Below are 122,482 nucleotides of genomic sequence, written 5' to 3'. Positions count from 1 at the left end.
CCATTTTCTAAGCCGCTTCTCCTCACTAGGGTCGCGGGCGTGCTGCAGCCTATCCCAACGATCATCGGGCAGGAGGCGGGGTACACCCTGAACTGGTTGCCAGCCAATCGCAGGGCACATACAAACAAACAACCAGTCGCACTCTGTTGGATTTATCTTACCCAACATTATAAAAAATAGACACAAAAGGAATGAAGACGCTGGTTTCTTTTTCTCATGAGGAGGGCGTATGGGAGATTGTTCAGATTACAGCCTCTCAACACGCTCTAAACAATCTCTCCCGTCGCTCCTGCATTTATTTGAAAATAGGGAGGTTTCTAAGTTCACAAGACATAACGTACTAAGCTACAAGACACAACACACTAAGGGTAGGGTTTCAAGGTGAAAACATGGGACCAACACCTGCCACGTCCCGGCCACGTCCTTCTCTCTAATGATTCCTGCTGAGTCATCTTCTTGAAGGCGAGACATGTTCCTTTCTCAAAATGGTCCATAATACTAATGCAAGCTAAGCAAATAAATGTTAACTTCTACAATATATTTAACACACTCACAGTCACACCTACGGGCAATTTAGAGTCTCCAATTAATGCATGTTTTTGGGATGTGGGAGGAAACCGGAGTGCCCGGAGAAAACCCACGCAGGCACGGGGAGAACATGCAAACTCCACACAGGCGGGGCCAGGGATTGAACCCCGGTCCTCAGAACTGTGAGGCAGACGCTCTAACCAGTCGGCCACCACAGTGACAAACATTAAAATACAGTAGTGTAGTAGGCAAGTGTTCATTAAAAACAAGGCAATTATATTCCTAAAGAATATGATTATATATTATGAATATATATTATTATAAATGAATATTATTGTGGCGGCACGGTGGTCGACTGGTTAGAGCGTCAGCCTCACAGTTCTGAGGACCCGGGTTCAATCCCCGGCCCCGCCTGTGTGGAGTTTGCATGTTCTCCCCGTGCCTGCGTGGGTTTTCTCCGGGCACTCCGGTTTCCTCCCACATCCCCAAAAAAAACATGCATGAATTGGAGACTCTAAATTGCCCGTAGGCATGACTGTGAGTGCAAATGGTTGTTTGTTCGTATGTGCCCTGCGATTGGCTGGCAACCAGTTCAGGGTGTACCCCGCCTCCTGCCCGATGACAGCTGGGATAGGCTCCAGCACGCCCGCGACCCTAGTGAGGAGAAGCGGCTCAGAAAATGGATGGATGGGTGGAATATTATTGTGGCAGCACGGTAGACCACTGGTTAGCCCATCAGCCTCGCAGTTCTGAGGACCGGGGTTCAAATCCCGGCCCTGCCTGTGTGGACTTTGCATGTTCTCCCCGTGCCTGCGTGGGTTTTCTCCGGGTACTCGGGTTTCCTCCCACATCCCAAAAACATGCGTGGTAGGTTGATTGAAGACACTAAATTGCCCGTAGGTGTGAATGGTAGTACGAATGGTTGTTTGTTTTATGTGCCCTTCGATTGGCTGGCGACCAGTTCAGGGTGTACCCCGCCTCTCGCCCGAAGATAGTTGACCACAGCGACCCATGTGAGGATAAGCGGTACAGAAAATAGATGGATATTATTGTAAGCCACTGGAACATTATGCACAGGTTCAACATTAACACTGCACTTAAATATAGAAACAAAAACTCAACGATGTAATAAAATGTATTGCACATACAGTCCCCTTCAAAAGTATTGGATTGGCAAGGAGAATTCCTTTGTTTTGCTTGTATACTGAAGACATTTGTGTTTCAGCTCAAAAGATGAATATCAGACAAACGCTCTGAATTCCAGCTTTTATTTCATGGTATTTACATCTAGATGTGTTAAACAACTCCGAACAAAGCACCTTTTGTTTGAAGCCACCCACATTTCAAGTGAGCACACGTATTGGAACAGAAATTATTAAATTAACAAAATGAATAACATTTAATATTTGGTGGCATAACATTTACTTGCAAAAACTGCATCAAGCCTGTGACCCATTAACTTCACCAGACTGTTGCATTCTGCATTTGAAATGCTTTTCTTGGCCTTTTCTGCAGCCTTTTTCAGTTCTTGTTTGTTTATGGGGGTTTCTCCCTTCAGTTTCCACTTCAGGAGGTAAAATGCATGCTCTATTTGGTTAAGGTCCGGTGATTGACTTGGCCAGTCTAAGACCTTGAACTTTTTTCACTTGATGAAGTCCTTTGTTGTGTTGGCAGTGTGTTTTGGGTCATTGTTGCATGATGAAGCGTCTCCCGATTAGTTTGGATGCATTTTTCTCTAACTTGCCAGACAAAATGGTTTTGAAGACTTCAGAATTCATTCTGCTGCTACCGTCATGAGTTACATCATCAATAAAAAACTATAGTCTGTCTGTTCCAGAAGCAGCCATGCAAGCCCAAGCCATGACATTACCTCCACCATGCTTCACAGACAACTTTGTGTGTTTTGGATCATAAGCAGGTCCTTTCTTTCACCATACTTTGGCCTTTCCATCACTTTGGTAGAGGTTTATCTTGGTCTCACCAGTCCGTAAAACTTCATTCTAATACGTTTGTGGCTCATCTCTGTATTTCTTTGCAAAATCCAATCTGGCCTTCCGACTCTTTTCGCTGATGAGTGGTTTGCATCTTGTGGTATGGCCTGTATATTTCTTCTCTCGAAGTCTTCTTCAAATAGTGGATTGTGATACCTTCACCCCTGCACTGTGGAGGTTGGCAGTGATGTCACTGACTGTTGGGTGTTTCTTCACAGCTCTCACAATGTTTATGTCATCAACTGCTGTTGATACTCTTGGCCGACCTGTTCGATGTCTGTTGCCCAGCCCACCAGTAGTTTCTTTCTTTTTCAGGATATTCTAAATTGTTGTATTGGCTATGCCCAATGTTTGTGCAATAGCTCTGATCGATTTTCCGTCTTCTCTCAGCTTCAAAATGCTTTGCTTTTCTCCCATAGACAGCCCTCTAGTCTTCTTGTTTGCTTAACAGCAAATGCAGGGTTAGCAGGTGAAACCCAAAGCCAAAAAGAAGCACTATCTAATGTTTAAGTAATCAATCTAAAAGGCAACACCTGAGCAACTAGAAACCCCCATCAGTCACGTTCTAATACTTTTGCTCACTTGAAAAGTGGGTGGCTTCAAACAAAAGGTGCTCTGTGCTGAGTTGTTTCACACATCCTGATGTAAATACCGTGAAATAAAAGCTGGAATTCTGAACTTTTGTCTGATATTCATCTTTTGAGGTGAAACCCAAATGTCTTCAGTATACAACAAAAACAAAGGAATTCACCTTGCAGTTCCAATACTTTTGGAGGGGACTTTAAGTTAAATAAAAGTTGTACGTTGTAAGTGTTTGAAAAGAAAAAGGTTAAATACAACTGAACTGTATTTAATAAATAAACTGAACTGGATTCACCCCTCCCCCCTAAATTGTTGCCACTGTACACTAATACAATTGAAATCACCGAATCACTCTGTACCACTAGAGAGAGCCCGCGTACCAGTAGTGGTACTAGTACCGCACCTTGAGAACCACTGTTCTAGGCCATTGTACTCGATATAATCAGTTTTCATGGTAGTAAGGTGGGACTGTCCCATAAAGGGTTTGACATATTTAAAGATACAAGAAAACGTGCATGTTAGAATACAGTATTTTTAATGTTATAAATCTTTAAGGTGGACAGGTGGACATTTTTGACACACTTGTTCACAGTTGTTCATTTCTCATACAGTTTTAGCGAAACCTGAACTGGATAACTTGCTTAATAAAACAATAAGAACATCAAGTCGTTTGGTTGTTTCTTTTTGTTCCAGGTAAATGTCCCAATGTGAGAATGTTCCACTTAGGAGCTTGGGGCATGGTCAAAGGAGAGCTAGTTCTGAGTGATTTGAGATGCACCACAGCTTTTGAAAACACACCATAATAATACAGTAAAACTATTGAAAATAAATTGGTAACTTTACAATATTATGTAAATATATACGCGAGTTAAATACATCTGTAGTTGTGAGGGGCAAGTTGGCCTGTTATCATAACGCTGTACGCACATGAGGCCGACATGACAGTACCAAACAATGATTATATTGCAGTAATAGTGCACCATTATACATCAAAGGAAGTAATACAATACATGGAAACTTATATTTATTAATATGGCAGTACAAGTTGAATTATCAGAAACCCACTCGTTCAAAAGAGGGTTTTGTGAAGGTGTCCGGGACACCTCCTACTGTCCGTGGGCAAGCTGAGGCTCTGAACCACAGCTTAAGCATCCAAAATTCATAACGTCGTCTCGCTGCTCATGTCTCGTGGCCGGTGTTGGTCCATGTCTGAGTCGTCGTCAGACTCCATCTCTATCTTGACCTGTGGGACAGGGCAGGCCATCCCTCGCCCCATTGGCATGGCTGGTGATGACGGGCAGGAGATCTTCAGGTGGAGGGTAATGCTGAGGAAGGGCAAGCGCCAGTTACCTCACACACTAATCAGGCAAAAATATGACGTGTTTGAAGAGGGAGGCCAAGGGAGGAAACACAAGTTTGTTTATGAGACAGAAACTAGAGCAGCTCACGATGGATGCTAGGGAGAAAGGACAAGTGATTGTGAAGGGGAAATGCCTCTACTGTTTAGTGAATGACTCAAAGCAGTAGTCACTATTGTATAATGTATCTCAGGTAAAAAGCTCACTTTTTAAAGTTCAATTCCAAATTACACTGCAAAGTACATTTTCAATGAAGATCTTTTGTGACAAATCCCTCAATTAAAAAAAAAAAAAAAAACAATATACACATTGCTGCCGAAATAAGTTACTTGATCATTCACTAGTTGTTCTCTTGTCATACAGACACTGTACAACTAGCAATATATGGTGATTTGTTATTCATGTATGCTAAACTACTTCACATTGTATCTGTACATGCATCTCATATCATAATCAACTACAGTCAAATTTGCTTTTACTTTCTTTCCAAACCATGCCTCTTTCAAAGCAATGCAGAAATGATGCCCCATTTGCATACAAGGAAGGAACAAATATAAAATAGGCATAAAGGGTAATTTGTATTTTAGGACAAAAGTTTCACATCTATCAACTGTGCTTGGACTGTAGACAAGGGAAAAGCTGAACAAAAGTTCCTACAGGATTTATTTCAATTCACGTGCAAATATAGCTGATTTGCCGTAGAGTTTTGGAACATGGGTGAAAAAAGAAACAACCAAAGTAATAATGATCCGTTACATTTGGATGGGTTTACAAATAAAATGTAGAGATTAATCTTCTAAACTTCACGTTTGTCCTTTAGAAACAGTTTTGTGTATATCTTTGATTTTTATTATTTATGCAGTGCATTATTCTAAACACTGAAAGCTGAACATCCTAACAAATGGCTTTTAGACACATCAAATATACAGCATACATTTTAATTAATTCCACAGCCCCTGTCTGTCAAAATGTTATACACATATAGGAAAAATACAATCTATGCAAAATGATTTCCTGTGCGCATATTGTGAAAGATTCAGTACATAGCACAGGAAGAGAAGTAGCAAACATTATGCAGCAAGAAGGATTATAATGATCTGCATTGCCTTAAAGTGCATGGAGAGGACACTAAGTGGGATTACAACTGAGCCTAAACACGGCACTCTGTGAGGACAATGGTGTTGTTGTAAGTAGCATGTCTCCAATTGTGGGTGTTCATGTGTCCATTATTTACATCTCATCGAATAATAACACAGGAAATTATATAGGGAGAAGCAAAAGAATACGGGTCATCGCAGACCATCTAATACTACTAGTGTTATTAGAGAATTAGAAGAAACAAAATAAGCAACAAAACAAAAAGCAACACATTGACAAAAGATTTACAATAAACTATTATACCAAAACAAAGGTATTGTTTTCAGATATATTGTATATTACAATATTTTTCTAAATGTATGTATTTATTTCAGCTTCTGTGGGATGTCATCAGACGGTGGAGGTACATCTAACGAATTGTGCAGTAAATAAATGTCAGAGTGTATGGTGATGGTATTCAGTCCGGCAGGTGGTTTGTAGATGGATTTGTAAACTTCTGGATAATAAATCAGAATTTCATACTTCAACTCTATATTATTTCAATCCAAAGTCAAAAATATGAGCTGCAAATGACAAATGCCAGATTATTTTATCTTTTATAACATTACCCTAGGCGCCACGGTCGACGACTGGTTAGCACATTTGCCTCACAGTTCTGAGGACTGGGGTTCAAAACCCGGCCCCACCAGTGTGGCGTTTGCATGTCGTCCCCGTGGCTGCGTGGGTTTTCTCCGGGTACTCCGGTTTCCTCCCACATCCCCAAAACATGCGTGGTAGGTTGATTGAAGACTCTAAATTTCCCTTAGGTATGAATGTGAGTGCAAATGCTTGTTTGGTTCTATGTGCCCTGTGATTGGCTGGCGACCAGTTCAGGGTGTACCCCGCCTCTCGCCCCTCATGATAGCTGGGATAGGCTCCAGCACGCCCATGACCCTAGTGAGGATAAGTGGTACATAAAATGGATGGATGGATGGAAGGTTACCCTATAAATCTATCATGTGATCTCAGGTGTGGTAAGAGTGAATTCGTACCGATAATCGGGTCCGAAACGGGTCAGGGCTGACAATCTTAAATATTAAACGTGTTCAATATTTATGACCGGAAATCTTCATGTGTGTGGGGAAATTTGAGGAGGCATGAAACTGTCTCCAGTGTACCAATAAAGATTTACATCAAAAAGAAAGGTAGTTGGAGATAGATAAATAGAAGATGGAGAGACAGAAGAATTCATGTTATCTATTTAAATACAAAACAACAAACAAATACCACTGATGCCTTTTATCGCAAATTTGATTTGTCGTGTTTATAATATTAAAGTTTGTTTATTCCAGATTCAGTGCTTAAGCAAAATGTAAGTTTGTTGTCATATGACGCTACATTTCTGCAGAGAAGGGAAACGTGCACATTGCAGTGATTTTTCATTAAATATTGAGTTTGGCCCAATTTTTTATTTTTGCCCACTGTGAGTTTAAGTTTGACACCCCTGTCTTATTGGATTAATTTCTTAATTAACAATGGTTAATGTAGCTCTATTTTATATTGTTGCTAGTGCTACAATCTTACTGAAAACATTACATAAACCAGGAGGTGTCAAACATATGGCCTGTAGGCCAAAACTGGCCCACCAGAGGGTACAATCCAGCCCGCAGGATGAATTTGAAAGTGAAAAAATACATAAAACCTTGTGGTAGTGGGGACTAAGGATAATTTTGAGAATTATTATTCTCATATACAAGTGGAAAATGGAATGGTAATAATTGCTTGGTCTTCATAACTTTTAATTTTAAAGTGCAATACGATATACTGTGTAAGTTTTGTGCCTTAAAATACAATCACTGTGATCAGTTATTATGCACACATGTAGCAAAATTTTCTCGAGGTTATTTTGTAAAATGATAAATTATATATATATATATATATATATATATATATATATATACATATATATATATATATATATGTTATATTTAATATGGTATGATTTTAGTGACATCATCAGTTGACATCAACATGTTGCCCATGAACTACAACGAGTTTAACACCACTGGAACAGTTTGGTTTGAACCTGGAGCAGATTATTTCCATTCTTCTTTTCCAAGAGGAAAATAAGCTTCTACATTTGAACAAATCAAGAGGTTGACCAGCATCACAAATCGGATTGTTGGATAGAAACTCTTCCACTGTATTCCAATGCTTTGACCATGACAACTTCGATTCCCATTAGTATTTCCACTGTGCAAATGCATCACTAAAAACAACCACAAGAATCACTAATCGTGTGTGTGTGTGTGTGTGTGGGTGGGTGGCTGTGCACGCGGGAGTGTGTTAAAGAGCATGGTGTGTGGCAGAAGGCTGGCAGTATGCCCCCCACTCAGACTGTACAACATCAGGATAGACCAGATCTTTGTAGGGGATGTGCAGTTTGAGGACACAGTACCTGCGATCCAAATCTGAATCTGAACTTGGTGAATGGTTGGAGTAAGGGCTGTACTTATCCTGCAAGTCAATACACGCACACACACACAAATACAAGATCAGTTATGGCCTGCAGGGGGCAGTAAAACCTCATGTTCCTCACCGCCTCTTCACTGGCTTCCAATTTGGGCCTTTTCTTGTCTTTTCCCCCCTTCTTGTCATCTTCTTTCTTCTTCTCTTTCTCTGGCAGAAGGTCATCCACCCAAGCCAGGTCATGCTGGGAGAAGACCAAGTCCAGCATTTTGCGGATGACCATCAGACCCAGGATCTAAAGTTTAATGCAACAAAACGCACATACACATTTTCATGGATCTGAAGTTTAATGCAACACACACACACACACACGCAAAAACACACACACTTTCATATTCTCGCCAACATTTGTCTCATAGGCAGGTTGTGGTCTGTACTGTATATGATGTAGTTGGATGGCATTTTAAGATGACATTATCATTAATCACATGAATACTTAATATTGTATAATTATGTAGATTGTCTATGTACTAGGCGGCACGGTGGCCGACTGGTTAGAGCGTCAGCCTCACAGTTCTGAGGACCCGGGTTCAATCCCCGGCCCCGCCTGTGTGGAGTTTGCATGTTCTCTCCCTGCGTGGGTTTCCTCCAGGTACTCCGGTTTCCTCCCACATCCCAAAAACATGCATTAATTGGAGACTCTCAATTGCCCGTAGGCATGACTGTGAGTTCAGGGTGTACCCCGCCTCCTGCCCGATGACAGCTGGGATAGGCTCCAGCACGCCCGCGACCCTAGTGAGGAGAAGCGGCTCAGAAAATGGATGGATGTCTATGTACTACAGTTAGTTGCAGGGCAATGTCTTAGCAGCCATGAATCTCACTACTTCTGGAGCATTCAGAAGAGATTGAATCTAATAACAAACTTGAAATATGCAATACAGTAATAGTTACTGTCATGATAATTACATACCATAACTGGAAAGATGATAGCTAAAAATGTAGATTTGAGTATCCAGAGTACAGCCAGGCATATGATCTGGATCAAGGTGAACAGGTGCACCCTTCTCAGAGGAACATGGCGCAGGTAGGAGAGGTCAGGTTGATGCTTGGATGGCATCATGTATAATTTAATCCTGTCCCAGAACTACGGATGGTAATTAAAACAAGGTTATGTCAGTTTCACATACCCAGTCAAATTATTGCAGAAGTTATCTTGGGTCACTTGTCATACAGATCCAGACGGAATTCATTATAAGAGCATGGATTATTTAAGCATGTGGCAGAGGGGTGAAGAAGTTAATCGAATGCAGACCTATAAAATGAATGAGCAATCACTAAATATTTGTAGGGTTCGCTGATGTGTCACAGCTCAGACTGTGTATGATAAGTGTTACCTGCACGGCAGTTAAGATGATGATGATGATAAAAATAATAACATAATAATAATAATAATAGTAATGTGGTGGGTGACTGCATGCAATGTACTAGATCCATTACGTATAATTTGTTTCTTCAAATGTGCAAACAGCCAGGTGTCGATCTGCCTGCTGGTTGGTTTGTTTGGCAGCTTGCAATGAGTTCCTTCCTGCTCTCCTTCAATGAACCAAGGTAATAAGAATGACATGCAACCGCGAGGACACAGTTTGGCTCTTATTAGCATACCTGAATTCCGCTGAGGGAAGCTACTCCCATGTAGAGGAAGACACCGTACAGCACAGGCATGGGGATGAACTATTGAGAGGAAGGGCAGAAGAATCATTTAACATACTGTTTAACCCCCCACAGTGTCATGTGGAGGAAAAAAAGCCAATATAAGTACTGTGTAAGTCTCAGGCCACAATCAGTTCAGTTGTTTGAATGATCCATTTTGAGAGCGGGTATTCAGACATACTGGAATAAAACCATAAACAGTAGAGGGATTGTGCATGAGCCAAGGGAAAATACAACATGCAATTTATTTTCATTGTTTGAGTCAGGGGAACCATCCACCCCCCAGAATCAAAATAGCTCCACCTGTCTGTCATCCTCCATGAACCAGGGACCAGCCAGCTAACTAAGGCACAGATAATACATTGAAAATAATAAATGAATAAAAATACACTACAAGACATGACGAGGGTTGATTTAAGGTGATCTAAGCAGTCGCTTAGTTCTTCACTCTTAAGCCTTGTGCTTTAAGATTACATGCATAACTAGAAATAATGGTATTAATAGGACATGTGCCTCATTCCCAGTGTTCTTTATACCTTCAGTACTGGAGCAAGGAAGATGGAGACCCCAGTGAGAACAAACACTAGAATGCCAGTCACTCGTTGTTCTCTGGAAAGCCAATATTAATGGGAAATATACATAAGATGAAATTTCTCTTTTTTTCTGCTATGAATGACTTTGCAAATGATTTCACTTCACAGGTAAAAAGACTGTCATCCATACAGTACATGCAATTGTCTTTTTATTGCTATTGCTGACCTGACTCCGAGGAACTGTGGCTGCTCTCCGGGCGCACTGGATTCGCTTTCCATCTTCAGAGAGTCTATGTGTGCGATGGAGATGACGGTGGCAGCTACATACCAGGGCAGACCCAAGAAGGAACAAGTGGCCATCAGGACACCCACCCAGAATAGATCCAAATGATAGCCGCAACCTTTCTGCCAGGACACCAGGCACAGGATCATGGTTAACAGTAAGCTATTGTTCTTCATTCTTTTGCAGTATTCTTCATGTGGTACTTTTCATGTACTGAAACTAGAATAAACAACAATGTGAAATCTCCATTGTGAAAAGACAAAAATTGGCTTGGTTAAATTGGTTACGCAGTACCAGTATACAGTAAGAATATCTGAAATGTCAGTGGAGGATACAACATATAGAAGACAGGTAGATACAAAATATGTAGTAACATTTAACATTATTTTATTGTTTTTATTTTTTACTTTAAAAAGTACTTTTTTTGAATCCTGCATAGAAATCCAATTTTCAATCTACTGTAGTTAATTTGATTTGTTTATGCATGACAGCAGCTCAGGAGTTGAACCCCTCGGGAGTTTGGGAGGTTTATGGTTCTTGCTCAAGGATATCGCGGTGGTACTTAGGAAGCATTTCTACAACCAAAAAAGTCACAATTTTTGCATAGTTTTTGTTCTGTATTGTGATTCAACACCACCCTTCTCCGGCAATCAAAAATCGAATTATTTTTGGACTGAGCTAGTTCTATCTCCAACTGTGTTTTAATCAGGAAATTACTCTATTCTACTCTAAAGTAGAATAGAGAAAGTACTCTATTCTATCAGAAGTACACCAACCTTCAGCTTGTTTTCCTTGCGGTTGACAATGACAGCACTGATTTGCTGGTCCATGAAGATGAGGATGGTGACAAGGAGGGCAGGGACAAAACTGCCCAGATAAACCCACCAGGGGTTCTTTTCAAACGGCAAAACCAGCCAGCCACGATCTGGCCGAGTAGGCTAAGAAGAGACGAGAAAAATCTTCATTTGCACCATAAGTCTCAATCTTGTCATTAAATACTCAATGATCCAGTCAAGAAATGTGTTTACAGTAATTGGAAGCCAGATCAGCTTTTTGAAAATTCTCATTTTCTGTTGTTATGCTAGTATTTACATGCAGAAATTGCTTGTCCATTCTTTACCCTCCATTGTTTTTGAAGTGGTAGCCCATTTTCATGATGGATTCAAATGAACACAACCAAGGGGGTATCACTTGATGGCACAATGAAGCAATTCAATGTGTTTGTGTATTACTATAATTTGTCTTGCTGGGAACAGGCTCACAGTTAGTTTCACCCATCCAACAATGGCAGAGTTGTATGAAAGCTTCGCCTGACAGCAGTATGTTGTAGAACAGGGGTATCAAACTCCAATTCACGGTGGGCCAAAATAAAAATTCTCAATATTATAAACTCAATATTTAATGAAAAATCATTGCAATGTGCACGTTTCCCTTCTCTGCAGAAATGTAGAGACATATGACAACAAACTTAAATTTTGCTTAAACACGGAAACTGGAATAAACAAACTTTAATATTATAAACACATGAGAAATCAAATTTGGTATTTGTTTGTTGTTTTGTATTTAAATAGATAACATGAATTCTTCTGTCTTTCTATCTTCTATTTATCTATCTCCAACTACCTTTCTTTTGAATGTCCTTCAATAAAAAGCCAAACTTCAAACTATTAACAGTCCCTGCCTAGGAGTTGATAAAGGGCATAAAAAAAAAACAAAACATGAATTCAATTATGTTATATTCTTTGTTACAGCCATGTTGCTCCGCACACGACGTGTCTTTTACTTTAGTGAACAGACAATCTGCCTCCCACCTGTCTTGGAAGTTAACTGTTTTCCATCTTTCGTATGGCCATTTTTGGGAATGGGTAGTGTAAATTTGCCCGAGGAGACTGGTAGCATAGTCGCTAACGACAGGAACAGAAAGGGAAGGGGCGCTCGCCGGTCTAGACTGATGGGCCAACACGCTAGCAAAGCATTCTGGGATTTGTAATATTAGTGGCGCATGGGCTATATACTGGCGGGCCAGCTCTAATACACATTTGATATGGTCTTGCAGGCCAAATATAATTACATCGTGGGCCAAATTTGGACCCCGGGCCTGAGTTTGACATATATGTTGTAGAATATGTTATACCATGAATCGACAAGCAGTGAAAAGAGCGTATTTAAATGCAAAGCAATCAGCAGAAAGACGTTGTTGCATACATGTGACCTTTGCATCCTTCCTTGTGGCTATTTTTGGCATAATGTGACATATTTTCACAGTGAGTTGTTATAAGATGAGATGCAATATGCCGAGTAACTGCATCATTACAGTGTGGTAATCAATCATTTAATTTCCCACCTGTTTGGAAAATGATTAGCACCCTATGCGAGATTGAAGCTTACACGCAAAATCAGATCTTAATGGTTTGAAAAGGCCAATTTTGACTGACTCAATCACATTATCAAATCAAGCTGAAAAAAAAAACCTCACACCATGATTACAAATTTTCTTGATCATTTTGCAGTAATCTATGCAACCTGTTACAACCAGCATTTTTGGCAGGAAAATATATAGGCTGTACCTTGAATTCTGTTGGTACAATTAACTTGGGGGTTTTGAGGCCCATCAGCATGTCAAGGCCCACAAACGTCATGATTGACATAAAGATAGAAAAGTCACTGATAAGTTTCCTCAGCTGGAAAAAGAGATAGAAAAAAACCAACAACAATATGACCAAACAGTTCAAATATACAATTAACAACTGAACACTTTGACAAGGTCAGACAGAAAACATGGGAATCAGGTTGAGTCAAACAGTCAAACAGTCAAATACTAGCACATTTGGTGTCAAACAATTACCAAATAAAATTATTCATTAAATGTGACTGATTGGTGGGTAACATTAGCAGTGTTGTCCAAACTGTTTTGATTTATAGAGTTTAGCTTTATTATGATATATTGTGGTTGAAACACATCGTCCTCTCAGAGCCTAATCTTGCATAGAACTATTTATTTTACATGTACTTTTACATTGTAAACAATCTTTGCACATTCTGAATATCTTACCACTGTGGCAGTATTGCTGAGCTACAAATTCGCATTCATCTACACTATTAATAGTAATACAATACTTCTACTAATTTGCTCAGATGCATTTTTATTATTGTCTAGAGTTCCATCCATTTTCTGAGCCGCTTCTCCTCACTAGGGTCGCGGGCGTGCTGGAACCTATCCCAGCTGTCATCGGGCAGGAGGCGGGGTACACCCTGAACTGGTTGCCAGCCAATCGCAGGGCACATCGAAACAAACAACCATTCGCACTCACAGTCATGCCTACGGGCAATTTAGAGTCTCCAATTAATGCATGTTTTTGGGATGTGGGAGGAAACCGGAGTGCCCGGAGAAAACCCACGCAGGCACGGGGAGAACATGCAAACTCCACACAGGCGGGGACGGGGATTGAACCCCGCACCTCAGAACTGTGAGGCTGACGCTCTAACCAGTCGGCCACCGTGCCGCCTGCCTAGAGTTTATTTTGAATTTAATTGTATTTATATTTTTTAATTCTGTCCTATGCTGTATGAAGGCAATAGTGAGGTAAGAGTTTAATTTCTCAGTGTAACCACTGCATTTCTGCTATGTGTATGACAATAAACCTCTGGAAACTATTAACCGATAGCCACTAAAACATTAGAAATTTCCTTATTTGAACATTTAAAGTGGAAAGACGATTTTTTTTCCCGACATATTTTAAGACTGTTTTCCAGATAATTAGTCACAGACATCAGCAATGTGATTTTGCTGGCAGTGCAGTGTGCAGTGTGGGTTGATGATGTTCAAAGGTTGCTTAGCTTTGCTTCTTCACGTGGTCATAATGCACTGTGATGCAGTACAGGGGACATTACAAATTGTCAAGCTGAGCATGTTTTCCAAGCAAGGCGTAATCTAGAAACTGGTTCCCTCACACGTCCTAACATACTTTCATGACGATTGATTTTGGCAATATGCCTTTTAGGTTTGTCTGAGTGGCTGATTGGCGGACTGTGGAGCTAAAACGCCGCAGAGAAAGGATAAAAACATTTGATACTTTTCAGCAGACTGTGTTTTATAAAAATACCAAATGTTGTCTTCTCACCCTGATGGGACTGTTTTAAAGGGCTCAAATTTATTCTACATTATTGTGAGTTGTATACTAAATATACCACCGCTGTCCAATAACAACCATGTGTTTCACTTTATTTCAGGAGCAATACAAATTTTGTTTACAACAGTGTAGTTAAAAAAAACACCACAAACAACTGTCATTAATCAAATAGATACAGTATGTGTTCTTATAGCAAAGTTTGCTTAATGTTTAATGTTTAATTTTAAAACAGACAAAGTAGCAATAACGGCTATGACTGTTATTTATGCGTTGTTTATCTCTTTACACTCAACCTTTTTTGTGGTCTAACAAAATTATTTTCAAAAACAAAAATGGCAAATTATTGACTTGCGTAATCTTTTGAGCGGCACAGTGGAGGACTGGTTAGAGCGTCTGCCTCACAGTTCTGAGGTCCGGGGTTCAATCCCCGGCCCCGCCTGTGTGGAGTTTGCATGTTCTCCCCGTGCTTGAGTGGGTTTTCTCCAGGCACTCCGGTTTCCTCCCACATCCCCAAAACATGCACGGTAGGTTAATTGACGACTCTAAATTGCCCGTAGGTGTGAATGTGAGTGCGACTGGTTGTTTGTTTGTATGTGCCCTGCGATTGGCTGGCGACCAGTTCAGGGTGTACCCCGCCTCCTGCCCAATGATAGCTTGGATAGGCTCCAGCACGCCCGCGACCCTAGTGAGGAGTAGCGGCTCAGAAAATGGATGGATGGATAATCTTTTGAGGCAATAACATCAAATAATTTCTGTAACGCTCAGGTTTGAAGGGTGCACTCTCAAGACTGCTTGTTTCAGCTTCTTCCACACATATTCAATGGGGTTTAGATCAGGGCTCATCAAAGACCACTTCAGAATAGTTCGATGATTTGCTCTTAGCCATTCTTCGATGTTTTTTGCTGTGTGTTTTGATTCTTTCCTTTGGATCATGTTGGAAGACCCATCCAGGTATTCTGCAAATGAGACCAAGCATTCTAAAATTGGGCAACTTATTTTGCTCTAGAATGCTGTGATAGCCTTGAAATTTCAAAGACACTCAGTGTCAGATGCAGCAATACAGCTACAAAACATAAGCAAGCCTACATCCTAATTCAAAGTAGGTACTTCTACAACTGTAATTCTTTTCGTTGTATGCTTCATTTTTGAGTTGTTGAACGTGGAGGTGATGTGAAGTCTCAGAAAGCTCCTTTGTCTCATTTGTCCAAAGGACAACCTCCCAGAAATTTTGTGCCTCTCAATTTCCATTTCGGGAAAGTCCATTCTCATCAGTTTTTACTTATTTCAGTGACCATTTGACTGTGCCGTTTCTACAAAGAAAATAACACTGTATTGTGAAACATGGAAGAGGCTTGGTCAAATTCTGGGGCTGCTTTGCTAGGTCCGGCGAAGAGGATCTTGAATCTGTGGAGGGTACAATAAAACCTCAAGACAATCAAGGCATTCTAGAGCGAAATGTGCTGCCCAGCATCAGAAAGCTTCATCTCAGCAACAGGTTATGCGTCTTCCAACGGGATAACAACCCAAAACAAGCAAACACCAAGGAATGGCAAAGAACAAAACATTGGTCTATTCAGAGTTGTCCCTCTATGAGCCTTGACCTAAATCCTGTTTAATACCTGAAACATGCAGGAGATGAAACATGCAGTCTGAAGAAGGCACCTTCAACTCTGAGAGAACTGAAGCAGTTTGTCATAAGGGGGAGGGGGCCGGGGGTGGACTACAATACAGATATACAGCTATCATTGGGTCACTTAGTCACCTTGGTGGGAAAGTAACGACTGAACTTGAACTTCTTCAGGGTGACCGTCATGGAGTATGTTCCAAAGAAGAGGATGAAGGACATAAGTGCCAGATCTGGGACATACTTGCAGGAATTCCCCACCAAAGAGCCCCCGTACTTCAAACACTCCTTCTTACTCAGCTGGCTCCAGTCCAGAGCTGTCACATTCAACTGAGGTTGGTTGGGCAGCAGTAGTGCAGAGATAAAGACAGGGTGAAAAAAAGGAAGGTGCTTGAATGAAAATATGTGTGTTTTTTTTTTTATTTCCATGCAAACAGCAACATTTGCCAGCACAGATGTGACATTGTAGTCCACGCAAGACAGAGGGAGTGTTAGGATGATAGGATGGATGGTGATAAAAGGAAAGAAAATAACTTTCAATCATGATGACAGAGTACACATCAGGAAAAACAAGATATCGATAACTGGCACTCTTTCAACTGGAAATGAATGGATCCAAAAAAGTAATGGGAAAACACAGTGAAAATAAGCACTTACCCCAGAGACACTAGAGCTGTTATCTGGCATTGGAACTAAACCATTGAAGATCATTGCAGCCACTGTTTGTGAGTTGGAGAGGACAGGTTGAGGCCGAGGGTTTAATGAGACATAAAGAGTAGATGAGGAGGGAAACAGAAGGGAATAGAAAATAAATGTACAACATCATAATGAGAATGCAGCAGAATGCAGTCTGCGGGGCATGCCGTCCAATAAAAAGGAGCACTCACTTGTAAGAGATAGCAGCCAAATTGTTTAAGCATGCCAAAGACAAACAAGAGACAAATCAGTTACAGAAATCAATGTCTGTAGAAATTAATGCAAGTTTTACAGTCAATCTGTGTTTCATCAATATGAGATGTGCCAGAAAGGTTCCAGGACTCCCAGCGGGTGCTGGCTGAGATGGGGGTGTGGGGTTCCAGGGGGCATTACTGCGGGGCTCGCTGTGGCGGTCCTCTCTTCCTGTGGTTGTCCCGCCGGATGCAGGAGCCATGCCTCCTAAATCGCTCACTTAGCACACACTCACACCATTCACTGTAAATGTTTTTTCACTAGTCACATCCGGGCACACACACATACTCAGGGTTTCTTGGGGGACTGGTGTGGAGTCGCGAGGATGCGGGATTCATTACATCAGTGCTGTTTACTGGTCTAGATGCTTTGCTCGTCCCCTCTGCCTGCCCCCAAGGTCTTTTAATGCATTACACACACTCATTCTTTTTTTTTTTTTTATGTACTACATACAACAATCTCTGAGGGGGGTGGGGGGGGGGGGGGGGGGAATTGGCTCCCAGGGAAAAGTTGTAGTTTGAAGTTTGGATTTCAAATTTTTGTGACACCAAACCTGGGACCTCTCTGACACACATCGTCAACTCGTATGTCTCACAAAGTTGCACACTAACAGATTCTACTAATGCAGCTGTTTCCATGGAACTCTATTGAGCTGGATTCTATGTCCAAGGAAGCATGGTAAATGTGGCAGTGCTGCCAGGGATTTGGGCCCCCACCACTTCGATGGCTCAAATTATTCTACTATTTTCTTGGGCCCCTTTCAGTCTTGGGCCTTTAGGCTTCCCTTAATGTTGTAAAACCTTTTCCTGGACCTGCAGGAGAAGGAATGTTTTTGTTTGTTTGAATTGTTGATTGTCATTAAATGCAGTTATGCAAAAATCTATTTTCAGCTGTACCGCTACAACGTTTTTAAATAAAACAAAAGTGTGTGTGCTTACCATGAATAATTGCATTAAAAGTTGCCACTGTGATGACTGCACATTAGTAGCTTCATTGTCTTCTGTAATCTTGAAGCTACACTTCATATACCAACCGTATGATCAGTCTACTTGTCCCTGAAAGAAGGGATAAACTCACTCAGGTCTGGGGCCAAGCACTCGCACTTGTAAGCAGTGACGTAGTCCGGCTTGAAGTTGGTGTTGATAGGGTAGTATTTGAAGGAGCCCACCATCTTCTTGATCGCATCAGAGATGAAGATGAAGGAAATGAGACTGGAGAAGCCCTCTTCAGTGAAACGTGTCATGTACTTGATAATGTAACTGGCGTCAGTTGCCACCAGGATGAAACACTGCAAGCACGAGTGGATACCTATCCACAGGCGGAGCTCCATGTAATCAATGTTGTTATTCCTTCAGGAAGGAGAAATCAAGGAAGCATGGTGAATGAATGGATGAAATGAGTCAAGCTCCAACATATCACGTGTTCAATGCCCTAAAGCCCCTCAAGGACAAATCTACCTCATTAACACCTAAGAAATGATATCCTAAACAGTTCAATGAAAATCATTTTAAAAAAGGACAATGGGCCATATTTTTCTTGCTTTAAGTTTGTTGTTGATCTGAATGCATAGCAAGTATTTCTGTTTCACAATTTTTTAATTAAATTTCTCAATCATTATTTGTTATACATATATTTTTTTCTAGTACAGCGCCAAAGTTGAACCGTAACAAAAGGGATTTGTTAGTAATTCCTGGTTCGAGGAGGATTCATCCATCTATTTTCTTTACTGCTTATCCTCACTAGGGTCACGGGCTGCTGGAGCCTATCCCAGTTATCTTCGGGCGAGAGGCGGGTTACACCCTGAACCGGTCGCCAGCCAATCGCAGGTCACATAGAAACAAACAACCATTCGCACTCACATTCACACCTACAGGCAATTTAGAGTCTTCAATCAACCTACCACGCATGTTTTTAGGATGTGGGAGGAAACCGGAGTGCCTGGAGAAAACTCACCTAGGCACGGGGAGAACATGCAAATTCCACACAGGCGGGGCCGGGATTTGAACCCCGGTCCCCAGAACTGTGAGGCAGATGTGCTAACCAGTTGTTCACCGTTCCGTCGAGGAGTATTACATAATAAAAAGGAACCATAATATTTTGAGTCTTTTGCTGGAGGGACAAAAATAGAAATAAAATTCTCAAACAAAAGTGAAAACCTTGTGGATCACTATATTTAAATAAAGGCATTTACTTTTGTACTCTTTAAAAATGGCTTATTTTGGACTTGTCTGTTCCTCTGGTTGTATTTCTGGTTGGAGGCAGATAATATCCCAATGCTCCAAAACGAACACACTTATTGTCCATTCATTTTCTATGCCACATTACGGGTGAGCTGGAGTCTATCCTGGCTGACGTTGGGCAAGAGGCGGGACAGTCTGGACTGGTCGCCAGGCAATTGCAGCTGCACGTATTATGCCATTTTGCAATTTTAATTTGGACACTATGTCCACATGTATTAACTGCCTCTCCACTATAATTTATCCATGAACTGATCTTCCCCTACAACAGCAGTCTCCACAACCTTATAAACAACCTGGCCCCGCTGAAAAACACATTGGTTGTTTTACTTGCTATTTAGTTTTGTTCACTCCTGCCGCCATATAGAGTAATGCCAAAGAACACCAAATGAACAATCTCTACAAGAAGACGGGTCTCACCATACATTATAACTTCTATCGCAACCACAGTTTTATATTTACATTACAGGGGGCTGTATCATGCAAGCTAAATCCACATATTACCATAATTTCTCTTGTATAATGCGCACCCATGTATAATACGCACCCCCAAAGTTCTTCTCAAAATGCTGGAAAAACCCTTCAACTTATGTATAATGCATTTTTACAATGCATGATTTTGCTTCTACCAATATGATCAAAACAAAGTATTGTCTGTATTTTGTTAGTTTTTTCATAGAATTATTCTGAAGTTAAGCACTTTATTTAAACAGAATCCATCCATCCATTTTCTGAGCCACTTATCCTCACAAGGGTCGTGGGAGTGCTGGAGCCTATCCCAGCTATCTTCGGCCAGGAGGCGGGGTACACCCTGAACTGGTTGCCAGCCAATCGCAGGGCACATACAAACAAACAACCATCCGCACTCACATTCACACCTATGGGCAATTTAGAGTCTTCAATTAACCTACCATGCATGTTTTTGGGATGTGGGAGGAAACCATAGTGCCTGAAGAAAACCCACACAGGCACGGGGAGAACATCCAAACTTCACACAGGCGGGGCCGGGGATTGACCGAGGTCCTCAGAACTGTGAGGCAGAAGCTCTAACCAGTCGTCCTAAACACAATACTTTATTTTTATTTACCTGCTCTTATTTTGAAATTCACAGCCCTACTTTCATTTAGTAAATGAGAAAACACACAGTTGTCCTAATATGTTTGATTACCCAGTTAGAATTTGTAAGATGTGTACAATTCTTTCAAGAAAACATGAAGGCGAAACACATTTAATTTTATTTTAATGGGATTCAAATTAAACTGTCAAGCATTTCAGAAAAGCATTATCACTAAACAAAACATAACCATTAAGAAATTAATGATGGTTGTTGTTCTGTCATCAGTAGTATTTAAAAAAAAAAAATGATAAAAAAATTTCACAAATTCTGCCTGTCAACTTATGAGCACAATTGTACATATATGCAGTCATATGTATCCCCGGCATATTGGAATGAAAGTGTAGGCGACACCTTTTTCATAACCTCTAGGTGGCATACTAGAACGAAAGTGTACAACTTTTTCATACCCTCTAGGGGGCGGTGGCATATTGGAATGAAAGTGTACAGCGTTTTCATAAGCTCTAGATGGCGGCATACATTTATAAAATCTGAAAGTCTTTTTCATTTCCCCCTATACCTATGTATAATGCGCACTATTGACTTGACAATTTTTTTTATAATATCAGTCAGTGTTAGCACAAAACCTTCAGTTTTCTGCTAGAAAGCCAAAAAAAAAATTAAAATGTCAGAAAAGTCTACTGGAACAACTTCCATATTTGGGGTTAGCGTTTCTTTTACCCACTGTCAGTTATATCGCAGAATTAATAAGAAAATCCAAAGAATTACACTGTAATTTCAGACCCCTTCCAAATGTTTTTGTCAAAGCCATTGTTCCCTCATCTGCGAACAGCTGCTGTCACTCCAATATCCAGGAAACCTTGTGCTGATCCCAGTAACCCCAATATTCCCCACATATTTCCAAACTTCCAATCCTGTCAAAAGAGTCTTTGATTCTTGAGAAAACTGTTGCTTCTTAGCTATATTGTCCATCTAATCTGCAACAATCTCTATGAAAGGTTCCAGTCAGGTTTGTGGCTGCTTCATTGTATTGAAATTGAACTACGCAACATAACCCCAAAAAAAGATCTCCTCCTTGTAGCTGATTGGGGCCTCTTAACCATCTTCATTCATCTCACGTACATTCCTGGGGTGACTCCTCACTATTGACATTAGAAAAAAGGGGACCTGTTTTAAGACTGGGGAAGTTTTTTTAAGTCAGCGGGAAAGAATTGCATTTGCTGGAGAGGTAGAGGTGCGTGTCATCCACATAGCAATACAAATGGATGCTGTATTTGGAGAAGATATTTTAGATGGGAATGACCTATGTGATGAAGGGAAAGCACACTAAGAGCCCAGATTGTGGAAAAAAAGCGAGCGCCACCCGACAATAAAAGCATTTTTGAGGCGCATTGACACATCATCAAACAAAACACCATCCATCACCATACAATGATTATTTTTATTTTCCTTATTATTTTTATCTTCTTTTGTTAGTGTGCCTTTTCCTAAAACTAATTTCTTCAGATTTGAAATTCACTATTGGCCTCTGTATTTATATTCAAATTCTAAAAAAAAGTATAGTAAATTAAGGGGTAAAGCTTTACAGTTTTTGATACAACAAGTTTAAAAGTTGAGTCATGCAATTTTACTATTGCTATATTTGGCAACATGGCAAGTCATTGCCATCAAAATGGGATTTCTCTGTACAGGGAGATTAAATACAAAATCATTCAGGGGTTTTGCCTTTTTCATAGATCACCTGGAGATCCCTAGGCCTACTGAATCTACATGCACAGAATTTATTTTAATTCCTGTATGAGTGATTATTCACGTGAATTATCAGATTCCAATTATTCTCTGAACTGTGTTAAAAAAAGGCTGTGTACAGGATGCTACACCACATAAACCCCATAATTCAAGTCTACTGCATTGTCATTAGTTGGTAAAGAGGCTCACTTGCTGAATTCAAACAGGAGCTTTTCAAAGATGAGGATGGGTCCAGTTGAGCTGAGAATGATGAGAGGCTGACCCCCGAGCAGACAGAACACAGTGCCCGCCAGAGCTGTACCAAGGAAACTTTCCATTACACCCTGTTGAGGGCGAGAGCGACAGACACAGATAACATTGTAGGATGAGGATGACTATGTGTTAGCCTTTATTTGATAGTTAAAAGGATAAACAGGAAATACAAGATTAAGTGAAACTAAACTCCCAAAGCACACAATACCATGGCACCCACTTATAGGATTGATCTTGTACAATCAATTGGTATGTGGCACTTTTGTGATGATTCATACACTGGTGATATTTTGAGTTAAAGAGAATTTCTATTTAGTGAATGGGTATCTTTTATAATAAATGTACCAGTCTAAATTTATGTTGAGAAGTAGGGTTCCTTAAAATGTTGCAAAAGATTGTTTCCTCAAAATTGTCCGATATAATGAGTGATAATCATTTCCGAAATGTAAAAACAAATATGAAGATGTGCTATATTTTTATTTAAGTCTTAACATATCAAAGCTTTTTTTTCCACTTTCTTGTGTTATTATTAACCAATCGCGAGTCATTCAACAAATTACTAACTTCAAATCTGCAAAGTGTCAAAAACAACAAGCAATCGTTTACAATTGTACACACAAGCCAATCCATGAATGTATACGCACAGCACAAATAAAAAAAAGAGAGAAATGAATGTGTTGCTTATTGTAAGTAGGACATGTGCACTGTTTTACCTGGTAATTGTCTGTGGCATCTCCCAGAAGGCCACCAAAGGTAATTGCATTGGTGATGCAGCCCAAGTAGATGAAGAGCACAGCAGAGATGGACTGAATGTGGAAACCCTCGTAGAAATCACTGGGCAGCCATGGCAATTTACGCTTTATGTCCAGGTACAATCCACCACAGAAGCTATTACATAGACAAAACTGTTAGTGATGCAGATTACGAATTGTGTAGTGAACTGGTCCTATCTGCATGCAATCCATCTTCCATAATTTTTTCCTCTTTAAATCAAAGCACAGTGGCAGAATAAGGTACAACCGCAAAAGATGTACTGTATGTATATGTATACAAACATTTTAATGAATCATCCATTCATCCATCCATTTTCTGTACCCCTTATCCTCACGAGGGTTGCAGGCGTGCTGGAGCTATCTTCAGGCAGGAGGTGGGGTACACCCTGAACCGGTCGCCAGCCAATCGCAGGGCACATATAAACAAACAACCATTCGCACTCACATTCACACCTACGGGCAATTTAGAGTCGTCAATCAACCTACCATGCATGTTTGCATGCATGGGAGGAAACCGGAGTTCCTGGAGAAAACCCACCCGGGCACGGGGAGAACATGCAAACGCCACACAGGCGGGGCCGGGATTTGAACCCCAGTCCCCAGAACTATGAGGCAGATGTGCTAACCAGTCGTCCACCGTGCCGGTCTGTATTTAATGGAGTTAAGCAGATTTTCCATAATATGTTCCCTTAAAATGTTCATTTGATGACACAAATCAGTGGTGGAGAATAGGGATCAAAAAACACACATTACCATTTATATCTGTTGTGTCCATCTGACTTCTTTTCTCTAAATTGTTTGACTTGCATGGGCAGCGCATGAGCGGTTCCACTGGCATGGTCAAAAGAGTCAGTGGACTGAAGCCTTTATTAACTAACCAGCCTAAAACAGATGTATTATATTCTGTAAAATGTGTGACTATTCCTTCTGAAATATTTAAAAAACCTGACTAATTGATTAACAGTTGATTTAGAAAGACATTGTAATGTGTACCTAACTGATATTAGGATAGCAGTGGTTATAATATTGACTATATGTGTGCATTTTGGGTGATTTCAAAGTGATTTTATCCAAGGTTTTCCATTACTAATTATTTTTGTTTGCATACTAATTGCAAAGTGCTGCATGACGAATAGAAGGTGATTCGTGGCTGAAAGCCCCTGAAGTTCACATCCTAGATTTACCCCTGTTCCACTGTATGACTGTACTCTCAGTATAGTTGTGAGGTGGTGGAGGGCACATCTACACCACAATAAACTAAACCCACAATTCATTTATGGTTGCGTTAATAACTCTCTGATAATTACAATTAAGCAATATTATCTTTGTAAAAATAGTTATTTTATTGTTTTTTTGTTCTTGTTCTTGTACTGTATATTTCCTCATAAAAAAAATACGGGATTTGAATACCATATTTAGCTTTGCTGCTCCAGGCAAAGCTCAAATAATACAATACGCCTGCTTTCAAATTGTGAGGCAAAGCTGTGTTGGTCTGCCAGATAATTAAAAGAAAAAAAAACCCCATCTTTTTATGCCAAGAGGATTGCTTGCTTCTTTTGGGGGATTGTAATTGTACACAAATAAATATGACACCTTGGGCAACCCAAAAACATAAAAAGATTAATGAACAGTCACATTTTCTTCCCCTAAAAATTATGATTTGGGAACTCACCGTCCAGTGAAGGCCAGTTCCTCTCCCAGTTCATGTTGTGCTGGCATTTCATCCTCAACCAGGCCTCCTCCTCCACCTGCTGTACCATTCATCTGCCTCAACTCATTTAAGGAGAACACTGACTTCCTGAAGATTGGCGTCAAAATGAGATACAATGGTTAATCCATTAAAATGTGTGATTGTGTTGAGCACTTCACGTGCATTAAAAACACAGCGAAGGGTAAAACTCCAACCTTTTGTCTGCCGAGGGAACTTTCTTGGGTGGCTCAATACGGATTTTGGGATCCCATTCCCCGGGTGGGAGCACAATCACCTCATCCAAAAACTCATCTATGCCTGCAATGAGGTCCTCACGATCTCTGGCTTTGTAAGCTACATCGCTGAAGAGCTAGGATAGGAAGACAGAGTGAGATTTTAATATTTCATTTGGCACATGCTATGGCGATCAGTATACTGGATATGGTTGTTAAACATAGATTGTGCAAGCCATATTGACATTTTGAACCCAGCTGGATTTCATTCAAGAACACCTGCCAGTCACCAGCTAATAATGCGCCCGAGGCTGTGAGTCAAGTATGGGGGAGCATCAGTCATTAAAGGAAATGATAGGGCTGACTGTAACCGACAGCAAAAATTAGTCCATTTTCATCGTCCATTCTATCTTTGTGAATGGTAGCTGGCAACAGTACAGGTCTGTACTGTGGGATTAATCACCACAACACAGAACAAACATGACTCTCACAGAGAGGCCTTTAACATTTTAAATCACCAGTCTGAGGACAGACATATTTTCCCAAGAGCAGTGGCCTGCTCATTGATTTCCCCCCACCAGCACAAACAACTCAACTTGATCTTGGTCTAAGCTTTTTTTCCAAGGATTTTTCTCTGCACTTCAATTTAAGAAAAGCGGATGGGTTTGACAAGCAATCCACACTGAGTGTAGGTTTAATTAATATAGTGAACAATTAATGAAACATATATTTCACAACTAAAGCCATATTTGCACAGGTTGGTTCAAACAGACCAAATAAAAAAATAATAATCCTCCCCTGTGGCCCACTTAGGGTATACAGGCTTTACTGTTTTACAAAATCACTTTCTTAGTTCTTGATTAAGATGTCAAATTATAGTTACTTACTTGCATTCCTGAACAGAAAAAAAAACTTCTCAAAAGAGAAAGCCAATGAGCTGCCTCAGATTTCTGTCAAATGTCTTATTCCTACAGTAAAGAACTCCATGATGTTGAATTGTCTGTGAGACAACTCGAGACAGTGTTCTGATAAATGTGTTAAGCAGTGCACATCATGGCAGAAGCAGAACAAAAATGCATGGCATCAAATGGCTTCCAAGTCATTTGAGCCTCCATCATAGTTAGATTTTGTTTTTCTTTAACTTCCTGTGTTCATGTGCAATACTGTTACTTCTGTTTATGTACCAGCATGTAGTTGGAATGAAATGAAATACAGTAGGCTATAGGCAATGCATGGAAATTAGACATGGCTGTGTGAAGTGTAATCAGTTGCAATACTTTGCAGCCAAATTCAATCTCTTAACTCTTCTTAACTCTGAAGTAAATGATAATGAATGAACAGTAAAAATCATTAGTGGGCTCATTAATCTTTAATGCCATCCAAATCACTCTTTAAACTGTTTAAAATTCAAACGATTGCATTTGAATTGATCCCCATTAATGTAATCACTACAAGGTGATGGGACTACACGTTCAAGTCTGAAGCATGGGTAATATTTGGCAGTTAGCACGCTAAATGAAGCTCTTTTTAACTCATTGTTTTTAAATTTTCAAGTATAATTTTCAATGAAGAACTCCAATTCACTAAGAATGATTGCTCTCACAAGATGCCTGAGTAAGCCTAAAAATTGGCCAATGTATCATGCTCAAATCTTAGAGACTACTGTTCTATGTTAAAGTATTTAGGTACATTTAAAGTATTCACTCTAGATAAAGATCTGAATATATGTTTCACATAGCTGGCGTAGATTGCAACTTCCAAATTTTCCTTACTTGTTTTCTGGGTATTAAACGTCATTCCCTTACGTTTTCTATACAATGCATAATAACTCACCAGCATTTTTTTAAATGTATTTGGGAATGACTTGAGACACACGTCTCTAATGCAAATACTGTATTTCCATTCATTCAAAGGAACAGGGAGAATTGCGATATTTGTACAAGGCCCATAAAATGTGGAAAAAGCTTTGCATTCCATATTGATTGATTATTAGACAATATTGTAATATTGTATTCTTACATCTGGGATCAGGAGGGAAAATGCATCAAGTATCAAGATGGTGCCTACACGGGTGGTCGCCTCGGTGACGCGCTCTCTAGTATTTTCTTTGTTTTTGTCATTTTCATTCATCTTTGCTGACACTACGCGACTTACATGAAGGATGACTCGCTTAGCACTGGGGAGTACCCTCTGGACCTTTTTCTGTCAACTTTCACAAATCAACAAAGTTTTTATTCTCAGCGCTACTGACCGGCGGAGCGGCTGCGTTCGATGGTGCATGAAGGAGGCGTAGACGGCATAGGGATAAGCGAGCTGGCGTCCTGGTCAGGCTGCGACAGCGAGGATTTCACCTTACAAATCTATGCTCTCTACCCAACAAAATGGACGAGCTTTATCTTCTCACAAAGACCAGTAAAGACTTTGCTCGCTCTGCCGCCCTCTGCTTAACAGAGACTTGGCTTTGTGAATGCATTCCTGGCGACGCTGTACTGCTGCCCGTTCTTCCAACTATACCGAGCGGACCGTGACACGGAGCTATCGCGGAAAACAAAAGGTGGCGCAATATGCTTCAAAATCAACGCAAAATGGTACACCGACGTCACGGAGCTCAATACACACTGCAGGCTGGACTTGGACTGACTGTTTTTGAACTGTAAGTCATTCTACTCACCACGTGTGTTTGCTTTATTTACACCCCGCCAACACAAACGCTGCACTGCAAACGCTGGCTGACCAACTAAACGAACTTGAAAAAAAAAAAAGGCGCCCATATTCACCCCTCATTATTCTTGGGGAGTTTCATAAAGCTAAACTCAACCACAAACTCCCTAAATACAAGCTGCACATTGTCTGTCCCACCAGGGAAAACTAAATTCTAGACCACTGCCATACCACGCTGAAGGACTCGAACCGTGCTATTCCCCATGCAGCTTTGGGGTCGTCTGATCACTGTTTAATTCACTTAATACCAACATACAGACACAAACTTAAATGTGCGAAGCTTGTGGTGAAAAAAGTGAAGAAGTGGACCAAGGAAGCAAAGATGGAACTTTACCGGACACTGTTACACCCTACATCAGCTTCTGTGAAGACGTTTGTGTACCAGCAAAGACATTTCGCATGTTGAATAACATGGTTCACTGCCAAACTTCGCCAACTTCGGCAGGCCAAAGAGGACGCCTGTCAAAGTAGGGACAGAGCCCTGTACAATCAGACCAGAAACCAGAGGACAAAATAAATCAACATTACCAAGAGAAATTATGGAAAACCAGTTTGCTGCTAACGACTCTGCATCAGTTTGGCAAGGATTACAATCAATAACCAACTACAAGCGGACAACAAAAAAGGACCGGCTGATGACTTGAATACCTTCTACTGCAGACTTGAAAAGGACAAATTCACACACCACACACCCAGCTGCACCAACGACGACCACCATCACACATCTGACTCCCCCTTCTGCATTGACCATTCACGAACAGGACGTGAAACGTGTCTTTAAACAACAAAGGATCAATAAAGCCGCAGGCCCGGACAGTTTGTTCTCCTCCTGCTTAAAAGTCTGCGTGGAGCAGCTCGCTCCTGTTTTCACACTGAATTTCAATAGATCTTTGGAACTGCCTGCCTCAAACAGTCCACCATCATCCCAGTCCCCAGGAAACCCGCAATTTCAGGACTAAATGACTACAGACCTGTCACCCTGAAATCTGTGGTCATAAAGACCTTTGAACTACTCGTGCTGGACCACCTCAAGAGCGTCACAGGACCCCTGATGGACCCCCTGCAGCTTGCCTACAGAGCAAACAGGTCTGTGGATGATGTAGTCAACATGGGACTGCACTTCATCCTGGAACACCTTGACGGCGCAGGGACCTATGCGAGGATGCTGTTGGTGGACTTCAGCTCTGTGTTCAAGACCATCATCCCCAAACTCCTCTCCTCCAAGTTTCTCCGCTCAAATGTCTCCCCTGCCATCTGCCAGTGGATTTACAGCTTCCTGACAGGCAGGACACAGCAGGTGAGGCTGGGGGACACCACCACATCCACACGCACCATCAGTAACAGGGTCCCCCAAGGATGTGTCCGCTCTCCGCTGTTCTTCTCTTTCTACACGAAGGACTGCACCTCAACCCACCCGGTTGTCAGACTCCCAAAGTTTGCAGATGACACCACATGTCATCAGCCTCATCAGTCTGCGTATCGACAGGAGGTTGAGCGGCTGAGGTTTTGGTCCGGCCAACACAACCTGGAGCTGAACACGCTCAAGACGGTAGAGATGATCGTGCACTTCATGAAACATCCTTCACCAGTGTTTTAGGATAATGAACATTCCCACATTGGTTAAATATTTATTTCTGTGGATGATGAGCGTTAAGGAACATTTTACACATAACGGAGCCTTAGCATCATTTTCAGTTGTAGTCAATACATTACAGCATTTAAGCTTAGGGGCTAAAATATTTCATACTCCATGCCAAAAACATTTTAAAAATCCAACTACTTACATCATCGACCATCAGCGTTGCTATGGCTCGGCCTATCTCATTATATGACTTGGCCTTTCCCTGTGGTCCCAAGAGAATGAACAGGAATCTGTGTAGTAATGAAACAAATATGAGGTATCTGCAGGGGGAAAGATTTGGTACGTGCATTGACACAATAAAGGCCATTTCACCTGGTAGGCACAGGCACCTCAGTCAGACCTCCTAGTGTTGTAGCTTGGGACAGGCGAACAAAGGCAACAAAGGGTTTGTTGAGGAAATCCACTTCTCCCACCAACACGTTGGAGGCTTCTGCATCCCTGGGGATCTTCTTCATGAATTTGTTTTTCAACTAAGATAGCGGAGACAGTGTCTTATTAGAGACTAAAACAATATTGGGCCACATTCACCAGCTATTCTAACCAATTTTCATTCTAAAATTCTACTCACACACATTCTTGAAGATGAGTTTGCTATTCAAAAATGTTTTCTTATCTGGCATTTCTCACCACATAAATACTGATGTTTAATAAATAGATTAATTCATTCTTCGTTATGTGTGAGACTGGCTGTGTAATGGTACACACTGCTGCCTTTCACGCAGATGGCATGAGTTTTGTTTTCGGTCAGTCCCGCAATACACAGCCACTGCAGGATGCCAATCCGGAAGAAGAAAACACACACTCCTTTTCTGAAAGGAATCGCAGAGTATCCAGAAGTCTCCAATAACACCGTAAAAAGTTGCTAGATTTGTTGCTCAATGCTTTCTAAAAATAAATGAATAATAATAATAAACAAAAAGTCACTCGAGGTGTCGGAAAAGTTGCTCAATATTTTGCTAAGTTGGTAACATTGAGTAGGCTTGCTTCATCGCATGCCCGAACTCTGCCGCTGGTTGTCATGGAAATGAAAGCCGTACTTTACATTTTTATGAGAGAGAACCACCCCCCAAAATGGTGTAATTTGAACTAGTGTGTAACACAAATGCTCAAGAATATTTGTTGGATTTGCTGTTATTTGTTCCTTGAAAAATATTTGTTCTTTTTCATGGAGAATTGGATATATTTTACGGTATATTGATTTTATTTTTTTGTTTTTTCTTCTTTGTTTTGGGCTTGAGTATAAAGAAGTGGCTAAATAATGCAAGCCGGTGCACAGGAGCAACTTTTGGGAAGCACATTGACCTGTAGATTTGCACGTGAAGGTGTAGCAACAGTTTAGTAGCACAATAACACTCAATAACATGAGAGCCTTGCCAATAACCCACAGCCTGAATCTGTGGCGCCATGTGAGGGCCAAGCACGTGGCCAATATGATCAATTTTTTACCAGCTCAATATTGACACAGACAATGGAGCAAAGTATCCTTTGTCCACGGTCACATGGCAAGCTATAGGTCTGTAAATACAATCGGACCGCCCATTCCAGCACATTGAGTCATGCCAAACACATTTATCTGAATTTATTGGTTGGTACGTCAGTCAACCAATGTGAATAACATTTTTCTCGACCTACTGTATACGTTTTAAAACCCGCGAGCTAAATTGAAACAACAGCAGCACACCCGGACATCTGTCTCAGCATGTGTCAGTGGGCTTAAGGTCCATTGTATGAGCCCTGAAAATGAGTCTGTTGTGTGTGAGCACGCTTCCTTTATCGCCGGCTATCACCTTCAAAGACTGATGGCACTCAAGGCAGAGCCGCCTCTCACCACACCCAAGAAGCATCAATTCAGCACCTCAGTGAGATATTATGCGGTAATTGCAACAATAATTCAAAGCGGCAAAGTGGAAAATGAATGCTACATCAATATGCTTCCAGGCAGAAAATAGAAATTACAACATTGTAAAGGAGCTGTAGGAAAATGAATTTAGCCATCAGTCATTGTGGGGACGAAAAGTTACAAGTTCTCTGCTCTGAGGAAATGTTTAATGGCGAGCTTTAGTTTATTGCATTTTTTTCCCAATCTCCTTCAGCCGCTCGATATTAGCCATATGTGCCATTGTCCCTTCAGATGGTGTTGGAATTCTTGTTTTATAATACTATAGTAAATGTAAAAGAGTAGAATGTCTAAATTGTCCCAGCATGTGTCAGGGGGCTTAAGGTCCATTGTATGAGCCCTGAAAATGAGTCTGTTGTGTGTGAGCACGCTTCCTTTATCGCCGGCTATCACCTTCAAAGACTGATGGCACTCAAGGCAGAGCCGCCTTGACATTGTCATTGACATTGGGACATTGTCCCACATTATCGCACTACTAGTCACTTTAAAATGCATACATTCCTTGAAGTCTCGGCGCCCTTTGCACAATGGTCATTGCACCGGACCTTTGCTATATTAGTCATTCAAACCGCTCTAATTGCTAGAGGACTGACTATGCACCCTTTTGCACATTTATCCCCCCCAAAATGTTTTTATATGTACCGGCATTACCAGATTACGAGCAACCTTTTATTGCTCAGTGTTTTTCTCAATGTCTTTATGTCTCCAAAGTATTCTCTGTCAATTGACTATCTGTTGTCGTACTAGAATGGCTCCAACTACCGGAGACAAATCCATTGTGCGTTTTTTGGGACATACTTGGCAAAATAAAGATGATTCTGATTCTGATTGGATACAGAGAAAACTGAAGGCAGGAATACAAAGAGGTGAAGATCAAGATATCCAAGATGGTAAGGATATATAACAGGTCATGGGGATGAAATATACAGTACAGAAGGACAAGTGAAAACAAATGATGAAGCATGGTTTGAGAAGATGGAAGGAACACTTTGGGGAACCAATGAATAAAAAAAACATTCAGAAGGAAGGTTGGAGGAGGTAGACTGTAAGGCAGCAATTGAGGTAATTAATTGCATTAATTAGCAATTAAGGACAAATTTGGAAGGAAGAAGTGAGGATGCCATTGTGGAGGGTGAAGAATGGCAAGGCAGGTATGTTTTTCTGGACTCGATAAATGATCATTGCTGTGGTGAGCCAGCGTGCAGATCACACAGTGAGCCGACGGAAATGGACAGCTGTGTCATTAGCAAAGCAAAGCAAATTTATTTATATAGTGCATTTCATACACAAGGTAACTACAACATTAGCCGCTAGTGAGCTCATGGAACGCTGGCCGGTGTTGGCTCCGTTCAATACTCCACGTGCTCCATGTGCAGCGCGTAGATTTACACAACAGAGACACTTAAGGCAAAGTTAACCGTTAGTTGTGTTCGCTAGCACAGCCACGAGCTAACGAGCTAGCCAGTGTGTTAACGAGCTAGCGAGTTAAGGAGCTAAACAGCTTGCTCTACTGCAGCGAAGTAGTTTAAAACGCCAGTGCCTCTACGAGTAGTTGTGTGTTAGTCCCCAATTAACACAAACACAGGAACATTAACTGTTTATTAAGCATAACCTCAGTGGCACACGTTATTCAGCCAGTAGCTGACTACAGCGAAAGTTTATTTGATTCACAGATGAACGGCTCGTCTTCAGCGGACCAAATACACAGTAACTGGGTTTACATGGGGACTCTTTTCTCAATCCGATTGAAATCATTCCGATTGAAGATCTCCGGTCAACTGTCAACTGTGACGTGATCTATTCCGATCGAGTGATAACTAGTGTGAAATAAAAGAAGAAGAAAAAATTCCCATGACAAAACAACGGAGGTGACAGCGGTTTTTACTGTAGATTATACATATACTTGTGTTGAAGACTTACCTGGTCTGTGCTGGGAGTATCTGCAATGTCATTCATACTCCTACTCTGAGCGTGACCTGCTGGGTGACAACAAGAACTCCCATGACACCCTAATCACCAGCTAAATATTTACAATAAATTCCCTTTTCAGTATAATGCAACAGTGAGTGGCCCATCTACTTTTTGGGGATGAATTTAAACAATGTGTCAATTGTCCTCGATATGTTCAGAGGTGAGCTGGAGCCAATCACAGGGCACATACTGTATACATAAACAGCCATTCACACTCACACCTATGGGCGATTAAGATTATATAATTAACCTAATAATGTATGCATATTTTGGAATGTGGGGGTAAACCAGAGTATAAGGAGGAATAAGTAAGTAGTAAAACTGTGCTGAGAATCAAAACCCTCTGTAGCACAGCTAACCAAATATGCAAACATCTCTTTGAGGAAACAAAAAGACAAAGACTCTCACTTGCACAGTTCTCCAAATAAGAGGTAGAGTGTGTTTGCTTCAAGCTGTTAATTTGTCACTCCAAATTCAATGTTACCGTAAAACTGACACATATAACGAGAGAATTAAACATCCATCCATCCATCCATCCATTTTCTGAGGCGCTTCTCCTCACTAGAGTCGCGGGCGTGCTGGAGCCTATCCCAGCTATCATCGGGCAGGAGGCGGGGTACACCCTGAACTGGTTGCCAGCCAATCGCAGGGCACATACAAACAAACAACCATTCGCACTCACAGTCACACCTACGGGCAATTTAGAGTCTCCAATTAATGCATGTTTTTGGGATGTGGGAGGAAACCGGAGTGCCAGGAGAAAACCCACGCAGGCACGGGGAAAACATGCAAACTCCACACAGGCGGGGCCGGGGATTGAACCCCAGTCCTCAGATCTGTGAGGCTGACGCTCTAACCAGTTGTCCACCGTGCCGCCGAGAATTAAACATTGTATATTTAAACAAAAAATGTTCAACCAAACCATTTCTAACGAAAGGCTGTTTGATTAAGGCTACCATCTAATGTGAAATGCTACAAATCAGTTAAAAGAAATTAACATTGATGTTACAGTAATTATAACCCTTCAAACAACTGCTACTTAAACAAACAGAGCAGCAACACATAAAAACACAGTATACAACATAATCACAATATATACTCTCTGCTTTGTGGGAAGGACTATTACGGCAGCTTAGTAGGTGACCTTCTCTACCTATTCTTCTTGCTCTTACTACACTGTATCTACATCAAGAAGAACTCAGTGCTGCCCAGCATGTTGCGGCACAACGTGGTACTACACTAGAGGCGTGCAACTCCAATTTCAGTTGATCTCTTAATGTGTGAGGAGTGTGGTAAAAAGTGCTTTGGGACAACTTCTGCGGTGATTTGTGAAAACTAGGGATGTTTGATTCCACTTTTTACTTTTAGACCGATTCCGGTATGAATATTCACTCGAGTACTCACCAATACTGAGTACCGATACCAGTAGTAGTTTTGCGACATAAAGTTTTAATTCACACAATGACATATAAGTGTGAACAAAGACCTCTTTCTTTCTTTCTGGTGCACATGATGATTCGTCGATGTGTCAAACTGCCACAGTGTATCGCCAACTACTGGCGAGGAGGGCTTTTAAGGCTTTTTCATACAGCACTTGCCTCAGTGCGAAAGGTCCACGCAGCAGCGTGCAAGGACGACGGCACCCCGGTGCGACCTTGTCTATACCTTGTGGTGCCTTGAGGTACGAGTTTAATGTATTCCGTGAACATGCTCTTATCTCAAAACACTTTTATCTCAAAAGATATTTCTCCATTAAAATAAATGGAAATGCAATTAATCCATGCCAGTCAACGTTTTTTAATTAGTAGAAAAGGAAGGGGGGGGGGGGGTAGGGGTAAACCCCCCATTTTGACCCGCTGGGAGAAGTAGAGACGTTTTTGGAGTCTTGGTGCAGAAGCCTTTTTGGTCACCCCGACCAACTCCACCCACCCGAGGTGGCAAGGACACAGCGGGCGATCCCCGGCTGCAGCTTCCTGCAAGCGCTCCGAGCCACCCTGCTTGGGGGCCCGACGAGTAGCAGAAAAAACGAGGGAATGGGTGCATCCCATACTAATTTCATGGCAGCATCTTGGACAGTTTAAGCTCGTTCGTGAGCTACAGTTCCACAAAGAGTGCTTTGAGGTGTATTTTCCGGCTGAGCAGGGAGCAGTTTGAAGAGACATCTCAGTATATCATTTTTCCATTGTCGCAAAGCTTGGCGTAGTGGGTCACCGCATTTATTATGACTTCCTCCGTTTTTCCTTGCCATTTACAGTAGAAGTCTGTCAAAATAACACTTAGATATCACTCCGCCAGTCCCTTTCCTATTGGAGGCGCTTTCTGGCATCACGTGACACCACTATCAAAAACAATTTATTTATTTATTTTTTTTTTTTTGAGGGTACTTAGCATCAAACGTCTTCTTACCTCACCGTCACATGGCATTCCATTGTCTCACACCCTGAGCACATACGCAATTAATGGGTTTGTCTACTGTGCACTGCACCTTGCCAAGTGCATTGTGAAAAGGTTCTATGTCAGATTTTTTTTTTTTGCCTTAAGTATTAGTGGCTGGTATCGGCAGCCTTCACGAGTACCTGATACCTTGAAATAAAGCCGGGATTAGTCCGATACAGATACCTGGTATTGGTACTCACCCACCCAGAGTAAAAACCCATAAAAAATTGATCGCTTAAAAAGCTGTGATATAGCAAGGGCGAGCGTGAAAGATGAACCGCGATATAGTGAGAGATCACTGTATAATACTTCCAAAAATGTAGCAGATCATTGTGAATTGAGTAATACATAGACACTCACGTAGGCGGCCATAGGTTCCAGACTGCTGCTTCATTTGGAGGTCCTCTGTGGATCGATTATAGTTGCCCACCGGCACCGGGCCAGGTGCCCCTCTTGGCCCCACTGGGCGAGCTAACATGCAAGATACAAACAGAAACAGAGGTCAGATTTGATTCTCTATGGCAAAATTGCTAAGTCATCACACATTAATACATTCACTGTGGACATGTCTTCATTCACAAATGGAGACAAGATTGAATAATAATAATCAGAAGGTGTCACATTATTAACATCAGAATAAGAACACGGGAATAGAAAAGAAAACTATGCTACGTCTACACGTTTTGCTTGTAATGGCTTGCCCTAATAATGAACCCCAATTCCAATTAAGTTGGGACGTTGTGTAAAACGTCAATAAAAATACAATACAATTATTTACAAATCATTTTCAACCTATATTCAATTGAATACACTAAAAAGACAAAGTATTTAATGTTAAAACTGATAAACTTGATTTATTATTATTTTTTAAAATATTAACTCATTTTTACCACTGTGTTGCATCACCTTTCATTTTTAACAACACACAATAAGTGTTTTGGAAACTGAGGACAGCAATTGTTGAAGCTTTATAAGGTGGAATTCGTTCCCATTCTTGCTTGATGTACAGCTAAACCGTACATCAATTTTGTTCAGCAGTCTGGGGGTTCTTCTGTCATCATATTGTGCGCTTCACAATGCGCCAAACATTTTCATTTAGAGGAGACAGGTCTAGAATGCTAGCAGGCCAGTCGAGTACTCATACTCTTTTACTACAAAGCCATGCTGTTGTAACACATGCAGAATATGGCTTGCATTGCCTTGCTGAAATAAGTAGGGACGTCCTGAAAAAGACATTGCTTGGATGGCAGCATATGTTTCTCCAAAAGCTGTATGTACCTTTCAGCATTTATGGTGCTTTCACAGATATGCGAGTTAGCCATGGTATGGGCACTAACACACCCCCATACCATGACAGATGCTGGCTTTTGAACTTTGCACTGATAACATTCCGGATGGTCCTTTTTCTCTTTGGTGACGTCCATGATTTCGAAATACAATTTGAAATGTGGACTCATCAGACCACTGCACACTTTTCCATTGTACGTCAGTCCATCTCAGATGAGCTCGGGCCCAGAGAGGCCGGCAGCATTTCTGGGCATTGTTGATATATGGGTTTGGCTTTACATGGTAGAATTTCAACTTGTAATTGTAGATGCAGCGATGAACTGTGTTAAGTGACACTGGCTTTCTGAAGTCTTCCTGAGCCCAGATGGCAATATTTTTTACACAGTGATGCCAGTTTTTAATGTAGTGCCATCTGAGGGATCCAAGGTCACGGACATTCGATGTTGGTTTTTGGCCTTGTGGCTTACGTGCAGCGATTTCTCCAGATTCTCTGAATCTTTTGATGATATTATGGACTGTAGATTATGAAATCCCTAAATTCTTTGCAATTATATGTTGAGAAAGAGTGTTCTTAAACTGTTGGACTATTTGCTCCCGCAGTTGTTCACAAAGTGGCGAAACTCTCCCCATCCCTGCTAATGGAAGAATGGGCCTTTCAGGGATGCCCCTTTTAACACCCAATCATGACACTCACCTGTTTCCAATTAACTTGTTCACCTGAGGAATGTTCCAAAGAGGTGTTTTTTTTTTAATCATTCCTCAACTTTCCTCAACCATCTTTTGTTGCCTCTGTCCCAGCTTTTTTAGAATGTGTTACAGTGATCAAATTCAAAATGAAAGAATATTTGCAAAAAAACAACAATAAAGTTTATAATTTTAACCATTAAATATCTTGTACTTGTAGTGTATTCAATTGAATATAGGTTGAAAACGACTTGCAAATCATTGTATTCTGTTTTTACTTATGTCTTAAACAACGTCCCACCTTCCTTGGAATTGGGGTTCGTATGAGCAATGTACAGATTTTTTGTTTCTATTTAATTTACTTAGCAAGAGGGCTTTATTTTTCAGTCGAGCAGTAACTGCAGTACTCACAGGTGGTTGAACTAGACTTTCCAATGTCAGCTAGAGAGCGATGGATTGGTTTCTTGGTCTGGTGTCGATGTTTCCTCAGCAGAACAAAACTGATCTTCTCTCGCAGCTCAGGCAGGATCATGCCTTCCTCTATCTGTCTCTCAATTATGTCATCTATAAAAACACACGTGCTCAAACATTTAGGACCTGATTTGCTAAAGGGTTTGCACATGCTAAAATGGTCGCAAACTTGATAGCGCACTCAATCAAATGTGGAAGCTGATTTACTAATCAGAAGATAAATACAGTATTCACACATTGTAAATTTGATGTACAAGTTGAAGTGAAGCTGTGACAGGACATTAAGGTCACTTCAATTTAGAGGATGATCCTTATATTATTATTCATATTATTTTAAGGTGATACAAGAGGAAAAAAATCTTGATAAATGCATCATCTACTGTATAATAAATTATGTGTGTAACATTTCATAAAATATCATATGAATAGTAGTCCAATTAGGTTAATTAAATTCTTTGTAAAAATTATTTTTTAGTGTAACATGGTAGTTTAGTGGATAGAATGTCCGTGTCATAGTTCTGAAGTTTGGCCTTCCTCAGGGGAGTTTGCATGTCCTCCATGTCTGTGCAGCCCCCAAGGTTTTTTTGTGAGTGTTCTGACTTCCTCCCATAGAAGTTAATGTGATATATATATATATATATATATATATATATATATATATATGATCTCAGGCAGTGATTCTCAAAATGTGGTACAGTACAAGTACAGTTCAAGTTCAGTTATGTTTAACTTATAGGTAAAATCAATCTTTTAATTAAATTTTATTTGAATCATTATTTAAGTCCAGTTTTTTTCCTTGTATTTAAGCCCAGTGTGAATATTCAAACTGCATAATGTATAGTGGCTATCAGAGATATTAATTATGCTTTTTAGGAAGAAAACCTTTGTTTCGGTTTTTATGAGCACTTGGGCGTACTATGGTATTGTATTTTAATGTTGGTAGTACTTTTGGAGATGGTACTTGGTGTAAAATGTTTGAGAATCACTGAACTAAAGTATTCCATCCTTCCATCCATCCATCGCACTTGTCCTAGTTTAAGTCATGAGTGAGCGCCCTAGAAAACAGTACAGTATTTTGAATATGAAGTGGGGCACAAATTGATATTTTTTTCATGGGGCCCTAATTCCATGCAGCACCCCTGTATGCAAGTACAGTATAAAGAAAGATTATGACTAATGTTGGACATGTCATTTATGAAACAATCACCAAATAAAAAAAAGAAAATCACTTTTACTAAAAATTTAAGTATGAATAATTTAAGGTATGTTTCTGCTCTGTATTTGCTATGCTAATAATATTACAAAATGGGGAAAGAGGTCTTTATAAATGCAACATCTCTGAAGTAAAGTACATTTAATATTGCAATTAAGTCTATTGGATAATTATCACTGAATAATTTATTTCTTTACACAATGCACATATTACTTCAAAGAGGGAAGAAAATTAAACATCTTGATTAATGCTGCCAAAAAGACACGAACTCATTCTTTCAGTAATTGTTTTACCGGTAATTCAATTTTAATATTTTTCCAAAGTTAGAGTGGTCATCCAATCCTATGCTGATATCATATCTCATATCACATCTCACACCAGCAAAAAAGATTCAGTGCTTTTGGCATGCAAATCCCTCTTCAGAGTCACTTATGAGTGGTTCATGGGGAAATTGTGGTTTGTGTAGCTGAGATTATAAATGCTGATCCATGTTAAATCGAGCTGCTAATCAGTATATTAATTATTACATACAACTCTATCTGTAGCTTCTGTTTGAGCCCACATGAGTAATCAGCCATATTGGGCCAGTACTGCACATGTCACCATGCCATACTTTGAATAAGGACTGACATGGCATGTACGTCCTGATAAAATACTTTCGTTGCAACGATAGAGTGTAGAGCAGCAGAGCAAAATAAATTGGTTTTCACCAGCATCTTAAGCTCAGTTGTTGGACAAACAATAATAATAATAATAATAATACCGTATATATGTGTATGTATGTGTATACACATGCACGTACTTTCAAAAAAATTGTTGACAAGTTTAATTATTTCCAAAATTCCATTCAAAAAGTTAAACTTTTTGTAAATTATAGATCCACAGTCAGTCATGATTTTGGGTGCAATGTATAGTGCAGGTGTTGGTAAACTCTGTAAATCTAAGGTCACCGTAACAGTCTACCAGAATGTTTTAGAGGACTTCATGATTCTGTCACTGATGGTGTAGTGGTACACTAGGCTGACTTTGGTCCCACTCAGTGACAGTGTGAATGTGAGAGTGAATGGTTGTCCGTGGACACTCGCGACCAGTTCAAGGTGTAGTCCGCCTTTCGCCCAGAGTCAGCTGGGATAGGCTCCAGCGCCCCGCGACCCTAACCAGGATAAGCGGTGTTGAAAATGGATGGATGGAGCTTTCGTGATTCCTTCTTCTGAGGATCTGTATGGAGATGCAGATTTCATCTTCCAGCAGGACCTGGCCCCTGCCCATACCTCCAGAAGCACCAAAACTTGGTTTGATCCCCATGCCATCACAGTGCTTGACTGGCCAGCCAACTCGCCAGATCTAAATCCCATTGAGAATTGATGGGGTATTATCAAGGGGAAAATGAGGGGCACCAGATCCACAAACAAAGAAGAACTGACGGCAAGCATCAAGGAAATCTGGGCTTCCATAACTCCCAGGCAATGCCACAGTCTGATTGCCTCCACGCCACGGCGCATCAAGGCAGTGATTAAAGTAAAGGGATTCCCAACCAGGCCGGCACGGTGGACGACTGGTTAGCACATCTGTTCTCACAGTTCTGGGGACCGTGCTTCAAATCCTGCCTGGGTGGAGTTTGCATGTTCTCCCCGTGCCCGGGTGGGTTTTCTCAGGGCACTCCGGTTTCCTCCCACATCCCAAAAACATGGGTGGGTAGGTTGATTGAAGATTCTAAATTGCCCGTAGGTGTGAATGTGAATGGGAATGGTTGTTTGTTTCTATGTTCCCTGCGATTGACTGGCGACCGGTTCAGGGTGTATGTACCCCGCCTCCCGCCCGAAGATAGCTGGGAATGACTCCAGCCGCCCACGACCCTCGTGAGGTTAAGCGGTAAAGAAAATGGATGGATGGATGGATTCCCAACCAAGTATTGAAGATTAACATATCACTTTGAAAGTACCATATTTTGATTGATTTAATGTGACCCTAATTTATTTCTTTTTTTCTCAAAAATTGAGAAGTTCATGATTTTTTCACAGTATTAAAGATTTTTGAATTCCTGATTTTGTGGGTTTTTGGAGGGGGTGCTGGAGAGCAGCGCTGCTGGGGACTCCCTCGTTCTGCTGGGGGACTTCAACATTCACATGGGCAATGACAGTGAGAACTGGAAGGGCGTGATTGGGAAGACCGCCCCCCTGATCAGAACCTGAGCGGTGTTCTGTTATTGGGCTTCTGTGCTCATCACAGAGTGTCCATAATGAACACCATGTTCAGACATAAGACACCGGGACACCCTAAGCCGCAGTTCGAATATCGACTTTGTGGTCGTGTCATGGGACTTGTGGCCACATGTCTTCGACACTCGTGTGAAGAGAGGGGTGGAGTCATCAACTGATCAAGACCTGGTGGTGTGTTGGCTCTGATGGTGGGGGAAGATGCCGGTCTGACTTGGCAGACCCAGCTCTACACCCTCACTAGAGTCCTCAAGGGTGCATGGGAGTTTCCCAACCAGTCTACATGTGTTTTGTGGACTTGGAGAAAGTGGTGTCCTGCGGGAAATACTGAGGAGGGTGCTCTGGGAATACCCCACACCCCCTATTAAGGGCTGTTCGGTCTCTGTACGACCGGTGTCAGAGTTTGGTCCGCATTGCCAGCAATAAGTAAAATACGTGTCTATTGAGAGTTGGACTCCGCTGCTTTTTGCAGATGATGTGGTTCTTATGGCTTCATCAAGCCGTGGCCTTCAGCTCTCGCTGGATCGGTTCGCAGCCGAGTGTGAAGTGGCTGGGATGAAAATCAGCACCTCCAAATCTGAGGCCATGGTCCTCAGTCGGAAAAGGGTGGAGTGACCTCTCCGGGTCGGGGAAGTGATCCTGCCCCAAGTGGAGGAGTTCAAGTATCTCGGGGTCTCGTTCATGAGTGAGGGAAAAATGGAGCGGTAGATTGACAGGGGGATCGGTGCAGGATCTGCAGTGATGCAGACTCTGCATCGGTCTGTCGTGGTGAAGAAAGTGGTGAGCTGAAAGGCAAAGCTCTCTATTTACCGGTCGATCTACGCTCCTACCCTCTCGTATGGTCATGAGTTGTGGGTCGCGACTGAAAGAACAAGATCACAGATACAAGGGGCTGAAATGAGTTTCCTCCGGAGTGTGTCCAGGCTCTCCGTTTGAGATAGGATGAGAAGCTTGGTCATCCGGGAGGGCTCAGAGTCGAGCCGCTGCTCCTCTGCATCGAGAGGAGCCAGATGAGGTGGTTCGGGGATCTGGTTAGGATGCCACCCGGATGCCTCGCCTGTGAGGTGTTCCGGGCACGTCTCACCGGGGGGAGGCCCCGGGAACGACCCAGGACACGCTGGAGAGAGTGTCTCCCACTGGCCTGGGAATGCCTCGGGATCGCCCCAGAAGAGCTGAACGAAGTGGCTGGGGAGAGGGAAGTCTGTGCTTCCCTGCTTAAGCTGCTGTCCCCATGACCCGACCTCGGAAAAACGGAAGAAAATGGTTTGATGGATGAATATTTAATGTTAAACTAAAAAGTTAAAACAACAGCGACAGCCTCATTTGATGTGGAGAAATGTGAAAAATGAGCAAATCTCAGGCCGGGACTTGATGTTATAGAAATTATAAATGTGTGAATTATGTTTCTCTCTTACTACTAACCCTAATAACATAATTTGTCTTGCTATTGTTGTAGATTCTCAAAATCTTACATCTAATTCAAATGCAAATGCCAATGCACTTACAGCACCTCATTGCTAGATGCAAATTTAAGGAGTGAAACTTGCTGAACTGCCAAACTACTAAACACTAAAATAAAATGAGACAAAAGGAAAATGTTGCTTGATCATTGAGTAAAATCCATATAAAATCTTGTGTCGCTGAATCAATCTGTTTCAAGTGCCTAAAGCTGCACATATTTGCAATAACTTGACAACTAACTTTTACCATGGCAAACATAGATAATATTGATTAAAATTTAAAGAAATGCCAAATTAATATTGATACAAATGAAAATATCAAATACTCGCTCCTCTGGCTGATTGGTATACTGCTCGCTCTCTGTTGGGGTCGGGGTAAATTTATTGATGTGACCCCAGAAAACTCTGGAAACATGTCAAAATGAACAAAACTGTCCACAACACAATGAAGAAAAAAAAGAGGGAAAATGGAAGAAAGAGAGGTCAGGTTATTGTTAATTTTGGTTTATCCCTTTAGATGTCACAATAGCAAGTTACTCGCATGTTTTTTTTTTTTGGAGCAATAATGATATCGTAATGAAATGAAGAAATGGTTCTATTTTATATTGTTAATTGTGTTACATGTTATCTTATAAATCAGAGGCAATGTTAAACGCAATGCTGTTCGACTGATGCCATGCGAGTGCTGAAAAGCTCACCAACTATTTGAGGCAAAGAATAGCCGTCCAGGTCCAAAAGAATTGTTCCTGTCTGAAGACACGTCCTGAGCTCAAACAGACTGTGCAAGGACAACGTGGACACGTGCGGTTTGCTCCACCTCTCACCTCCCTCCTCTACTTTCTCCTCAAACTTCACCCACCTAAAAGCAAACAGCAAAAACACAGAATGCATCACAAAATGTTGAACACAGTAAGACACAGCAGGCGGTGCCGACAGAAGGCACACACGGAGACTCGCGGGGATGCACCACAGCCTCTCGGAAAGGAGACTATTATAGTTTATTGGCTGGATTATTCAACTTCGGTTGGCATCAGCAGTCATTCATTCATTTATTCATTCATTCATCTTCCGTTCCGCTTATCCGTACATGGGTCGCGGGCGTGCTGGAGCCTAGCCCAGCTATCTTCGGGCGAGAGGCAGGGTACACCCTGAACTGGTCGCCAGCCAATCACAGGGCACAAGAAGAAATTTGGAGAGCTCTCTCTACTTCAAATCAAGAGTATAAATATATAACGGTGGTGTGTGTCCTATTCACAGACGGCTGTAAGGCGGAGCTTGGAAAAGCACCGTATATGTCATGTCACCGTTCTCACCGAGTTGTCAAGTAAGTTGAAACAAACTGGAAAAATTTCACGTAACATTGCACACTTGCGGTCGAGGGTCAACAGAGCACAACAAACTGGTCTCTTCCTGGTTCTATTTTGAACACTGGTTCTATTTTGAACACCCTGCTGTGGCCAGGGGACTGAATGAGGCTACATTCAACTATTGCTAACAGTTTGAAAACTGCCTATTGTCCATTTAAGCCTCTAAATTGGCCGTGTGAATGAATGTAAATGGTTGTTTATATATATATATATATATATATATATATATATATATATATATATATATATATAAAAATTGGTTATTAGTTTCGATGCCTACAGTCCGCACGAGGAACCAACGAAGAAGTGACACACACCCAAAAAGTTGCTGAAAACCAATGAAGAAGATGTGCATGGCGGCGTTCAAAAGTGCTTCTTAAATTTGTTCCAAAAAAATGACCAGTCACCTCAGTACAACATTTGCAATAAGATTATATTGTGCAAAGGAGATTTCACAATGTGTCGACGTAACGGGGCGTCACCTTTGATGTGCCTGCTCCTGCTCTTAGCCTCATCCTACAGTGCACTTCAGCGAAGTCAATTATGTGAGTGAAGCAATAAAATACATCTAATGACAACATTGGGGCAGCTAACAAGTTAAACGATGACTTCTAAGGTTGGTCAACGTACAAATGCAAATAACCAGCTAACATTAGTATATGCATTTTCTATACCAAGGGAGTACAGGAGACACTCTTATCTACAAAACTCACAGTTCAAAAGGCAGATATGGTAATCATATTTTAAAAAACAAACAAACTGTTTTTGAGTTTATATTGAACCTGCTGCTATTATGGACTGGTTTGCCAAGTTGTTCTACTTTTGTCTGATATCAATATACACTAGGTTAGCCCATCAGTGGGAGCTCACTAGCTCAGTAACATGTTTTAAGTACCAGCAGCATGAGACACTTATGTGTAAATATATTTTCACGAGGTTTTCAAACCTGTACTCCTGTGAAAAGAAAACAGATCTATTCATGTTCATAGCAATGTTGTTAATACTTCTTAATAATAATTTTAAAAAATTACAATTCATAGAGAAGTTCAAATGATTTAATCCACAAATAGCTGCTTATCTTCTTCTTTTAAACCAGCAATGTTCCAATGTCCTGCTTTTGTTCCAAGGCCACATGCAAAAAAAAAAAAATCAAAGCAGGCAATTAAGGGCCACACACATCTCGAACACAATAGACCAATCCATCAGTGTAGTTAAAGATATGTGAAGCTGTATTTATTTTTATATATACTGTAGAGTTAAAACAACACATCAAATTAACCAAAACGGCAATGATTTTTCAGGATTTTTCGGGGACCAATCGCAATACTGAATGACGTGTGATTGGTTGAAAACAAGGAAGTGGAAGATGAGAACTAACTTGTCTTCTCCTGCCTTTCCACCCAGTGTAACAAGTAAGTACTGTAGTACAATGCAGGCAAATGATATGCTAGAAAATGGACACCCCTTATTTAAACAAGGCTCCAAAATACTCAAAACGTTTTTATAGATATAATATTTGCTATACAATATTATTTTTGTATAGCAATTGCTGGGATTTGTGTAGAAATTTCTCGACATGATATTTTGGCCAGTAATTTTAATAAAAGTTCTACTAAGCACTAGGGATGAGTATGGTTAAGATTTTAACGATACTACTACTATTAATGATATTGTTTATTGGTCCGGTACTTTAACGATATTATTATCAGTATCTTTTTTTTTTAAAAACCTAAAACAAATGCTGCATCAGAATTACACTGCTTTATTTTCATGTTTTAATAAATTAACTTGTCTTGCAACAACAATGTCATGTTATTTATTGTTTATTTACATAAAAAGAAATGTCTTGAACAAATCACTTTGTATATATCAAACATCCATCCATCCATTTCAACACCGCTTATCCTGGTTAGGGTCGCGGGACGCTGGAGCCTATCCCAGCTGACTTCGGGCGAAAGGCGGACTACACCCTGAACTGGTCGCCAATCAGTCGCAGGGCACATATAGACACGGACAACCATTCGCACTCACATTCACACCGTCACTGAGTGGGAACTGAACCCACGCTGCCCGCACCAAAGTCAGGCGAGTGTACCACTACACCATCAGTGACTTATATCAAACATTATATAAACAATTATTTAGTGCAGAGGAAACCAGTGGTGTATAACTAATGGAACTGCTTCTCTTCCAGCAGGTCTAGTGGTTGGCCAGTCGAAAATGCTGCATTTCTCCACTTGAATGTGCTGCACTTTTGCCAAATGTTAAGGTTTCTTGAGTACAAGCATTGTAACTTACATTTAAATGATTGATTGCGCTTGTGGCAACGTGCATTGTCACCTTATCTGTGATTTTGAAATGGAACCACAGATTTGACTGTTTCACTCTGTCCGCCATGATTGTCAATCACATGTAGCACAGACTTTGTGGTCAGCGGTGGTGTGATAAATGCGAAATTCGCTCGCACACAAGGTACTTGTTGTATCTATCATGCAATGAAAACTTTTGAGGTTGTGTTAACTTTATAGCAAAAAGTAACTGCCTAGCTGGGAGAAAAATCATGACATCCCCCCTCAGTCCATGACCAGCAAAATCAAGAATAACCAAACTTTTATACTCGTTTAACGTTTGGATAGAGTGTAAATCGATTACTTATGCCTGGAAAGTGAGACACAATGTATGCTGCAATGCTACGTTAGCGTAGCAAGTTGCTGCTGCCCAAAAGTCAAAATAACAAACCTTTTTGACCTTGTCCGAAAAAAACAATCGGAATTGAAATGAGGGAACCGGTATTGGAACCAGAATTGTTCAAATTCAAACGATGCCCAACCCTAATCTTCAAGGACACGATCAGTATGCAGTATTAGTGAGTCTGAGCAGTCACCTTGCAGACTCCTTCCACTCCAGTTCATCCCCTTCACGCTGTAGAGTGTCCATTTCGGTGAAGAGTGTGGGCGTAGGCATGTCATCATCCTCAGTCAGGATGTAGCGAAGCCGCTCAGCTGCTGGCGACACTTAATGGAAACCAAGATAGTTCAGGAAAAAACAAATTAGTAGGCTTCACTGATATTTTGAGATGTTGAAGGCACTTGAATGACTCTGTCTTCTTTAGATACTGACAATACAGCTCAATCTCTAAAGGTCCCACATATTTCAGCATATTGCACTAGACCTTAGTGTACCTCATAGAACCTCAGTTGACCAACCATCAAAGGATTCATTCTAGACATGCATGCTTTTTCTTTGTTTTTTTTAGAGCACTAATTCCAAAAAATTTAATACTGCCATTCATGCTGTTACATGAGATCTAAGCATAATGTGCCATCCATCCTGACATTTTCAATAAGTATACTGTTTACCCTGTTCATGGGAGCTGGTGCTTATCCCAGCTGACTTCGGGAAAAAGGAGGACTACAGCTTGGATCGGTCGCCAGTCAATCACAGTGAACTCACACATTAACGCTCACAGTCAGTCACTACACTATCAGTGACATGATAATATCTAAATAATAATTTGGTTTTAAACCTCTTTTGTTACTTCCCCATACTTTAATTATGAATTAGGCAAACAGGACAGAAATCAAAATGGCTTTTCATCACTCTTGAATCTGGAAAACTCGTATCCATCAGCAGACGTTACCGTAATTTCTGGTGTATAAATACACTCTCGAGTATAATACACACCCTGAAAATCAACCCCCAAAATCAGGAAAACTCTTCTACCTATGTATAACACGCACCATTGATTTGAAGCTATCTATGCCAAAAATATTATTATCCATATTTTATTAGGTTTTTAAAAGAAATATTCTGCTATGTTTGCAAGCGCTAAGAACTTCTTATTTTTTAAACGAACATTCCATAACCATTTTGACTCATGTTGTCATTTTAGCAACGAACAAAGACAGTGATTGACTCAAATCAATGCTTAGTGATACAGTAAATATAACATTTTAACAGTACGGTTGAAAATAGGCTATTGTCTTACCAGGTAGTGATCACGTTCTTCTTAGTGATACAGTAAATATAACATTTTAACAGTACGGTTGAAAATAGGCTATTGTCTTACCAGGTAGTGATCACGTTCTTCTTAAAAGCAACAGATTAACCTGTCCTTTTCCTTGACATTTTTTAATTTGGGAGATGTGGCGGGACAAGAAATAAATCTGACGTCTAGTAAAGATGCTGAATTATACGCCCTAAAATGGATGCAACCACAGGTATTATATGGGGTGCGTTCGAGAATGCATTCAGAGTGCGCTCTATGACACTCCGGACCATTTAAAGCGGACCATTTAAAGATATCAAAATGGCAGTGCCCGGGAGGCCGTCATAATTCTCGGTTAGCAGCAAAAGTTTACCGTATTATGCAGTATGTACATTTGTAACATTAGACATTACATATCATATTGGAATAAAAGTACCGTAATTTCACGTGTATAATGCGCACCCATGTATAATATGCACCCCCAAAGTTGACCTAAAAATTCTGGAAAACCCTTCAACCTACAGTATGTATAATGCATTTTTACAATGCATGATTTTACTTCTACTCATATGATCAAAACGAAGTGTTTTTTGTATTTTGTTAGTTTTTACAAATAATTATTCTGAAGTTAAGCACTTTATTTGAACACATAATACTTTCACAGTTCTGAGGACCAGTGTTCAATCACGCAGGCATGTTCTCCCCGTGCCTGCGTGGGTTTTCTCCAGGCTTTCTTCTTCCCACATCCCAAAAACATGGTAGGTGAATTGACAACTCTAAATTGCCCGTAGGTATGAATGTGAGTGCGAATGGTTGTTTGTTTGTATGTTCCCTGCGATTGGCTGGCGACCAGTTCAGGGTGTACCCCACCTCCTGCCCGATGATACCTGGGATAGGCTCCAGCACGCCCGTGACCCTAGTGAGGAGAAGCGGCTCAGAAAATGGATGGATGGGATTCCAATTAAACTGTCAAGCATTTCAGAAAAGCATTATCATTATACAAAACATAACCATAGAGAAATTAATCATGGTTGTTGTTCAATCATCAATCGTATTTAAAAAAACAACAATATTTCACAAATTCTGCCTGGGTGTGTAAACTTATGAGCACAGTTGTACATATATGCAGTCATATGCACCCCTGTCATATTGGAATGAAAGTGTAGGTTACACCTTTTCCATAACCTCTCGGTGGCATACTAGAATGAAAGTGTAGAACTTTTTCATAACCTCTAGGGGGCGGTGGGATATTGGAATGAAAGTGTACAGCTTTTTCATAACCTCTAGATGGCGGAATACATTTATAAAATGTGAAAGTCTTTTTCATTTTCTCCTATACCTATGTATAATGTGCACTATTAACGTTTGACATTTTTGGGGGAAAAAGAATGCACATTATACACAAGAGATTACAGTACACCTTTTTCACAACTCCTAGGTACTGTTATAAGTTTATACAATGTGAAACATTTTTTTCCCTTCCTTATACCAATGTATAACACACTTTGTTGTCTATTGAATTTTTGTTTGTTTTTTTATGGAAAAAAATATTTACTATATGTGAGAAATTGTGGTAATTCTTTTTTTTTTTCTTTTAACATTTAACATTCATGGCCAGTGTTGAATCTCCTGCACAAATAGCGATGACTAAAGAACTGAAGCACATGTGGCTGTGGGTCTCACATTACATATTGATGGATATTCAGCCATCAACGTACAGGGCAATCCAATCAGTGTTGTACTGTATGTAAGGATGAAAGCCAACATGAATTCACCACTGGTACTGTTGGGTAACAAGCTATATGTGAACCTATAGGTGGATGTAATTACGGTCCACGTGTTGTCCTCTAATGTCATCAGTGATCAATAATATTGACATGCTCTGATGATAGCAACCCAGGGCTTATTCTTTATTCTTTACTTATGTTTTTTTCTGAAATAGTAAAGACAATGACAAAGGACTACAGAAAAACTGGAACAAGCCTAATAATATGCAGTATATTATATTTTTGCTTTCATTCAGATGGTTTCAATGTATGGCCAAATTGCACTTTCAAAGTTAATAATTAGAAATTGCTCACAAAATCATCATTTACTAAAACTTAACAATGCAAATGAGGCATTAGGCTGCTTGTGTAATGGAGAAAGGAGGAAAAGTAGGCCATTAAAAAATGAGTCGTGCTGATTGTTTTGCTAGTAGTCAAGAACTGCAGCTGAAAGTGGAACCTGCACCCACCAAAATGATTCAAGGTCTAACCTTATTGACAGTGATCCTATAGACTCTCTGCCCACTAACTTACTTGTGCGGTTTATGTCTTGGAGACTCTGGTCATGCAAATCCATGAGTCCTTCCTCCACGTCTACGTCTCTGTAGTGGTCAGGCTCGTGGTGTCTGTGATGGCTGTAGCGTCTGTCTCTGTCCGTATTGCTGTTGTCATGACTAGAACGCCTTCGCCTCCGCTTGCGCCGATATCCTCGAGGAACTGGTACGCCAATGTAGATGGACTGATGATCTTCTGGCAATGATGATATAAAGATACATTAATATGCACAACATCAGAAGCACTTTTAAAAATAACGTCAACCACCTACGTAGCAAACATACACACTAAGGAAATTACCAGAGTCGGCCCACGCCTTTATGGGGCCGAGGCAAAATTTTATTATGTTGCCCTGTATTTCTTTCAACAATATTGATTATTGGGCAGTCATTGTTGAATTTCCCCTTGAGGGGTTATAATGACTTTAAGAATTTAAAACTTAAATCAATTATACTACCAGCTCCAACTGTGGTTGATTTACACAACTTCCCAAGAGATAAAGCACCACAAGCAGGATACATCATCTAGGCCTCCTAAAAGTAACAGAAATAAACCAGTATACTATAAATTTACTGTAAAAGTGTCATCTAGTTGATTATTTTTGCTTAAAAAAAACTGTAACAACAATGTGCAAAAATAATTTGTCAAGCTAGAACAACAGTGCAACACAAATAAAATCACTTTAGTGTAAACATACATTATGAAAATAACTTCAAATGTACAAAAATAGGGTATTAAGTAAAATAAACAAAAAAATGTCAAGCAAACACTTAAATAGAGGTACCGGAAATGGGGTGCCAAATTGTTTTTTTTTAAATCAATACTGTACTGTATAAAGTTGAATCATTCGGTCATAAAACCATGTAAAAATGTCTAAATGAATTCTTAAGAAAGAAAACAAAACAAAATTAAATGAACTACCTTGATCCGAACATTTACTCTGTTGTTCCTCAATACTATCAAAAAAAAAAAAAATAATAAAATAAAAGTAGCCTACACCAGGCTGTTGACTGTGATTGAATCACTGCACTGCATTACATGTAAAATACTTTACAATGGACATAAATCAAAGTCACCACTGCCTATCACAATCAACATCAGCAGTTGACTTTCACAGTGACATTGGCAGATGACATTTTGCATTCCACTTTTTACTCAGTAGAGCATTTTCATTATACAGCACAGTTTATTCTATTCATGTTTATTAATAACAGCCGCATCATATTTCTCTTTGCGCAGATGTCAACAAAAAACAACAACCCTGCAATGTTTTGTAATTAATCATTTGGCAAGCGTGTGTTGGATCATGTGCTGCCAATTAAAACTAATTACACATTACTGTATACTGTATGCAATAGCAAAGCTGTTAGTGACACGCTCCAAAACAAAAACTTGCCAATCATAACGATACAGTATGTAGAGTAAACACATATGACAGTTTGCCTGTTCATTTCGAGCCTATTTACAATGATCAACTGCATAAATTATTAAGAAACTTCCTTTTTTTATTCTCAGAGGCCGTTTTCGAAAATATCACGCTCACCTTCCTGGTCCTCATAGCGTAGCTGTGAGACACCCATCCCTCTGTCTCCGTGCTCCATCCTAGTAATTTAGACAAAGAGTGTGACAGAGTTAAGAGTAAAGCCCACAATATGGTTAAAAATTATTTGTTTATTGTTGTTTATTTTTATTTCATATTTTCAGTGGTAATTGCTTTATGTAGATTCAATCAAGTCGAAAGGTTTTGGCACTTACGTTGCTTCGTGTTGTAAGGTACAAACATTGTACACATTGACTTTTTGTATATTTTCCATTTAAAGCCTAACAAGCAAAATTCTTGTTTTTGTTTTTTCAGTCTGTAATAGAAACATATTATGAATGAAGTAAAGTTAATAAAATGGAAAATCAGAATTACTGCCAACGTGGTTTGTGTTTTTGATCGCGATGGTGTCTGCTTGTTGTTATTTAACTTGTTGTTAATTGTTATTCGTGTGTGAGTAGGCCTGTAAACACACAGGTCAATGTGTTGCACGTATGTGTCATTGCTATGATTCTATGTGAGCCAAATAAGAGTAACAGGAGTAGTGGATCTTGTGCACTGACCCGCATGTTGGTTTATACAGTAGATCAATGGGAAAATAATTAAAAGCGGGGCTAAGTCAATGGAAATTTGCATGATTGAAACTAATGTGAGGGTAACTTAAAGCACGAAACTCAAACTCTCGCATTGAATGGAACCAGCAGAGTTTCAGGCCACCATGTTTCTACTGAGCAGAGGTTAACTACATTGACTGATTGATATGATATTTGCTGAATGCCACATGCAGATGCGAAGCAGTGGCAGTTCTGGGGGTGGCGCTGTAACATTGAGGCTGGGCCCCACCCTCCAAAACAAGATTACACAGTATTGTACTATAATTATTAGAATTGTGATATAGCGCTGACACAAACATTCAAAACAAATAAAAATACAATTAAAACAGCATACAGTAAAAGAAATATCATTTACAAGTGGAAATGGTTTAAAAAGCATGAGAAGAGTTTTTAACCTGGACTTAAAAACAAGTACACTTGGGGCTGACGTCACTTCTGTTGGCAACTTACTCCATTTGTGTGCAGCATAATAGTGAATTGCTGCTTCACCATGTTTGCTTTGGACTCTGTGCTCCACTATTTGACCTGAGTCTGGCGATCTCAGAACCCTACTGGGTTTATATTCCATTAGCATTTCATTCATGTATTCGGGACCTAAACCGTTTAGTGATTTATAGACCAGTAGCAGAACTTTAAAAACGATTCTAAAGCTGACTGGGAGCCAGTGTAAAGACTTTCGAATTGGAGTAATATGCTCTGACCTCTTTGTTCTGGTCAGAACCCCAGCTGCGCCATTCTGAATGAGCTGCAGCTGTTTATCTTTTTAGGGAGTCCAGTCAGAAGACCATTACATTAGTCAAGTCTACTTGAGATAAAAGCATGGATGAGCTTCTCCTGGTCTGCTTGACACGTGCAAGCATTCACTCTGGATATGTTCTTCAGATGGTAGAAGGCAGTTTTAGTAATTGATTTGATGTGACTGTTGTAAGTCAGGTCGGAATCTAACAGAACACCAAGGTTTCGGACTTGGTTTTTAAAGCAAGTGACTCCAGGTATTTACTAACAGCAATTCTCTTTTCTTTATTGCCAAAAACAATTATCTCAGTTTTGTTGTGGTTTAATTGAAGAAATTTTGGACTCATCCAGATGTTTTAGACAGTGACACAACACCTTAATTGAACGGTAGTCATCTGGAGACACTGCTAGATATAACTGTGTGTCACCTGCATAGCTAGGATAGTAAAAATTAAAGTTCTGAAGAATTTGACCCAAGGGTAGCATATACAGGCTGAACAGGAGGGTTCCAAGAACTGACCCTTGAGGGACCCCATAGGTCATTGCCATTCGATGAGATTGAACACTTCCAATGGTTACAAAATAACTCCTTTCCTCCAGGTAGGACCTGAACCATTTAAGGACTGTTCCATTTAGTCCTACCCACATTTCCAACCTGTTCAGCAGTATATTATGATCTACCGTATCAAAAGCCGCACTGAGATTCAACAAGACCAGAATTGACACCTTTCCCGAGTCAGTCTTCAACCTCATATCATTTAGCACTTTGTTAAGAGCAGATTCTGTACTGTGATGAGTTCGGAACCCTGATTGAAATTTGTCAAAAAGTCAATTTAAGTTCAAGAAATTGCTTAGTTGATTAAAAATAACTTTCTCAACAATCTTGGCTATGAAAGGGAGATTTGAGATGGGTCTATATCTTGCTAACATGCAAGAATATGTTTTGTTGATATACACCACGAGCTCGAAGTTATCAGCATCCACCTGATGAGAGCCATTCAGATCTATCAGGAAATGATGACCACAAACGGGCATTAACGTCAGCTGAAGTTCGTCAATGCTTTGAGTTATCCATCCATCCCTTTCTGTACCGCCTATCCTCGCTGGGGTCGTGGGTGTAGTAGCACCCATCTCAGCTCACCTCTGGCGAGAGGCTCCCAGCCAATTGCAGGGCACATATAGACAAGGAACCATTCACACTCACATTCACACCTACAGGCAATTTAGAGTTTTCAATTAACCTACCATGCATGTTTTTTGCTATGTGGGAGGAAACCAGAGTACCCAGAGAAAATCCACGCAAGCATGGGGAGAACATGCAAACGCCACACAGTGGAGGCCAGATCTGAACCCGGGACCTCAGAACTGTGGTGCAGATGTGCTAACCAGTCGGCTGCCGTGCTGCCTACTTCGAGCTAATGTTAGTTAATCTTACCGCAACACAAAACCAAGTAAGCCCGCAACAGTAAATGCTATACAGTATTTGTAAAGGGTTGCTGAAATGCAGGCACGGCACCAGGATTTTTTTCTGGGGTGGGGGGGTGGTGACTGAGAAAATAACAGGTTTTCATGACTTCAGTTACTTTTTAGAGAATATTCCAGCCATTTGTAATCATCATACCATCTGCTGTGAAACTTTTGTGGCTGGATAATGCAGAAGAAGAGGCCACCTTGTTTCATCAACAGGTGACTGGCTTAAATCAGACAGGCAGTCACATGTGTCTGTGTCAGCAGTGTAGCAAGCGGGGGCTGTAGAGCACCTAATAGCGATGGGGTGCTCTGGTGCTCCCTCTGGACCTGGCTCATTTTTTAAAATCTTCTTCTTCCTTTTTGTCCACCTGGGAGCCTGGGTTTTAATTTTCTGACAGCAGGCTTTACAGTCTTTTTTTTTTCTTGATCACAAAAACAATCCATTGCTACAACAGACTGCAGGCTGGCAAGCCTTAACCTAATGCGTGAGTAAATGAAAAGACTCCTCCGCCCCTAACACGTGGTACAGGCGTGGCACAAACAAGTAACGGGGGATTGGATTTGCACAGATTGGCTACTTGTGATATTTTTTCCAAATGCTTTTTTTATTTAAATACATAAACTGTATTATTATTATAGTATAAAATAAAATGCTGAAGTGGGTTAACTGGGGGTGCAAGTATTTCTGATGGGGCTATAAGTACCCCCTTCGCCTAGGTGTAGCGCCATCCCTGCTGAAATGTTGTGTGTTCCTCTCCATTGCGTTTTGTCTATAGTTAAAAACTACTGTCTAAATTGCATCACTGTATTTAGTAATTCATGCTATTTTTATTAATTGTATGTGTATTGTATTACGAACATTCTTAATTGTATTCTAAACTCCTGACAAGGGACTGAGACTGCAAATTAGCTGAAGGTAGATGTCATGGGCATCAAACTTAAATTTTAGCTGATTAAGTCAATAGTTTGAATAGACTTGCAGTGCATTGTAGAGAAGGGAAATTAGCGCTTATATTTATCCAACTAATCAAACTGATCACCTATCAACAACCCAAATAAAGATATATTTGTTCAATATCAATTAAATTTTTTTGTACCTTAATAGAACCCTTTCCTCTTCTGCAATTAATTTATATCCATGCAACTGTCTTGCTCTTTAAGTCATTCTTTAAATGCGTGAAAAAAAGTGAGTTAGCATTCTTAACATGTCTTTACTCTTTCCAAAAGTTGCTATTTAGGCATGCTCTTAAAGAATTGCAGTTGTATTATTTAAGTTACATTGACTTGGCACAGTGCTCTTTCTATTGTGGATATCCCAGAGGGATGGGATGTGAGTTGTAAGGTGGTAATATTAGCCTCACACAGCCAAGTTGAGCTGCAGTTGGAAATGTTTGCAGTGGTGGCTCACTGCCTCAGTAATTAGTGCTGTCACATCAGTGTCCTTCACACCCAGTAGGCAGCAGGGATCAATGGGATCACCCTGTCAAAACTAAACACAAGCTGCACTCAAGCTCACATGTACATGGGATAGTGTTCATGTGCTAGGATGCCTGCACATAAAGAGGATATACATTGTATATGTATGGCTCTAAACCGCTGGCAGCAAAACTGAGGACAGCCTAAATGAAAATGTCAAAATTTGCCCAAAGTGTCAATATTTTTTGTGGTCACTATTATAACCAGCACTGCCTTAACCCTTGACATCAGCAGCACTGGTGGATTTTAGACACCTTGTACTCCCCACCTTCTGTTTGAGGATTGCCCCACAGATTTCAATAGGGTTTAGGTCGAGAGAAATGCTTTATAGACGATAGACGAACGGCAAACCAGGCTAGACAACAACTTCCTGAGGGGCTGGCAAAGATTTCCTAAATCCAGGGAAGAAATGGTGTGGTGCTATTGTGGCACATCACACACTGGTACACAGTGTGTGATGTGCGAGGTCCCCATGTCAGAGGTCAGCAGGAAGGACAGGCTAGCCAACAGTTACATCAGGAACTGGATGGGCATGCCCCACTGCTTCTCAGAGGCAGGATGGAACATGCTCGAGCTCCCTTTGAAATTCATCAGTCTTGGGTAAAAACAGGAAAAGGCGTGCCTTGTAGTGGAGATGAAGGACTCTGCTGACAATTTGATAAGAAGTGTGAAAGTTCCAATCTACAAGTCTGCTGAAGTGAAGAATGTCATCTCCATCTTACAACATAAAAAGGTGATGGGATCAATCCAGACAGGTCGTGCTACCGTAGGTTGGGCTGCTCCACAACAGAGAGCATCCCAGAGCAGTCAGGGAGCCTGGACACGATGGGAGCTACCGTCCAGGGGTGCACCAGCTGGGCAGACGAATGGAGGACACTACAGAGCAGATTAGACTTCCTGATCAGAGCACTCTACGACACAATCCCATGACCCTGGAACCTCCCCGTGTGGTTCGGGAGTGAAGTTGACTGTCTGCTGTGCGGTACCACCAAGGCTAGCCTCCAGCATGTTCTATCAGGATGCAAAGCAGTGTTGATCCACGGACCATTTATGCGGCGCCAGGACCAAGTACTAGCCAAGCTGACAGACCTCCTGGAAAGATGCAGAGTGGAAGTAAACACCACCCAGGAAACAGTAAGGCCTGCGCTAGCCACTTTCGTCAACCCAGGTAAAATGTGCAGCGCACCAACACAGGAAACTACATTCCTCAGACCAGGCAAGGAATGGCAAATGCTGGCAAAAGACGGCTAGTCTTTCCGAGAGAGACAGAGAGAGACTACTCTTTGACCCGGCATTTTCTTGTGGTCTGTGATAAGAGATCAGTACTCTACCCCAAGACAGCAGCCAATGAGCAACAACATCTCAAGTATTCAGAGCTGGGAGCGGAGTGCCAAGAGGCTGGCTGGAAAGCTAAAATTCATCCTGTGGAGGTCAGAAGTAAGGGCCTTTTCAGCAAGGCAGCAGTTCAGTTGCTCCAGAAAAGAGGCTGTGAAGGCAAGCTATTGGCTTGGCTCTGGAGGAAGAAAGCGGAGGGGAAAAACACCATTGAGTGACGGACTTCGGCTGATGACCCTGCAGCTGCCCACTTTGGCACGGAAGGAGGTGTGATAGGCCAAAAGACAGAAGCAGGAACCAACACAAGACCTATTCTGAGCAAGGCAGTGGTCGTCTTCGGGGTGTGTTTGGGATCGTTATCATGTTGAAATACTTTTTACAGTTTTTGAAGGTAGGGGGGCATGCTCTGCTTCAGTATGCCACTGTACATGCTGGCATTAATGGTTCCCTCAATGAACTGTAGATCTCCCTTGCTGGCAGCAATCATGCAGCCCCAGACCATGACGCTCCCACCACCAAGCTTGACTGAAGGAAAGACACAATTTTCTTCGTACTCTTCACCTGGTTGCTGCCCACACGCTTGATACCATCTGAACCAAGTAAGTTTATCTTGGTCTCATCTGGCCACAGGACATGGTTCCAGTAATCCAGTAAATCCTGAGTTTGCTTGTCTTCAGTAAACTGTTTGCAGGCTTTCTTGTGCATCATCTTTAGGAGAGGCTTCCTTATGGAATGACAGTGATGCAGACCATTTTGATCCTGTGTGCAGTGTACAGTATGGTCATAGCACTGACAGGCTTACCCCTAACCCCTTCAAGCTCTGCAGCTAAACTGCCGGCACTCATATATCTATTTTCCATAGACCTCTGGATTTGATGCTTCGCATATGAACTTTGATTAACCATGAAGTAGCATGTTCTGAGAGAAACCTGTACTGTTAAACTGCTGTATGGTCTTGTCCAGCGTGCTGCAGATAACTTTCAGGTAGTTGGTAATTTAGGCCATTATGCAGAACAACAATTGTTGTTGCTTTTTTTTCAGATCCTCAGGAAACTTAGAGCGATGACACCAAATTTAACATACCTGCTCCCTATTCACACCTGATACCTTGTAACACTAACGAGTCACATACAGTACACTGGGGGGTGTACTTACTTTTCTCGTTAGCGTTTTCCCAAGAAAAATATAGAATAGGTAAAAATATGTGAGAGGTATACTCACTCACCCACCCACTCGAGAGATATTTTATACAGTATATATAACTACTTCAAAAGTTTATGGTCACTTAGAAATCTATTTTGGAAAGAAAAGAATTTTTTTTTTCAATTAGGTCAGCATATATTTAATCAGAAATCCAGTCTATCAGTTTGGAAGGGGCTGACTTGGAATGGAATGAATGGAATATCTACATACAGTAGGTATACAGAGGCCCATTTACAGCAACAATCAATCCTGAATTCTAACGAAACATTGTGTTAGCAAGGGTTGGTTAGTAAGGGCTAATTGATGATTAGAAAACCCTTGTGCAATTATGTCAGCACAGCTTAAAGGTGTTGTGCTGATTAGAGAAGCTGTAAAACTGGTCTTAAAGCTGGTTAAGTATCTGGAGCATCAGCATTTATGGGTTTGACTATACTTAAAAAGGCTAGAAAAAGACAACTTGTTGTTCTGAGAAATGAAGGCTATTTCATGCAAGATATTACCAAGAAAGTGAATGTTTCCTTCAACAGTTGGCACAAACCAACTCTAACCAGAATAGAAAGAGAAGTGGCCCTGGTGCACAACTAAGCTAGAGGACAAGTACATTAGACTTTCTGGTTTGAGATATAGATGCCGTGCAGGTCCTCACATGGCAGCTTCTGTAAATTGTATCTGTAAAACGCCAGTCTCAATATCCACAGTCAAGAGGTTACGTGGGGATTCTGGCTTTCAAGGCAATGTTTCAAAATAAAAAGCCATATCTCAGAGCGGTCAATACAAATAAAAAAAAGATTAAGACGGTCAAAATAACTCAAACATTAGACAGAGGTAGTTTGAAAAAAAAATGCTTTAGTTTAGTTAACTAAAGTTGATAGTATTTGGATCACCAAGAAGCACATTTGTGAGATGCAGATCAATTAAAAAATATTGCTGGAAAAGTGCAAGGTGACATCATCTGTCAAACATGGTGGAGGTAATGAGATGGTCTGTGGCTGATTTGATGCTGGAGAATTGTACAATGTAGAAAATATTTTGAATAAGGAAGGCTACCACTCCATTTTGTAACACTGTGCCATACCCTGTGGACAGTGCTTCAAGGGAGCCAATTTCCCCCATCAGGGTAGTGACACAAAGCACACCTCCGAATTATGCAAGCGCTATTTAGGGAAGAAGCAGTTTATGTCTGTAATAGAGTGGCCAGCACAGTCACCAGATCTCAACCCTATTGAGCTGTTGTGGCAGTAAATCTCGATAGCAACGTTGGCCTGTCAAATGTCGACAGTGGCAAGATTGTAGACCTGCACAGGGGTGAAATGGGTTACATCAGCAAAAGGCTTGGTGAGAAGGTAATAACTACCTCTCCCATTATTTGAAAGTGGAAGACACACACCTGTAATTGCCCTTGGTCCATGCAAGATCTTGCCTCGTGGAGTGAGGATGATCATAAGAAAATTAAGGGAGCAGCCTCAAAGTATAGGTAGGAACTTGTTCATGATAATTTCGACCTCAGTGACCAAGAGAACAATTGGTAACACACAGCTGACAGTGATGCCGGTTCCAAAAAAAAAAAAAACGCCATTTTGAGTAACAAAGTAACGCATTACTTTCCTCAGCAAAGTAATTAGTCTACAGTTACTTCTTCAAAGCAAAAATAGTTACCTTTGCATAATCAATGTCTCTCACAAAGAGCTACTTTGTAGCTGGTAATTCACACAAAGAGCAGTTAAGCTGTGCAGAAGAATTTAACTGAGACTGCGTTTTTTTTTTTTTTTAAAAACAAATCGTGGAAAGCGATTTGGAAGTGATTGTTTATTACACAATGCACAGTGACGGTGCAGTACCGTAAAAGTGCAAAGAAATGCACTCCACACTATTTTTCTTATTGTCCTCAGTAAAAAGTGTATTTGATTCTTGTTACTTTTTATTTACACATTAAGAATACAGTTTTACTGGCATGTTAAACGCGCAATGCATTGTGGGTTAATTATTCCTATCGAAGTGTGCGGTCATAAGTCGGTCATGGAGGGTAAGGACTGACTCAAAGGAGGACTTACAATACTTAACTTAAATAATATTTATAATACTTTCAACTTCGTCTGGAGTCCGGACTGTGAGCTGGTTTAACACGTTGTGCACGGCTGACGTCACGCGGTAAGTGCTCGCCCCGCCAATCGCCCACAGCTTTGCTCGTTAAACTGCTGGTTAAACTTGTCACTGGGAGCGAAAACGTTTTCTCGTCTTCGCATCAAAATTACTGTGGTGGGAGCAATGGTGTGTGTCACTCACTTTCACATTTACGTATACTCGCGCACAAACACAGAGTTGCCTTCATGGACCTCTCTCTCTCTCTCTCTCTCTCTCTCTCTCTCTCTCTCTCTCTCTCTCTCTCTATATATATATATGTGTATGTATGTATCAGTTAAGAGTCTTTAGAGAAGTGTGCTGAGAATGGTGTGGTTGTTTACGTTTAATTACTTACTGTCCTATGTTGGCATGTCAAGTCTGCACTAAGTTGCTGATTTAATGTGGTTTCAACTTCACTAATATTTAAGTTATTGGTGCATGTTGATGACATCATTCTGTAACTTGGGGCGTACATTACCAAGTAATGGGTACGGTTAAACTAATGCTTTTTTTGTACTGTGGATAAGTGATATTCCTGCCACTTGGCAGCTGCTGAAAGTAACTAAAAAGTTACTTTTTTCTAACTTAGTTACTTTTGAAATCAAGTAATCAGTAAAGTAACTAAGTTACTTTTTCAAAGTAACTGTGGAAACACTGACAGCTGACTAATGGACTGAAATGTTGCAGTGCCTGGCACCCATAGGGTCCCACTGCTCAAGAAGATACATGCACAGGCCCACCTTGAGTTTGCCAGTGAACATCTGAATAACTTAGGTAAGGTTTGGGAGATAGTGCTGTACACAACATTGAGCAATTTGGTATCAACTCGACCCACCTTGTTCGGAGGATGAAATTAAATCAGAGTATTACCAACATGACAATGACGCACAACCTACTGTCTGAGCACCAAAGGAGTGTCTCAGGAAGAAGCTAATAAAGGTAATTGAGTGGCCTCGTCAGTCTCCAGACCGCAACCCAATAGAAAACCTTAGAGGGAGCTGAATCTTCAAGATTCCAAGCGGTAGCCAAGAAAATTGAAAGATTTTGAGAATTCTATAATGGGGAGTTGGCAAATATCACTCCTTAGCTGTGTGCAAACCTGGTGACCAACTATAAGAAATGGGTTTCTCCACCAAGTACTAATTTAGGTTTTGCATGGGTATCAAATACATAGTTCACTGAATATTAATACATTCAGCTCAAAATGCAGCTTGAAATCATCTTCCAAGAATTGCTTTTTGTGTAAGAACTACCTTAAGCAATGTAGTAGCCTAATGCATAGTAAACATCATACAAGCAGTAAAATCAGCAAAGATCACTGGCACTTCTCAAACACATCTCTCTGACCTGTACATTGGCACAGTACAAAGGAAAGCAGTCTGCACTTGTCACACCCAGTTCATCACTCTTTTGGGTTACTCCCTTCAGGCATCTGTTACAAGCGTGTACCACTGACCAAAAGACTGAGTGTACAAGGACTCTTTTATTCCCACAGCAGTGTCTTTCAAATAATAACATGAAGTCATCCAAGTATGTTTACATTTTTTTTTTTTTTTTAGGTTTATGTGATTTTATGTATTTGTAATGTATTGTAATGTAATGTAATGTATTGTGTTCGCCGAGCCTCAGTCGAAAGACAATTGTCTGGCACTATGTGAATGAATTTGAAACATCCATCCAGCCATCCATTTTCTGGGCCGCTTATCCTCACAAGGGTCGCGGGTGTGCTGCTGAGTTCGGGTGAGAGTTAGAGCACACCCCGAACTGATTGCCAGCCGCAGGGCACGTATAGACAAACACCCATTCACACTCACCTTTTTATTGAATATTTATGTATTTGTTGACTAAAATCTATATGGGAGGCATGGAGGACGACTGGTTAGCACATCCGTCTAACAGTTCTGAGGTCCTGGGTTCAAATCCAGCCTCTATGTGTGGAGTTTGCATGTTCTCCCCATGCCTGCGTGGGTATTCTCCGGGTACTCTGGTTTCTTCCCACATCCTAAAAACATGCACGGTAGGTTAATTGAAGCCTCTAAATTGCCGGTAGGTGTGAATGTGACTGCGAATGGTTGTTTGTTTATATGTGCCTTGCGATTGGCTGGCGACCAGTTCAGGGTGTACGCCGCCCGGAGTTAGATGAGATACGCACCAGCACACCCGCGACCCGAGTGAGGATAAGCGGTTAAGAGAATGGATGGATAAAAAAAAATTATGAGTTTAAAAACATGCTTTTTCTATTACAATATATTTGTTTATTCAATTAAAATGTGATTGAGAACAATTAATGACAAAGCCTCTAATTAATTTGTTTAATTTTTAAATTCGTTGCACCACCAAACATAACAACATAGCATAACAAAACAAAACATAGCATAGCACAGAATAGCTTAGCGTAACATAACATTTGACAGTGGAGAGCAACAGGACATGAAATCAATGGTGCAATGGGAAAAACAACAAACTAACACAACCACAAAATCGGATATTATAATAGTAATATAATTATAAAGTATAAGTTCTACCTGGTTCAGTTGTCAAGACAGATGAGGCAAACGAAGAAATTACCCTTATAGCTTGTTTGGTTGGTTGTTTGAAGCAAACTTGTGAATAAGATAAACAAAGCAAAGAGGAAAGCGCTCCATTCTTTTTGCTATCTGTCTGTCTGATTGTCAAACACACACACTCTCTCTCACTCTCTCTCTCTCTCTGCATGTCTCATGACTGGTTCTATAATGGGTAAACTAGGACTGGCAAAGACCTGCAGGCAGGGAGTTATGTCAAAATACACTTGACATCAGGCTGTCGTTGGAACTCTCTCCGTGTACTCCACCAGCAGGTCAATATGCATTTATGGACACTTTATTAGGTACACCCCCACAATCTAGTGAGTTTTAATATAGCAGCTGTGTGGAAAAATGCCTTTACAATGCTATTTTTTGGGGGGATTGCCACTGTAAGGAAATATATTAATGTAACAATTGATATTATTCTCAGAAGGCACAGTAGAGCATTTGGCTAGCACATGTGCCTCACACTCAGAGGTTCTGGGTGCGAATCTCAGCTCGGGCATTCCTGTGTGGACTTCGCATGTTTTCAGATAAGTATTCATTCAACAATATGTTCATTATTGTGGTAGTCATTTACAGTGGTGTAGCGCTGTACATCATTGAGAGAGTTTTTTTTTAAACCATACATCGTTTTATCGTTACTGTAAACACAAAACCCAATTTTCAAGCTAGACTTGCAAAACCTCAGACTCAGTGCTCAAAACCAGTGTCGTCAAATCAGACCCCCAGTCGGTCAAAATGAAAAACACCACTAACAGTGATTATACACAGAAAAAATGAAAACACAATGATCTGATTATAAAGCTGTTGGAATAATCTTTAGTGTCCAAACAGCATTTTGTAAAACAAAACAAAATTCCTGTTTAGCACTTATAATAAAAAAAAAATATATATATATATATATATATATATATATATATATATATATATATATATATATATATCTTGTTCTTTCGGTCACGACCCACAGCTCGTGACCACAGGTGAGGGTAGGAATGTAGATCGACCGGTAAACTGAGAGCTTCGCCTTTCGGCTTTGCTCCTCTTTTACCACAACGGACCGATACAAAGTCCGCATCACTACAGACGGAGCCAACTCACCATGAGGTGGTGATCAGTTGACAGCGACGCCCCTTTCACCCGGGTGTCCAAGACATGCGGCCGCAAGTCCGATGAGACGACCACAAAGTTGATCAGTGAACTCCGACCTATGGTGTTCTGGTGCCAAGTGCACGTGTGGACAGACTTATGCTTGAACATTGTGTTCATTATGGACAATCCGTGATGAGCACAGAAGTCCAATAACAGAACACCGTACGGGGGCCGTTCCTCCCAATCATGCCCTTCCAGGTCTCACTTTCATTGTCCACATGAGCATTGAAGTCCCTTGCCCTTATTTCATCTGAAATACGTAATTGTTCTTTGTCAAATACCTCCTCTCCTTTAGTTCCTTAACCACCTCTTACTCCTACTGTGTGTCTCTCTGATTGTCTCTAATCATAGTGAAACTTCAACAACCAGTGCTCACCGAACTGGCTTATATTAGTCTCTTCACATCATTAGCCACAAAGTCTGATCGGTTTTGAGTTGCTGTGTTTATGTTGAGACCCCTGTGCTTTAATTGACTTTCACTTTTGCTACCTGTGCTTACGATTATGCAACACAAGTGCGTCAGAGTGAAAATGTGTTTTATTGGGTGAAAAGTTGTGTAAATATGTTCGCAAGTTGTGTCTAAGTGAGAAGTGCTTCGGGTTCTTGCAAAAGAATGATCAATTCAATAATTGGGTTCAGGGCACAGGGGCATTTGTTTCAGACAATAAGGTTTTGTGTTTTAGTAATTAAGAAATACTGTAAATTGAGGTAACCAAAATATTAGACAGAAACCCTGCACTGTCTTAAACTGCAGGATTCCATTATCTCCAAATCTGTGCCTCGTCTGTGATTTAAAGGTAATTGACCTCCCAAATAAATATCCCCTTCACATACAGGAGGTGCAGAGTTTTATTCCCTCTTGTTGCACGTTGTATGAAGCTGTTAGAGATGAGCAAGAGGAGCAAAATTGTAATTCTCCATTGACCACAATGAAGGTGCCAGGATCATGAATGTCGTGAAGACAGCATGCATGACGGCACTCACGTTTGCTACAAGCTGAATTTCAAAGTAAACAAACAGTTGTAGTTTTCTAACAGGAGATAGTTCATCCATTTGCGAGTAACAGACATATAGAAAGAATGGTTTATTCTCCGGTTCCATTTAGTCATCTCTCTCACTTCAGTTGACTTTTTACCCGTGATTCTCAATCCTCTTCACATCTCCGGGATGCACTCAGCTCCACATTGATGAAAACCCTCGCAGTCACAGCTCCTCCTATATTCCTATTCGTAATACCAATAATGCTCACGTCATGCTTTCTGGTTTTTGCTTTTACTGAGATTAAATATATTTGAATGTGAGTACTCTAAATTGCCTGTAGGAATGTGAGTGCGAATGGTTGTTTGTTTGTATGTGCCCTGCGATTGGCTGGCAACCAGTTCAGGGTGTACCCCACCTCCTGCCCGATGATAGCTGGGATAGGCTCCAGGATGCCCGCAACCCTAAAAAATGGATGGACGGATGGACAACACAACACAGAATGACTGCTCAAATATGCCAAACCTAGATGATAAGGCATTGTACTGACATACAGTATAGTTCACTTGACAATTTCAAAAAGAGAAATTACATTGGTGCACACGGGTCAAAACTGCTGCAAAAATCAATTGATGCTTCCTGAGCAGATAATTGTAAAAAGTCAAACAGAAAGGGCCATCTATGAAGAGCTAATGGACTAGGACCATGAAAGTACAATGAACCTTTGGATGGAATTGCAAATGAAGTGTGTAATCGTCGTGTACAATGATGTCTGTGCTCTTAATATGAAGCTGTAGAACGTGCTGACTAAAGGACCAAAATGGTCTTAAGACGCTTCAGCATATGGAGCATTCAGTGTGAAATTAACTTTCGATTGCTTCATCAAGTTTCCCCTGTATCATAATACAGGTTCATTCAAAGGTGCTCAGGCATGGACACTTGTCTGCTTTAGTAATACTAAAATAGAAGTTTGAGTTGGGTCAGACACACAGGACAGCAGTGTTTCTTAAAATGGGGTCGGCGGATGGTAATTGAAGACTGTCATGGGGATGGTATATATAGGCTTTCGCTTGTATAGTGCTTTTATACCTTCAAGTTACTCAAAGCACTTTAACACTGTTTTCTCACTCACCAACTGATGACACAACATCTGGAGCAACTGGGGGTTCAGTATGTTGCTCGAGGACACTTGGACATGGCCACAGGGCGTTCACCTTCCTTCGTATCTTTTCCCAAATTCATTAGATTTTTATCCAAACCAATAAACGCTACACCAGAATAGTAAAAACTCAGCCAATGATCAGCTTAAGGGTGATCAAAGACAATGTGAAGTTAACTTCTGAGTACTTTGACACTTAAAAGACCCCAGTGTGAAACTAATCGTGTGTCAAGTCCCTCTGAAGAAAAATGTGGTCAAGAGGTTACAATTTGCCAAAGAGCACATCCACTGGCCTAAAGAGAAATGGAGACACACGTTGCAGACAGATGAAAGTAAGATGATTCTTTTTGGGTCCAAGGACCACAGACAGTTTGCCAGACACAATTCAAACCACAGTACACTCTGAAGACGGCAAAGCACTGTGGTGCAGGCAGGATGATACAATATCCTTGTCACATAGGTCTGGCTGGAACCATGTTATAGCGGAAACTACCCAACATTGAACAGCAAAATAGCAAGCATATTAATGTGTCTGGAGAGAAAATAATAGCGGTACACAATAACAATACACTGAATTAGTACGTCGCCTGAAAAAAGGGGCTCATGAGGTTAAAAGTCTATTTAAGATAGTAAATATTTTAATAGAACATAACCTTTATTGGTCCCACATTGTGGAAATTCGCATTGTTTTAGCAGCAATAGTGGATACAGGAAATAAAAAACAGCATACAAGACATTTGTACAAGTACATTGCACAAAATAGAAATATAAACTATCGTCTGTGGATAAAGTATCCAAGAACCAATCTAATCTGTAAGCAAAGTTGTGTGTTTGCAAAATGGAGCGCTGAATTTTGATTTTGACTTTTGAGAGCTGATTACTTTGATTAAATATACTTGCTTTCTTTACTATGGTTGAAAATAGAATTGATAAAGGCTAATAAATCCATAGGCATTTTTTACAACGGCATGTTGAAATCTCATACTTTTATTCAGGGTGCCACTGCTTCTGCCATTACAAGATTGATGCAGTAAATACCTGTACATTAACAAATAGTGAAGCCGTAATTTATGAATGATTACATTTATTGAGTAATTATTATGTTTATCCTATGACGAAATATATTGTAATAACTGTCCCGTGGTAATGTTGTTGACATAATTTTAAAACTATGGAAATTCAGACAAATTTTTCTGGAAGTGGCGGCACGGTGATCCACTGGTTAGCACATCTGCCTCACAATTCTGAGGACTGCGGTTCAAATCCCGCCCCCCATGTGGAGTTTGCATGTTCTCCCCATGCCTGCGTGGCTTTTCTCCGGGTACTCCGGTTTCCTCCCAAAAACATGCATGGTAGGTTAATTGAAGACTCTAAATTGCCCATATGTGTGAATATGAGTGTGAATGGTTGTTTGTTGTATGTGCCCTGCGATTGGCTGGCGTCCAGTTCAGGGTGTACCCCGCCTCTCACCCGAAGATAGCTGGGATAGGCTCCAGCACACCCGCGACCCTAGTGAGGATAAGCGGAACGGAAGATGAATTAATGAATGTTCTCAAAGTGAATTTCTATTGGTTGGCAGTTCTGCCGTCTTAGCCATTAAAGGAATTTCAACTAATTATTGGCATAATTATTTCTCATTTCGGTTTCAGCTTTCGGCCGTGATTTCCTCCTTTTGGGTTTTTGGTTTTGGCCAAGAATTTTCATTTCAGTGCATCACTAACCTTTATGCATGAGTTGAGCTCTTATCATCAGGAATTAATAATAATACACACGAATCACTCCTCCACCCCGATAGGATCAAATAATGAAACATGTCAGTCTATGTGCAGCATACTGTAGTTGACTTATTTAATAACTTAGCTTATCCTCACTTGGGACGTGGGCGTGGTGGAGCCTATCTCAGCTGACTCTGGGCGAGAGGCGGTGTACACCTTGAACTGGTCGCCAGCTAATCGCAGGGCACATATAAACAAACAACCGTTCGCACTCACATTCACACCTAGTGGCAATTTAGAGTCTTCAATTAACCTACTATGCATGTTTTTGGGAGGAAACCGGAGTACCCGGAGAAAAGCCAAGCAGGCACGGGGAGAACATGCAAACTCCACACAGGCGAGGCCGGATTTGAACCGAGGTCCTCAGAACTGTGAGGTAGATGTGTTAACCAGTCGGTCACCGTGCTGCCTTTAGAAGACTAATGATTAGATTTGTGTTGTCCAACCTTTGTTGAGCCAAGGTAGCTATTTTACATTAGAAAATCTCATGATAAAACACCAAACAAAAATATCATAAAAAGTATGAATATTGAATAATGATCTTGTCTCGATTTAGCCACAAATGTACTTACTCAGTGTGAAATCTGGTCTTGTTTAAAGCTGATCTATTTTTGCAGGGAGCCACGACATACCGCATTTCACGACCATAAGGCACACTTAAAAGTCTTACATTTTCTCCAAAATGGACGGGGCGCCTTATAATGCGCCGCGCCTTATGTGTGCACCGAGACTTTGATGCACACTCCACTGACTGACTGGAAGCATTTCCTGCCAACACGCTGCTTATATAGAGGAAAGGCGGACGTGACTGAGGACAGCATGCGGATGTTAAAGGGGGAAGGGTGCGTGTGAAGGAGGACGCTAAAGGCATGCCCCCAGTAGGTATATAGTATGTGCATTGTGCAAAACAACATCGGTTTGGCTAAGGACCCCCGAAAATGGCACCTACGAAGAGACACGCTTACGAAGCACAGTTTAAAACTGCAAGCTATCAGTTACGCGGAGGAACATGGGAATCGAGCAGCCGCGAGAGAATTCGAGATCAACAAATCCATGGTTCACAAGTGGAGGAAGCAGGAAATGGAGCTTCGCCAAGTCAAGAAGACGAAGCTGAGTTTCCGTGGGAACAAGGCGAGGTGGCCCGAGTTGGAAGACCAACTCGAGAAATGGATTAATGAGCAAAGAACAGCCGGGAGAAGCGTCTCTACAGTCACCATTCGACTGAGTGCAATAACTCTGCCATGTGCAGCAAATGAGGAAGCTTGCCATCATTCCGGGAGGCTTGACAAAGGAACTCCAACCGCTATCATCAGGAATTAATAATAATACACACGAATCACTCCTCCACCCCGATAGGATCAAATAATGAAACATGTCAGTCTATGTGCAGCATACTGTAGTTGACTTATTTAATAACTTAGCTTATCCTCACTTGGGACGTGGGCGTGGTGGAGCCTATCTCAGCTGACTCTGGGCGAGAGGCGGTGTACACCTTGAACTGGTCGCCAGCTAATCGCAGGGCACATATAAACAAACAACCGTTCGCACTCACATTCACACCTAGTGGCAATTTAGAGTCTTCAATTAACCTACTATGCATGTTTTTGGGAGGAAACCGGAGTACCCGGAGAAAAGCCAAGCAGGCACGGGGAGAACATGCAAACTCCACACAGGCGAGGCCGGATTTGAACCGAGGTCCTCAGAACTGTGAGGTAGATGTGTTAACCAGTCGGTCACCGTGCTGCCTTTAGAAGACTAATGATTAGATTTGTGTTGTCCAACCTTTGTTGAGCCAAGGTAGCTATTTTACATTAGAAAAATCTCATGATAAAACACCAAACAAAAATATCATAAAAAGTATGAATATTGAATAATGATCTTGTCTCGATTTAGCCACAAATGTACTTACTCAGTGTGAAATCTGGTCTTGTTTAAAGCTGATCTATTTTTGCAGGGAGCCACGACATACCGCATTTCACGACCATAAGGCACACTTAAAAGTCTTACATTTTCTCCAAAATGGACGGGGCGCCTTATAATGCGCCGCGCCTTATGTGTGCACCGAGACTTTGATGCACACTCCACTGACTGACTGGAAGCATTTCCTGCCAACACGCTGCTTATATAGAGGAAAGGCGGACGTGACTGAGGACAGCATGCGGATGTTAAAGGGGGAAGGGTGCGTGTGAAGGAGGACGCTAAAGGCATGCCCCCAGTAGGTATATAGTATGTGCATTGTGCAAAACAACATCGGTTTGGCTAAGGACCCCCGAAAATGGCACCTACGAAGAGACACGCTTACGAAGCACAGTTTAAAACTGCAAGCTATCAGTTACGCGGAGGAACATGGGAATCGAGCAGCCGCGAGAGAATTCGAGATCAACAAATCCATGGTTCACAAGTGGAGGAAGCAGGAAATGGAGCTTCGCCAAGTCAAGAAGACGAAGCTGAGTTTCCGTGGGAACAAGGCGAGGTGGCCCGAGTTGGAAGACCAACTCGAGAAATGGATTAATGAGCAAAGAACAGCCGGGAGAAGCGTCTCTACAGTCACCATTCGACTGAGTGCAATAACTCTGCCATGTGCAGCAAATGAGGAAGCTTGCCATCATTCCGGGAGGCTTGACAAAGGAACTCCAACCGCTGGACATCGCTGTAAACAGGGCGCTCAAAGTGAAATTGCGAGTGGCGTGGGAGCGATGGATGACAGATGCCGAACACAGCTTTACTAAAACTAGGAGGCGGCGCCGGGCGAGTTACGCCACAATTTGTGAATGGATTGTGGATGCTTGGGCTAACGTGTCTGCTTGCACTGTTGTTCGAGCTTTCGTAAAAGCCGGCATCATTTCTGAGGAGCCGCACGGCAACGAGACTGACTCCGACAATGACGAGAGGGAACCTGGCGTGTTTGATTGAGAACTTGCCCAACTGTTCATTTCAGATACAGAAGATGAGGACTTTGATGGATTTGTGGATGAGGATTGATCAAAAAATAACGGGAGTACATTGTTAAATACGTCAATAATGTACAACCGAACTCAGTTTTGCTCCCGCTGCCTTTTTAAAAACATTGTTTTAGCGTGCATGCATGCTACCGTATGTTTTAAGCTAGCGTATGTTTTACCATGCCTGCGCCCAATAATACGGTCGCCTTATGTGTGTGTTAAATACGGAAATAGACCCCGTAACTGAGACTGCGCGTTTTAATACGGTGCGCCTTATGAAAATACGGTGTTCTGTTATGAATGGCAACAGGTGGATGAATAGGTTTATTGTACCTTTTGCCATCTACTGGAAGAGCATTTAATTGTTCTACCCGTCACTATACACTTCTGGCACAAAGATATCCATCCATCCATTTTCTGTATTGCTTTATCCTCAGAACCTGTACCCCAGTCCTAACCAGTCGTCCACCATGCCGCCCCGCACAAAGACGTATTTCTGATTAATCCAAACAATTTAAATTATAATAATAATAACAATAATGCTGTGAAATTACTTCCTCTGTTCATTCTTTCACTATAAACCTAACTAAGCATCCATCCATTCTCTGTACCGCTGGAGCTTATCCCAGCTGACTTTGGGCAAGATACGGGGTACATCCTGACTGAATTGGTTGCCAGCCAATCACAGGGCACAAATAGATAAACAACCATTCACACTTAAGGACAATTTTGAGTCTTCAATTAATTCAATCAACTATCATGGATGTTTTTGGAAAGTGGGAGGAAACTGGAGTACCCGGAAAAAAACCCATACAGGGGAGAACATGCAAACTCAACACAGGAAGGCCAGAGCCAGGATTTGAACATTCAGCCTCTGAACTTTGAGGCGATTGTGCCAACCAGTCATTCACCATGCCATACAAGACATGATTTATTTTCCTGAGTCAACGTATACCTAACTGAACTTAAAATCACAACCACAAAACTGATTTTTGTAAATATACAGTATCTCTCTATATATATATATATTGTATATGTGTAGGTGTGTGTGTGTATGTGCAATCAAAAAAAGCAATCACCCTTTTGATTTTGAATGCTATGTAATCTTGCGTTGCTTGTTATCGGTGCCTCTGCTTATCAGTGCTTTCTGGGCACCTCTGTGTTCTATGGATTTATTTTTACGTACGTTATTTTTACCTTTGAAATTCAGAAAATATATACTTGCTTCCTCTGTCCTATTCACTTATATTTTTCCAGCATCTCCTCTGTTGTCCTTGTCTGTCCAGTGTATCGTTTTCCTGTCAGGACCAAATAATCCTCCTCTAAAAATACTGCAAATGAAGCCTATCCGTAGTGCCACAGTTTTCTCCCTTTGGCTGAGTTGTTGAAAACGTGGTGTTTGCTGCAACACCGACAGCCCAAAATACAGCCAGCAATTTTCCAAAGACCCAGAAAATGGTATGTCATCATATTCGCTCAGTAAATGTGCTTTTGATGACAACTGGTCACTAATCTTCACAGGGTCATTGTGTTTGCATGTTTTCTCCTGTGACTGACAACAAAAATTCGTACCCACATTGTGACAATCACAGTATGTTTGGACCCACACGAACCAAACTGCTGTCCGTGTGTGTCATAAATCATCTACTTGCCGTACTTATTCAATCTGCTCTCCCTGGACCGTCATTGTGAGGGAGGAAGAGATTTGAGAAAGTGAAAATAACATCAGATTTTATGAAACGACCAAGTACAAGATAGCTTCAAATTGTGGCCTCCACTCCAGTAGATGTCACACATCAATTTGTCATTTGGTTCCCTGTCTACTTGTACAAAAAAAAAAATGGACACCCGCTTTTCAGGAAAACAGGCAGCCAGAGGTGTTAAGATATACAGTACTTTGAAATCTTCGTTTGACAAACCCTTGAGAACTAATGAGAATAAATCCATCAAACCATCCATTTTCTATAGGATTTTTATTTTATTATTATTTCATTAGGGTCTTGGGGGAGCTGCAGCCTGTCCCAACTGACTTTGTGTGCGATGCAGTACCTTTTGGACTGGTCACCAACCAGTCACAGGGCAACCATTCACACTCACACCAAATTCCAATTTTCAGTTTTCGATTAACCTAACATGCGTGTCTTGACAATATAGGAGGAAACCGGAGTACCAGTTAAAAAAAAAAAAAACACGCAAGCACTAGAAGAACAGGCAAAACCCACGCAGGAAGGCTAAAGCCCAAATTTGAATGCTTAACCTCAGTACTGTAAGGCCGATGCGCTAACCACTAAATCAATGCGCCGCCAAAATAAACAAATAACTTCATAAACATACAGAAAACAAAATATACATTAGTTCAGTCTTAAAGCCATGCAATGAGTGCCGACTTGAAATGAAAGTGTACAGCTCACATCATAATCAATGTGATGCTTATTACGTAGAGATGTGCCTCAAACACAGTTATTGTCAAAAGATACGCTCATCATGGGCATGAACACCATTAATTTGGAGCTTTTAATTAACTAATTAAATGCTTTTTCCTTGGTGAAAGGATGATACAACATACTGTATATCATCAATGACATTCTAAAATCACTAAAACATTTAAGTGAATATATACATTATACAAGCGACATGGTGGGCCACTGGTGGCCACTGGTTAGCACATCTGCCTCACAGTTCTGAGGACCGGGGTTCAAATCCCGGCGAGGCCTGTGTGGAGTTTGCATATTCTCCCGGTGCCTGCGTGGGTTTTCTCCGGGTACTCTGGTTTCCTCTCGCATCCCAAAAAGGTTGATTGAGGGTAAATTGCCCGTAGGTGTGAATGTGAGTATGAATGGTTGTTTGTTTCTATGTGCCCTGCGATTTGCTGTCGACCAGTTACTGGTGTACCCTGCCTCTCGCCCAAAGATAGCTGGGATAGGCTCCAGCACTCCCGCGACCCTAGTGAAGATAAGCAGTACAGAAAATGGATGGACGGATGGCTATACATTATACAGTTGCAAGAAAGTGTGTGGAACTGGATTTTTGTTTACCAAAGTGACAACAATACACAAACAAACACAGTCTGCTAAAACTATCCATACATCTATTTTCTACACCGCTTATCATGTTCAGATCTGGAGCTTATCCCAGCTGACTTTGGGTGAAACGCAGACTACACCCTAGATTGGTCGCCAGTCAAACGTAAGACACAAATAAAGATAAACAATCATATTGCCACTGAGTAGAACTGAATCCACACTTCCAGCACCTACAAATTATTATTATTATTTTTTACAACAATGGGAGGAAAAAAATAGAAAACAAAGCTTGGTGTTTCACTGGTATTGGCACCCTTTACTATTAAACTGTATGGAAAACCAAAGAGAGTCAACCTGTGGTAAATCACAAATGAGAGTCACCTGTGATAAATTGCCTGTGCCCACGTGACATGAATTAGCCAATGAATGATAAGGTTTTTCATGTTTTAAAAAGCCACCTGTTATTCCCTGTTCTTTTGTCACAGTGGTGAAGACAAAGGAGTTGTCTGAGGACACCAGAAATACTATTACCAGAATTAGAAGCAGTTTTATCGGCAAAGTATGTTACAAGACGCAAAAGGAATTTGTCTCCAGGAGTTGGAGCCATTCTAGTATGACAAAAAACAGCCAATATAACAAAATATATAGTGGGTACGGAAAGTATTCAGACCCCCTTAAAATTTTCAGTTATATTGCAGCCATTTGCTAAAATCATTCAAGTTAATTTTTTTCCTCATTAATGTACACACAGCACCTCATATTGACGGGGGGGGGGGGGGGGGGGGGGGAACCTTGACATTTTTGCAGATTTATTAAAAAAGAAAAACTGAAATATCACACAGCCATAAGTATTCAGACCCTTTGCTGTGACACTCATATTTAACTAGGGTGCTGTCCATTTCTTCTGATCATCCTTGAGATGGTTCTACACATTCATTGGAGTCCAGCTGTGTTTGATTATATTGATTGGACTTCATTAGAAAAGCCACACACCTGTCTAAATAAGACAGTGCATGTCAGAGCAAATGAGAATCAAGAGTTCTGGCCAAGGTTCCAAAACAAAGTCTGCTGGACTTAAGGTTCCTAAGAGCATAGTGGCCTCCATAATCCTTAATTGGAAGACGTTTGGGACGACCAGAACCCTTCCTAGAGCTGGCCGTCCGGCCAAACTGAGCAATCGGGGGAGAAGAGCCTTGGTGAGAGAGGTAAAGAAGAACCCAAAGATCACTGTGGCTGAGCTCCAGAGATGCAGTCGGGAGATGGGAGAAAGTTCTAGAAAGTCAACCATCACTGCAGCCCTCCACAAGTCGGGGCTTTATGGCAGAGTGGCCCGACGGAAGCCTCTCCTCAGTGCAAGACACGTACGTGAAAGCCCGCATGGAGTTTGCTAAAAAAAAAAAAAAAAAAAAAAAACAGCCAAAGGACTCTAAGATGGTGAGAAATAAGAACTTTTTGGCCTTAATTCTAAGGGGTATGTGTGGAGAAAACCAGGCACTGCTCATCACCTGTCCAATACAGTCCCAACAGTGAAGCATGGTGGTGGCACCATCATGCTGTGGGTTTTTTTTCAGCAGCAGGGACAGAACGACTGGTTGCAATCGAAGGAAAGATTAATTCCGCCAAGTACAGGGATATCCTGGACGAAAATCTCCTCCAGAGTGCTTAGGACCTCAGACTGGGCCGAAGGTTCACTTTCCAAGACAATGACCCTAAGGACACAGCTAAAATAACAAAGGAGTGGCTTCAGAACAACTCCGTGACTGTTTTTGAATGGCCCAGCCAGAGCCCTGACTTAAACCCAATTGAGCATCTCTGGAGAGATCTGAAAATGGCTGCCCACAAACGTTCACCATCCAACCTGACAGAACTGGAGAGGATCTGCGAGGAGGAATGACAAAGAATCCCCAACTCCAGGTGCGAAAAACCTGTTGCATCATTCCCTGTTGCATCATTCCCAAAAAGACTCATGGCTGTATTAGCTCAAAAGGGTGCTTCTACTAAATACTGAGTAAAGGGTCTGATATCTCAGGTTTTTTTTTTATTTTTTATAAATCTGCAAACATTTCAACAATTCCATTTTTTTCTGTCAATATTAGGTGGAGTGTATACATTGAGGAAAACAAATGAACAAATGATTTTTGCAAATGGCTGCAATATAACAAAGAGTGAAAATTTTAAGGGGTTCTGAATACTTTCCGTACCCACTGTATACAGGCTGAACAGGATGGGTCCAAGAACAGACCCCTGAGGGACCCCATAGGCCATTGCCATTCGATGAGATTGAACACTTCCAATAATTACAAAATAACTCCTTTCCTCCAGGTAGGACCAGAACCATTTATGGACTGTTCCATTTAGTCCTACCCATGCTTCCATGCTACCGTATCAAAAGCCGCACTGAGACCAGAATTGACACCTTTTCAGAGTCATTATTCAACCTTATATCATTTAACACTTTGATAAGAGCAGATTGTGTACTGTGATGAGTTTGAAAACCTGATTTAAATTTGTCAAAAAATTCATTTAAGTTCAAGAAATTGCTGAGTTGATTAAAAATAACTCAACAATCTTGGCCATGAAAGGGAGATTTGAGATGGGTCTATAGCTTGTCAACATGGAAGCATCCAGCGTTCCTTTTTCTTTTTTTTTAAAAGAAGTTATTGATTTCACCAGTTCTGCCTCCAACTGAACTGTATCAATGATAGCGTTTTATTGAAGGCTCCAGCCTTACACAAGCATTTTATAAATGACGTCAAATAAACACCTGCTGGTACTCTGCCGCTGAGTAAATAAACGCCTCAGTCAACAACTCAACCGGAAAAGTCCACTTTCACCCCAATCCTCCATTATTTTTTTTTAATGGGTTTGTTGTTCCCCACCCTTGTTATTGTTTTGTGAATTTACATAAAATTGTAATTGTAAACTTGTACAAAACACAGTCACGCAGAGAAATCAGTAGACAAATTCCAGTTTATTAACAAGCGCAGTAGTGTTGGTACAAGGCAGGAGCTGGAGGGAAGCTCAAATCAGTGGTCTGATACTAGCTAAAACTGTCCAACAACTTTAGAGTTGTAGCTTGTATTGTCCCTTTGAATGATGGAAAAAATAATTAAAAAAAACTTAAAAAATAAGCCTCCCCTTGGAAAGCTTATAATGTAAATTATCATTTTACAAATAATGTAATTCTTACACAGTACAAAACATGCACTCCACATTATTTCACAACTATCAGTTTTACAGTGTACGCCGACTAAACAAATCCAACTGAGATACTAACTAAAAGAGTTTCACAATCTGTACACATCCGTCACAAACGTTACACGCATGACATATGGACTAGTCCTATTTGTTCCATACTGAAAAACCTCCTTTACTCAACAATTAATTTTTACACAAGATACAAGATTCATCCTCTTAGCTATTGGGCTGTCTTTGAAACAGCCTGAGGTAAGCTTTAACACATTAGATGTAGCTCAAATTCAAAGGTAAAAAAAAAAAGCTAATTAAAATGTGATGCCAAAAATCCTTAAATAACACAATAAATGACAAAATTTTAAAAAATTAAAAGCTGATGGTTGTTTGTTCTCAGAATTTATAGTAAACAGAAAGTAAAGTGGCAAAGAATTTTGGATCCCTTTGGCTGACCAAATTCCCTAAATCCATCAGCAGAGGTTCAACCATTAAGTAGTGCAACACAAATCAAACAAAAAATAAAACAAATCGAAATGTTGAAGGGAAGGCAAGAAGGGCAACAAGACCACTCAGTGTTCCCTTTTCAACTTGCGGCCCACGTCTACCTCGTCCAGCCCGGTGGCTGACCTGGACTGTTGAAGTTCTCGGAGCTGAGCGTGTGTGCGAGGCGGCTGCTTCTTCAGCTTCTGCAGGTGAAGGTCAATGGGGTCCAGTTCGGGTTCAGAAGCTGGAACGGGCAAGTAGCCACCGTCCCTCGGCAAGCACATACACCAGCCCGCGCCGGCCAGGTCCAGCTCACTGTACTTGAACTCCAGCTTCTTCAACTTGAAGTCCACCATGTCGACAGACTCGTTCATTTCCACCAGAAGGTTCCAGAAGACGCAGCTCAGGATGATGCCAAGCAGCTGCAGAGACACGCACACTTGTTCAAGCAAACGGGCACGATACAGGATGGTATTCAGTTGATTGAAGCAGTAGATGATCCACTGCACACCAATTGACGCGGCCAAACATGATGAACTGTAATGCAATGTGCAGCGGTTATGCAACTACTGTATACAGTTTTGCTTCCGCTGCCTTTTTAAAAACATTGTTTTAGCGTGCATGCATGTTACCGTATGTTTTAAGCTAGCATATGTTTTACCATGCCTGCGCCCAATAATACAGTGCGCCTTATGTATGTGTTGAATACAGAAATAGACCCCGTAACTGAGACTGCGCCTTTTAATACGGTGCGCCTTATAGTCGCGGAAATACGGTAGTTTTCATGAGTGGCCAACAGTTTTTTGTCTGTTTCTTTTCTTTGTATTATTATTATATGGCGACTGTGGCTAGGTTGATCCGCTTCTTTCTTCCCTGTCATGGCACATTGTTTGTAGTTCAATAAGAAGTAATACTGTAAAGTTCTGTATATGTGGCACCTAAAACTTTGTTTACTGATAAGAACACCAGGGGTCGCAGGTTTTCTTTTGCAGAGAGTTGGTAAACAGTAAACCCCCGCTATATCGCAGTTCACGCACCAGTCCCGGTATTTTGCGGTCCATCTTTAAAATGACTTTTTATTATTATTATTTTTTTAATTATTTAAACGTTACTTAACCAGGTAAGGCAATTGAGAATAGTCACTCTGGGATGCAAACGCGTTCTTTTTTGTGTTATTAATTTTGATATTACATATATTCACCACTTGGCGACATTTAGCAGCATTGTTTATTTCCGGGTGTCTTTGAAATTTATTTTATTCAAGTTTTTTAAAATTAGAATTAGAATTATTGTGCTGGTGTGGGCCACTGACTATTTTTTCAGAATTTTCCAGTTCAGTCACATTCGGTCATGTCGCTTGACATCCGGCGAGCCGAAGGGCAATTAGACTAGTCACCAGTCAATTACAGGAAAACTGTGACTCAATGTGAACCAGGCTCCCATGTAATCAGCATATGCGTGATGTTGGGATCAATTACAGTTATTTCAACTTGGTCATAATTATGCTTTGATCATCATTTCCACATTAGTGATGGATGCAAACATATTGATCAGAGAATGGCATTGCTGCCGAGGGTGGTCCAGAGTTGAACATTGTAATGCGACCCTAGTGTCTCCGACTGGGCATTAAAATTTGAATAAACTCCAGTCTCAGATGCGTAATTTAGGTGAGGTTCAGCTGTCCGTCTTAAATGAGAGTGATGCAACAAAGGCGATAAAAAGCTCACCATTCCAGAGTTACCAAGAGCAATTCCCTAGAATCACACTGGCACTGGGCTACTTTGTAAAGTGTGTAGTAAATTCAAGACTTATTTAACAGTTTCATTGAGCCCTCATGGCTGTGCACGTCCTTGTGAAGGTGAGGTAGAGCGGAGTCAGTGAATTGGCGGTGAGAAGGTAAATCATACCCCGACTCCAGTTGCTACAAAAGATGGCAAAATCTAACGTTTTCTACCTTAGACAAAGGTTGGTCATCCAACGCAATGGATTCAGTTTTGATTTTCTTGGCTTTTTCACTGTCCATGGGCTTTTTTTTCCTTTATTCAGCAAAGTCTGTTTAACTGTCACTTAAAAACACTGAGGAGCGTCTTTATCTGAGTGGCTGCAATAAACTTGGAGTGTACTGCTGGGTGTTTGTTTTTCAGGTGACATATGAAATTTGTAGTGTTCAACGCAGCGTGATCTATTCTGTGATGCAAAATCCCCAATTTGCACACATTGCAAGTTGCCGTTACTTTGCTTCCACTTTCCAAGATAAAATATTCCCATACTGCAGACTTTATCCCCGTTATGTGACGCTAGCTTCACGTCACGCTATCCTGTAGTTATAGCAGGCCCGCAACAACTACCAGAACGTTCCGTCTGCCGGGTTTACTTCGGCTAGATTCCCGTCTGTGCTGGGATGTTGTGTTGTATAAAACTTATTTCTGTTACATTTGGCAATATCAGTGTACAACAGGATTGTTTCATTGCATTGCATCCTTAAAAAAAAAAATCCACCCGATTTCGATCAGCTGCAAGTGATTGGCCCTGATTTTCGATCATGTGATTGGATCAGAACAACCCTAAAAAGTATATAAAATACAGTGGTGCAAAAAGTATTTAGTCAGCCACCAATGGTGCAAATTTTCCCACTTAAAAAGATGAGAGAGGCCTGTAATTTTCATCATTGTAATACCTCACCTATGAGAGACAAAATGAGGGTGGGGGGGGGGGGGGGGGGGGGGGAGAGATGCCGATCTCCTCGAGAGCAGTGATGTTTTTGGGCTGTCGCTGGGCAACACAGACTTTCAATACCCTCCAAAGATTTTCTATGGGGTTGTGATCTGGAGACTGGTTAGGCCACTCCAGAACCTTGAAATGCTTCTTTTGAAGCCACTCCTTCGTTGCCGGGGCGGTGTGTTTGGGATCATTGACATGCTGAAAGACCCAGCCACGTTTCATCTTCAATGCCCTTGCTGATCGAAGGAGGTTTCCACTCAAAATCTCACAATACAGGGCCCCATTCATTCTTTCCTTTGCACGGATCAGTCGTCCTGGTCCCTTTGCAGAAAAACAGCCCCAAAGCATGGTGTTTCCACACCCATGCTTCACAGTAGGTATGGTGCTCTTTGGATGCAACTCAGCATTCTTTCTCCTGCAAACGCAACAAGTTTTTACCAAAAAGTTCTATTTTGGTTTCATCTGACCATATGACATTCTCCTAATCCTCTTCTGGATCATCCAAATGCTCTCTAGCAAACTTCAGACGGGCCTGGACATGTACTGGCTTAAGCAAGAGGACACTGGCACTGCAGTATTTGAGTTCCTGGCGGCATAATGTGTTACTGATGGTAGCCTTTGTTACTTTGGTCCCAGCTCTCTGCAAGTCATTCACTCGGTCCCCCCCGTGTGGTTCTGGGATTTATGCTTATCGTTCTTGTGATCATGTGGACCCCACGGAACGAGATCTTCTGTGGAGCCCCAGATCGTGGGAGATTATCAGTGGTCTTGTATGTCTTCCATTTTCTAAGAATTGCTCCGAAAGTGGATTTTTTTCACACCAAGCTGCTTACCTGTTGCATATTCAGTCTTCCCAACCTGGTGCATGTCTACAATTTTGTTTCTGGTGTCCTTTGACAGCTCTTTGGTCTTGGCCATAGTGGAGTTTGGAGTGTGACTGTTAGTGGTTGTGGACAGGTGTATTTTATACTGATAACGAGTTCAAACAGGTGCCATTAATACAGGTAACGAGTGGAGGACAGAGGAGCCTCTTAAAGAAGAAGTTACAGGTATGTGAGAGCCAGAAATCTTGCTTATTTGTAGGTTACCAAATACTTATTTTCCACCATAATTTGCTAATAAATTCTTTAAAAGCCAGACAAAGTGATTTTCTGGATTTTTTTTCCCCCTCATAGGTGAGGAATACCTATGATGAAAATTACAGGCCTCTCTCATCTTTTTAAGTGGGAGAACTTGCACAATTGCTGGCTGACTAAAGTTTTTGCCCTTTTTTGCCCACTGTATATATTTTCAATGCAATTATAATGGCCGTCAATTACCCGTGGACTTACGCTATCCATGGTCCCAATCCCCTGCAAATAGGGTGGGTCCACTGTATATGTAAATAAAATGAATGCTCCTTACGATGCACAAGGGTTCCACCAAAGAAACCAGAAAGAGGGGGGCTGAGGACTAGCAAGCACTATCCAGGAAGAAACAACAGGCCCCCAAGAATACATCAAGAAGATGGCCCCCAGGGACAACCTATTAGATGAATGCCTCAGGCAACAGAAGACCAATAAGGAGAAGGAGCCAGATGGGCTGTCATAGAAAGACAAGCCCCTGCATGGCATGTACCACCGACAAATTGAAGAAGTGGCTGGCATTAGGAAAACTGCAGTGGCTGGAAAAGGCTGGACTAAAAGCCAGCACAGAGGCATTAATCATGGCAGCACAAGAAGAGGCCCTAAACACAAGCTCAATAGAGGGGTCTGGGGTCCGGGGTCTATCACATCAGACAGGACCTCAGGTGCAGGCTATACAAAGAAGCCCCAGAGATAGTGCAGCTCATCAGAGCAGGATCAAAGATGCTGGCAGGCAAGGCATACATGGACCGGCGTAACCAGATAGCAGGAACATATGTCCTGGAACATATGTACCAAATATGGACTGGATGTCCCAGAATCAAGATGGCAAGGTTTAGAACAACCAGGCAAAGCTCTTGTATGACTTCAAGACCCAGACTGTCAAACTGGTGATGGCGAACCAGCCTGCCATAGTGGTAGTGGATGAAAATCAGAAGACGTGAAGGTCGTGATAGATGTAATAATCCCAAGTGATAACAAAATCCAGAAAAAGGTACCTGAAAAGTTATCAATAACAAGGACTGAAGGGCGAACTGGAGAAAATGTGGAGGGTGAAGGCAATGCCGCCTGTAGTGATCGGGGCACTTGGGGAAGTAATCCCCAAGATGGGTGGATGGCTCCAGCAGATACCAGGAACAACATCTAAAATGTCCATCTAAAAGAGCACAATACTGGGAACCACAGAACCTTCAAGCTCCCAGGCGTCTGGTAGAGGACCTGAGCTGGGAAAGGTTTTGAAATGATTTATCTTGGGCTCTTTTTTTTTTTAATCTCACAAAATCCTGGCATTTGAACAGATGTGTAGACTTTTTATATCCACTTAATAGATGCATATGGTTGTTCCCATGAAAATAGATTGACTAATATGTGCTGCACATTGGTACTATTGTTAGTGTTTAGAGTTGTGCCCAGCACTCAAACTTTGGATGAGGCATAATATAAAACAAGCCTTGTTTAACCATTCAGTATCATACAGTTTCCACATCTTCATCTGTGGACTTCTGATTTGCAGTTACGGCAAAGTACAGTGCCGTGAAAAAGCATTGGCCCTCTTCTCAAATTCTTAGATTTTTGCACAGTTTCCCCACTTTGTTTAGAATCAAACAAATGTATGTAAATAGACAAACAAAAACCAAAGTAATTAAATGGTGAATATTGTTGTTATTATTATTGTTATTATTGGTGATGATTCATTTATTAAGGAAAAAAAACTATTCAGTTACCTGGGGCCTCATGTACAAAGATCTGCGTGGATTTGCTACTGAAACATGTCAGATGTATCTGTGTAATCTGTGTGTACGCATGAATCCAAGCACATTTCCTTTGTAAATCCCAATCAACATGGAAATGAGCGCACATGTTGGAGTAGCGGACTCCTCCCTGTCCACACCCACATTTAAGTATGCAAATTTGATTTAAATGAAACCTGCACCTGAGATCCCAATCTCTGCATGATCAGAAAAAAAGGAAAATGAGCAAGGTGATGAAGAAATTTTTTTTTGCTGAATGTGAAGTTGCTCAATGAAGTGGAGGTGCGCAAGAAAATCCTCTTTGGCACGCTGTCCTCTGGTGTTAACAACACGTGAAAGAGGATCAAATGGGACAGCGTGTGTGCGGCTGTCAATGCTGTGGGGTCGGAACAGCACACGCACGCTGAGCTAAAAAAAAAAAAGTGGTCAGACATTAAGGTGGCTGTGAAGCGGAGGACAGCTGCCCACCGCCAAAGTTTTTTTTAGGAGAAGAGGGGTAAATGTCATTTTAACACATTTGCAACTGATTTACATTAATTCGAAGGACTCTCTTTATCAGTGCAGTCGCAGCCACACGCTACATGTTCGGGGGATTCGTCCACTGTCCCTGGCGTCTCCTCCAGCATCCTCAGGGTCTCCGACGCAATTAAGCTCCAATAACCGGCTGCTGCTGCACCCGTGCAGACTGATAAAGAATCCTTTGAATTTACTTAATTTGAACATGTACATCGGTTGGACGTGATTAAAATGTGTTAAAATGACATAATTTACCCCTCTTCTCCCCCCCAAAATACGTCATTTTACCACATTTTAATCACGTGCAACCAATGTACATTCAAATTAAGTAAATTCAAAGGAATTTTTTTTCCAGTGCATGTGCTGGAGTCACAAGAAGTGATTGTGAGGGTAATGGGCGGCATAAATCATCACCTTGATCAATTAATAGTGATGATAATGAATCACAAATATCAGTGATTCATTAATTAATCATGAATTCAGAGTCCTTGCATCTTTTATATTGTTGAAATCAAATGTTGTCGCGCATTAATTGTTCATCAGTGCTAATTGTTCATGTGTCTCTGATGTGCCGATTTATTATAACAGTTTCCTAGCATCACCACTAAGTGTCACCAAAGTACCAAAAGCTGTAGAAACGTGCGTACGCCAGCCATGCAGTTGGCGTGAGGCACCGCACATTTCCACGGTCATTTCACTCTTGATACATCTGAACTTTTCTGTGAAAAAGAACGTATGCCACATTTTTGTGCGTACGCGCCTTTTGTACATGTACTGGTTGGGCCATCCTCAGCACCTGCTGTAGAATAGCATTTAATTGTTCTCCCTGTAACTAAATGCCGTTGGCATAGACAAACCAACAAAGATACATTTCTGATTAATAAAATTAACACAAACTATACAAGACAATTAATTTTCTTAACTCATTCACTGCCAGCCGTTTCCTGAGCAGGGAACCCCTAGACTGCCAGGCATTTTCGAGCAATTTCACTGATTTTTCAAGCCCCACAGAATATTGTTTACTATGACGATGTAAACCCCAAAACCACCAAAAGAAAGATCAGACTCTTCTTTCATCAGAAAAAAGTTTGTCTCTAGCTTATACCGTTCTTTAGTAATTGGCAGTCAAATATAGGCTACTTTCAGCCAAATCTGTTTCTGGAGGAAAAAAACTGAGAAAACAACCTTTTTGTGAAAGTAGACACATCAAGCAGAACAATTACTTTGACAAAAATATTTTTTTTCTTTTGTGAAAATCTCAAATATTTGAACATAAAACAACACTGAGAAAGTACTCTTGACCATGTACAGAATTTACATTAGACAAAAATGCATGAACAAATGGGGCTCCGACACTTGCACTTTCTTCCTCCAAATTCTCCTCCTCTACCGTTTGCTCAATAGTCCAGATTTTTATTACCTTGCGCATAAAATCTACCAGTTTTAGCCACATCTGGATTTTATTTTTCTGTGGCAATGAATGCAATCTTGTGTAGTTTTCATTCTCCTTAAAAACCAGTCCCTAATTCAGCTCGAAGCACAACCTGTGCAGTTTAGAAATATAACTATTACTATAAAAATACATTGTTGAAATTGCTGTCGTGTGCATGGAGAAAAAAAAAATATTTTAATTACCTTTTTTGTCTGCACTGCATAATGGAATGGGAGTCAAACGTCTGCTGGATGCACAACCTGTACGTTTTAAAAAATACATACGATTACGAGAGAATACTTTGACGTGTTTTGCAAGGGTTAAAAAAAACGTAAAAAATTTTAAAAACTACTTTTCTTCGTCGCAATCCTAAAAGACGTTCGACTCCCGGGTTTTGAATTCCTGCAAGATGGACGAGCTGTAAACGGCAAATTCAAATAAGTACTGGCAACAGATGTTACATTGTAATATGAACTAGTGGGACTCAATTATGTTTTTATGTAACAAGGATTGAAGGAGCATGTTCGCTCGCTAAAAGTAGCTAACGCTAGCTGCAAATGAGTTAACTTAGTCTTTGCCTTAGTTGGAGTTCGTCGGAGGAAGCTCGGGATGAAGCTGCAAAAGGGTATCCAAAAGGGAGTTCACTCATCTGACGATTTCGAATCCCATTTATTCAAATCCTGGTCTGCTGACGATCAGGTGGGAAGCGGCCGAAATAATGGGCCGGCATTTTGGGCGATAGCTTTGGACCAAAGCGATAGCTCGGAACATCATTCTGGGTCGGAGCGTCATCCTTTATTCGCCCGCATGATCTAAGGTGTCATTCCTGTCGGTCGCAGGAATATATTTCTTGCCTTGGCGCAATACATTTCTAGTACCGAAAGCTTTTTTTTATATTTTATTTTATTTTGTCTTCTCTCTTTGCCACCATTATGCTTGCACTATACATTATGTCTTCTCATTGTCTCTTGCACCCCGCCCCCTCCTCCTTCTTCCTCTGAGGGAGGGACGTTCACCTCAAGGCATTGTTGCCCTCGACAGGGTGCCATTCCTCATTGCAGTTATCCAGAGGCTTGACGATCACACAAATTGCACAAAACCCTCCCCCACCCATCCCATTAAAAAAACGCCATTGACGTCTTTAGACGGCATTGGCAGGGAATAGATGGATTCTTAATGACGTCTTTAGGTGGCATTGGCAGGGAATGAGTTAAGAGTCAACATGTACTGAACCGATAACCGCCACCAAAAAACCGAGGTACAAACCGAACCGTGGATTTTGTGAACCAGTCCACCCCTACTGGGAGTGGGAAAAAAAAGTCTTCTTGCAGTTATCACTTTGGGCAAATCAAGTATTTCATCACAGTTGTGACATTCTGCAGAGATCATCTAGTTTTCAAAGAGCCCAATATTATATTAAAAGAGAAAACTACCTTTCATCAACTTTGGTACTCAAACATGAAGGACTGTTCAGCTACTGTGAGTTGGCACATTGACTTTTAAGTTACCTGTGGCAGCCCTATGGCACAGCACAGTGCAACAGTTATTCCAATGTTGTCACTCATCCAAAGGTTGACTGCGTGGATGCAGCCTCGCACGTGGATCTCTTCCTGCAGGGTTTCACGCTGATGCACAGCAAAAAAAGATTAGTACACTTTTAAATTGAAACTGGGAAGTGCAAAACGGAAAAGACATTCTTAAAAAGGTCCTTCATACATCTCCATACAGTTTTTTTAATGTCATACTTTTCGAAATACAAATGGAAAAATCTAATTGATCTATCATCTGCTCTCCAACACATTACTGCATTACAAAACCAAACCATGCAAATTAAGATTGACAAATTGCTAAAAAAAAAATCTTTTTCTTCTAATGGGTTTATTCTTTGTTCAACTGCTCAGATTTTGCAAGAAAAGTATGGCCGGTTTATAGAGGGATTAGAAAAAAGGCGCTCAGATGACCACAGACACTAATAAATTCAATTAATTCTTGCTTAAATAGAATTGGCTGTATCCCATTAAACATGGCTAGTCTTTCCCACCTCCAGATAAATACCACTTTAACAATGTCCTTCATTATCTTTTATACACCAGCATCCTGAATGGGAATAGTTGACGTGCGTATCTATTACTGCAATGCAACATGTGTTGTACAGAAACAAATTCCACATACCTGTCTATCCAGAGCCTTGGAACCACATAGGGTGTTAATGACCTCTCCTACCTGTGGAAAGAGCCCACAGTGAGTGAGTCTAAAACTAGACACAGAATGTGGAGACATAATGTACCAATGGCATGCTCCTCTTATGGGGGGGGTGGGGGAAAAGTGGGGGCGTCCACATCGCCCGCCAGCCAGAGCGTGAACTTGTGTGCTAGAAAACGGCAGCGGCCTTCATAGCCGGGAACTGATAATGGCGGCAATTTTGCCTATGTTCAGCCTCTCTAATAAACTCTTCTTTCAGCGTGTGAGTGCTTGTTAGTGTCAGACAGGGCAACTGTTCCATATTGCTGTTGCGCTGCTTCCAGAGACTATATCAGTGCTTTGAGGGGAGGGACAATGATGATACCAGACATTGGGAGCATGGAGCTGCTCCTCAAGGACTACCATTTCATTTAGAGAGAAAAATGAAGACTATATACCAGAGCATGTCTGTCCGCACGATACAGACTTGGAAATACATAGTCTCTGCAGTGATAAAGTACAACCCCAATTTCAATGAAGTTGGGACGTTGTCTTAAACATAAATAAAAACAGAATACAATGATTTGTAAATCATATTCAACCTATATTTAATTGAATACACTACAAAGACAAGATATTTAATCTCACCAATGTCAGAAAAAACAGTTCAGCGCAACATCCGTAAGTGCAACTTGAAACTCTACTATGCAAAGCAAAAGTAATTTATCAACAACACCCAGAAACAGCGCCGGCTTCTCTGGGCCCGAGCTCATCAAAGATGGACTGATGCAAAATGGAAAAGTGTTTTGTGGTCCGACGAGTCCACATTTCAAATTGTTTTGGGAAATTGTGGACGTCGTGTCCTCCGGGCCAAAGAGGAAAAGAACCATCTGGGCTGTTATGGACGCAAAGTTCAAAAGCCAGCATCTGTGACGGTATGGGGCTGTGTTAGTGCCAATGGCATGGGTAACTTACACATCTGTGAAGGCACCATTAATGCTGAAAGGCACATACAGGTTTTGGAGAAACATATGCTGCCATCCAAGCAACGTCTTTTTCATGGACCCCCCTGCTTATTTCAGCAAGACAATGCCAAACCACATTCTGCACGTATTACAACAGCGTGGCTTCATAGTAAAAGAGTGCGGGTAGTAGACTGGCCTGCCTGCAATCCAGACCTGTCTCCCATTGAAAATGTGTGGTGCATTATGAAGCGTAAAATACGACAACGGAGACCCCGGACTGTTGAACAGCTGAAGCTGTACATCAAGCAAGAATGGGAAAGAATTCCACCTACAAAGCTTCAACAATTAGTGTCCTCAGTTCCCAAATGTTTATTGAATGTTGTTAAAAGAAAAGGTGATGTAACACAGTGGTAAACATGACCCTGTCCCAGCTTTTTTGGAACGTGTTGCAGTCATAAAATTCCAAGTTAATGATTATTTGCTAAAAACAAAGTTTATCAGTTTGTTTTTATTCATTATATGAATGTTGTCATGTTATGTACTGAATAATTTCTGTTGGCTCTTGGTCTTGAAAAAAAGATTTTCCTCTCAATAAGCTTTTCCCTGGTTAAATAAAGGATGAAATATAAAATAAGGCCTGCCCTTGAGCTGCTGGACTGTGATGTGAGACCTTTACCGGTCAATCCAATGACGCCGAAAATAAGTTTTCTGAAGACAACTACTGCCTGAATATTGATAACGTGTATCGCTGTGGTGGTTTATGGTTTATAAACAGGTAACTTACCATTTGTGTGTGTGTGTGTGCCTGTTATGTGGGAAACACACATACACAACTCAGAGCGCTGATGTTTTAACGATTTCACCGCGGTCGAGTGAGCTTTTCAGCTCTAGCCCTTAGCTCCCTAACTTGTTAGCTCGCCGGCTAGCAGATGTAATAAATAGTTAACTTTCCCTGAAGTTTCCCAGTAGTGTGCATCTACGGAGGAAACGCCGTTCTGCCAGCGGTTTGCTGCGTCGTGAGCGGCACGGCGGGTGTTAGAACAAGAATGAAAACTTATCGAGTACAGAAAAAAGTCTGTTTCCATTGTATGGAGCGATAACCCGCCCTACTCTGCCGCTGATTGGCCACCAAGACATTCGATTTGTACCTTTGATTTGCTGTGTGTGGAAGCTCTTCAAACACACACACACACACACACACACACACACACACAGGGTAGGTCTTAAAACATGCGTCTATAAACGCAGATTGAATATGCTTCATGCGTCCCTACTAATTTTTGTGCGTCTCAGACACGGGACTAACATCAAACGATATCCCTGGGCAGTCACTGATTTAATTATTACATTTTGCATATGTAGAATTGCCGTCATCTGTGCTGTCTTCTTGCTTCTTTTTCTTCATCATCATCATCATCATCATCTATTTGCTGTTGCGGCATGCTCCAGAGGTGAGAAGCCAAAAGACAGACTACTCTCAGAGACGTTAAATACAGTAGTATGTACCAATAATTTAAATTTGAAACGGTAATACTAACATCTGAAATCTTATCATGGTTTATCAGTCATCATTATAAGTATTATAAAAAAATATTGTCAAGTTAGCCCGGACATCTAATAAAAAAACAACAGCATAGCTCATTTACATAGGAGACCTAACCTGACAGGGTAGACGGCGATGGTCCAATTATGTAAAAAATGGGTGCTTGCCTTGAAGCTCTATTACCTTTTATTATTAACAATATTGTAATGAGCAGCAGAGAGAGACCGGGGTACCACCTACCCACGTTGCATTTCCATTTCTATGGTAACTGTTATATTTCTCCTCTTTAAAATCAGGGAGTCTACGGAAGTTTGTCGTTTTGATGCTCAAAAAATTAACGTCTCATGGGATGTGCTGATGTCTTGGGTGAGTTAACGCACAATCTCCAAGTTTTTGTGTGTCACTTGAGATGCATGTTTTTGAATTCCGAAATGTACGACCTTTTGGCCGTTCGACGTAAGAGTTGCACTGACCTCACGGCGGACACAGCAGGTATATGGAACCCCACATGCTAGTGGGCCGGTACCATTGCAGAAATGGTATTGGTTGACTCCCCAATCCTTATATTCATCTCCGCCACAACACGAAAACTGCACCATAAAGAACAAACAACAATTTAGTAGGATTGACATTTCTGTGCATCCGATGCAGAAAATCTAAATGTTGCAATAAAAAAAAGGTACTCACTTAAACACAACAGATCTTTGATGAGAAATAATTATTTTAATGGTACAAATTGCAGAAAAATTAAAATCAATTAGGTCCGACCTTTCTGAAGGGCAACCCAAATTGTATAACTGTATACCATGCAATGTCAGATGGCTGCGAACATAAATGGCACCAATGCTATTGCAATGTTTATTGCTCCAATAGAAAATGCATTGTGACTGGGCGGCAGACAAAAAGAAAACTTCAAAATCCTAACCATGTGAAATGGCTTGATTTGACCTATTAATTTCATAGGCACATGCTCTGCCATGACTAATCAAACGTTTTACACTATGAACTGAAACGTAGACCCTATACTCATTGTTGCTAAATGACATGACCTGTGATCACTGCATTAGGGTTTTATATAACATGACCTGTGATCACTGCATTAGGGTTTTATATTAAAAAACGTTTTCAAGAAACCCTAAAAAAAAAAGTTGGTTCTCTCATAAGTAGTGTTGCCTTTCATCATACAGTTTATTCTGAAATGCTATTTCAGTACAAATGCAATTCCAATGAAGTTGGGAAATTGTGTTAAGCAAATAAAACAGAATACAATTACTTGCAAATCATGTTCAACCTATATTTAATTGAATACACTACAAAGACAAGATATTTAATGTTCAGACTGATCAATTTTATTGTTTTTAGCAAATCATTAACTTGGAATTTTATGGCTGGAAAACGTTCCAAAAAAGCTGGGACAGGGTCATGTTTACCACTGTGTTACATCACCTTTTCTTTTAACAACATTCAATAAACATTTGGGAACTGAGGACACTAATTGTTGAAGCTTTGTAGGTGGAATTCTTTCCCATTCTTGCTTAATGTACAGCTTCAGCTGTTCAACAGTCCGGGGTCTCTGCTGTTGTATTTTATGCTTCATAATGCGCCACACATTTTCAATGGGAGACAGGTCTGGACTGCAGGCAGGCCAGTCTAGTACCCGCAGTCTTTTAGTACGAAGCCACGCTGTTGTAACAAGTGCAGAATGTGGTTTGGCATTGTCTTGCTGAAAAAAGCAGGGGCGTCCATGAAAAAGACGTTGCTTGGATGGCAGCATATGTTTCTCCAAAACCTGTATGTACCTTTCAGCATTAATGGTGCCATCACAGATGTGTAAGTTACCCATGCCATTGGCACTAACACAGCCCCATACCATCACAGATGCTGGCTTTTGAACTTTGCATCCATAACAGACCAGATGGTTCCTTTCCTCTTTGGCCAGGAGGACACGACGTCCACAATTTCCAAAAACAATTTGAAATGTGGACTCGTCGGACCACAAAACACTTTTCCACTTTGCATCAGTCCATCTTCGATGAGCTCGGGCCCAGAGAACCGGGCGGCGTTTCTGGGTGTTGTTGATAAATGCCTTTTGCTTTGCATAGTAGAGTTTCAAGTTGCACTTACGGATGTAGTGCCGAACTGTATTTACTGACATTGGTTTTCTGAAGAGTTCCTGAGCCCATGTGGTGATATCCTTTATACATTGATGTCGGTTTTTGATGCAGTGCCAACTGAGGGATCGAAGGTCACGGGCATTCAATGTTGGTTTTCGGCCTTGCCGCTTACATGCAGTGATTTCTCCAGATTCTCTGAACCTTTTGATGATATTATGGACCGTAGATGATGAAATCCCTAAATTCCTTGCAATTGTACATTGAGTAACATTGTCCTTAAACTGTTGGACTATTATCTCACGCACTTGTTCACATAGAGGTAGGTGAACCTCGCCCCATCTTTGCTTGTGAATGACTGAGCAATTCAGGGAAGCTCCTTTTATACCCAATCATGACAACCAACTGTTCCCAATTAGCCTGTTCACCTGTGGGATGTTCCAATAGGTGTTTGATGTGCATTCCTTAACTTTCTCAGTCTTTTTTGCCACCTGTCCCAGCTTTTTTGGAACATATTGCAGCCATAAAATTCTAAGTTAATGATTATTTGCTAAAAACAATAAGGTTTATCAGTTTGAAGATTAAATATCTTGTCTTTGTAGTGTATTAAATTAAATACAGGTCGAACATGATTTGCAAATCATTGTATTCTGTTTTTATTTATGTTTAACACAACGTCCCAACTTCATTGGAATTGGGTTTGTAAAATGCATTTAGAAAGCTATCAGTCGTCAGAATTCACGGCCATGTTCATCACTACAGTATTATTATATAATAATAATGCATTTAATTTATGGCGCCTTTCATGTCACTCAAGGTAATTTCAGAAGGTTAAAAGAACAATATAAATATTAAGCATTACAAAATGAGCAATACAAATGCATCAAAGTAGTCTAAAACTCAAGAGTAAAACAAGATAAAAGTAGATAAAGCCAAACCAGTTACAAAGAATGCCTGTTTAAAAAGATGTGTTTTGAGTAATGAGTTGAATTATTTGATATGACTCATCTTTTATAATGTGAATCCATATTTTAACCAAATACCTTTTCTTGCACGTAATCCAAGATGTTTTTGAAGTCCAGGTCGTCGTAGTAGTGCTTGATTCCCTCTCGTATACTGCTTTGAAACAACGAAGACGTCTGGAACGGGTGGCACCATAAAAAGTACAGAGAACAATGACTAACTTGCAAACAAAGCCATCATGAGGTCATTGTGATGAGAGGTGATAATCAGGCTTGTTGCCCTCGGTTACCTTCTTCTCGAAGATGAGCGCTATAATAAGGGCAATAGCCTGAAGAAGAAGCAAGACACAGAGAACGCAGAGGAACTGTGGAGGGACAGAATAAACTTTATATGGAACATCACTTTTCATTTGGACACCCAACACACACACTCGCCACAAGGTACGTCTGCGCTATCTAATAGGAGCCAATACAAGAACTGCATTTAAAAAACAACAACACAAAACAAAAAAATGCCTTTACAAAGACAAACATGCTCAGTTGACTGCCATAGTCAGATATATATAAATAAACAATATGCTCATTATTGTGGTTGTAGTTTGCAGTGGTGTAGAACTGCCTTGCATTGTACAGTGGTGCCTGGGGAAAGTAAAATTGGAACAGTAAGACTTTTGATAGATACTGCTCTCGTATCAGACATCACCGAAGGCTCACTATTGGGTAAACCGACAATTTTTTATAGCTTATTTTAAAATGCTAGATTTTTACATTTATGATTTCTTATAATTATACTTTACACCAATCTTTTCGGCCTGATTGGTATCAGCCAATAATTGGCATTTTATGCTGATAGGCTTTAATGTCATAATTCGCCGATCTGATCAATGACGTCATCGTGTACAGTATATTTGAATCCAAAAGCTAGTTTATTTTTAGCCTTGTCGCGTGTCTTTTGACGTAGTACTGTAAATATCTGACTGCCAATAAAGTTTTTTTTTTTTTTTTTTTTAATAAACGGAGCTGTGTGGGACAGACAATACGTCTGAGACAGACAACACGTAATGCGTGGATCAGACTACAAGACAAATTTGGTCTTTCGATTGGACAATGTCAGACTATTGCAATATAATCTTGTATTCGGATACCACCGCATCCCGTTTTTTACGATCATTGGGCTTTATCTTGTCAACTCAAATGTGACCGGATACACTCGTTACCACGGCGATGACAACAACAATCGATCGCGTCGTGTGTATTATAAGAACAAAATGGGGGGAAACATGTTGGTGGTCACCGGTGCTCAAGAGAGGACTTTAATGCAAGGCTTGCTTGAGGTATGTTCACCTACTTTTAATACGATACGGCTCGCAAGCAGGCAACAAAACATTATGTAGCCTAGCAAGCTAGTGCTAGCACTAACGGTGGTGCGTAAGCATGCTACCGTTCTGTCGAATCATGCTCTAAAGTTCCGGTGTGTGTGAGAAGTAATGTAATTACAATAAGGTAATTTAATTACAGTAACTTAGCACCCATTATTTCTGTCATGTTGTAATGTTGGTTTGACCTGACTGATTAGAATACATGATCTGACTAGAGCAGTGATTTCCAACCTTTATGGAGCCAAGGAGCATATTTTACAATTGAAAAATCTCACAACACACCAACAAACAAATGTCACAAAAAGTGGATACACTAATTACTGTATGTACTTCATGCCATCTCTAAGAAAAGCATTTATTTGTTCTGTCTGTCACTATGCCTCACTGGCATAAATAGATGAACAAAGATATATTTATTGTAAATATAATTTTTTGAGCAATTAAGTAAATGAACAAGTCAGTTAAATAGAAACATTACTCCATCTTGTGATCGGCTCGGTGATCGGTTATTGTTTTTTTAAAACTCTGATCAGTGTTGAGTGGCTCAAAAAAAATAAAAAAAGACATTATTTCTTATAACATTCTTACCATGTGCAGCAGGGTTTTGTTGTCCCTGAGGGAGCCAACCATGCCCACAAGTGAGACTGTGAACATTACCAGACCCAGCAGGATTAGCACCACAGCAGGAGCCAGGAAGAGACCCTCCAGGGTTCGATTTTTCTGCCTTTCCACCTCAGCGTATACCCCCACGCAGAGCACACAGAGACCCACCAGCTGGACAAAGAAAAGAAGAGGGGTTTTTTTTCCCTCCCACGTAGTTTCAAAGAATCACAATGTGCTGTTGGGATTGCAGTGAGATTTTCTTTAATGCTTAAAAAAGTATTGCAAAAGAGACTGCTGTCTCAGACTCAATGGATCTCTGTATACAATTTAGCAGCAAAGCAGTGATGTCCCTCCGCCTTGTATATTCATGTCTTTGTACTTTTATTTAGAAATGCGTTATTTGAAAGTAAAAAAGAAAAAACAAGAAAAATGTTTTGTTTTCTGTTAAAAACGATTAATGCACATCATTTGATGACTGCAAAAATGTACTTTAATGCTGATGGAAAACCAGACGAAACAAACGATTATGGCCAAAATGATAATCACTATTATTTTGATCAATACTGTAATTATGATTAATAATGAATTAATCATTCCTCATGTTAGGGAAAACATCTGTATTTTGATCTCACTACTTTTCCACAAACCATATGTCAACAGTTTTCAGTGCGAAATAAAATGTAAATAAGAATAAATGATAGATGGTAATAAAAATAAAATTTATCCAAGAATTCCAATTTTACCAAGGGCTAACTGAATAAATATGCTATTACAGAATGCAATCACGAGGTGAAACTCATAGGACGCAAATACAGTTGATACAAAAACTACACTAAACCATAACATTCGGCTTAAAGCACCGAATTTTAATATAAAGATCCCGATCAATATAGTGAATTATCAACGACAGGAATGGCTCCATTGTTCTGCTTGTCCATAGGTCAGTCATGGTCGCAAACTGCAAAGAACTCGACAGCTGTATTATTTACTCCGGGCGTTTTTCCACTGCGGTCAGGCCAGCCTCCAGTCGTAGTCAAGCCAGCCGCCACAACTATTGTTAATACTATGGATTACAGTAACACGCTGCCAGCCCTCGCAGCACGTTGGAGGCATGTTCATTCATTCATCTTCGTACCGCTTCTCCTCACTACGGTCGCGGGCGTGCTGGAGCCTATCCCAGCTATCATTGGGCAGGAGGCGGGGTACACCCTGAACTGGTTGCCAGCCAATCGCAGGACACACATAAACAACCATTTGCACTCACATTCACACCTACGGACAATTTAGAGTTGTCAATTAACCTACCATGCATGTTTTTGGGATGTGGGAGGAAACCGGAGTGCCCGGAGAAAACCCATGCAGGCACGGGGAGAACATGCAAACTCCACTCAGAACTGTGAGGCAGACGCTCTAACCAGTCGACCACAATGCTGCCTCTCTGACAGCCAATAAAGGCACGATCAGGTTTGCCGACGTTTTTAAAAAAAAAAAAAACTTTATTGGCTATCTGACACCCAATAAAGTTATTTAAAAAAAATAAAAATAAACTAACACGTTGGTGAGCCTGATCGTGTAAAGCTTGCATTTTACACTTGAGACTATGTGATTCCCGGGATGCACATGTCACGGAAACAATAAGTCCCAACCCAGGAACATTGAGCCCCTGCAACTTATCAAGGAATATAGATACAGTAATCCTCCGCAATATCACAGTTCTTGCTGTGCGGTCCCAATATATTGCAGATTTTTAATTACAGTTGTTACTGCATTTTTTACACTGTATAATATTTGTGTGTTATCCAATGCCCGTGGTCTCTCTCTGCACATTATGAGTTTAGGTCTGTTATAATAGCACATTTTTTAGGATATATTTTCCCCAAAACTGTCATGACAAGCGATAGTATCGTTGATGTGTTTTATATAATGATATTAGACCATAATAATGCAAGCACATCCTTTTTAAGAACAATTAACTTTATTAACTAAGTCTAAGAATAATCAACGTTGACGTTGTAATGTAGAACAATAAAGTATATTATGTAACAAACGTGAATAAAACAGACTCAGGCTCTGGTCACAAAAATTGCAGTTCAACAAATATTAAAATGTGGCACAGATATATAAAAAGTCATTAATGCCTTAACAGGAAATATACTGCCAATCAAGTTTCCAGTTGATTAAGAAAAAGTTCCAAGTAGGAACATTGATAACAACACAACTAGATCAAAGCAACCTGATTTGATTCAGGATTTGTAATACTTGTAATAGTCTGCAGCCTTTCTTTAAACGCTGCTTTGTCAACATGTTCAATAGCTACATCTCTTACAATAGTACAGGAAGTTTCTGAATGTTGCAGTGAGCACGGTTGGGGCCATAATACGTAAGTGGCAAGCCAATCATACAACCATAATTTGCCTCATTCAGGTGCTTCTCGCAAGATTTCTGACAGAGGAGTGCAAAGAACAATCAGAAGAGTTGTCCGAGAGCCAAGGACCACCTGTGGAGAGCTTCAAAAATACCTGTAATTAGCAGGTACTGTTGTCACAAGGAAAACAGAGAGTAATGCACTCCGCCGCCTGTATGCACGCCGCCACCTGTATGCACGCTCATCACGCAAGACCCCATTGCTGAAAAAGCTCATTGAAGGTTTGCTGAACAACACTTGGACATGGCAAATAACACTGGGAGAATACAGTCTGGTCTGATGAGAGCAAAATTGAACTCTTTGGATGCCATAATGCACACCACATTTGGTGGAGAAATCGGACTGCACATCACCCTAAAAACAAAATACCAACAGTGAAGCTCGCAGGTGGGAACATGATGGTGTGGGGCTCCTTTTCAGCAAATGGTACTGGTAAACTTTACATTATTGAAGGAAGGATGAATGGGTAAATGTACTGAGACATTCTTGACAAAAATCTGCTGCCATCTAGGAGGATGAAACGAGGGTGGACATTTCAGCAGGATAATGATCCAAAACATACTGCCAAGGAAACTCTCAATTGGTTTAAAAAAATAAATTAAAGCTGCGAGAAGGGCCCAGGCAATCACCTGACTTGAATCCAATCCTATGGAAAGAACTGAAACTCAAGGTTCATAAAAGAAACCCACAGAACCTTCAAGATTTGAAGACAGCTTGTGTGAAGGAATGGGCCAAAATCACACCACAGCAATGCATGAGACTACAAACAAAGGCAAACTATTAAATAAATACCAACACTTTTTCCCTTATCATTTCACATAACTTAATTACTGATCTTATTTGTTCAACTTTCTTTGTATGGATGGAGTACTATGGTTGTTCCCAACATCTGGTGAAATTTTCATGTCAATAGCATCTTTGGAAATATATTTAGTCAGAAAAATCGTGACGTGTTAAACACCGTAATTTCTTGTATATAATGCGCACCCATGTATAATACGCACTCCCAAAGTTGACCTCAAAATTCTGGAAAACCCTTCTACCTATGTATAATGAATTTTTACAATGGATGATTTTGCTTCTACCTATATGATCAAAACGAAGTATTATCTGTATTTTGTTAAGCACTTTATTTGAACACGTAATACTCTCCTTTTATTTACTTGCTCTTATTTAGAAATTCACAGCTGTACTTCATATAGTAAATGAGAAAACACACAGTTGTGCTCATATGTTTCATTACCTGGGCAGAATATGTAATAAGGGTACAATTATTTAAAGAAAACATGAAGGGCCAGGCGAAACACATTAAATTTTATTTTAATAGGATTCAAATTAAACTGTCAAGCATTTCAGAAAAGCATTAACCAAACATAACCATAAATAAATTAATGATCGTTGTTCAGTCATGAGCTCTTCACCATCACTAATTGGTTTGGAGACCATGATGATGAAACACTGTGTGTCTGCTTTCAGGTCAGAGAAATGTTTTCTTCTTCAAAAGACTGGGCACCTTTTTTTTTTTTTTTTTGCCTCACCATTCAGAAATTAGGGTGCAAATGTGACCAAGTTAGTTGAACTCTAGAGTGCTGCCTCGTTAAAAAAAAATACAATTTAAAAAAATATATATCTATATTTTTTTTAAATGCAGACAGCGGATTTCCAGCACCATGCTAGAGTACTAAGTCAGAGCTCTGCGACCTAAGACACAGATTGATCGTACTTTATGCATCCCTGGTAATTTTTGTGTCTCAGACGCGGGACACACATCAAACGAGATCCCTGCTATTGAATGTTCAAATACATCACAACCTTTGTTTCTTCGTTTTTGCTCACAAAAATTGCTAGCTTGAAGCTAACAGACAATGAATACAAAACACCACTGAGGAGCTAACAAAAATTAGCATTGAACTCGTGGCACTTATCTGTCCCAAAAAATTTATATTGGTACACAAACGCTGCACAGGTATGTGCCAAAGACTATATCGAGGTAAAGTCCACTTGTTTGAATTATTTGTTTCAAAAAGTGAAACTTGTATGTTATATATTAGTTCACCACACACAAGGTGAAATATTTCAAGCCTTTCATAGTTAAATTTTTGAGGATTATGGCATAAAGACAAAAAATAAACAATATCATGACAAAGTTCAACATTGTAGGCTCCCTTGCATCCCAATCTTGTCAGCTAATTAACGCAAAACACCTACAGAGGTTTTCCTCAGCCATTAAATGGTCTCAGTCTGGCTTACTAGGCTTCAGAATCATGGGGAAGACTGCTGACTTGACAGTTGTGCAGAACATCATCATTGACACCCTCCATAAGGAGAAAAGGTCTCAAAAAGAAATTTTAAAAGAAGCTGGATGCTCACAGAGCGCTGTATCAAAGTACATCAACAGAGTGTTAAGAGGAAGGGGAAAACGTGTCCGGAAAAGGTGCACAAGTGACAAGGACGACTGCAGCCTTGAGAGGAGCTTTGTAAGGAGTGGACTGAGGCTGGTGTCAGACTTCTGCATGACATGGGCTACAGATGTAGAATTCTGTGTGTCAAGCCACTCCCGAAACAAAAACAATGTCAGAAGCATCTGTGCTGGGCTAAGGAGAAAAAGTTGTCGTCTGTTGCCCAGTGGTCCTCTTTTCAGGTGAAAGTAAATTTTGCATTTAATTTGGAAATCAAAGTCCCAGAGTCTGGAGGAAAATTGGAGCAGCACAAAAGTGAAGCTGCTTAAAGTGCAGTGTGAAGTTTCCACAGTCAGTAATGGTTTGGGGAGCCATGTCATTTGCTGGTGTGAGTTTTTCCTCATACCTACTATTGCTGATTATTGCTGTTTGAGTAATATCACTTGATCAAGCCTTTTCTAACATTCCATACTACAAAATATGTAAAATGTGTATGATTAATGCTGATATCTGATTGGACTGATATCGGTATTGGCCAAAAGTCAAGGCTGCAATATCGGTATCGGATCGGAAGTGAAAAAGCTGGATCAGTACATCCTTAGTTGATACTTACATTTTGGTTAGATTGGTTAAAGGAGAAATAAAAACGTTTTTTACCATAATAAAAACAGTTCTCATGTGTCTTAAGATATCTGTGACATGCTTTGGTCAAAATAAATAAAACAACAATCAAGAATTACAGCACAGTTACAATCGTCTTTTTACAGCCTTTTTGATCAACCTGTATCAAGTGGTAGTCCTGTCTCATGCAAATGAGCCACTGGTCACCACACCCCCTTCAGCTGTGAGGTGTCCCAAGGCAAGTATGGCTTCACGTTAGGAATGAATACAAGTGGCGGACCTATTTTGAACTCCGATACTTAATTTTACTTTGAAGAATTTTGTCTGTGCTGTGTGCAAGACTATAAGCCGCTTTGGTGGGTCCTGCCTGAAAGGGCTAGGCTATCGGCCTATGCTGTGTAAAAGTGGTTAGTAAATGCATCTGCTGTAAATTGACTTGTGGAGGTGGTACTTCATTGCCAAACTGTCATATTAGCCGACGTTCTCACTTTAGGACTTGATGCCCAATTCCAATTTTTTTGTAAAATCCGACCTTTTTATGTAGTCATTCACATTACAAAAACAAATGCGACTTCTTCAGCTGACGGAATGAGTCCACGAAGTGAGACTTATGCGCACAATTCATCACATAGTGCATGCGCACAAAACACAAGCACTGTATGTTTATCGAATATAGCCCTGGGTGTAGGTCTCAGTCCTGACACATTTGTGTTAATTTCAAGGATTTTGTGGAACCACAGTCAACAATTTCTTATATTTATCAGTTCTAATGAAAGCATCTTCTTTTTACCACCGACTGTTTTTTGCGCCGTCATCTGCCACTGCTTTGGTGCGTGTCTGTTTTGTCAAACAGTTGTGACGTCTTTCGCCTTTGATGATGTATACGTCGGATGAGCGTGACCTGAGCATCCAGACTGCACTTGCATCAGATACTTATCCAATTTCTATCCACATATGAAAGAGGCCTCGGTCGGATATGAAAAAACAAAACAAAACAAAAAACGGAATTGTACTGTTCACATTTACATTAAAAAATCTGATGCATGTAATACATGTCATGAATTTACCTGCAGTTTGAAAATGGCCTTGGACTTTTCAATTAGTGTGCGGATCTGTGCACTGTGTGGACACACACAACATACAGTAAGCCCCCTATATATGCATATTGTTGAATTAATCTCTCGCACACATTGTCAAGCCAAACAATTATTATTATTACTTGAAAAGGCAGGATTTTCATTTTATGTCTTATATTAGTTCTCATTAAACTAGAGTGTACATGTCCTTGCAAGCCCAATTCCATTCAATTAATTTGGCATATGCAACAAGAATGCTAAACCCCACTAAGGGAAGTCTCATCTTGTTTCACTATTAAAGAGTAACTATTGTTTATGAATATGACACGGTTAGCGAGTAAATGCCCAAACAGTTAGGCGCTGGTAGAAAAAGCACGCATAGGCCGCTGTCATTTTGTGTCGGCAGAACAACAATGATTTTTTCTTGCCTTTAAGGGGGGTCCAACGCCCTGCACCACCGTGCTCACGTTCATTAGCCGGTGAACGCTGTGCGAAGCTACGGTACCAAAGTCCACGAACGTCAGCTTTGTGTATTGTTAATATTGTCCATAAGCCATCATATAATAAACATATTCAAACTTGTTTCAATGGGCATGGGGGTTGCAGTGGGCATATTTGTCTCGAAAGCTTATGGTTTAGCATCTTGCTGGGATCCGCGATACCAAATCCCGTTAGCAAATGTAGCCACTTAAATTGACATTCACCAAGATTAGATATACAAAACTATATGCTTTGTGTAGACTCGTAATAGAGTTTCGAGAAACATGATATTATGTGGTGTTCAAGACATAGCCTTTAATCACAATTATAGCAGCTGATATCTGCCATATCACACTGTAAACCTGCCTAGCTACAGTCTTGAGTTTTAGAACAAACAGACATACAATTTAAAATTGTGTTAAAATGAGAGGCAGTAATACTTATTGGTGCAAGCCGAATATCATAATGACCCAACCTGATTTTTTGATATGCCCAATTGTGTGTCTTAAAAGTATAATTATGCTTATAAAGACTGTAGTTCAAATTCAAATATTTTACTTTGACGTCTGGGTGTGTCTTCGTGTGGCTCGCGTTTAACAATTGAAACACTTTTCATCGTCATTTTTAAAACATTTTTTTTTACCGATCGCATGTTAATTAAATGAAAGTACATACAACTTACCGAAAACAGCATCGAATAGACGTTTAGGGTAAATTTGATGAAGTAATAGAAGTGGTTGCTTTTCCTCAATTCCGAATAGGGAGGCATGGCCTCTTGTGTTGTTGAAGCTAGCTAGGCAGCTCGCCAACTACCCCCCTCTTTTAGTTCCCTTAATGTCAAAGTACTGGTAAGAAAATAAAAATGAAAAAAATACGTTTTAAAAATTACACCGTTAACATGTTCAAGCGAGTGAACGTTTCTTTTCTTTCAAAATGAATCAGGTCTCATTTCGCACACGGTTGGAACAAAACCACTTCCGTGCAACCGGCTAGGATACGCTTTGTTTTGACTACAACCTTAAAGGGCCAGTGCACCAAAAACGCCACTGTGGATGATTGTACTCATTGAAACATTATGAGGATATTTAAGGTTTGCAGTCAGTGCATATTAATGATAGAAATTCATGATAATTTTTTTAGAGATTGGAAAGGGAACCTGAAGAAGGAACTGAAGATACATTACACCCCCATATACATTTAAACATGAAAAAGGAGAATGCACTGGACTGTAAAGTGAAGATCCAACTGTTAAGACTTATTGGCCTGAAATGTTAAAATCTGAATACAAAGATGAATTCACAGTCCATCGATATAAATTCAGTAAATTTAAAAAACGTTGCAGAAAGAAGACATCATATCTATGCAATAACATTTTTTTTTAATGTATAAAGATAAAAGTCACTCATATTACAGGAAATGCATTACTCCTCACCCCCTGTGTACAACTAATCCCTAGCTCTTGCTTCAGGTTGCACCAGTTGTTGCCGCCACTTGTTGGATATATTTGGCATGCTCATCATGACTGACGTATTTACAAAGGGATTTACGCCGCCACAAAGCTGGCCATGTGTCAAGTTCACCCCCATAGATTGTCAGTGCCTGGTTTATTTTTCTTTTAAGATTTGTTTTCTCGTGAGGTCATTGCTTTTCCTATTTTTATTCAGAATTACATGTGTGGTATTATTTCAAATTTAAGGTGATGTGATTTTCTCAATGACAGACTGATGTATGTAGATGTACAATATGTCACTAATTAGGTTAAATTCAATTAATTGTGGTTCACACGTTTGCCTTAACGTTCTGAGGTTCGGGGTTCCTGTGCTGAGTTTGCACATTTACCCCATGCTTGTGTGGGGTTTCTCTGGGTATTTACTCCCACAGTCCAAAAACATGCATCTTCAGTTAGAAGAACTTTGTGAATGGTTGTTTATTATCTACGCTGCAATTTGCTGGGATAGGCTCTACTGTCACTCACCCATGACCTAATGTAAAAAGCAAAGAAGTGCTATAGAAAATGGATAGATGAATAAACCAATTGCAAGAGGGTCCAATTAATCTGCGTATATGAGGGCATGACTATAAAATGATGTCCCCACTAAAAAGAAAAAAAACGTCCATTTACTAATTATTGTAGTGAAGGTGTGAATTTTAGGCCCTGTACAATTTAACTTGTACTGTATATGCTCCCTCTTGCTGGGTCATCAGGAAACATGGCGTGAACGCTGATGATTCGCAGCTATACTGTACATCTCCATGTCTCCTGATGACACCGGTCCAATGGATTGTCTTTTTAACTGTATTTTAGACATTAAATCCTGAATGGCAAAGAATGTTCTACAGCTTAACCAGGACAAACCGAAGTTTCAATCATTGGTCCTGAAGTCCACAGACAGAAACATTTAACTAAACTAATTTCTGGAAAAATTGGGTAAGAATGCTGAAATGCTGAATGAATTCATATGGAATGATATTGAATGATATACTGTAGAATGATGGTGAATAATACCGAATGATATGCAAAGAAAAGCAAATTTATTTATGTAGCGCATTTCATACACAAGGTGCTTTACACGATTAAACGCATTTAAAAACTACGAAAAAAACAGTTTCTAAACATTTAAAACAAAGAGAAAAAAAATCTAATAAAAATACAATTAAAACAGCGTACATTGCAAGAAATATCATTTAAAAGTGGAATTACTCTAAAAAGCATGGGGAAAAAGAAGAGTTTGAGAAATGTGAAAATTGGAAGTAGATATATAAAATTTTAGAATGTCAAGCTTTTATTTTGAAAACTTACAGAATTTTAGAAATTGGGAATATATGACGAGATGGCTTCAATAAAATTAACATGCTGTGGAATAATACAGAATTCTATAGAATTATCTGGAATTATATTGAATGATTTGGAATTGTATTAAATGATATGGGATGATTTGGAATCATAAGGAAAGACATGAAATTAGCTGAACAAAGTCAGCTGGGGTAGGCTCCAGCACCCCGCGACCCTACCCAGGATAAGCGGTGTTGACGATGGACGGATGGATGTTTAATTTGGAATGGTTCAAATCAGTTGAGAAAAGAGTAAACGAGGTAAATATGTTTGCATGTTCTCCCCGTGCCTGCGTGGGATTTCTCCAGGTACTCCGGTTTCCTCCCACATCCCAAAAACATGTGTGGTAGGTTGATTGAAGACCACTAAATTGCCTGTAGGTATGAATGTGAGTACAAATGGTTGTTTGTTTATCTGTTCCCTGCGATTGGCTGGCGACCAATTCAGGGTGTACCCCACCTCTCGCCCGAAGATAGCTGGGATAGGCTCCAGCACGTCCGCGACCTAGTGAGGATTAAGTGGTACAGAAAATGGATGGATGGATGTTTATCAATAACTAAAAACTGTGAATTTGAGAGAAATACTGTATTTCTGAGCAAGTTCAAGTGCTTGAAATCCTTCTTGAGGATGATTATCTAATAAGTAAATCATCTCAACACTTTTAATGTATTTGATAAGAACATTTATCATCATTTAATATAGTGAAACATTTTGACTGCTTTAATACATCTTCGTAATGAAAAGAGTCACTCGTGTCACACTTCAGTCATTGGTACTGCATCTTCCTTGGCTGACACTGACAGCAGTGCCACTGCTACTGGCAAGAGTGTCGGCTCTTGCTGTTGTTGGTTACGCACATTCGGTGTCACCTGTGAAAAAGGTTGAAAATGTGTTTGTTTTGATTAAAATTAAAATAAAAACTTATTTCTGAATCAAGTCTATACATGCATGGTAAGCAGAAGTGGGTAGTAACGCGTTACATTTACTCAGTTACATTTACTTAAGTAACATTTTCCATAAACTGTAGTTGTCAGAGTACTTTAAATGCACCATACATTTTACTTTTACTTGAGTATTCATGTGAAGAAGCATCGATACTTTTACTTCGTTACAATGATCGACATCCTGTTCGCTACTTTTCATTTATCCTTTCTGCGTGTGCGCGTCTATTTTTAGACTCCATCTTCGACTTCCACATAGGGTGCCCGTTGTGCCAATCAGACGACACTAGGCAGTCACATGACATCGCACGTAGCCTTCGTGAGCCAATCAAAATTCCTCATTGTTAGATAAATTGTAGAAGTTATCATTTATTTGCTTAGCTTGCATTAGTATAATGGACAATTTTAGATGTCTCGCCTTCAAAAAGAAGACTCAGCATCATCCGATGGAAGGGCGCCTGGACCAAGGACGTGATCGGATGTGGTCGGGTCGTGACAGGTGTTGGTTCAATATTATGTGTTGTGTCTTATTGTTTAGAATACTATGTCTGGGAAAAACCCTCTTATTATCAAATATTTTGTGTTGTGTCTTATTGCTTAGAACATTATGATTTGTAAATCCCTCCTATTTCAAATAAAAGCAGGAGCGAGGGGGGGGATTGTTTAGAGCGTGTTGAGAGGCTGTGATCTGAACAATCTCCCATACGCCCTCCTCATGAGAAAAAGAAACCAGCGTCTTCATTCCTTTTGTGTCTATTTTTTATAATGTTGGGTAAGATAAATCCAACATTAAATTGGTCCTTCGAGCCGGATGTCAACACACCCGAGGATTCCAGTTGTGGAGCCGACTTCCAGTTAAGAGACCGTGGCCACGGCAAGTAAGACCCTTTTACGGGACTGGTCTTCGTCCTCCTCAACTGGGATCTGAAGGTTGACGACAATCCACAGGATTGAAGACGAGTGGTGAGTTAAATTTTAAAAAAATTTTTAGGAAAAAGGAATAAAAGAGTGAATGAATTGCGCGACGAAGAAGTCTGCGGCAGAATAAACCTTGTGTAATACTAGTCCCTGGCAAGTTAGATGGAGGACGGAATCCGATAAAATCCGTGGGGACGGCGGAGTCCTGTACGTACTTAAATTCCGTATTTCTGTATTTCTGTGTTTCTGTGTTTCCGTGTTTTCGTGTGTTTATAAAAACGTTATTAATATCGTGTGTATGTGTAAAAGTATGAATGTATAAGACGGGATTGTAAGTGACAACTGAGTTTGGAAGCAAAGGCAAGAATTCTCCGCCCCAATTAGGGTAGAAGCTTGAGAATTACCAAAACTCAGACATTTATTGTCACCCTGTCATTTTTGAATAAAGTCAGTATTTAGGTCACTCTAGGTGCAAATGAACTGACTTCCAAATTCACAAAAATGGGAATAAATAACAGTAAACAGGATCAAAAAATAGACCTAACGTGTAAAGATTGGAAATATGTTCAACTTCAAAACCATTTCAAAATAGAAGATTTAAACACGTGGATAACCAAATACGGTTTCGCTGGCCAGCTAAATTCGCAAAAAATAGTTCAACTTCAAAACGAAATAAAGTGTCGACACAAAAATGATATATCACAAATACAAAAAGATGGATTTGACGACTTACTCTTCTGGTTAAACTGGACTAATGAGGATGTGAAAAAGGCCGTAGCCGGCATCACACCTTATCAACAACAGTTCAAAAATGCTTTACATGTGATTTCGAAAGAACACATTAACAGATGGGTAGATAAACATTGGATAAACCTAGCAACTGGCCCTCTGGAGGAATATGTTAATCATGCCCTCCACGCAGAAAGAGTGTTAGACAAAAAACAAAAAGAGAAGATAGATGTCTTCCTCGACGAAGAAGCAGAAATATACTATCAAGGCAGAGAGAGAGATAATTTTAGAGGACACGGCAGAGACCGTGGGAGAGTAAGATATGGTAGAAATCGAAATTATTATGATAATACCATCTGTTGGTGCTGTGGAAACAAGGGCCACATTGCACGTGAATGCCCTAAAAAATAAAAAAATAAAAATAAAAGAGAATACGGACAAACTACTGCATGACTAGGCCAGCCTGCTTCCCAACTCAACAAATCCTCTTGTGTAAACATTACAGAGAATGAGGAGGTGGATTTCAATTTACAGGACATTCTGAGTTTGGACACTGAAAAACCTGAAATAACCTTGTAGAATGCCCATTTTCGAAGTCCCGGAGTGCCCTGTGAATTTGTTGGGAAGAGACGGCTTATTCCAACTAGGACTTGTACTCAAATATGAATTAAACATAAATTAAAAAGAGAGGACCTTGATGTAACACTGGAAAACAGAGAAAGTACATTCTATTACACAATCGATATCCCAGACAAACCACAGTTAAACGTGGGAAAGGCTGTTGTCTGCAGCCTTGGAGCTTATCACAAAAATAGAAGATAAAAAAGAATGTGATGAGCTGCAGTAATACAGGGAGCAGCATGCGTACCAATCCCACGCACATTGTTAAATTCATTAAGACCAGACGCTACTGTGTTTACAGTAGTAGACATAAGTAATGCATTCTTTACAGTACCAATAGAAAATAACAGTCAATTTTGGTTTGCATTCACATTTGAGAAAACAAAAATATATATATATATACTTTTACTAGATTACCGCAAGGTTACTGTGAAAGTCTAACTAATTATTCACAAGTTATGACAACACGCATGTCTTCTGGCATCTACAGATGGAGAGACATGCAAGGATTCATTGACTTTACTGCATCATCTAACAGAAGAGGGACATAAAGTTAACAAAAAATAAATTGCAATGATGTAAAAGACAAGTTAAATATCTAGGCCATAATTTAAGTATAGGAGGAAAGACTATATTAGAAGACAGGAGAGCTATAGTCTTAAAAAATCCTAAACCACAGACGAAGAAACATATAATAATCATTTTTAGGTCTGACAAATTATTGTAGAACATGGATTCCAAACTATGCAGAAATTGTTGCAACATTGTCAAAAATAATACATGAAAACAACCTTAAAATTACATCACCTGTTTAATGGAGTACAGAGGCAGAAAAGGCCTTCTGTGACATTAAACAACATTTGGTCTCCAGTGCTGCGCTAGGCCTTCCAAATTTAATGATAAAACATTCATTCAAATGGTAGATTGTAAAAGCTATTGCATGACCTCCGTACTTACACAACAATACGGTGATAAGCTAAGACCAATAGCTTATTTTTCAACTAGAGAGCAGTTCACCCTAAAGGTCCCACATACAGTGTCTGCTCTCCTATTGCAAATCACCTGCAAGACATTTATCTTGCATTGCCATCTTGCTATCAGAACCACATTTGACTGTTGAGCGATGCACAACCTTAAATCCAGCCACACTAACACCCTTAATGACGAAGGCACGCAGCATGATTGACAGGAATTGGCTGAACAAGCTGCTGAATTAGTAGCATTAATCGAGGCATGCAAACTAATGATAAATAAAGATGGTACAATCTATACTGATAGCCAATATGAGTATTCCACAACAAGAACGCAATTATTGGGAAAAACAAAGTGCAAACTACAAAATGAAATTTACATTAGCACAGGAAAAAAAAAAAAAAAAAAAACTATTCAAATGGGCTGCTATATTGAGACATGCTGTGTCACGTCTCAACCGGAGGGATGGTGGCACAGATAGATTGACACTTTACAGCCCTAAAAAATAGCAGAAAGAAATACGTGGGTTCATTTAACACACTGTAAAAGAGTCATTTCAGCTGAGTACTCAAATAAGGAAGGTGAGCTCAAGTCTGATAACGGAGCGGGAGCAGATGTGTAGATTCTGAAAACGCTTGCTGGTCAGTGAAGAAAAAAGACACCAACCCGTTTAGTGAGAACTCAGCAGAATGGCACACCCACATTGGTTACGACATTTGATAAGTGGATACGTAGTAATTTCGGCTACTATGGTGTTGGTTTTGTTTTTGTGGTACATGGGACGTCCCACCCTAAATGATAAAACCCATTTTTAGATAGAAAATCACTGGTATGCAACTATAGGCTTTGGATGGGAACACCTCACTGGTGAAACAAGTTATGATTGGTCCAGTTGGTAAAAAAATAAATACAAAATAAAAAAACAGCAAAATAACATAGAAAGGAGTTTAACCTAAGCAAAACGGCTTGTGTTATGTTGTGTATTGTATATTGTGTACTGTGTTATAGGAACAGTGTTAAACCAAAAATGCCATTGAAAACTTCAAAGAAAGGTGGACAAATTTTAATTTAATTTTAACAACATAACTACTGATGATTGGTTCCTTGTAAATCATGGGATCCTATATTTCCCGTAAAAGAAGCAGATAAACACAAACCGATGTTTTCTACTTTAGTAGCACCAAATAATTTCACTTGTATAAACATGATTAATAAAGGAAAAAAAAATTAGGACCACTGAACGACACACAGTTAAAGTAATCTTAAAAGTCAAACCAAATTTTGTGCCAGTGACACGGAGCGACATCTGGTGGTGGTGCGGAGATGATAGACTGTTTGATAGATTACCTAAAGATATATCTAGATTATGCGCTATTATCACTTAGATATTGCATGTGTCAGTATACCCTATGCCTGTTCAAGATTTAATGGAAAGGGCACCAATGTTTTTGTCCAATCTAAAAACATATACAAAAAAGAGATTTGTCATGGCAGGGGCAAAATAATCCAACATACATAGACGCCATAGGTGTTCCTCGTGGGGGTTCCTAATCAATACAAATTGGCTGACCAAGTTGCAGGAGGATTTGAGTCTTTCATATGCTGGTGGTGTACGATTAATAAAAATGTTGATAGGATAAACTACATCCACTTCAATGTACAGAGATTAGGTAATTGGACTCAGAGTGGGTTGGAAGCTGTGCATGAGCAGCTCAAGGCTACCTCTTTAATGACGTTCCAGAACCGCATAGCTGTCGACATGCTCCTCGCAAGAGAGGGAGGTGTTTGCGGTATGTTTGGAGAACAATGTTGTACATACATTCCAAACAATACTGCTTCAGATGGCAGCTTGACCAGAGCCATCGATGGTCTGCGGACCCTCAATCAACACTCCTTGTGCGACAGCTCGAATGGACGTTTTTGCCATAACCCCCATGGAGAATCGTCTGGAGCTTATGTATCCCTTACTGTATGATGATAATGATGATAATGATGAAAATGATGATTTTGCTTTACCTGATTTGTTACCTGGTACAGATGATTACAATGTTTAAACTACAACATTCATATATGACAAGTTACTCTGAGTGTAAATGTATTTGTTTCATAAAAATGATTCTACAGTTAAAAATCGAAATGAAGTGACTGTAAGATGATATGAGAATTTGTGCAAATACATGATAAACAGGAGGGAAATGTTAGATAAATTGTAGAAGTTATCATTTATTTGCTTAGCTTGCATTAGTATAATGGACAATTTTAGATGTCTCGCCTTCAAAAAGAAGACTCAGCATCATCCGATGGAAGGGCGCCTGGACCAAGGACGTGATCGGATGTGGTCGGGTCGTGACAGGTGTTGGTTCAATATTATGTGTTGTGTCTTATTGTTTAGAATACTATGTCTGGGAAAAACCCTCTTATTATCAAATATTTTGTGTTGTGTCTTATTGCTTAGAACATTATGATTTGTAAATCCCTCCTATTTCAAATAAAAGCAGGAGCGAGGGGGGGGATTGTTTAGAGCGTGTTGAGAGGCTGTGATCTGAACAATCTCCCATACGCCCTCCTCATGAGAAAAAGAAACCAGCGTCTTCATTCCTTTTGTGTCTATTTTTTATAATGTTGGGTAAGATAAATCCAACACTCATTTTGGGGAAAAAAAAATAAATAAATTAAAAAGCCGCACGAGTGTGTTTACTTTCCAGAATCTGAAAAACAACAGCTGTCATGCAGGTCTTAAATTGTGACGGCTTAAACTAATTCAGCCCACTTCTAACTTCAGAAAACACCTTGTGGTAAGTTGCAGATGCTTCTATTGTTGTTTTGGCAGTGATATGGCAAAATTAGCCTTATCATATGGTGTCGCACACGCACACAATCACTCAGTCTGGTCAGCAAAAAGCTTCTTCATGAAGTAATTTAAGTGAATAAAGCAAATAATGTTTCTGTAGGGCCCAATGCATGTTTTGTTGTTTTTTGGGCAGTTTAAAATTGAAATGGTGCCAGATGTGTGTCAACTCCCATATGTTATTTTTTATTTTTTTATTTGATGCTCTGATTTAAAAAGAAAAATCTGAAGTTACTCACTAGTTACTCTTTACTTGAGTAGTTTTTATATTTGAGTACTTTTCTACTCTTACTCAAGTAAATTTTTGGATGACTACTTTTTACTGTTACTGGAGTCATATTATTCAAAAGTAACAGTACTCCTACTTGAGTACAATATTTGGCTACTCCACCCACCTCTTATGGTAAGAAGATGCAATAGTCTGTTTGGCGTGAGAAGGAATGAGGGGTGGGGGGTTAGTTGGGGGTGGGGTGGCGGTTGCGGCGGCAGTCCAAACGATACTGATAGATCCTGATAGGATTTTGATGTGTTTTTAGGCAAGTGAACTAGGACTAAAACAATAATAATTTCTTTAAATAGAATATATCTTTATTAATCAATTAAGTTTTTTGAGACATTTGGAGGCCTTTGGAAATCTCAGGACCCGAGGCAATTGCCTGTGTTTACCAAAAGTCTGCTCCCGTCCATGCCCCCCACTACAGCGCAGACAATGTTCAACCGGATTGTCTAATGTAAGAGGATATTGTCTCAGATGCTCGAATATCAAACAAATCCCATTAAGATCCAAATCTTAAAACCCACCTCCTTGTTAGGCAGTAGGCAATTGTTCCTCTGCTGCGAATCAGAATAAGCTTTATTGGCCAAGTACGTTACAAGAAACACAATGAATTTGTCTCCGGTAATTGGAGTCACTCTAGTACAAGTATAACAACAAACAGCCACTATGACGAAATATACATTTAGGACAGAAAAAACATGAGTTTAGAAAGCCATTGAGCAATGAAAGTGTACCACTAGTGTGGTGATACTGATATAATGGCAATTGTGCAATTGATGCAGAAACCTCCAGCAATTTAGAGCAGTTTGACTAATCGGGTCGGGTGGACGATATACAGTATATCGCCTTCGATATAATCGTGAACGTTGCTTTAACGATGTGCAGGTTTACATTATAGAGTATTCATCCATCCATCCATCCATCCATCCATCCATCCATTTTCTGAGCCGCTTCTCCTCACTAGGGTCACGGACGTGCTGGAGCCTATCCCAGCTATCATCGGGCAGGAGGCGGGGTACACCATGAACTGGTTGCCAGCCAATCGCAGGGCACAAACAAACAAACAACCATTTGCACTCACAGTCACACATACGGGCAATTTAGAGTCTTCAATTAATGCATGTTTTTGGGATGTGGGAGGAAACCGGAGTGCCCGGAGAAAACCCACGCAGGCACGGGGAGAACATGCAAACTCCACACAGGCGGGGCTGGGGATTGAACCCGGGTCCTCAGAACTGTGAGGCTGACGCTCTAACTCGTCCACCGTGCCGCCTCGAGTATTCATACTCGTCTCTAAAAGAAAACAACCGAACGGCTGCACAGACGGCATGTGAGGAGGAGAAAGAGGAAGTGCATGAAAAATCAGCGGACATGATTCAGTCACGTCACTCAGTGGCAAGCAAAAAAAAAAAAAAATAAACTCCTGCTCTCAAACTAGTGGGCCGAGCAACCTTTTCAGGAGGTTAGCTGCTTAACAAGTGAGTGAATGATTGCTATGGACCTCAATTGAATGCATGTACAGTGTACATTTTTGTTGGCCAACAGGAAAATGACTCGCTTCCCAAACGCAGCCACTTTAAAAGCAAAACGAAGAGAATGGAATTTTTATTGTGTATTCACTGGAGGATTTATTCATTTTGGATAACATTTACAAAGAAAAGTCTGCAGTCTCAAAGTAATCCTGACTGCTGGTGAGGCTAATGTAGGACCTACCTAGTAAAGCCCTACTTCTGCCGCAGCCGTTTTTAAGTATATACTGTTTTTCACTTTCCCGTCACCAATCACCCACTGCTTTACTTGTTTGAACCCAGTATTGTATTACCAATATTAGCTGCTAAACTTGTCACTGGGAATACACACAAAAAAAATTTTGCAGTCAGGATGTCAATTTTGATCATTTCAAAACAATGTGTGTGCGTGTGTGTGTGTGCCCGTGAGCCGTGTAAAGCTTGATCTTTTTTCCATTTCACTCTTCATAAGAAACACCTAGTCATGTGGAAAGGTTTTAAAACTTTTTTAAGAAGCTGATAAATCTAAATTCCCAAATTTCCACGCGATGAATTAAGTATCCCTCCAGCCATTCATCCACAACTTCCGCCAAGGAAACGATGAGAAATTTTGCAAAACACTCAGAAAGCCCACACTGAGTCATTTAGCAAACCATACCATATGACAAAAACAAATAAACGTTGGCAAGACATAGAGAACGCCATGGACTACATCATTTCTTTCTGCAGTAATCTAGCCAAATTTGTATGCCAGTGTGTGCTGTGGTGACAAACTTGTCTATTTGTTTTAAAATATTTAATTAGGGTTACATGTTGATGTCATCTTAATTTTGGACATTAGAATCCTTTTTTCTTTTTTTTAACAAAAGCTTAACTTAAATACGATTGTGCAAACCTGATTTGGCATATTCACCTGTATACAGCCTGGACATAACTTGAAGTAATTTATTGTTAAATATTGCTATACAAGTCACTGATGGTGTAGTGGTACACTCGCCTGCCTTTGGGGCGGGCAGCGTGGGTTCAGTTCCCACTCAGTGACGGTGTGAATTTGAGTGCGAATGGTGGTCCGTGTCTATATGTGCCCTGCGACTGACTGGCGACCAGTTCAGGGTGTAGTCCGCCTTTCGCCCGAAGTCAGCTGGGATAGGCTCCAGCACCCTGCAACCCTAACCAGGATGAGCGGTGTTGACAAAGGAAGGATGGATTGCCATACAATATTCTTGTGCAATGTTTTGCATAAGATGTATGAAGCACTTTAAAAAATAAACAAGAGCTGTTGTTCTGAAACACTGTGTCGATCAATAAATGTCCTGGGAAGCAAGTAGAGATTCACACCATTGCCACATTACAGGACATTTCTGCTAATTACAGGACACTTCTGATGGTTACTGTGGAAGTGGGGCTACTCATTCATTGCTATAAATAGGTGCTTTCCCACCGCAGGAATCTTTGCAGGAGCTTCCATAGCTACCCTGTTAGCTTGAGTTCCACCTGTGTCCCCACCGAAAAAACTACCATGGTACTGAAGGTTCCCCTTAGATTATTTCGTTCTTCCTGGCGGGTATGGTCTTCTGAGAGCTATCAGGAACTCTTTGAGGGGGCAGGCTGTGCTGACGAATGCTGATTGGTTGACAGTAGTGGTGTGCGATACTGTACATTTAGGTATCGATCGGATACCAAGTAATACAGGGCCAGTATCGCCGATACCGATACATTTAAAAACTTAAAAGATACATAAATTGCTAAACATCAATTAACGTTCATGACGTTTAAGTGTTTTTGTGATGTTTCATTTTTTATGATTAAATATTTAAAACCCAGGACAGAATTAAGTTTATTGGTAAATAGAACATACTTTATCATCATAATAACATTTTTCCAGAAGCAATACAACAGCAATTAAACAAAAACGTATTCCTTCTCTGCACTCCTTTTGTTTTTGAAAAAAATAAAATAAAGTACAAACAACTGTTGGCCTTTAGTAGACAGTTGACAGAACTCTGTAGGCATTTACTTATTCATTCCAACAGCCACCGTTCTTGGATGCGGCGTTATGCAAGGCTAGAAATAAGATTAAAATACATTGAACCAATCTTTACGTTTTCCCGCAGACCCGCACTTGCTGGATAAGGAGCAGGCTGAACAAACTCTGTGCTTGGCAGAGCTTACGTTGCCGGGGAAAAGCTGGGCTCGGCAGCCACAGTGGCGGACTTGGTGGTGGTCATCCGCCGGGAGGTCCGTCACCGCCACAGGCTCAGCGGCAAGATCCGCCACTGCACCAACAGTAAGGTTCACCGCTGGTCTTGTGAAGGAGCGGTGGTCCGAGCCCAAGCGGGCGTGTGCGTCTTCCGGGTGTGTTGGAAAATTTATGTTTTATATATCCCAAATATTACTTCTATTAGTTTTATACAACCTTCAGAGGCTTTATTGTTATGTTGTGACTGCTAGTTCTCTCCCGGTCATACTGTGTGTAGTAATTGTTCCTAGCTATGTTGTTGACTACTAGCTGCTATTCGGTAAAGATAAGTTGAGTGCAGCTGGACAAAGATAGTTTTTTTGTTTTCATTCTCTGTCTCTCTCACTTCGATATAACAAAGGGGATTTTTGTCTGGGCTTCAGTAAGGGGTGACAACTCGTAAGACTTGTGCCTTTTCCTCTCTTTGCAAAGAGCCTCTCTTTTTTTGTAATAAAAACCCACAAAGACAAGATTGCTTCCTTACTTATTCTGTCAGAAAAAGATTTGCCAAAACACGGGCCAGAGGAGACGAACACAGGTGGGTGGTGGGGAATAAAAATAAAAAAACCTTCCCAGTCAGGAGCTCCTCCAGCATGGGGGGAAATGCCACATAGGCCATAGTGCAAGACAAGGAAATGAAGCCCAGCTTTTTGTCTGTGTTTGTACATTCACAAATAAATATAGGTCACCGGGGGTCCCCCTCTGGAGCCAGGCCTGGAGGTGGGGCTCGAAGGCAAGCGCCTGGTGGCTGGGCCTGCACCTATGGGGCCCGGCCGGGCACAGCCCGAATGGGTAACATGGGTCTCCCTTCTCATGGGCTCACAACCTGTGGGAGAGGCCATACGGGTCGGGTGCAGGGTGTGTGTGTGTGTGTCTGGACGGTGGCTACACAAACTAGCTCTAGGGACGTGGAATGTGGAAGTCAAAATGTTCCGAATAGATATAGTCAGGCTCGCCTCCACACACGGCTTGGGCTCTGAGAGTAGTTCTCTTGAGAGGGGTTGGACTCTTTTCCACTCTGGAGTTGCCCACGGTGAGAGGCGCCGAGCAGGTGTAGCTATACTTATTGTCCCCGGCTCAGCGCCTGTACATTGGGGTTCACCCCGGTGGACGAGATGATAGCCACCCTCCACCTCTGGGTGGGGGGACGGGTCTTGACTGTTGTTTGTGCCTATGCACTAAACAGAAGTTCAGAGTACCCACCCTTTTTGGAGTCCATCGTTCTGCTGGGGGACTTTAATGCTCACGTGGGCAATGACAGTGAGACCTGGAAGGGCGTGATTGGGAGGAACAGCCCCCCCGATCAGAACCAGAGAAGTGTTCTGTTATTGGACTTCTGTGCTCACCATGGACTGTTCATAACGAATACCATGTTCAAGCATAAGATCGCAGTTCGATGATCGACTTTGTGGTCGTGTCATCGGACTTGCGGCCGCATGTCCTGGACATTCAGATGAAGAGAGGGGCGGAGCTGTCAACTGATCACCACCTGTTGGCTCCGATGGTGGGGCAAGATGCCGGTCCAACGTGGCAGGCCCAAACGTATTGTGAGGGTCTGCTGGGAACGTCTGGCAGAATCCCCTGTCAGAAGGAGTTTCAACTCCCACCTCTGGCAGAACTTCGCCCATGTCTCGGGGGAGGCGGGGGACATTGAGTCCAAGTGGACCATGTTCCGCGTCTCCATTGCCGAGGTGGCCGACCAGAGCTGTGGCCATAAGGTAGTCGGTCCCTGTCGTGGCGGAAATCCCCAAACTCATCGGTGGACACCAGCGGTGAGAGATGCCATCAAGCTGAAGAAAAAGTCCTATCGGGCCTTTTTGACTCCTGAGGCAGCTGACGGGTACCGGCTGACCAAGCTGACCATTCAGCTTTGGTGTTCGCTGAGGCAAAAACTCGGACGTGGGAGGAGTTCGGTGTGGCCGTGGAGAATGATTTCTGGACGGCTTCGAGGAAATTCTAGTCCACCATCCGGAGTCTCCGGAGGGGGAAGCAGCGCACCATCAACACTGTGTATACTGTGTATAGTGAGGATGGGGTACTGCTGACCTAGACCCAAGACGTTGTGAGGCGGTGGGGAGAATACTTTGAAGACCTCAATACCACGAACATTCCTTCCCATGAGGAAGCAGAGTCTGGGGTCTCCGAGGCGGGGTCTACTGTCTCTGGGGTTGAGGTCACAGAGGTGGTTAAAAAGCTCCTCGGTGGCAAGGACCTTTGTCACTGATTCTGTTCATAACCTTTATGGACAGAATTTCTAGGCGCAGCCGAGGCGTAGAGGGGGTCTGGTTTGGTGGCCCCAGTATTGCAGCTCTGCTTTTTGCAGATGATATGGTTCTCTTGTCTTCATCAAGCCGTGATCTCCAACTCTCACTGGAGCGAGTGTGAAGCGGCAGGATGAGAATCAGCACCTCCAAATCTGAGACCATGGTCCTCAGTTGGAAAAGGGTGGAATGCCTCTCCAGGTCGGGGATGAGATCCTGCGTATCTTGTGGTCTTGTTCATGAGTAAGGGAAGAATAGAACGGGAGACCGACAGGCGGATCGGTGCAACATCTGCAGTGATGCAGACTTTGTATCGGTCCGTTGTGGTAAAGAAGGAGCTAAGCCGAAAGGCCACACCCTCAATTTACCGGTCGATCTATGTTCCTACCCTCACCTATGGTCACGATCTGTGGGTTGTGACCGAAAGAACAAGATCATGGATACAAGCGGCCAAAATTAGTTTCCTCCGTGGGGTGTCCGGGCTCTCGCTTAATATAACTCCCTAGCTCAAAGACTGTCTGCAGCTAGGTTGGCATTGCAAATTAGTATCAGTTCGCTAACCAGTCAGCCACCGTGCCATCGACTACATGGTCTGAATGATAGTCAAGTAAATGCGGGGTTCCCACCACCCATCTTCATTGTTCTAATGAGGATCAGTTTGAAAGGTAAATAAGATTATAATGAAGGATGAATGTACAAAATGGTTTATTTAATCTAAGTCTTGAACAGATGCTAATACGCTTCACTAACTTTTGAGACCTCAAATAAAACAAGCTTTTGTTTGACTTATTCACTTGTTGTTTGACTGAGTTTCTCAAGTCTGTTTTGAAAGAACAGTTCCGAATGACTGATGGAGGCAAAAATCTTTCATTTACAGGAAAACTAGCTGAATGCTGATTGAGCTTGATGATACCATCAAAAAATAAAAATAAACAACTTAGACTCATTAACATCACCTGTGACTAACTGATATTTTTTTTATTACAGTATAATTTGGCAACTGCGATTGAATTCACCCATGCCCTTAAATTACTTGAAATGACTGACATGATTTTCTGACAACAAAATACTTTATTCCAGGCAATTCATTTTGCACTAATTCTTGTATTTATTGCATTTTCATTTAATATTTCAATAGGTCATCTGGAGTTTAAAACATGAAAAGCATTCAAAAATTTAACAAAGTTTATGGAGGTACTGTATCCCCAATAAATGAATTGACACAAATCGATTTCATTATGGCTTTTCCCAAATTGTCACTTCAAAAATTTATTATAGTAGGAAATATTGAGCTGAACACATCTTAACTCATACATTTAGCCTTAACACTCTCCGACCTTGAAATGACTGCAGTACGTTATTCATAAATTTCACAGAGCAAGACATAGTGCAGACATTCTAATCAACTGGACGGCAGTATCCCATCTGTAAGGACTTGGGCATGGCATGGCAACTAGATAGATGATGAGAGCTGCAGTCTGCTTCCTGACTACTGTCGAGGTGCCCTTGAGTAAGGCACCCTCAATAACCCTCTCTTGCAAGAGGAGCAGCACTCTTTGCATGCCCCTTCACTCTTAACATCTCTTGCATGCATCTAGTTCTCTGTGTGATGTAAAGAAAAATATGTAGCAGGGTGTAATTGGATTTACCTTTTAGTGCTTATTATTATGAGGGTCATTTTTAGAAGTTACAATAAGACATCATTATTATTATAATTATTATTATTATTATTATTATTATTATTATTATTATTAGCGGCACGGTGGCTGACTGGTTAGAGCGTCAGCCTCACAGTTCTGAGGACCTGGGTTCAATCCCCGGCCCCGCCTGTGTGGAGTTTGCATGTTCTCCCCGTGCCTGCGTGGGTTTTCTCCGGGCACTCCGGTTTCCTCCCACATCCCAAAGACACACATTAATTGGAGACTCTAAATTGCCCGTAGGCATGACTGTGAGTGCGAATGGTTGTTTGTTCTTTTGTGCCCTGCAATTGTCTGGCAACCAGTTCAGGGTGTACCCCGCCTCCTGCCCGATGACAGCTGGGATAGGCTCCAGCACACCCACGACCCTAGTGAGGAGAAGCGGCTCAGAAAATGGATGGATTATTATTATTATTATTACACGGAGTCATAGTTGTGGTAGGAGTAGTGGTGGTAGTAGTAATAGTAGTATGATGTTAGGCACCTTTTTTAACATTCAAGGACACGATACATAAAAGTACTTCTAAAAATCAGCAGAAGTATAAATTGAGTGGGAGAAGAGCATAAGCAGAGTAAACAAAACAGTTAATAAATTAGAGCCAATAAGCCAGTTTAAATAAATGACGTTTTAGCAGGGAGCTGAAAGTTGTAAGACTGCAATGGCTCACAGAGGCTGTAATGAATATTGTCAGTGTCAAAATGAAAAATGACACAAATCGAAATTATGTAATAATAATAACAACATATATTATATATATATATGATATAAATATCATAAATATATATCTATCATATATACATCAGCCAATGTAACATTTGTATGGTTTCAGCATATATTCAGCATAGCATACTAAAAGTAACTTCATATGCTAACAATATTGATTACAATACATTAGATACAGATTACATCTCAGTTTTTTTTGTTTTTGCTTGCGCCATCAAAATAGAACCTGCAACTGGTATGCTTAGCTCTCTTTGAGACTTTTTCTTTGAGGCTGCCCGACTGTGTCTGAGACAATGACATCAGTCTTCCTGCATATGTCATCATCATTCATTAACATGTTTTAGCATGTTTGTCTCATTTGAACAAAGATACTGTTATCAATCATAAACATAGATGAAGATAAATGATGAAAAAAAAACCTCTACTGTTTAATTGCAGTGTATACAAATACATAAAATCTTGCCCCCTTTACTTTTGCATTTAGAGTGAAACTAAAAAACATAAACTGAATATCATTCACATACAATTTCACTTCACTTTCATTGTAAAGGGTCTCCTGAAAATGTCTCATCTATTATTTTTAATAGAGTTTCCTCACACTGATGAACATGTTATTGTGTTCCGCTGAGAACAGATGAAAATTAATTATATTTGACTCTATTACCTGTCAGCAAGACTTCATTCTACTACTCTGGTTGCACAAACTTGTCTCATCTTATTCTGAGAGAGCGAGAGTCATGCCCTGGATCGGTGCCGTATTATAGGCCCGAAAAAACATTAACCTCTCACACATGCACACTGAAAAACGTAGTATTATCACGTTAGTCTTGTAATATCCTTCCATTTTCTATACCGATTATCGTTATTATGGTCGTGGCCACGTGGGTGCGTGGGAGCCTATGCCCACTGACTTTAGGGCTAGAGAACTGATTCCCCGCCAA

At 40.7% G+C, this 122,482-nt stretch overlaps 2 protein-coding genes and 1 long non-coding RNA gene across 6 annotated transcripts; 1 reads left to right on the top strand and 2 right to left on the bottom strand.

Annotated features, from left to right (window-relative positions):
- Positions 1–3,500: 3,500 nt before the first annotated feature.
- On the bottom strand, positions 3,501–61,044 carry slc4a5a (solute carrier family 4 member 5a). Of its 4 annotated transcripts, none has more exons than XM_061766719.1 (26): positions 60,946–61,044; positions 52,460–52,518; positions 50,896–51,111; positions 47,492–47,621; positions 43,939–44,099; positions 38,292–38,444; positions 36,270–36,380; positions 33,423–33,478; positions 29,918–30,075; positions 29,748–29,835; positions 25,225–25,379; positions 24,992–25,117; positions 23,260–23,434; positions 22,484–22,617; positions 18,311–18,582; positions 16,943–17,004; positions 16,424–16,615; positions 13,099–13,212; positions 11,308–11,469; positions 10,475–10,653; positions 10,252–10,324; positions 9,668–9,736; positions 8,976–9,149; positions 8,136–8,300; positions 7,995–8,053; positions 3,501–4,426 (listed from the first exon to the last, which is right to left on the bottom strand). In XM_061766719.1, the coding sequence occupies exons 1-26, from the start codon at positions 60,951–60,953 to the stop codon at positions 4,261–4,263; spliced, it is 3,417 nt and encodes a 1,138-aa protein (XP_061622703.1). In that variant the 5' UTR covers positions 60,954–61,044; the 3' UTR covers positions 3,501–4,260. The 4 variants fall into 4 exon arrangements, with proteins under 4 accessions (XP_061622703.1, XP_061622706.1, XP_061622704.1 ...); XM_061766722.1 differs by having other exon boundaries at positions 50,896–51,108; XM_061766720.1 differs by having other exon boundaries at positions 3,502–4,426; positions 16,943–16,977.
- Positions 61,045–61,294: 250 nt separating this feature from the next.
- Positions 61,295–91,491, top strand: LOC133474749 (uncharacterized). Its single transcript, XR_009787606.1, has 2 exons — positions 61,295–61,437; positions 91,214–91,491. It is a non-coding gene; the product is annotated as an uncharacterized LOC133474749 (long non-coding RNA).
- Positions 77,962–103,989, bottom strand: zgc:110329 (uncharacterized protein LOC550500 homolog). The gene is made up of 8 exons (XM_061766723.1): positions 103,656–103,989; positions 95,958–96,143; positions 94,281–94,355; positions 94,072–94,167; positions 91,391–91,507; positions 88,401–88,451; positions 87,737–87,853; positions 77,962–79,106 (listed from the first exon to the last, which is right to left on the bottom strand). Exons 1-8 carry the CDS (start codon positions 103,740–103,742, stop codon positions 78,771–78,773), a joined length of 1,065 nt encoding a protein of 354 aa, XP_061622707.1. The 5' UTR covers positions 103,743–103,989; the 3' UTR covers positions 77,962–78,770.
- Positions 103,990–122,482: the final 18,493 nt, after the last annotated feature.

The sequence above is a fragment of the Phyllopteryx taeniolatus genome, chromosome 3, assembly GCF_024500385.1.
Source record: "Phyllopteryx taeniolatus isolate TA_2022b chromosome 3, UOR_Ptae_1.2, whole genome shotgun sequence".
In the NCBI taxonomy this organism is placed as follows: domain Eukaryota; kingdom Metazoa; phylum Chordata; class Actinopteri; order Syngnathiformes; family Syngnathidae; genus Phyllopteryx; species Phyllopteryx taeniolatus.
This window is presented reverse-complemented; position numbering and strand designations above follow the sequence as displayed.

Bases quoted from the DNA above. Each gene is read 5' to 3' on its own strand.
- slc4a5a (XM_061766719.1), bottom strand. The intron at 36,381-38,291 runs GTGAGTACTGCA...CTTGCATGTTAG, and splicing joins AAAGTCTAGTTCAACCACCT to CTCGCCCAGTGGGGCCAAGA. The intron at 25,380-29,747 runs GTAAGTAGTTGG...TTCCTATCCTAG, and splicing joins CAACGCTGATGGTCGATGAT to CTCTTCAGCGATGTAGCTTA.
- zgc:110329 (XM_061766723.1), bottom strand. From the start codon at position 103,742: ATGCCTCCCTATTCGGAATTGAGGAAAAGCAACCACTTCTATTACTTC. The intron at 88,452-91,390 runs GTCAGTGCAACT...CTCTTTCCACAG, and splicing joins CCTGCTGTGTCCGCCGTGAG to GTAGGAGAGGTCATTAACAC. The intron at 87,854-88,400 runs GTATGTGGAATT...GCTGTGCATCAG, and splicing joins CCAAGGCTCTGGATAGACAG to CGTGAAACCCTGCAGGAAGA.